Source organism: Lytechinus pictus, chromosome 10, assembly GCF_037042905.1.
Source record: "Lytechinus pictus isolate F3 Inbred chromosome 10, Lp3.0, whole genome shotgun sequence".
Classification (NCBI taxonomy): Eukaryota; Metazoa; Echinodermata; class Echinoidea; order Temnopleuroida; family Toxopneustidae; genus Lytechinus; species Lytechinus pictus.
In genome coordinates, this window is record NC_087254.1 from 8311555 (window position 1) to 8455733 (window position 144179).

At 37.1% G+C, this 144179-nt stretch overlaps 4 protein-coding genes, 1 long non-coding RNA gene and 1 pseudogene across 5 annotated transcripts in view; 3 read left to right on the plus strand and 3 right to left on the minus strand.

Moving 5' to 3' along the window:
* The window catches only part of LOC129269057 (guanine nucleotide-binding protein G(o) subunit alpha-like), a 19561-nt gene extending 19012 nt beyond the window's left edge, over positions 1-549 (minus strand). The window contains exon 1 of the mRNA XM_064105268.1: positions 332-549. The gene's annotated coding sequence lies outside the window, so the exon portion shown is untranslated. The remainder of the gene's footprint in view (positions 1-331) is intronic.
* A 1668-nt stretch (positions 550-2217) lies between these two features.
* LOC129269059 (actin-related protein 2/3 complex subunit 1A-like) lies at positions 2218-15424 on the minus strand. The gene is made up of 11 exons (XM_064105269.1): positions 15277-15424; positions 14380-14461; positions 12710-12795; positions 12188-12253; positions 11197-11305; positions 10413-10482; positions 9715-9822; positions 8746-8849; positions 7662-7840; positions 6027-6217; positions 2218-4363 (listed from the first exon to the last, which is right to left on the minus strand). Exons 2-11 carry the CDS (start codon positions 14441-14443, stop codon positions 4237-4239), a joined length of 1104 nt encoding a protein of 367 aa, XP_063961339.1. The 5' UTR covers positions 14444-14461; positions 15277-15424; the 3' UTR covers positions 2218-4236.
* Positions 15425-35000: 19576 nt separating this feature from the next.
* Positions 35001-44505, plus strand: LOC129283535 (uncharacterized). The gene is made up of 3 exons (XR_010294967.1): positions 35001-35083; positions 37125-37205; positions 39476-44505. It is a non-coding gene; the product is annotated as an uncharacterized LOC129283535 (long non-coding RNA).
* A 121-nt stretch (positions 44506-44626) lies between these two features.
* Positions 44627-69103, plus strand: LOC129269706 (ERI1 exoribonuclease 2-like). Its single transcript, XM_064105961.1, has 7 exons — positions 44627-44995; positions 51598-51742; positions 53352-53452; positions 55824-55905; positions 56992-57080; positions 64663-65811; positions 66339-69103. The coding sequence occupies exons 1-6, from the start codon at positions 44627-44629 to the stop codon at positions 65761-65763; spliced, it is 1887 nt and encodes a 628-aa protein (XP_063962031.1). The 3' UTR covers positions 65764-65811; positions 66339-69103.
* Positions 69104-76668: 7565 nt separating this feature from the next.
* Positions 76669-111479, minus strand: LOC129269055 (kinetochore protein Nuf2-like). Its single transcript, XM_064105270.1, has 12 exons — positions 111394-111479; positions 107124-107268; positions 99192-99349; positions 98240-98301; positions 97356-97453; positions 96556-96666; positions 93030-93149; positions 90253-90515; positions 86783-86974; positions 84484-84571; positions 81277-81351; positions 76669-80334 (listed from the first exon to the last, which is right to left on the minus strand). Exons 2-12 carry the CDS (start codon positions 107226-107228, stop codon positions 80278-80280), a joined length of 1329 nt encoding a protein of 442 aa, XP_063961340.1. The 5' UTR covers positions 107229-107268; positions 111394-111479; the 3' UTR covers positions 76669-80277.
* LOC135155703 (uncharacterized) lies at positions 101188-102016 on the plus strand (annotated as a pseudogene).
* Positions 111480-144179: the final 32700 nt, after the last annotated feature.

Below are 144179 nucleotides of genomic sequence, written 5' to 3' on the forward strand. Positions count from 1 at the left end.
AACTCCATTTATTAGCTGCCATCGGCATCGCCGAAGCAAGCGGCGGAGTAGAAAGCTGGCAGCCGTCTGTTTCGAGGAGTTTTTTAACATTTTTTAAATTTCTCCTCGTAGTCGTAATTGGTGACTGAGTGGAGCCAACGGCAACGGAGTTCAGCGGAACAACCAATATAACAGAGACCGAAGGCGAAGCTTTTGGTCTAGCGGCGGAGTAGACTCGCGGAGCTGGAGCCGAGTCTTCTTGGGTTATTCCCCCGGCAGTGCCTGCAGCCAGCTCAGCATCATCCGATCCCGCGAAAGGTGTGTGAATCAAACACTCAACGTAAATGCTTACCTGCTTGTGATCTTCACTTGTTGTAGCTCTGATCCTAGTTTTCCGAAGTCTGGACAGTATGCTGAATTATATCCTTAAATTATCCGGAATAAAAATGATTTCTTCGGCAAGAGAATCGTGAATCCATTTTCTACTCTGTCGACCGATCGCTCAACAGATAACATACACTAGACATTATATTGGCGCATTGCATTGTCAACAGAACGCCCTCTCTCGACTCTAAGGAAAAAAACAAGTTCTTTCTATTCTGGATCCTCTTTTTTGGTAGACCTCTTTATCTGGAGGCTTATTTTACAGATCAGTGTGGTAGACCAATTCAACCAATTTATGAACTTAACAGACAAAAAAATTGATGGATCATTGGTATCGTAAATGCATACACTAACATTAAATAAATAGACGGCTGGAAAACGACCGGGGAAAACAACTCTAATGAAGTAAGAGAAGGGAAAGAAGGAAAGAAAGTGGAGAGAAAAGAAATGGGAAGAGAAGCAAAGGAGTTGATAAATAAAGGAGAGAGACATATGAGAACAGGGGCTAGCTGCCGAAGCATCTGCCCTTTTGGGAAAAGTCCCCTCTCCCCACTGGCTAGCTGTCTTAAAAGGACGGGGCCATCCCCATTCTATACCCCACTCCACTCCGCGAAGGCAGACTAGACTTTTATCACAAGCTCTAAAAAAGAACCCTGCCTTTCATATCAACCTCAAAGGGCAGTGACTGTCTCCCCGCCCCCATTTTTTTTTACCTTCCCCCTTCCTGTTTCCCATCTTTTGCTTCTCTTTTTTTGGTCTCTATTCCCCTTCATTTATTTCCATTCCCCCTCTCATATACTTTGCTTCTCCCCTTCGTTTAATTGCCTATCTCCCTTTCCCTTCTTCTGCTTCTCTTTCCCCTCCCTCCTCTCTCTCCTTCATTTATCAACTCCTTTGCTTCTCTTTCTCTCTCCTTCATTTATCAATTCCTTTGCTTCTCTTCCCTTTCTTTTCTCTCCACTTTCTTTCCTTCTTTCCCTTCTCTTACTTCATCTTTTCCCCCTTACTCTCCCCCCCCCCCTTCTTCCCTACCCTTTTTCTCTCTCACATTGTCCCGTGATCAGAGGAAAATTTTACTATAGCTAGGATTTTACACTTATTTATGGAGTCAAATTACACAAAAAGCACAAAATATTTGAATGGGGGTATTATAAACATGAAATGTTTTGGTTGGGGGGGGGGGCATTACCAATCCAATTTGAACACCAAACTCCATACAGTGAAAGGGGGTCAAAATTGCAACCAAAAAGGGGAAAAATAAGGCGTATAAATTTATTTCTGCACATGCATGAAAAAAGGGTTTATATTTAACTCTATCATGTAAATATAATATTTCAGTGGGGGGGGGGGGAATGAACCATGGTGCCCCCCCTATGTCCTGGTGTTAGGGGTGGTTTAAAAAAAAAAATTAGTTCATGTACATGTACAGCGATATAATACAGTGGTACCCCTAGGCCCGTATTCTGAAGTAAGGCTCAACATAGACCACGGTCTAACTCTGATAAAATTATGGGGAGCCAAAAGTTCAAAAATTCTGTTTCATTTTTTGTATTATATATTTCTTATGTTTACTATTTTGTTTCCTTTTGCCCTCATAATGAAGAAAAATACTTCAGTTATCATTCCCAAACAATCATGAACAATTTGGATGTCATATGAGTTCATAAATTGAATGTGTACTGTTAGGGATTTGTGCTCCAATTGGCTCTCCATAGTTCAACCACAACTTTAAACCAGGGTTTAATTTAAACCCAAGTTCAGATTATACGGGCCCTTGTGTTTAATAGAATTGGTGGTTAATGTTAAAAAGAAAAATTACAGAGAGTCACATACAAAACAAAGAAGCATAAGAAATATTATTTTGCTATTTTTATTGTATTTTCAGTCATATTTCATACAAATTTTCCTTGGTTGTAAGATCCATACACCATCTGTTCAAATATTTTGAACATCGAAACAAAATAAATCTGGTAAAATAAAATTGATCTCAAAATCCAACAAGTGGAATGCCTCTGGCCGTCTCACCTGCATCACGCGATTCAATATAGCAGCAGTGCAGATTTTGAAAACTACTATAACTCGCACAAGATGTTCAGTGATACTTGGTTACTCTTATTTCCAAATTTTATGAACTAGACCAATACACTTATAGAGATATGATGGCAATTCAACAAATACCCCCAACGTGGCCAAAGTTCTTTGACCTTACATGACCTTTGACCTTGATCATGTGACCTGAAACTCGCACAGGATGTTCAGTGATACTTGATTACTATAATGTCCAAGTTTTATGAACTAGACCAACACACTTTCAAATTTATGGCTGTAATTCTACAAATACCCCAATTTGGCCAAAGTTCATTGACCCTAAATGACCTTTGACCTTGATCATGTGACCTGAAACTTGCACAGGATGTTCAGTAATACTTGATTACTATTATGTCCAAGTTTCATGAATCAGATCCATAAACTTTCAAAGTTATGATGGTAATTCAACAGATACCCCCAATTCGGCCAAAGTTCATTGACCCTAAATGACCTTTGACCTTGGTCATGTGACGTGAAACTCATGCAGGATGTTCAGTGATACTTGATTAACCTTATGTATAAGTTTCATGAACTAGGTCCATATATTTTCTAAGTTATGATGACATTTCAAAAACTTAACCTTAGGTTAAGATTTTGATGTTGATTCCCCCAACATGGTCTAAGTTCATTGACCCTAAATGACCTTTGACCTTGGTCATGTGACATGAAACTCAGGCAGGATGTTCAGTAATACTTGATTAACCTTATGGCCAAGTTTCATGAACTAGGTCCATATACTTTCTAAGTTATGCTGTCATTTCAAAAACTTAACCTCAGGTTAAGATTTGGTGTTGACGCCGCCGTCGCCGTCGCCGTCGCCGTCGGAAAAGCGGCGCCTATAGTCTCACTCTGCTATGCAGGTGAGACAAAAACGCTTGGTCATGATATCTTGAAATAAGATTATACTTGATAAAAGTGATTCTTAATTATACTGGTATACTCATTTCCATTTCATATCAATTGTTCCCGAAATGGATGTGGTACATTTCCTAATAATAGCATTATATCACCATACATATATTATGCATATCTTCAAATTACTTATACATATGAGCTTATGAAGCACTTATCATAAGTGTTCAGTTAATCATTCATTTGTTACAAACTGTTGGTTAAAAAAGAAAAATGGAATGCTGTCGCAATGCTAGAAAGACAAAAATGGTTTCAAATCAACAACTAAACTAAAATTTCTTTTGATAAAGTTCTGACATTCTCGACTCTTGGAATGATACTCAATATTATTGGAATGAATTTCCAATTCACCTAGCACAATAGGATAATCTCTGATTACATAACTAATGTGCATCAATTTGAATAGTATTGATTACAAATGGGCCAAAAGCAAATTTGTCAATTTCATTACTGGTATTAAAAATAAACAGAACTGATGAAATCATCATCCATATGAATACCTACACATATGCGTTACATGTGTGTGTCTTGAATTACGATCACAATTGTAGATCTATATCCATAAACATATGTAACAGCTATGTGACAGTTACAGCATTATCTGTATAGCATAAAGAAAGATCTGTTTATTACAAATACATGATACTTTTGGAACGCACTGGAAAAGTATTACACTGTACTTCAATTGTTGATTGAAGCCATTTGGGGGTGCATATTAAACACAAGTTATATATCATTTAATTAAACCTCTATCAAAAACCTGCATGTTCATTTGACTACATGATGTACAGTTGAGCCTGATTCCTCTTAGATATATGACTCTGACATTACTATTTTTTTCAGAAGGGGGGGGTCAGGAGGGGGTCAAGGGTTTTAAATCTTCATGCCCCCAACGCTGGCTTCCAGAGATGACTGATCCCAGATGACCATCTGACCATCCATGCCGACGGAAGAAAGCTTGGTCACAGCCTCCTTGGCACCAGTGTGGATGTTCAGTTGACTGGTATAGGAAGGAGGGAAAAAATAAAAAATATCTTTATTTATTTAGTATTAAGTATTTTATTACATTATTTGATCTATAAACATAGATACATGATACAAAGGTCCAAGGACAACAACTGCTCATGGTTGCAATAATTACAACATAAGCACATACGCAACTGAATAATAACAACAACCAAACACATTATTAAACAAGGAACATACAAATATACATTCCATACAACCATAACTAACGAAAATCAGTATAACGTCGAGGAGCAAGCAAAATTTTGATCACAGAAGTTATCAAATCATTATGGGTTTTTCTTTAGCTGACAAAAAAATATCCTGAAGATTATGGAATAAAAATTTTAAAAATGCACAGGAAACTTAATGTTCCAAGAGGTGGGTGGGAAAAGAAAGAAAAAATGAATAAATTGGGTAGCTTTGGGGGAGGGGGGACCCAGAAAAATCATTCCTACAAATGACTTAAGACAGATAAATTAACTTGATCTGACGCTAGATATTTTCAAGTGTGCCACAAACCCAAAATCATTTTCCCCAATACCAAAAATATCAGACTTTTTTTCAACCTGTCATGGTTGTTGTTTAATCATGTCAATCACAGAGGGTTTACACAAAGGCAGTCATGTTGGAAGACAAACAAAAACTTGTGCATCATCCATATCCTCTTGAAGCGAAATTCTCATTATTTAAATCTCTTGAATTGTGAAACTTTTTTTTAAATAAGAATTCAATGACTTTATCTTCAATTTAAATCAAAACTTATTGTACCACAGGAAAGAGTTAATGTCCCCCCTTGTACTGGTCATTTCATTTGTATAAATCAATCGGATTAATAAGTGAATTTCAGACCTGAAATGATCAACAACAAAAAACAATTCTTCCTCTCTTTTCTCTTGTTACTCATGCAAACATTTTGTCCTCCCCAAAGTAATAATCATAAAGATTTTAGTTGGAAGTTAATTTATGATACTTCAAGAGAAAAGTTTGTTAAATATAATTGCCTTTATACACCTTGAGATGTATTGAATAAGTATTGATAAATTATTAAACTCTCACGTTATTAAACGTGAGAGTGGACTTACTATCACAGAACACCATGACAGCAAATTACTTTTATATTCTATGAGCTTTTATATTTATTATTTCCACATTGGAGTGATTGCTAAATTTTGTGGCCACTTCATTCAATTTTGGGGCATTTTTTGCTCAACAAATCATGCAGAAAATACAAGTATCATCATAAGGCCCTCTGTAGAATAATCATTTTCAAAATGTTTTTAATATCATTTATGGCAGAACTTAGAGTGACGCTAGAAATATTGTTGCCCCAAAGCATGCCATTTCGTGAATTTTAGGGGCAATCAAGTCTGTTATCAGGGTGAAATCGCAGTGGCACGACATATGGTCCTGTGACATTTGCTCCGTTCTTAATATCTCAGAAAGCATAGGGTTAGAGTTAGGATTGTTATACAGTTCTTTGTTCAGAATAATGTAAAGATTAGGATTAGGGTTTATTTAGTTTTGGAGGTTAGGTTTTATTTTTGGCTGAAAATGCAGATTTTCCATCAGAGAAATTGTCGCCAGAAAAAATGCCATGGAATGGAAATGGCTTGTCGCCCGCATGCATGCCTTCCCTACACTGCTATAACACTTACTTGATCGAGTTCTGGTGAACGGATGCCTTCTTGGAGTCGTCTTCGGTGGTGGCTTTCTTGTCCATGTTCTTAAACTTTGCCATGGCACTGACTGCACCTGCGGCTTTCTTCTTGACGATGCCCACCTTACCCTCAAAGGTGATCTTGTTCTTGTCATCAACCCTGAAGCGCATCAGCTCGCAGTCGTGACCCTGGTTGACAAACAAGGATGGACGGAAGGGATATTCATTTTATAAAATGGATATAGGGATCCTGATCTAATGCTGTGCTGAGAACCAATCATGTGATATGCGTCATTTCTACTGTTACGTGGACTGCGTGCATACTTGTCCCAGCAGGCATGCATTTTTTTTCCATACAAACATTTATTCAGAAAGTTGATTTGCACATATATGCGTGCTTCTTACCCATGGATATTCAGGGAGGTATACGTGCAAGGCAGTGGCAAATTATACCTCTTCAAAGGTGTGTTTTCCAATCTTATGTCTTCTTTGGCATTCTTATCAATATACCGTATTGTATATTTATTTCAGAAGAATGGCGACTGCCACAAAGTTTTGTTGATGCAATGTGAACTAATTTGCCTTGATTTTTCTTTTTTTAATCAAGTTACCAGTGTTTTTGTTAGTAATAGTGGACTACCAAAACTAGATTAGGTTTGTAGATCTAATGTACACTTAGATCTAGACTATTGTTCACACATGTAGATTCTATTTGATATATGAAACAAGGATCCCCAAATCTTATTTTATAAAGCAATAATGTGTGGCGTTTGCTCATACATCGGTTCAAAACAGCTCACTTGATAACTTCAGAATTGTCCAAAGCCACTCCCCTGCATTCCATGGCTATAGACAATTACTAATAAAAAGTTATCGCATGCGCGATTGACCCGATGCACTCAAAGTAGTGCAATATTAGTATGATACATTGAAACTATGGGGGAAAGGTCATTTTGTAATGCTGCCCTAAAAATTTATCATGCAATCCCATCTTCTATTAGGGAAGCCTCCCCATGGTCTACATTCAAAAGTCACCTAAAAATTCATTAGACTTAAGACTAAAGGCCACCGCACATCTTACGACCTGATTGGTCTACGACTGGCTTGCGACTGAGTGAGGTGAGATGTGACGTCACAGCTCTTGTCAGCTTGAGAGTCGCAGACCGGTCAGAGAAAAGTCGCAAGGAAAATCGTAAGGATTTGACATGTCGAATCCTTATGACTGAATCGCAAGCTCAATCCAACTTCTAGCCAATCAGACAGCAGAGTTGCATGACGCGTATATGATATACAACACTCATACGCAGTAGTAAGCGCCATGTTCTTAGTTGCTATGGCAAAAAGCGCATGCGTAAGTCGCAGACCGCTTGGTAGTCGGATCGCAAGGTGTGCGGTGTTGAGGCTTATGACTACCTTGCGATTCATCTCCACTCACTCAGTCACAGACCAGTCATAGACCAGTCGGGTCGTAAGGTGTGCGGTAGCCTTAAGTGGGTATTAGACCATGTGTGGTATCAATCAAACAATTATCGCAGATCAATTGGGTTTAACCCATGGATATATCACACTTCTCGGAAAGTAGCCCAACTGCTTGTCAATCAATTAATATAAATGAAATGATAGCATGTCTTACCCCAGCTACGATGGTGCTTGGTCCTACCCACTGCAATGTCAGGCAAGGCAGGGAGTTCAAAAAGAAATTCACAGCATTGGCATCCTCGCCACCGCAGCCTACGTTGAGAGTACTGTCATGACCAACCCAGGCAAGGCGTGTTCCACTGCTATCAAAGGACACGCTGTGGATCCAACCACCTTGGATAGACAAGGAAAATCAAGGATGAAGAATTCTTTGTTAGGAACAGAGGAAGGGGGCAGGAGCAAAGCCCAGCGAACACTACAAGATCCGATTTTCAAAGAAATGGAGTTCGGAACAGTGATATGCATACTGAAATTTAAATTATAGTCTATTTTGAGCCTCCCTGTTGGAATAAAACGCAAATTCAATTCAAGACCTCATTAGCTGTGACATGAAGCCGACTTGGCTTTGGTACCTAGCATATATACAGTAAAACAAAGCAAACTACCCCATGCTATAGTGTATTGAGAATCAACGTGTTACCAGGGCATGTGACATCCTTTATTTTCTTTTTGTGCATTTCCGCATTTTCATGACCATATTTCAAGGGAGCATAACAGAAAAACCTCCACACACCAATCTGGATATAAATCAATTCATGCTACCCAAAGTCATGACCAAATGAATACCTAATAGGCCTCAATGAAATCAGGGTAAATTAGCCTTGGTCATAAATGTTTGGAACCAATTAACACTGAATTTTATTTGGCAAAGCAGCCACATCTTGGCCCCTCAAAGTCCGATTCCAACCAAATTTGGTTGTGGATGTTCTCCAACATAGATATTGAAAAAAAAATTCTGAATGCAAAACCAGTTTTTGGAAACATCATCGCTTCGGTACTCTATATATCTGATGCCATGAGCAACCTCTAGAACACTTCCAGTCACTCGTACAACATTGCATTTGTTGCAAACATACCACCAACTACAGAACGACAATTTGCCTTGGTAGCCTTACTAGCCTCTCCACTCATCAACTTATCATTACAATAAAGCATATCCTTGTAACACTGGCATGTCTGTTTCAAAAGTGCATTGCAACTAGGAAAATTGCAGACAAGCACAGAGATTAACCACTCACCCCTGAAACTAAACTCTTTGAGGCAGGCGCCAAACGGGAGCTTTTTCCCCCAAGAAGTAGGATTGGGTTTGTCTTCGATCTCCTTCACATAGGCAGAGAACACTCTGTAATAAATGGAATGAAGAACGAAAATGATAGGATGTGTAAGAAACAGAAAAACAGAAAGAGTGGAATGAGAGGTAGGAGGGGAATAAGAAGGGGGAGGGGAATAAGGAAAGGGGAATGAGAAGGGGAGGGGAATGAGGAGAGGGGAATGAGAAGGGGGGAATAAGGGGTGGGGAATGAAAAGGAGAGGGGAATGAAAAGGAGAGGGGAATGAGAAGGAGAGGGGAATGAGAAGGAGAGGGGAATGAGAAGGAGAGGGGAATGAGAAGGAGAGGGGAATGAGAAGGAGAGGGGAATGAGAAGGAGAGGGGAATGAGAAGGAGAGGGGAATGAGAAGGGGAGGAGAATGAGAAGGGGAGGGGAATGAGAAGGGGAGGAGAATGAGAAGGGGAGGGGAATGAGAAGGGGAAGTGGGATGAGGAGGGGTTTGGAATGAAAAGGGGAGGGGGTGAGAAGAGAAAGGGGAATGAGAAGGGGCAGGGGAATAAGAAGGGGGTGGGGAATGATAAGGAGAAGAGAGAGGGGAGGCGACGAGAAGGGGGAGGGGAATGAGAAGGGAAAGGGAATAAGTAGGGGGAGGGACATGAGAAGGGGAAGGGAATAAGAAGGGGGAGGAGCATGAGAAGGGGAAGGGAATAAGAAGGGGGAAGGAAATAACAGGAATGAGAACGGGAAGTGAATGAGAACGGGGGGGGGGGGGTAATAAGGAGTGGGAGAAGGTGGAAAGGGAAGAGAGGAGAAAGAAGAGAAATTAATAACAATATAGGCGTAGAAGGGGAGGGGATGAGAAGGGGGAGGAGAATGAGAAGGGGAAGGGGAAATCGCCCGAGCCCCCATGCAATTTTTTCCCTGATACAAACTAACCTGACTTTGAAGTCAGTTGATCCGCATGCAAGGAGAATATTGTTAGGATGCCAGTCAACGGTGGTGACGGTTGAACGGATCGGCTTCTTGATGTGCTTGCTGACCCACCTATTTAACATAGACGATTAGAAACACACAATCAATATATACACAACAACAACAGAAATTCATTTTCATTATGGAATATAACATAGAGGCCCCTATTCTGAAGCCCACTTTAATTTAGACCATGGTCTAACTCTACTAAATTTATGGAAGGCCAAAAGATGTTTCTAAAGGCCACCGCACACTAGTCTGCTGGGCAAACCCTTCACTCGAGGTAAGGGTCTGAATGTGCAGTCTACTCTTGAAAAAAGAGATCCTTTCACGCATTTCTTTGGTCGTGCCTGGTATCCCCTCGTCAATGGACGTGCCCCCCCCCCCCCTGTAATTTGTTTTGATTTCTGATCCATAATGATGTTGTATTTAGCTTCTAGTACTGATAGCACGATTGAGTACCCACAGTATGGTTACATGGTTTCACTACGTGCAGCAACCTGCTTCATGTGCATTGGAATGCCGTGTTCACTGCAATGATGAGGGCACTCGAGCGGGCGAACAGGGCATGTTTCAAAGCCACAAGCAGTCAGGGGGTGGGGTATCTTTGTGTATGTATTAGTGTCTCTGTTTTATATGTATTCATTATGTATATTACTCACCAGTCATTTTCTTGCTCAAAATAGCAGATAGAGACCAATCTAGCCCCACTGCCTACAGCAAACTTGTCCTCTGCAGAGAAATGATTAAAAAAATGATTATATTCATTAAAATGTTTCAATCATCATAAAAATTAAATTTAAAAAAAAAAGCAAGAAGAAAATGAGATACAAGATATGATACAAGTTTCGGCTTTGCTGGCAATCAACAAGTTTATTTGCAATTTTTTTCAATTAGATATTTTCATATTATGATATTCATGATATGACATAAAAGGTTTAACCTATGTTTGCAAGACACTACCACTGAATATCACAGATCCCTGAAATTCAAACAACATGTAATCCATCAACTCTGTCTAATGAACAAAATATAAAGCAAGTTCATTGCACAACATGCAACAATTTACTATGATTTTTCTTTCTTCATATTTTACATGATCCGACGGTCCAATTTCACAAAGGTAGTTTCTATTGTACCATGGACTATGCAGATTTCTTATATTATCACACTTCATTGAAGCATGAATTTAGCACCCTTTGCCAAAAGCGTGCATTTATAATTGGACTTTTTTTAGTGTACTAGGTTTTTTTTTAAGCTTAATTATGTTTTTTAAAAAATGCACAGGTCCATGGTTTTTTACCATGGTACAATTGAAACTTCATTCGTGAATTTGGGACAAAAAGTTCAACTTCTGTGAAAAATGTGAAAATCCAAACAAATAATCCAAGCTTCATGTAACATGTAATACTTTAAGGCATGTAGTTGTTGCCATGACAACCATACCTTTTGGTGACCAGCGTACGCAGGTGGCAGCACGGTTGATACGAAGGATGACAAGAGATGGCTTCCATTCATTATTTCCGTTCAGACTCCACACATAGGCGTTACGATCCTGGACAAGATACGAATGAACTCATTTTATGCTGCAACATTAATGTTCTTCAGCTAAATATTTACCTACACTAGAGTATGAATCTGGGGCCTGTTTCATAAAGGACATACAACTGTTGTGACTTTGCCATTATGGCAACTACCATGGCAACAGGGCTTAGCAGTCAATCAAAATCAAGGTTACCATGGTAGTTGCCATAATAGCAAAGTTACAACAGTTGTAACTCTTTACGAAATGGGCCCCTGGACAGAAGACGAATGAACTCATTTCATGCTGCAACATTAATGTTCTTCAGCAAAATATTCAAACTACACTAGAGTAAGATCCTGGACAGAAGACAAATGAACTCATTTCATGCTTCAACACTAATATTCTTCAGCCAAATATTTAACTACACTAGAGTACTATCCTGGACAGAAGACAAATGAACTCATTTTATGCTACAACATTAATGTTCTTCAGCCAAATATTCAACTACTCTAGAGTCAACACTTTTCCATTTTCTAAAATGCATATTCCATTTTCTTCCATATTCTAAAGGAAAGATTCTGCATTCTTTGGTGATATACAGTGTACATGTACAAAAATGGTTCCATGTCATTTGCTCTGGCGATATTTGCTCCGCTATAAATTCCACACACAAAAGGAATAACTAACTTCAACCCTAGATTTAATACTATACCCTATCCTAAATATAATATAAAACCCTATTGCAACACTAACCCTACAGTATATCTTAGACAAAATAAAGCACGGAGCAACTGTCGAGCAACCACAAAATATCTTTAAAAATTAAAAAAAAAGTTCCGCTTAATATATATGATATATAATATGTAATGTATTTGAGCCCAGTTTACTAATCTGTGTCCAAAATATACTTACAGATCCACATGTTACGATCTTGTTACTGTTTGGGGCCCAGTCGATACTTGTCACTCTCTGTGTGTGCTGTATTGAGGAAGTGAAAGTCAAAAGTGAATGTTCATTTAAACTCCATTAGCCTATTTTTCATATAGATCTAACAAAATATAGCACCATCTAACATTTGATATGACAGGATATTAATCATAAAATTATTCATTATAAAATAGACATATGAAATAGTCTCCATGACGTCACTCACAATTTCTTTTATCTTTCTTTATACAATATTTCAATTTTTGCAAATATCAAACTCAGTTTCACATTAAAAATACCAATAAGAATATGCATATAACTGTTTGTGACATTAAGCAAAAATTGAAAATGTTATTACCTTCTTATTTGATATCTGATTTTGGTAAAAATACATTGAAAGCTTGTTTGATTTTTCTCTTTTAATTCAAATCAACTTTTTTGATGGGATGGATTTTCCCCTTTAAATGGCTAAGAGAGTGAGAGAGAGAGTGGGAAGAAGATACTCACTTCACCCAGAGTGGATTGTTTGACCCATGTATTGCCTTTCTTCTGGTAAATGTCTACCATTTGACTGTTGGCAGAAACAGCAACCTCTGTGTGCAAAAGAATGGAAAGAGTGTCAAAAGAAAATTCCTTTCTGTAGTTTGACTACATGGATGTGGTTGCTCAGCCTTAGTCTGCAATAACAGACTCATATTTGACACTTTAACCAATATCAATAATATCAGGTCTAGAGTGAAGACTAGATGCGAGTGAACACAAACGTGCATGTAATTCAGTGCCAGAGCTGCCTACCTTAATTGAAAAAAATTCTCTTTTTTTTATTTTTTTACTCTATTATCAAGCCTTAAATCCTATTTTTCTTTGAATTTAGAAAAACACACCAAAATCATACTTTACTGTTTGCGAGCAGAAACAACTGTAAATCACCTAAAAAACGTTTCCTTGTTTGTACATGACTTCCTTATGAGAAAAGGGATTTAGAGTTTTACAACTAAAAATCCTGTAGGCTATGCTGGAAAATAAGCAAGAAGTTGAAGGTACATTGGTACAGGGCAGAGTCTCTATATGCATTTGTAAATATAGATATTGAAATTAAAGAAGTAGAAAATTCAAAAACTTCAAATCATTGGATTGTAAAGACAGAAAATGCAGATTTATGGATTGAAGTCAGATTCACTTCATGTATTTCCTTGTAAAGGCAGTACATTTAGTCAAACTAGTCATTTTGTATTTTATTTCAATTTTGAAAACACTTCACCTTTAACTTATCACGTTACATCCACGTACTCTCAACCAAAATATTGAATAGTTAGCGGCATGTTTTTCGCTCAGTAATGTAAAAAGCATTGAACCTTACAGAATCAATTTGGGTCTGTTTTCACAGTGAGAAAATAACATATCATATGAGAAATGATTTCTACAACTCTGTGAAGATACCTTATTGAATACTAGTTTTTATTTTCAGCTGCATATGGTGACATATTTTGTGTTTAGAAAATTAATTTCTTTCAATGTCTTCTCCGAACTAATTTCAGACTTTCTCTCTTGATCTCTCTCTCTCTCTCTACATATATATATCTCCATAATTTTTCAGGATTAATTCTTAATAACATAGAAAACGAATATGAGCAAAAGGTTTGATTCCTGAACACATTGAATATAATCAATTAATATCAGTCTAGGCGCTGGTCCAAAAATTGAGATTGTCCCAGAAAAAAAGGATATCCTCAAAAACCAAGACAACTCATGTGTTGATAAATTGAGACTATCCTTGTTTATTGGGGACAATTTTTTGTTCACTTTCCCCTGCGGGACATTGACGGCAATTTCAGGGATTGAGACTTTGAGAGTGCTAAAAATGGATTCAGTGACCTCAATTCCCCCCATTTTGCCATCTATTTTCCCGACTTGCCTTCTTCCAATAATCTTGTTATGAAACGTGATGTTTACATTGACTAGCGCACTTGACTGGTGTCAGACTTGGCAGGTGAATGAATTTTTCTAAATTTTTTGTGTGGAGGAATCTTTGAAAACTGCGACGGTCCCTGTAAACTGGAACGATCCCAATTTTCTGACCAGCGCCTCTGCTGAACATAAACTTCTGTGCTAAAGAAAACCTGGATAGACGAAATTATGGAATGCTATACAAATACAAGGACAGCAAGGTATCTTACGTGATCGATCCTTGTTCCAGGCATGGCAGGTTATGGGTTCAACGCCAAAGCTGTGCTTTTCCATCTTAATTCAGTAAATTTTCTGAAAAAAAAATATTCAAGGGTATTTGTCTTCATTATGATTACAAAATAAGTTTTGAATATATTGCATTTTAATTAACACACACACAGTTACAGACCACAATAACTAGTCTGTCAGTCTTGAAAATGCGAATGATTGAGCTCAAGTCTAACTTCAAAGTCACAGCTACTGGCTCTGGCCTGATCAGTGTATTGCCATGGTATCAATCACTGAAATAGAATTGATGTCAAGTCAGATTAGTCAACGTCTCATCTTCAATCAAAGTGTGTATTTGAGTTTTGTCAGACGTGTATCAATCAGATATGATTAATTACGTCTGGGACCGACCTTTAACGTTACCATCCGAAAGACGTGACCAGGGCTCGAACCTCTGCATCAATTTGTAACTTCCCCGCATAGCTTGGATTACAGGCGCACGCCACAACGCCCAGAATTTCTAGCCGGGCCATGACGATCATGAACAGCTTCGTCAACGACATCTTCGAGCGGATTGCCGGCGAATCTTCTCGGCTGGCCCAATACAACAAGAAAGGATTTGAAAATGTCAATTTCAGTCTAGGCCTACACCCATACGACATCGTTAGTAATTCTTACGCACACAAATCAATCGGCAGTATCACGATTCCTTGATACAGACTTTTAAAATACACTGGGGGAAAAATCCCTTCGTTCACATACACACAGCACCCGGAAGAATGATATTTCTAAAACAAATACGAAGACACTCAAACATGTCTACTCCGAAAGTCTCCTTCATTTTCATTTGAAAGTATGAACACAACGAATATATATTTAAATATGTAAATCATACTCACGTAGTTTTGGAAAATGATGCCCTGCAATTTAAGGGAGAATTCTAATCCAAATTCGTGGACTCTGGTCAGTCTACACGAACTTGCTGAATTTCCGGGTTAGATGATTGATCGGCGCATAGATGGCGACCAATTAGCGCATCGAGCAATCAAATAAAAGCAACCCGGAAAAGGGCATTACTAGTAGTACTGTGTCTTTAATAAAATGTACGAAAGGAAGCCCCCCTGGTCCCCCCTATGTAAGTTGTGTAAGTTTAAGGGCTTAATAAGGGCGGCGGAAAGTATTTTCGTTTGGGGCTGCATATTGAACTCTTGCCCACTTATATGCCAAAAAGGGCATATTTGTGCAAAAACGGATGAAAATATCATCTGTGTGAAGAAGTTAAGTGAAACAGAAATAGAATTGCAGTCATAAGTTGAGCAAAGTTTTCTTTTTTAAAGTGATTTCTGATTGATTAATAGATAGGCCCATTTATTTAGGTTTTATTTTTTTCCATGAGCAAGCGGTTTGGAAAATTTCCAAATCTAAAATTGTAAAACTCGCTTTTTTACTAAATGGGAGCGCGAAGCACGAGCTGAAATTTCAATATACTGACCAGGAAAGGAACCTGCATTTAGTGACTCATGAATAGAATAGGGCCTACATCATCACACCAATCGAATAATGCGAGCAAGAAGCGCGAGCTGAAAATATGTTATATATTTTTTTTTTGAAAAAAGGGCATTTTTTTTCCTATGAGGAATTGGGGGCAGCGGCGTAACAGGGGTCGGTGGCCAGGGGGGGCAAGAGCCAAAAATTTCCCGGTCATATCATGGCATGAACAGGCGTAATGGTGTAATGAGGCGACTATTTTGAGAAGGCCAGATATTGCGTATCGGGCAAAATTTATCTTTAAAAAAAGTTGCGAGCGAAACGAGCGAGCAAAATTTTTGACCTTTTTAATACAAAAATCAAATTTTTGATAGATTTTGACATGATATCCAGATAATAACATATTTCACTCTTCTCTCTTAAGATTCCTTTTTTGTGGTCTGTACGCCACTGTGAACAGGATTCTTTGCGGCAGCGTGGAGAGTAAAAAAAAAAAACGGGGAGCGCAGTAAAGCACATGTGCCAAAAAGCTGCTTTATATAAGTCCCGAGCGAGCGAAGCGAGCGAAAAAAAATCACCTATTTATATGAGAATCTAACTTAATTTGAGCTATTTTTTGACATTATATTCAGTAAATAAAATTATATCCTACACTTTTCCTTTGCTTTTCTTTCCTCCTTTCTTTTTGTTCTTGTTTGTAGAACTTTTTGGAGCCATGGCCCAAAACCCAACCCTTCCATACGCAGCCGCTGTGCGGTTGGGGTCCGGGGATGAGCCCCCGGAACTTCTTGATATCAAAGCCATTTAAACCTCGCAGATTGCTGCTATTTTATTCAAATCGCGGGCATATACAGAATATAGCTTTTACACAACATAAATATTTTGAGAGGGCAAAACATAGCAATGTGGGAAAAATTTGTAAAAAGTCGCCAGCGTGCAAAGCGAGCTGGAAAAAAATGCCTATTGAAATTAAATTATAATTATGTAATAGATTTTTTCCATTATTTTCAGCAAATAACACATTTCATTGTTTCCATTCATTTCATTATACGTTAGTCCTATAATTTCTTTTATTTCCTCTTGGGTGTGGAACCAAGACCCCCCCCCCCCCCCCGCGCACCTGTATGCCAGTGATTGAACGGGGGCGTTATAGAGGCACTTGAAGGTTATAATGAAGAGCCCCTACTGCGTGGGGTCTGGGGCAAAGCCCCGGTAGCTTATTTGCATAAATTTTAGCTTATAGCACAATGTTGTATGCAGTCCATTTTTCTTCCCGCTCTTTAATTTCAATCATCAGCAGCCCGGTCGTGTTCTAATTTTTTTTCTTGTCCCTTTTCTCTTTTCCAATTTAGCTTTTGATCAATTACATATACCTTCGTTTCCCGCTATTGTTTGCCATTTTGTCATCTTTTAATTTATTTCCCACCGTGCTATTGCATTACATAGGTCTATTTCGGAATGATTTGTTCCTTCTGAAATGTTCTTTCGTACATTTTCCCGCTTTCCTTCCTTTTCCATAAAAAAAAATTCTTCGTTTTCTTTTCACTTTTCCCTTTCCTTTTCCTCCTTTCTTTTTCCCCTTTCCTTCCCCTTTCCCTTTCTTTCTCCCTCCTTTTTTTCTTTTTCCCGTTTTTCTTTTATTTTCCCGGTGAAATCCGCCAGGGGGCAGCTTGCCCCCCCCCGCCTGTAACGCCACTGTTGGGGGGGGGGCATTTGCTGCCCCCTCCCCCGGTTCCGCCGCCCCTGGGGCCGAATATACTTTTCTCAGATAAAAAAGTCATATAGAAATTGAAAAAATCCGTACGATTTGTTTATTTTTATTTACTTTCACAGTTTTGAGGCGTATCCATTCAGATTTAGATACAAAAATGTTCTGAAATATGAATTAATTGTAAGCCTACATTTTTACCCCATGACTCCTGAAATTGATCCCGAAACACAGTAGTATATGAATCAAGCATCATCTTATTCCAATATTACAAAAGGACAGTCGTTATGAATGTGTAATTCAGCCGTCAGAGTTCAAATGTGACCTTTTCAGAACAAGATGCGTATGTAACTAAAATTAATAATTCGGTGAGCGCCAAGCGTGAGCATGATTAATTTTGTTTAAAATACGCTCTGGCCTGAAAAGGGACATGTTAAGCAGGGGCCGCAGAACGGTGGGGGTTAAGCAAACAGTGGGGCGGGGGGCTGACCATGCAAAACAATCACAATCATATGGTCATTTTTACGTTTTTGTACACGGTTTTGGAGAAAAAAAAATTGGGGGGCTGAAGCCCAGTGGCGGACCGTGACCCGGAGGAAACAAAGCATTGGAGGGGCACTGTATTGTTTGTGAACAATGCTGTGCCCCTCCAATGCTTTGTCTCCTCCTGGTCACGGTCCGTCACTGCTGAAGCCCTCCCCCCCCCCCCCGCTTCCGCAGCTCCTTTTAAGGACTGTTTGCAGTTACCCATGAAGACAAAACATAACTATTCAGCAATCAAAATAATATGCGAGCGCGAGCAGAAAATATTTGTCATTCCGACCTAAAAACTGGAAATTCTAGGCACTTTTTGTAATCATGAACAAGATAGTTATAGCCTCAATAACTAAATAACTGATGCGAGCACGAAGCGCGAGCGGGAGAAAGTTAGACCTAAAAATGAAACAATCTGTTTTGGAAATCATGAAAAGGATGGGGGATTCGGTATCTTCCTACATTAATAATGCGACCTGAATTCTGTGCATTCTAAATACATTTCTTTTATTATTAAAGTCAATAATGCGAGCGCGAGATGAATAAAATCATATTCCGATCTGAAGAAGGGTCAATTTATGCACCATTTTAAGCACTGCAGGGAAATTGTGAAGTGGATATGGATCACAATGAATAAATGGTGAGAGCGCGAGGCGCGAGCTGAGTGTTATTTTGATATAGGACCAGGATATTTCAAAGACATAATGTCATTATATATGAAAATGATGACTATCTTCCTATTCCTCTTCCTATATAAGCTCGAGATGAAACTTGTCGATATTCCAATCTGACTCGAAAAAGGGGACTGTATCATTATTAGGAATTCGTGGATATTATTATATTATTTATTAATCTAATAAGCCTTATGAGAGTGCGAAATTTTTTTTATATTAAGGCCTGAAAACTGGACATTTTATAACTATGAATATGGGTTAAAATATTTTTAACAATCAATGCGAGCGCAAATCTCGAGCCAAAATTTTTGATAAAATGTTATGGAAAAGGGGTTTGTTAGAGATAAACATAACTCACCTGGATCCACCTATGGAAAAGGGGGTTTGCCATTTTCTTGTTTATTCATTGGCAGAAAATAATTATATGCCTATATGGATGAGATTCCTGCGTAAATTTAGTGCCTAACTTAACAGAAGTTGCAATGATAGATGGAATCATTTATTCCCGCGCAGAGCGCGCGGAGAAATCATGATTTTATACTGTATAGATGTAAAAACTAAATTTTATATTGTGTTTGGTTAATTTGCTGATTTCTATGTAACATTACAATTTTATTTTGCTTTTTCGGAATTATTGGGGGGGGGGCAAAACGATAAGGCTTGCCACCCCAATATTTTCATTAGTGGGGCGATCGCCCCCCCCCCTTGCCCACCCCCCAGTACTCAAACTTTGGAAACGCAGCTTTCTAATGGTCGCTAAACAGAGCAAAGATGCACTGGAGCAGCGGCAAGTTTGAAATTCTCATAAGTCGAGAATTAGTCCAGTCAATATAGCCAGAATAGGGGGGTAACCCACCACTAATTGCAACACGAGATATTCCACTGAAATGCTTTCCAGGAAGGTCCCCTAAACAACATACTAAAAGTCCCAAGAAATCCAAGCAGTGGAAATTTAAGAAATTTGCATATTATGCAAATTAGCCATGAAAAATTAGAAAAAGAAGGGAAATAATCCAAAGATTACAAATGAAATGTCCAAAACAATTCAATTTGAATGGAAATTCTAGATAAATAACTGAATTCAATGTTTTTAATTAAAAGTGCAAAAATTTCTACCTCATTTACATATCATGCAAATAAGCATCCTTATATGGAAAAAATGTCAAGATATTGTGATTTTACTCATATAGACTGCTTGAAAACATTTCATTAATGTTGACATTAATATGCTACTATATCACTAAGCATAAGAATTCATCCCAATGCCTGAAAATTGATTTGCATATTATGCAAATTAGCCATTAAAAAAATAGAAAATGAAGAAATTAATCCAAAGATTACAAATTAAATGTCCACAGCAAGTAATTTTGAACAAAAGTTCATGATGAATAAATAAGTTTAATGTCTTTATTTAAAAAAGCTAGCAAATCTGCCTCATTTGCATATTATGCAAATAAGTATCCTTATATGGAAAATGTCAAGAAATTTTGATTTTTATCACATTGACTGCAGTGAAGACATTTCAGTTTTTCAAATTAATATGCTGCTATCACTAAGCATTCAAATCTATCCTAATATGATTTATATTCAAGGAAAAATACTGGAAATATGTTCTTCGCTTCCTAAGCGTTGGTCTGACAAGATGATGGGATTGGCAAGAACAAAGCACATTATTTGAATTGGTGTGTAGCTTGTTAGAGTTCACTACCCTTTCTTATATGGATGGGAACTAATTAGACTTTCTTGAAATTTCACCGCATAAACATGATAAAGGGAGCTAGCCAGGAAAAGCAAACTTATGGCAGGTAAGATCTGATGAGTAGTCTCATTAAGAAGTGCAGCAGAGATTCCGACTGGCATAGTAGCTTCATGCAGGTTATTTTCTTTAACAATTTATTCAGTAGTCTGGCTACACCTGCTTGACTAAACAATATGTTATCTGGCCATATCTTGGTCAGGACTGGGTCCCAGGGCTTCAGCGTCATCATCATCATGATCAGTGGTGAATACTAATACTAAAAATATTTGCCTTCCTTTAATAATGATATTCCAATGTAGTCATAGCTATTGATATTGAGGGCTCCCAACATGCTAATTGTTACAGCCTGGATCATTGTCAATCCGGTCAACAAATTATGTATTATAGGCTTGTCTACAAACCCTCTTATGGTCCTCTTTAATGCATTATAACAATTCTGAGCTTTACCTTACTGATGCTTTTGGAGCTCTAATGTGCAAGCCTTCCTAGCCTTTCTCTAAAACTCTTGACATCTTCCGACACAACGTATGTCCAACACGGTGTGTTCTTGTTAAAGTCCTCTTGATTGGCATTCAGTCTCCTATGCTCGACTTGTCGGATACAGAGAGTTGTATGATTGTCCAAAGTACATCTGCATGACACTATTAAAGTCAGCATTCCTCCAGAAGAACATCCTTAGTCGTACCATAATTACTAAAATGTTTATTCCTCTGGATAACCTCACAGTATACCCATGAGTAACACATTGTGGCAAATAAATCCTGGAAGTGGTATACACTGTCTAATCAATGTTGGATGGTATTCGATGATGATGTTAAAGGTGTTCCATTATGCTGTGTCCTCTTGTTGGAAAGGCAATAATCTGGCTTAGTCCTCCATCTGGTTTGTTCATTGTCTCACTGAGGAATTTCTGTTTACCATAACTATCAGAAAATTAATATTATTATTTGCATACGACTTACTTAGAAACTATAGCTTTAATATTTTGAAATGGTTGCCATAGGAGATTTATCAAAGAGGAAAGAACAGAAAATGGATGCTTCATCATGAAGCAGCAACTGGATTCAGCAAGAACGTCTAATCACGATTCCTGTATCTGAGAAAGATGCCTATAATGCACTTTAAGCCTTCATCATGACTTTATGAATGGCTTTCATGTCGCTCGTATAGGCAAATGCCCATTGTTACTCTTATTAAGCATGCCCAGAGATCTTGTGATCCAAGCAAGTACTCATATTCACCACCAAGACAAGTGATGATGATGATGATGATGATGATGGGTTCTTGTAAAGCGCCGGTATCCGCCTCAGCTGGGCGCTCATGGCACTGGCTCAAAAATAGGAAATATCTCACAAATTTCAATGTCTTCAAACAGTGCTTAGAATCATTCAGTTCAAGTACTGTCCTAGTAATGCTACAATTGAGTTATTCTTGTCTTGGGATAATGTTGGAGTGGGGAACAGAAAGGTCTTCAGGTAAGACTCAAAAGTTGATTGGGTCTCTGTTCTCCTGATAAATTGGGGAAGGCTTTTCCACAGCTTTGGTCAAGAGATGTAGAAGGCTCTGTCACCCCAGGTTGTGTGGCTGAGAGATTCCCTCAGCAGTGCTTGAGCTGCTGATCTGAGACTGCGTGTTGGTCTATGCTGAGATAAGAGCTCTGATATGTAGGGTGGAGATTTATCGTTAAGCGCTTTAAATACAAGGACCCCAAGTTTATAAGCTAAGTGATGTGCTACAAGGACCAAATATTCGAAGCTAATGGGCTTTTATTTATACGGGTGTGACATCTTGTGCTGATCACTTGGCAATCCAGGAGTTGCTAGCGTGGACTATACTCACAAGAAACGCAAAGTCTCTACAAAGTCAAGAAGAGAGCAAGACTTGGGTGGAAATAATGAAGCATTCAAGCAGTGGGATCCATGTAGAATGGACTCATCATTGTACAATATGAGTGGGGTAACTGCTCGTGACAAAAGTCAATATATACCAAGCAAGAAGTGTAGGGAAGGTCATCATGGTTAATACACATAATGTACATGGAATTTTAGAGGAAAGTATCACGTATGTGTTTCCTTGAATATTCATTACATGTCGGATGCTTATTTGCATAATATGTAAATTACACTTCAGATATTAAGCTGATTATTAATGTGTTTGCCATTCTTAGTGATCACATCAAATTGATCTAGACTGAAATGTTTTCATAACTGTTTTTGTGAGAAAAATCAAAATTTCTGGATTTTTTTCCATATAAAGATGCTCATATATATGCAAATGAGGTAGATTTATTTACGACTTTTTTTTTTTATTTAAAAAATAAATAAATTTGTAAAAATTATCATGGGCTTCAGTTCAATTCGTATTGATTTCTGCACTTGATTTCCAATTTTAGGATTATTTTCCTTATTTGTAATTTATTATGGCTAATTTGCATAAAATGCAAATTTTGTGATTTTCCTATATGCTTGTATATTTTAAGGACTTTTAATATGGTGTTTAGGAAACCTTCCTGTAGGTATTGCCATATTTCAATTTCAATAGATAATCTACTTGCAATTTTTGAGGGATGTATAAAGATGCTCATATATATGCAAATGAGGTAGATTTATTTACGATTTTTTTTTTTTATTTAAAAAATAAATAAATTTGTAAAAATTATCATGGGCTTCAGTTCAATTCGTATTGATTTCTGCACTTGATTTCCAATTTTAGGATTATTTTCCTTATTTGTAATTTATTATGGCTAATTTGCATAAAATGCAAATTTTGTGATTTTCCTATATGCTTGTATATTTTAAGGACTTTTAATATGGTGTTTAGGAAACCTTCCTGTAGGTATTGCCATATTTCAATTTCAATAGATAATCTACTTGCAATTTTTGAGGGATGTATCACCAGTGTGTTTTCTTGAATATTTATAACATGTTAGATACTTTTATTTGCATAATATGCAAATTACACTACAGACACTAAGCTGAATACAAATGTATTCAACGTCCTTAGTGATAGCAGCATGTAAATTCCAACATTAATGAAATTTTCCAGCAGATAATGAGAGAAAAATCACAATGCCTTGACATTTTTCCATATAAGGATGCTTATTTGCATATTATGCAAATTAGGTAGATTTTTTTGCACTTTTGACAAAAAACATTGAATACAGTTATTTATCATGAATTTTCGCTCAAATTAAATTGTTTTGGACACTCAATTTGTAATCTTTGGGCTATTTTCCTTATTTTTCTAACTTTGTATGGCTAATATGCATAATATGCAAATTTCATAAATTTCCACTGCTTGGATTTCTTGGGACTTTTAGTATGTTGTTTAGGAGACCTTCCTTGAAAGCATTGCAGTGAAATATCTCGTGTTGCAATTAGTGGTGGGTCAAACCCTATATTGACTGGACTAAATAAACTTTATAAAAAGGAAGACAGTGAAGCATTTATTATAATGAAGTCAACAAAACAACTGGCGAAGTAAGATTTTTCATTTGTTTGTACTAATGGTATTGTGATTCTAAGTTAATACCTTTTTGCCCCAAAATGTTTTGTTTGGGGAATTGGAACCAATCGTCAATTTGGATTTGTACGCGCTCACGCTTGCCTTGTGTTGTGAATGGAATGTGTGGCAGTGTACGGTATGGATGGTGAGCTGAGGTGGGATTTCGACTCCGGTGTTTGTGTTGGTGTTGGAGCTTGGAGTTGAAGGCACAATTTGGATTGTGTTTCCTAGCTCTAAAACCTATTCTAAGTTTGTATTAATAATCCAGATTACAATATTGACAGCTCAACACCTGAACACAGTCTTAGTAGTGATTAATTTTCTCAGGAGAATCAGAAACTAAATCTACTTTAGTACTTAACTTTAGACTTAGGATGGGGGATCGGGTGTCCGGACACTTTATATTTTTGAAGCCTTCTTTTTTGTCTTAAGATTACACTAAAAATATGAATTCGATAGTTGTAATCATCTTCTATTTTGTTCTCTATAATATTTTCTAAAATTTTTTACTAAAATTTGATGAAACTTCGCTTGTAATTTTTTCCAAATGACTTTCTAAAATTGATCGTCCGGACACACAACCTGTCCGGACACACAACAACTGGGTATACTTATAGTCTTAGTCTTAGACTAGTAACTTAGAGTTTAGTTCAACTTCAAGTTCAACAGACAAACATGGACATGACAGAACTTGTCTGACTTGGATTGTCATTATTTTGACATTTGACATGGGGTGATTTCAAGTTCGGTGTTTGGTGTTGAGAGTGTAAAAAGGCCGCTGAACCAAGCTCTAACACCGAGCTAAGTTCAGAGGAACGATACCGATCGCATTATCGATACGTCTTTAGCACATGACTTCACGCCTCTGCGCTGCTAAATCATCTCAACTTCACGCGAGAAGTCTCGACGAAAATGAAATCGAAGAGAAATGCATTTTATTCTCATCGTACCGATTACAAATGCTTTAATTAATTCATGAATTTGCGTATCTGCACGATTCTAGTAAAAGAAGATACGCAACGAGCGCAAACTCTACACATGCAATACATAGACGGGTATTCATAAAAAAATCCAACTCAAAATGATGGAAAAATAATGAATCTAGGGCATTTCATGTGACGGCCTCAAAATGCAGCCTTTAGTTTCTCATCAAAATCCCCGAATCGTGTGCAAAGTGAATGAGTGCGCAGACATGGGGTACCATTTTTTTTTCAATCTGAAAATGACAGCCCGAGGTTTTTTCAAGAAAATCCTATATTTTCTTTCATTTTTTTAATGAGAAATTTGGTACGCTTACTAATAATAATATAAGGAACATTATTAACTGAAAGATATTGTGAAATAAAAGAAATTCATGTTAAATCTTAACTCAAATTGTTAGGTGTGCAGACTTTAACTCAAAATACTGTAAAAAAGCTAATTTAACGGGAATCTTTCATCATGTTCGCTTCTTGTTCGCAAGCTTGAGATTGCCAACTCCAACACCGAACTTGAAATCACGTTTTTCCCAATCCCTAGGGGAGTAGGGGTTGGTGTTGGTGAACGGGGAAATTGCATGTAGATTGTCAACACCAGCCTTCAACACGAACTGCCGGAAATATGTCATATTTTCCGAGGTCAAATCCGACACCAGCCTGATTTCATTTTCAAGTACGGTATTATGGCTGGTGTTGTTGTCACAACACCAACACCAGATTTCAACACTGTACTTGAAATCACCCATGGTCATTGGCATTGCCATTGCCCATTGGCATGTGATTGTGAGGAAGCAAACTGCAATTGATCCTATATAAACTCGTCTTTAGGCTTAGCATCAAAAGAAGTCCCTAAATTTTATCTTTCCATACATACTAAACATGAGTTGAAAAAAATCAATTCAGATCAAATTTTTCTTGTAGGCTGAATTTGCCCCCCAAATTGTGTCATTTTTCCCCCCAAATTAGCCTGTTTTATACTGACAAAAAGTGTGGCTTCAGACACCCTAACAAAAATTATTCACATTTTAATAGCTACCAAATTAAGATTGTAGGCCTAAACTATAAAATTATTGACGAAAAATATGAACTAGATCTAGATTATCTAGGTGAATTGGGGTTTTGCCGGTATCACGATCTCAAAATTCTATTCCGATCTTTAAACAAGAGGTACAAAAGACCCAGCTCCGTTAATAACGGTAGTTGTTTTTACTTGCACACTGTAAGCAACTTTTTATCGGATAATGTACATACACTTGCACGCTGCACTTCACCAGTACAACAATACACCAGACGGTGGCCTGTACTGTTTCCAGAAGATATAATTGAGATTTATTTCTAATAACTTTTAGTTGATGGATTTTCGTCAAACTTGCAAAAATATTTTTTATTATTTTTTCTGCTATGTTTACAATAAACTTTTTGTCAGGGTGATCTTCCCCTTTAAACAAAAAATCAAGCTTAAAAGGTGAGATATTTATATCAGATGGACAGTAAAATGCTTTAGAATTGGTCAGTAGATCTACCACATTTTACTCACGTTTTTGATGATATCTCATTGCAAAATGTTGATATTATGGTGCTTGTTGAGAAGTTCAGATTTTTTCGGAATCGGGTGCTAACATTGACAAATTTGCCAATCTTTTGTAAATACTTTCATGAATACTCAACTCACCCGAAAGAAACTTTAATAATCTACATGTAGAGGGTCATTTTAGGTCACTTTTCATGTTGATGATCTCAAATTTTAAATATATTGATTATCTTTTTAGATAATGACCGTCCGTGAAGTATGGATGCATGCAAAGTTTGGACTCACTGCCAGACATGTCCTTTTCTGAGATGTAGGAATGTAGAATATGGGGTTTTGGGTGTCCGGACACTGAAAATTATTGAGGCCTCCCCTTTTTGTTTGGATTAAACAAAAGCTATGAATTGAAAAATTGTAATCGTCATCACTATAATATATGTTCTCTATAACATTGCCTACCACTACTATAATTGTTGAAAATTTGCATGCAAAATTAAAAAAATTGCTGTTTGAAATCGATTGTCCGGATACACGACCTGTCTGGACACACAACAACTGGGTATCACAACTCAAACCAACCGCAAAATAAGGTTTTGTATGAATCACAGTCACACTGCCATACTCAGTCAGTCCGCAAGCCCCTGTGTTGATGAGCAAATGAGCAAGATTTATCCAAGTCCTCTCATGGCTGAATTCACGTCCCTGCAAAATCTCGTGAATTGTGAGACTTTCTTTCTCAAAGAATTTAACCACTTTCTCCTTGGGTAATATTGATTATTTTTGTACCATGGGCAAGAGTAAATGTTACTCTTTTATATATGGTCATTTTCAAACGTGAGTGACACGACAATCGGAGAGGGTTAAGGGCTCATATCTTTAAACTTAAAGGTTATGAATCAATCATGACTACTATATTATATACAATGTAGGACTGGCATGGGCCACTACCAGTTTGATTTGAATTCTACAATTTGTTTAGTAGATATGATTGAAAAATGATGCGTGAGTGACACGACAAATTTTGGACATGGGTTTCTGACCATTATCACTTATGATTGGATTCGTGCCCAAGTAGCTGTCCAGGAGTACTGTGAGTACCCATACATGTACGTAAATAGTGTACCTATCTAGCACATATAGTCAGAATCAATCAAACCTTCTCTATGGAAAATGGTGCCCTCCTATATACCGTGAGTGACACGACATCCAAAACGTGAGTGACACGACAAGTGCAAAAATACAACATTTATCTCAACAACAAAAGTATTTTTGGCATGATGTACAAGAGTGAAATCCCATCAACCAAAAAACAAGCTTAACTAGATTTTAATTCGTCATGCGGACGAATTAGGTGGTCTGTCGTATAGATAGATAAACAGGAAAAAAATATTTAAACAGATATTAGATTGAAAAATAGATAGACAAACAGATTTACATAATCAAACAGATACATACAAGAAAGATAATTATATTAGATGGATGGAGTGATGGATGGAGAGATAAATTATAGGTGGTTATATTAATAAAACATAGACATATAAAGATAGATATAGAGAGACAGACATATAGATAGAGAGACAGACATATAGATAGATAGAGAGACAGACTTATAGATAGAGAGATAGATTGATAGATATATAGATAGATAGAGAGATGATTGGTGGTTATATTAATAAAACATATATAAACATATAGATAGAAAGAGAGACAGACAGATAGATAGATAGACAGATAGATAGACAGACATATATATAGATAGAGAGACAGACATATCATGAAGCTATTACGAGCTATCTCGTAATAGCTTCATGCTGCGTGGTCCTATCGCGTTGGGTAAGCGGGCTCTAACTTTCGCCTGGCGGCTCGCCAATTGATGTTAGATATCGTTCCTTCGCCCGAAGGAAGCGATAACAAAGGATTAAGAGAGAAATTGGAAGATGGTTCTCCTTCTCGTGATAGCTTCATGGATAGATAGACAGACATATAGATAGACAAACATATAGATAGACAGAGAGACAGAAATATAGATAGATAGAGAGACAGACATATAGATAGATATATAGATAGATAGATAGATAGATAGATAGATAGACATATAGATAGATACAGAGACAGACATATAGATTGATAGAGATCGAGACAGAGATAGATAGAGAGACAGACATATAGATGAATAGAGAGACAGACATATAGATAGATAGATAGACAGATAGATAGATAGATAGATAGATAGGTAGAGAGACAGACAGACAGATAGATAGATAGATATATAGATAGATAGATAGATAGAGACAGGCAGATGGATGGATAGATAGATAGACATATCTAAACAGATAGATACATATATATTAGACAGAGAGAGAGAGAGAGAGATAAACAGACAGATAGATATACAATGTAGGTAGATAGACAGACAGACATATGGATAGATAGAGAGAGAGGGACGTATTCAAACAGAAAGATATATATTAGACAGAGAGATAGATATGTCATGTAGGTAGATAGACAGACAGATAAATAGATATGATATAAAAAAGTAATTATAATCTGTTTTATTTTGCAATATTTTAGCTATTATTTGTTAGAATTCTTATAATTGATCGTGGGCAAGATTACGAAAGACCATTAGTGCCACGGAGAAAAAAAAAAACTATTTCTATTAATCTGTTATAACAGATTACGGTATTTCTACTAATCTGTTTAAACAGATTATAATCTGTTATAACAGATTACGGTATTTCTACTAATCTGTTATAACAGATTACGGTATTTCTACTAATCTGTTATAACAGATTACGGTATTTCTACTAATCTGTTATAACAGATTACGGTATTTCTACTAATCTGTTATAACAGATTACGATATTTCTACTAATCTGTTTAAACAGATTATAATCTGTTATAACAGATTAGTAGAAATACCGTAATCTGTTATAACAGATTAGTAGAAATACCGTAATCTGTTATAACAGATTAGTAGAAATACCGTAATCTGTTATAACAGATTATAATCTGTTTAAACAGATTAGTAGAAATATCGTAATCTGTTATAACAGATTAGTAGAAATACCGTAATCTGTTATAACAGATTAGTAGAAATACCGTAATCTGTTATAACAGATTAGTAGAAATACCGTAATCTGTTATAACAGATTATAATCTGTTTAAACAGATTAGTAGAAATATCGTAATCTGTTATAACAGATTAGTAGAAATACCGTAATCTGTTATAACAGATTAGTAGAAATACCGTAATCTGTTATAACAGATTAGTAGAAATACCGTAATCTGTTATAACAGATTAGTAGAAATACCGTAATCTGTTATAACAGATTATAATCTGTTTAAACAGATTAGTAGAAATATCGTAATCTGTTATAACAGATTAGTAGAAATACCGTAATCTGTTATTACAGATTATAATCTGTTTAAACAGATTAGTAGAAATACCGTAATCTGTTATAACAGATTAGTAGAAATACCGTAATCTGTTATAACAGATTAGTAGAAATAGTATTTTTTTTTCTCCGTGGCACTAATGGTCTTTCGTACAAGATAGCTAAAAAAAAAAAAAAAAAAAAAAAAAATCATGTTCACCCGCGGACTCGAACCCCTGCCTGCATGATGGAATGAGAAGTAAGTCTGACGCCTAACCGATTGAGCTAGAATATTTCCCATAGACTTAACACGTAAGCAAAACACCAGAATCTCAAATCCAATCTTGCAAGTGAATTACGGGCATGATCCCGACATCTGATCGGAAAATGAAGGAAACGCAACCGAAAGCTTAGAATCTCAGCTACAACATACTAAAAGCTCAGGGATAACTAGCAACAAAAATTGGAGATATGGCTTACGAAATAGAAGAATGTAGAATCTAGTTTTGAGAAAAAGTCATGTCCCATAGAGATTACACGCAAAATGAGTAAAAATGACATGCCATTATTATTTGCAATTTTTGAGGATGATTTGTCTATCAAAATGAAAAATAAAGGCAATAACTTAGAAAGAGTAAGAACTAAGCTACAACATATCAAAAATTGGGTGAAAATTGACCAATATTCACGGAGTTAGAGCAAGATTTGCATAATTATAATGACGTCATAATAGGCAAAATGGATTTTTTGAATTCCGACGCCATTTTGATGACGTCATAATATAATTGAGGGTCAAATGAGACATGAAATTATATCTCTAGTTCATACTCTATCAAAATATGAAAAAAAAATTGGGGGTCCCCATGCGTTCTGAAGAGCTACAGCGGATTTTCTATAGGCATGTTTTTGCCCATATATGGCCTATAGTGAGAGCTCGCGCGCACACGTGCTGCAAACTTTAACGGGTGTTAATTTCCTTATTAATGGTCGTAGAAGGTTGATCAAGGTATCAAATTGCTCAAAATTATATGATCAATGCAATGAAATAAAAAAAAACGGTGTTTCTGAGTTGCATTGAGGCGTTACGCGCGGAAACGCGCGCGCATACGTTTGCGCGCGCAATTTTTTGAAATGCTTAAAATGACCTAAAACGTACTCTGTTTTGGTCAAAAAGTGATTTTGAGCATTTTAAAATTTTGACGCGCGCGTACGCGCGCATCGTGACCTTCAGGTGACCTTTGATGACATGACCTGATGACCCTTGATCTGAAGTTTATGTCATGTGAATTTGATTTATTTTTGATAATTGATAATGGAGATATGATTGATAATGTGATTTTACAAAATGGCGTCTAGATGACGTCATGATGACGTCATGACATTAAGATTCTTGCAGAATTGAGGTCTTATTGATGTTGATATGTGCTGATATTTTGATGATTATTGAATATGAACTTTCTGAGATTTGCTGTCCACAAGAAATGGAGGAAATAAAAATAAGAAATAAAAATAAATAATAAATAATAAAGAAAGAAAATTCGGACAAACATAATAGGTGATCTGTCATAGACAGACCACCTAATTACATAACAACTGGCTTCTTCAAATGTGTCATCCTAATGATTTATTCTTGGTTTATGGTCATATTTGCCCATCAACTCACATTCCCTATACCATACTGCATTATTGTCACACTCGGGCTTCTACCACTCTCCTCTTTGGAGGAGGAGGCACTTGAAGGTGTTATGTGGTCTTGGCATTGACATCAACTCAATCATTCTTTTTGTGGCCTGATTTCATTCAAAATTTTAACTCTTTCTCCCTATCTGTATATGACAGTTTACGGGTTTACAATTTAGCATCCACAGCTAAAAGAATAATTTTTCCTTGTAAGAAAGGTATTCTCAATAGTCACTCGCATCATGTGGCATGGTCTGGTAGCCAATGATGTCATGTATGACTCCTTTTTCTTGAAATATTGGATTACAATATTATCCTCCTTAAATATTTTAGGCATTGTCCAAATAGGACTTGGCAGCTTCAATGTCTTTTTTGTACACTGTACCAAACCACAGTTACTTGGCTGCACACTTCAGATGGACTATTAGCAAATCCTTGAGAAACTTTAATAGGGATCAAGTTCAACTCATCAAGCATTGGTTTTCTCCTGAACACTGCTTGTATGTGGACCCCTCCAAAGACACTGTACCAAAATTCAGAGCTATGATTTTCAGCAGGAATCTTGCAAGCTGCTTTTCATCGCTAATTATCATATTTGATAATAAAGCAAACCACGGGTAATACATGGAAAGCCACGAGGTGAAAGACGCATAGTCAGTACCTGATTCTTGCAAAAAGCCACAGCACAGTCTGTTGGTATTACCTACAACTACAAGTCATTAGCCTTTCCTTTGATGAGCCCTTGGATGTTACACTGAAATTCAATTCAGCATCCCAAACCATCAAATACTCCCCCTATACCTCCATATGGCATAGCTTTTTCCTGAGGTCCAGCTCAGCTCTAACCAGGGTAACCCCCACAAAAAATTGATCTACATGAAAACACGGCAACTCACCAAAGTTGCTCAAATGCAAATTCGGTCTTGGTTGGGACTTGTTGGGACCTACATAATTTACTCTATCAATTTGTTGTGTGTAATGCAAATCTGCTCTGAACCCACATCGGCCCACTCACGGTAGTTTGCTGTGCAAACCCTAGTTCATCACTAGTACGAATGGTGGCCAAAAAAAGAATGATTTTGAACCAGGCATGTAGCTACATCAAGCAATATCCAAAATGCTCTTTTAAATCTCAGTATATTCTCACCTGAGATGTTCTTGCAAAAAATTGGTTTATTTCATGTCCTTGAATACAAGCTTTGTGGCAAAAAAGGATAATTTTAATTAACAAGAAGGGAAAGATTTTTTTCTGATTTTGAAAAAATGTTTGGTGTTCACGGAGATCTCTTCATACACTTTCCTACCATTAGAATATTTTATCTATTTCTGCAAATTTCAAAATAAGATCCCTGACCTTGCTAGCTTTAAACCTTCCTTAATTAGTAAGACAAAGAAATAACATTCCTAAAAGATAGGTGAACGTTCTGCTAATTTCCGTAAATGGAGACAGAGAATGTTCAAGTCATACCTGACTAACTTGAACCATCACCAAATCTTTATGCACTGTAAATATGTTCATTACTATGTATAGTGGTTTTTCTCTTGATATTTTCATAATTTTGTGTTGATTATGTTAGTACTTTCTTTTATCTCAGTACATCATTAAAATATGAATTAAGATCTGAGTCTTCACACGAATGGAAAGTTGTCAGGATTTTTGAAACTGAGGAAACCTTGGAGAGGAAAGAAAATAGATGAACCAATCGTCAAATTCAATATTCCCATTGATAGGGGTGAAGATGAGAAAATGGAAAAAAATATTAGCCTTACATAGGCCTAAATGATGTCAGGAACAACATTTTGACTCCATCCCTGAATTTATCTCGTAAAATGCTTTAAAAATTATTCGATGTCCTTTTTTATACACAATATGAGGCTGTGAGTGACACAACATTTTGTTAGTGACACGACATTGTGAGTGACACGACACAACTTTAACAGTTAATTTTATCTTAACCTTAACACATTGGACCAAGTTACTTTATATACAATAAGGTATGGGAAAACTGTATTTGCTCCTGTACTGGGATAAATTAATTTTCAGAATCCACAGCTCTAGAAAACTTTTTGTCTTTAAAACGTGAGTGACACGACAACCAGTTTTGAAAACTTTAAAGATCTACTTTTTTCAGAAAAACACTTCAGATGATTTTTTTTGTTATTTAGGAGTTAGTAACAATACAGAGCTTGTATCTTGCCATCAAATATGCTTCTAATACAAATTTTATATTGTGATAGGCAATATGTTAATTTAAATGCAAAAATCTGCATTTTGTAACATTAAATTTCCCTTGCACTAAATTCACTGTATTTGAAGACACAATGAATGATTTTATGTGACTGAAATGGAAAAACATACTTTGAGATGTCTAGTTTCAAAAATCATTAAAGCCTACTGATTTCTAGCAAGTTTTAATTTTCACCCCCATGTCCACTTATGTTTGAAAATGACCATTGGTCATTTCTTTTGAATGAAATATTTTGATAAATAAGTGAATTTTTTACCTGAAATGATGCATCAAACAGAATTTTCTTCCTCTGTTTTCACTTGCAAATTGTGCAACATTTTGTGTTTTAGGCACCAACATTATTTATATCATCAGAAAGCTCAAACTCTATACTTTCTTACAATGTCACTCTTGATATGTGGCATCTTTTAGATGGGTCAGCAGCCAGCTTTTTCCATCAAGATGCAAGACAAGATTTCTGAAATTTCTGAGTAACATAAAATCCAGAGGTAATTTGAAGAGATTACCACATGGTGAGTGTTACCTTGCAGAGGCCCGGTGTGGGGAACCTAGGAATTTGCGAGGGTGTGTGGTCTCTATGACCAATCAGAGCGTAGTATTCTTGTTTTTGAGCTGCAAAATGTACTTGGCCTATGAAAAGCTGGCTGCTGACCCATCTAAAATACATCTTCTTATAAAAATTATTTCATATTAAAGCTTAGATCTTCAGCTTTATCATGATTTAAAAATCATTTGTGCCCAAACAGAAATTAAGTGTGAAAACAACAAATTTTGTTGCATGAAAAAAAATATTTTGTTTCATGTTTTAGATCAAAAGTTTTTCCTATATTACAACATTCTTTTAAAAATCCAAACACATGACCTAAAAGAATGATTCTTCTTCTTTACAAAGATACCAAAAACATGAAATTTGGTCAATATTTAGAGCAGCAATGGCCGAATAAAAAGAGGTGTTTTGGTTTGCACCAAGCTCATTAACTATGCAAAAACCCTCTAGTCATGAATATCACTTGGATAAAAGAAGCTACTTTTTCAGGGCTTGCGGACTGACTGTACTACTAAAACTATTAACTTGAGATTACAATTAGGAGATAGGCTACTAACTCTACTTTCTCTTTCAACCTTTTGATTTGTACTGTTTCCAGGGAACTGGGATTGCTGAGGAAAAGAGTTTCATCATCAAAAGCCAATGCAACAAAAAGCAAAGGTGCTCAGAAGTCAAGGACATGTGAGTATAGATGTAGATGTAGATTTACTTTAGAGACAGAAATATATTTGTCTCATTTGAGAAGTTTTTCAAAAGCTGTCCTTTAGGTTGCCAGTGTAGCAAGAGGTAGACTTACCATACATGTAGATCCAATGACAGATAAAAAGTGAATGTTTTTGTGAATTTGGTCTAAAATTTACTTCTATTTTTTTTCTCTAAATTTCTTACATGTAGGACCTATGTGCAATCAGAAAAGCAGTTAAAAAACTCCTGCATTTTCTTTTTTTTGGTTATTAAAGACAATGTCTTACGGTGTTAAAGCTAAAAGAAAATGAACTTGTAAGTATATATATATAGGAGTAAATTTTGTCATTTTGTGGGCGCATCGTGGTCTAGTGGTTCTGACTCTCGCCTTTCAAACGGGTCGTGGGTTTGAATCCTTGCCATGGCATGTTTTCCTTCAGCAAGAAATTTATCCACACTGTGCTGCACTCAACCCAGGAGAGGAGAATGGTACCTAGCAGGATTAATTCCTTGAATGCACCAAGCGCCTTTAGCAGCTGGAGCGACAGCCGGGGTAATATATAGTGCGCCATTGAATAGGCAACTAGATAAATTGGCGCCTCATAAATGCTATATATTATTATTAATCGCCCACTCAAAATGAAAAAAAAAAGGCATAAAGAGCATCATGAGAGCTGTCACCCCAATATGGTTTATAAGATCTTTTAAAGTGATACAGATACAATCATTCTTACTGTATAGGTAATCTTACTCCATTCCGCGTGTAGTGTTAAGCATTTAATACCAACATCAAAGATAATATTAATTCCACCTCTGCCTAGATTTTATAGGCTAGTTTTATTTAGATGGGTTGGATATATATTACTACATTATACAGTGCGTATCAAAAAAAAGTTTACACTTTGAAAAAATCCTGTAAAATTATACATTTGTAATATCCTGAACACTTTTCCACATCTTAACATTGGTACAGGTCCATTTAATCAAATGACGATATAACTGTCAAAAAATATTTCCGCTTGAGTGAGCACCACTTACTTTTGAAAAGTTAGTGAAAAAAGATTTGCGCAGAACTTTGAAATAGTTATGCGAATAAAAGTAGACCTTAATCATGAAGAACACATAGAATTTAGCTATTAAAATTGATTTGAAGATATCTTTTACCTTTTTTGACTTGTTTCCTTGCCCAAAACACTTCGAAGAGAGCATTTCACCCCACCCCTCTCCCCCACACACCGAGGCCATCGTGACGATATTTGCTTTACACTGAGCTGTGATTTACATGGAATGGCTTAAGCTTGATTTTCATTTTGTTAATCATTGCCAAGCTTGGGAAAAGTGTGGAGAAACAAGTATTAAATGAAAAATGAAATGTAAACCCACTTTCAATGATAAGAACTGAGTGAAATAATGCTGGAGATGTCTGATTTAAACTTTTGTTCAGATTCAGTTATGTCCTCAGATCCAGCTGGCACAAAAAGGGTAAAGGTTGTGCTTACTAAGTGCTGACATTTCGATTTGGGTAACAAAATTGTTACAAAATGCTTGAATGTATCCGTCTTATTTCAACTGACTAAAAGTGCAAAGGAAATGTATGAGAAATGTTTCGCAGGGTAAGTTTGATTTCGCCGTTTCCCCTTAACACAGCGTGAAAACGAGCATTTCTGCGCAAACAGATTTCTGCGAGCTTTACAAAAATGGACAGTGCTCACTCAAGTGTAACATTCTGACAAAACTTTTACTTTCATTGGATAGATGAGACCCAAACCCAAGATTATATGTGAAAAAATTACCCACATGTATATTTTTTAATTCCCGGGGCTTTTTCAAAGTGTAAACTTTTTTTTGATACGCACTGTTTATAGTCTGTTAGAAGTGAACACTTTCAAGCAGTAAAGAGAAATTGTATGTATAAAAAAAATCTTGTGCTTATCTTTAGTGTATTAAATACACTGAGTTATAATGTCTTTAATACATAGTATAAAAGAGTGGATGTGTATATATACCAGGCTACATTATTAAATTCTTCTTCTTCCAGGTCAGACGTTTACTTATCTCATTGTGATTGATTTTGAATCAACTTGCTGGAAAGACAAAAAGAATACCAACCAAGAGATAAGTGAGTACATGGGCACTGGCGGATCCAGGGGGGAGGGGCACAGCTGGCCCGTGCCCCCCCCCCCCTTTTGAGAAGCCAAATTAAAATTTGTAATGTAAAAATGCCATTAATACAGAGGTGTGCCCCCTCTTTTGAAAGTAAAGACCTTTTTTTTTTTATTGTCAATTTTTTTCGGGTACGAAATATTAATTTTTGGTTGAAAAGCTTCTTTTTTTTTTCAGATTGTCAATTTTTTTCGGGTACAAAATATTAATTTTGGGTTAAAAAGCTTCTTTTTTTTTTTTTTATTGTCAATTTTTTTCGGGTACAAAATATTAATTTTGGGTTGAAAAGCTTTTTTTTTTTTTTTGGCTTGCTTGTCAACTTTTTCTTCCAAAGAAATGTGCCCCCTCCTTTTTTAAATCCTGGATCCACCCCTGTACATGGGAATGGAGATTTTTTTTCTCAAAAAATTGTATTTTTATGAAAATATGTTGTCATGATAATAGACGAGACTCAGTTTGAAATTGATGCATGAAAGTAAAATACTTTTTTTTTTCATAAATGGTTCTGTTCAACTGGGATTATACAAAGATGTTACACGACCCAATTACACTGTTCTACTTTGTTTCAAATGCATTATATTTTTATATATCTTCTTATGGATTTTCATACTAGAATAAATCAAGGCTCTTTTTTATGTTGCAAATTTGTTTCGTTGCTCATGTGCGCGCATGTTACTGTATATTTAAAAGGTGAGAAGGCAATACTTATACACCAGTTCATAGTTCCATTCTTCGCATGATCAGAAGATCATTTGAACTCTAATGGCATGGTGATTTAGCACCAACGTTGATGTCTTGATTATTCATATATTCTTTTGAATTGTGGTTTTCATTAGATCCACTATAAAGCAACAATGTGTATGGTAGCGACTGGTAAAGTTGGCCAAGTAAAATGTAATATCAACATGCAATTGCATGCAAAGTAGAAATGCAGCAAATACCTTCTTAAAGTATTCATTGACATGCTATTCTAGTCACCTGGTATGCAGTTTCTGCATCCTGCTTTTACATGTATATGTCAGGCATGATTTGCCTACAGAAGGAGGAAAGGTTTTTGAGAAAACTTGCCCATTTGGTAATGGAATTGAGGGGTGTTTTACACAAATTTAAGTATGACTTAGAGTCGCACTTAAATGCTGATGCTTACATGATATGCAATGCGCAATCTTATTGATCAATATGCAGTAGTGCGCTTCCCTCTTGGTTTGATCTGACCAATACGGTCATGACTTTTATACCGCACGCAACTAGACATTTAAGTGCGACTCTAAATATTGAAGTCATACTTAAATCTTTGTGAAACATCCCCCTGGTCTATGATGAATTGATGAATGATTTTATTTTTCAGGAATAGGCTTCACACCAATAAGTAAACATCATTAGTCAACATGATCTGCATGTATGCATCTGTATTAATGACCAGTGCTGCACTACAGTACTTGATCAAATCTTTTGGAAACTTGGGGATAGCACTTTATAGCAAAAACCTTTCAAATTCAGACCCCTGAAACTGATTTCCAATATCTACAGGAACACCTTCATTCTTATGAACCAAGGGGCTATTGATTCTATTAAATAATTAAAATAGATTTGATCCACAATCAAATTACCATTGAATAACAAGTCTTTCAGGAAAGGTCAAAGGTCATTTAATAATAATAATAATAATAATAGCCAATTTTTATAAAGCGCTTTTCCCTGAATGGCTCAAAGCGCGTTACAGCATATTATTATTATTATTATTTGAGGTATAAATGAACTTAGTATTTCAACTGGAACCAAATGAAACCTATTGCTAACTGGTTCCAGTTGCCCAATTGGATTTAACTGGAACCAATTGGCAACTGGTTTCAATGGGAACCATTTGTTCCAATTTCCCTATTGAAACCGGTTGGCCAACTGGTTTCAATTGGTTTTGCTCGTATTGGTTTCAACTGGATTTGGTCCTGGGGTATGAATTGCGTAATGTAGATGAGACTGCGAGAGCTGGTCCACTTGTTATTAAAAGAAAACACTCACCAGAGTGGATTAAGCAAGTCACATTATAGGGATGATGATGATGATGACGATGATGTTGATGATGATGATGATGACGACGACAATGATGATGATGATGATGAGGATGATGGTGGTGGTGGTGGTGATGATGATGATGATGATGATGGCGATGATGATGATGTTGATTGTGATAATTGTTATCATCATTATAATCTTTTGCATTTTTAGTTGAGTTTCCTGCGGTGCTTCTGAATGCTACCAATGGCCAGTTAGAGAGTGAGTTCCAGCAGTATGTCATGCCCGATGAGCACCCTATATTGAGTGAATTCTGCACAGAGTTCACTGGGATATCACAGGTAATTAGAGAAATCTTTTATATTTCATTTGGTTTACAATAACTTTGGCTACTTCTCCTTCCCTCTTTCCTCCCTTTCCTCTTTTCCCCCCTTTCCTCTTTTCCCCCTTTCCTTCCCCTTTCCCTTTCTTTTCCCCTCACTTTTCTCTTTTCCCTGTTTTTTTAAATTTTCCTGGTGAAATTCGCCAGGGGGGGGGGGGGCAGCCCCTCCTCCCCGCCTGTTACGCCACTGGTGAAAACCAGTTTAAACACCCAAAACAGTATTAGAAGGAATCTTAAGTGGTCTTCCAAACCAGTTTTGGAAACCCACCTCATGATGTGGTTTTCAAGACCACTTTGCCTCGTTAAACTGGTCTAAGCGTAGATGAGGACACAGCGGTCTTCCGGCAGCGGTCTCCACCCGGAAGTATGAAAGTGTGTGTCTGTTGGGTGTGTGAAGCGATCTTCTTAACTGATGTTACGAAGTGGTTTAAAGGAAGCCACATCAGGAAAGTACATGTAGGTGAGGACGGGATCTAATACCACATGAACTATTAACCAGTTTGGTTTTGTACTCTAATAATTTCGCTGACACGTCACTTGGGTCCTGTAACACAAAGGTTAGCAATTCATCGTAGACTTGATTTTCACGATTGATTGTACATTGTAGTCAATGGAATCAATCGTAGAAATATGTTCTACAATCATTGCTAAAGTTTGTGTTACGGGCTCTTGGTCTGATATCCACTAACTCGAAATATGTCCAATATCCATTTTGTCTACTTTTTTTATGATTTTAACTTTGTCTACTAAAAATATGATTCATAAACAGTTTCTCTGACCACATAGGCAACATGAAAGTGGTGTTACACAAAATGGATATTAAACAAAAGTAGACAAAATGGTAAATGGGCTGACATGGCAGGTACATGTATACAAAATTTAAAAATATCGCTTCGGTCAAAAAAGTGTTTTGTAGATCTTTAAGAAAAAATAGTTCTTAGCAGGTACGACTGAATGAAATTCCATACAGAAGCTGCGCTTTACAAATCTATGTTTATTGTTGTAAGTATTGTGAAGGAAACCCCTTTTTGTGAATAGGAAAATCTCATCTTAAAAAGAGATATTTAGATTTCCAAAATTTCCTTTTTATCTGGAGTGTTGTTTGTTTACATCACGTAACTGAACGCCAGTATAGTCATTGAATGCCGGAGATCAGCTGTTTTTACTACGTGAACTGTGACCTAAATTCCGGAGAGAGACTGGTGAATTTACTCTGATTAATTGTTAGTGTGCGCGCATACGTGTTAGCGCAGAGCAATTGGTATATTTCTGCTGAGTCACGCCATATTCACGTAGAGCCAGCAGTATGATCTATTTATGGGACCGGTATGGTCTGTTATGAAATTTTATGAGCATTTAAATAGCTCTAAGTCAAAATAAGAATCTTACCTTTTGTGTAGATTCTCTGGAACTTGATTACAGCATTAATTTATTGGTGGAATTTCTTCATTCATGTTTGGATACTGTTATTTTCCTTTATTCTGAGACGATTACCGCCAGGATTTTGAACTCTTCCTTGGATCTAAAGCTCTGATGCGCGCATACGAGCACAGACGCGCTATCATTTGGTATTTTAAAGTATTGAATTTGCATAGCATCCCGCCGCGTAATGTTTATGTGGAGAGAGTGGTTTTTAAAGCACTAAAATTACATAACAACCCGCCGCATAATGCAATGAGCTCAGAAATTGCCAAAATCCTGGGGGGGCCAAAAGTCTATAAATAGGGGAGGTTTTGAGGAGTTTGTCATATCGTCTGCAAGCTCTCTTGAGTTAAGTTAGCTCTCCTAGTCACAATTCACATTCACTCTCTCGAGAATTCTCGTTCTCTGTTTCTCTTTCTACATTGTACATTCCTCTGTGAGTACGTTACGTCATCATTTGATACTAAGTTCCATTCAGGGAATTCAGCGAGATTAATGATGAATTTCTGGCATACGAATTTGAAATAATTCGTCACCTTTTTGGTTAGTGACGATTTATGGCAACCAATTCTCTGTTGCATTACTGTTTATGGTCAGCGAAGATTTATCAGTTGTTCACAGAAATTGGGCAGCTTTTGTTATTCTTTAGCAGACTTTGATTGATTTGTCAAGTCTACTAATTGTTTGCTAGATATCTAGAGAAGATATGAAAGCATTTATTGGTGCTTATTTGTGCTCTTTTTGACATGAAAACAATTGTTTGGAGCAGATAGAAATTAATTGATGGTCACGATAGTGAACATGGATGCTGACTGTTAATTTATTTTTCTGGAATCTCCTGAATTGATAATTTGATTATCTTATTTATGAAATTGGATAATTTATGCATTTTATATTATGAATTTATTTCTGACTTGATGACAATATTTAGGCAGTCCTTTTAAGGACTCTTGACAGTCTGAATATTTAATCAAATTATCTAGTCAGAGACCCAATTCTAGCCTACCCAAGACTGAATGTTGGATTCATTCTTGATACAGACGCCAGCAATTTTGCAATAGGAGCAGTACTTTCACAAGAACAAGAGGGAAAGGAAAGGGTTATTGCATATGCCAGTAAGACTCTAAATCCTGCAGAACAGAATTACTGCGTTACAAGGAGGGAGCTATTAGCTGTTGTAAACTTTCTCAAGCATTTCCGTCATTATCTGTATGGACAACAAGTCAAAGTTAGAACAGACCATGGCACACTTAGGTGGCTATTAGAGTTTAAGAATCCTGAAGGACAGTTAGCCAGATGGCCTGAAGTGATAACACAGTACCAACTCACCTTAGTGCATCGTGCTGGACGTGTCCACTTGAATGCTGATGGGTTATCCAGACGACCTTGCACCGATTGCCGACATTGTAGGAGATTTTAGAAGACTGAAAGAAAAGAGAAGTAAAGAAATAGACTTTATTTCTATTTGATTGTGAATCTGTGACATTAATTGAATTTATATTATTGTTTTTCGATAGTGAACTATATTGGATTCTATCATGCTTACTTAACACAAGATTTTGACATGGAGGCTGGAGAGTGTGATGAAAAGGAGATGTCTACCATAACATTTACGCCAATAACTGAAGAGGAAATCAGGAAGGCACAGTTACAAGATGGAGACATAAAGCATATTTTGAGATGGAAGGAAATATGCAGTGAGCGACCGAGCTGGAAAGATGTTTCGCACCTATCATCAGCTACTAAGGTTTACTGGGTAAACTGGACTTTGCTAGAGGTACAAAAAGGTGTCTTGATGAGGAGATGGGAATCAGAAGATGGGAAGGAGATAACTTGGAAAATTGTACTCCCTCGTTCCTTGCGAAGTACAGTACTGGAGGAATTACAGTGTTCTCAAACAGCTGCTCATCTTGGAGTCAATAAGACATTGCATAAAGTACAGAGGAGATATTACTGAGTTGGACTTGCTGCAGATGTGCGATTGTGGATTAAGAGATGTACTATCTGTGCACGGCTGAAAAACCCCCCAAAGAAGAATAAAGCTCCACTTCAGAAATATAGAGTTGGTGCACCACTAGAAAGGGTAGCGATGGACATTTTGGGCCCTTTACCCGAGACGGACAGTGGAAACAAGTATGTGTTAGTCGTGGGAGACTATTTCACAAAATGGATAGAATCGTACCCATTACCAGATCAGGAGGCGGAGATGGGTACTAGTGGAGGAGTTTATTTGTCGGTATGGAATACCAAAAGAACTACATAGTGACCAAGGGAGGAATTTTGAGTCAAGGCTGATGGCAGAGATGTGTAAGATGTTTGGTATTAAGGAAACAAGGACTTGCCCACTACTCCCACAAGGAGATGGATTTATAGAAAGATTTAATAGAACCTTACTGGGTATGGTCTCGTCATTGCTCGATCCAGATGATGAGCAGAAGGACTGGGATGAGAGGATTCCATTCGCGATGTTGGCATACAGATCAGCAGTCCAGGAATCAACTGGAGAGAGTCCTGCTATGATGATGCTTGGAAGAGAAATCAGTCTGCCGGTAGATTTGCTGTTACCTTCTCCAACACCTGCAAATGAAGAAGAATCAGACTATGTGAGTGATGTGAGGGAAAAGTTACACGAGGTACATGAAGGTGCTAGAGAAAAACTTGGAATTGCAGCTGAAAGACAGGCTAAGTCTTATGATAGAAATATCATTCAGCGAAGTTTTATGACTGGAGACTGGGTGTGGTTATTCGACGCATCAAGGAAGAAAGGAGTGTGCCCTAAGCTGAGCATGAAATGGAAAGGACCATTTATGGTGGTAACCAAACTTTCAGATGTTGTGTATCGAATTCAGGAATCATCGAGAAGCAAACCAAAGGTGGTGCACATCGATCGACTAAAGGCTTATACTGGAAAGCCTTTGAAAAACTGGTTGACACAAGAAATCAGGCGTAATCCAAATAGAAACAGGGTTCCACCACAACGATTCATTGAACTTTAACTCACAAAACAATACATTTTCACCATTATGGCTCTATTAGGAAATTCATTCTAGAAATTTCCTTCATTTAATATAATATTTATTGGATTGTTTGTGACAACATACGATTATATGCCTTGTATGTTTTGCAAATTGTTTCTTACACTACAGCATGATGGAGATAAAATGCAAGTTTTGCTCCAGGAAGTTCACTTCATACCCCTCCATAAACTACCATCTAACACGGGCGCACAACCTCGAATATATATTAATCTGTAAGCGATGCAAGTATGAAGATGTTAAGAAAAACATGAGAAGGCACTATGAGGAAAATCATAGGGAACATCTCAAAGAAGTTGACACCCTAAGAACTTATCGTTCCAGGCCCAAGGATATGGAAGAGTAGGAGAGAAGTTGATGAGGAAAGGGAGAAGGAGAAACAGGGACGGAAGGAGCAAAGACAGAAGAGAGAAGAGGAAGAAAAGATAGAAGAGGAACGGAGGCGGTTGGAAACGGTGGAAGAAGAAATGAGGAAGAGGGAGGACAGCCAGGAAGACAGTATGGAAGAGGGATAGGAGAGACAGGATGGAAACAGAGCTTGATGAGGAAATCCAGGAAGGGCAGAGAAAACTAGAGGAGAGTAGAAAGAGAGAAGAGGAGAGGCAACTGGATGAGGAAGGAAAGCAGCTAGAAGAGGAGAAACGGAAGATAGAGGAGGAGGAGGAAAGATTAGAGGAAGAAAAGAGGAAGTTAGAGAGAAGGAAACGTGAAAAAGAAGCGAAGCAGGAGTTATCAAAGAGAAGACAGGAAGAAGAGAGACTAGAGAAAGAAAGGGAGTTAGAGAAGAAAAGACTAGAAGATGAGGAGAAGAGACTGAGGGAGGAAATCAGACAGATTGAGGAAAGTGCAGAAGGCAACACAGAAGAGAAACCAGAAGGTAGAATTGTTGAATTTGTCAGTGATAAAAAGAGTATTTCCATAAAACTTCCTGAGTGCCAGAGTGAACAGATCCAAATAGTAACAAAGGTCACCATTGCGACGTCTTACTACGTCAAGACCAAGAATGGATATACTCTAAAAAGAAGATTAATTGACTCTCACTATCCGGAGAAAAGACCAAAAGTTGCAAAGTAATTTGTTGTTATGTATTTTTATGATCTTTAAGAATACTTTTATGTACATGAATGAATATTCATGTATTGCTATATATTGATATTTAATGCTATTATAATGTAGTCACTGGGACAGTGACTTATTTGGCAGGGGGTAGTGTGAAGGAAACCCCTTTTCGTGAATAGGAAAATCTCATCTTAAAAAGAGATATTTAGATTTCCAAAATTTCCTTTTTATCTGGAGTTTTGTTTGTTTACATCACGTAACTGAACGCCAGTATAGTCATTGAATGCCGGCGATCAGCTGTTTTTACTACGTGAACTGTGACCTAAATACCGGAGAGAGACTGGTGAATTTACTCGGATTAATTGTTAGTGTGCGCATACGTGTTAGCGCAGAGCAATTGGTATATTTCTGCTGAGTCACGCCATATTCACGTAGAGCCAGCAGTATGATCTATTTATGGGACCGGTATGGTCTGTTATGAAATTTTATGAGCTTTTAAATAGCTCTAAGTCAAAATTAGAATCTTACCTTTTGTGTAGATTCTCTGGAACTTGATTACAGCATTAATTTATTGGTGGAATTTCTTCATTCATGTTTGGATACTGTTATTTTCCTTTATTCTGAGATGATTACCGCCAGGATTTTGAACTCTTCCTTGGATCTAAAGCTCTGATGCGCGCATACGCGCACAGATGCGCTATCATTGGTATTTTAAAGTATTGAATTTGCATAGCATCCCGCCGCGTAATGTTTATGTGGAGAGAGTGGTTTTTAAAGCACTAAAATTACATAACAACCCGCCGCGTAATGCAATGAGCTCAGAAATTGCCAAAATCCTGGGGGGGCCAAAAGTCTATAAATAGGGGAGGTTTTGAGGAGTTTGTCATATCGTCTGCAAGCTCTCTTGAGTTAAGTTAGCTCTCCTAGTCACAATTCACATTCACTCTCTCAAGAATTCTTGTTCTCTGTTTCTCTTTCTACATTGTACATTCCTCTGTGAGTACATTACGTCATCATTTGATACTTAGTTCCATTCAGGGAATTCAGCAAGATTAATGATGAATTTCTGGCATACGTATTTGAAATCATTCGTCACCTTTTTGGTTAGTGACGATTTATGGCAACCAATTCTCTGTTGCATTACTGTTTATGGTCAGCGAAGATTTATCAGTTGTTCACAGAAATTGGGCAGCTTTTGTTATTCTTTAGCAGACTTTGATTGATTTGTCAAGTCTACTAATTGTTTGCTAGATATCTAGAGAAGATATGAAAGCATTTATTGGTGCTTATTTGTGCTCTTTTTGACATGAAAACAATTGTTTGGAGCAGATAGAAATTAATTGATGGTCACGATAGTGAACGTGGATGCTGACTGTTAATGTATCTTTCTGGAATCTCCTGAATGGATAATTTAATTATCTTATTTATGAAATTGGATAATTTATGCATTTCATATTATGAATTTATTTCTGACTTGATGACAATATTTAGGCAGTCCTTTTAAGGACTCTTGACAGTCTGAATATTTAATCAAATTATCTAGTCAGAGAAATTAAATTACTGCATTGATAAAATTATTCTACCAACGTGGAAAAGGCTAGTGTCAGATTTTCAATCTCTAAACAGAGATTATCTTTTGGTCAGTAACATTTGGCATAAAACTGTCAAGTTGTTCTGGAATGTGTGTTGTTTAGGTATTGCTTTGAATATTGATCTGACTTTGGGATTTTTCCACATTGGTCGTTTAAAGGATATTTATTGATAGAGTCGTTAACTCAATTCTAATTTCAGGATTAATGACTTTGATTATTTATTTACATTTCTTACATCATATACAAATAGGATCACACTAAACAAAGCTAGCCATCATGAGTGTTCGGATGTTAAGATCACGTGTTACATAGGTGTCAAGCATGCTATTCCCGTAGTTATTCAGACCAGAATACTGAATATTAATTCTGATAATCTGACAAATACGATGTAACTAGAATATTAATTCTGACATTAAGATTACAAGGTAATCTATGTAAATAATCAATGAAATGTAAATACCTGATTACCAATCAGAAAGCATTTGTAAACAACTTGTAAATTAAACTCTCTGTACAGTCATTTACATGTTTTATTAAGAATACTTGATGTTTATAGTCATAGACTGAAGTAAACTCAGTTTATAGATGAAGCTTAATTCTTCATTTAGAATATTGACACTGTATTAATAGATGGTTGATTTAGTTACAGTGAATTAGGAATAATTGCTTAGGTGTTGGTCTTTTAGACTTGTTTTCACTTTAATAGCTGTATTCTCAGACAGCAGGGACGAGGTTAAAGTTTCCGGTAGGCTTCAATGCTAAGAAAGGTACTATGTGAGTCTATTCTTGAACCCGTGATGATTAGAGATATTTACGGATTTCTGAGGCTTTTCATCACACAGAATGTTGGATGTTGTTACAAGCTTCACACCGACAAAGTGAGTGGAAGTTTTGTAGGCGCTGTAAGGCTGGTAAACAAGGCCCGTTGAGAGGTTGATAGGATAAGGATATTTTTAGAGATTGGTGTGATGTATTGGGTTAGTGACATTGGATGGAGAAAGGTGTTGAGTAACTGCTGGTAGTTTAGATAGGATTACTCACATAAGTCAGAACGACAGAAAAGAACCATTGGTCCTGGAACCTTTGTGGAGAGTAGATTAGTCTTAAGTTGAAATAATTCTTAGAGAGAACACAACTCTATGGAGTATAAAGTACAGAACTAAGTACTAAAAGTAGGATGTAGTTTAGCTACAGCTCGATATTTACAATTGATACAGATTATTGCTTAGTGTATTTAAAACAATGAATACATAGGATTTATTAAGTTAGTAATTAATTATTATTCTATTTATCATTCTATCAATTTAAGAGTGACATGCACAGACTTACATTTAAGTTCTTTACTATGTAGAGTAAGTTATACAATTTCATATTGCTCATTCCATATTCAATGAATTTTCATACTTGTGCAAATTGATGTAAATATCCAAATTTTATCGTTGAAATGTTTCAGAAGAATTGTTAACTTCAACTTTTTCTTATAATTAAAGTTCAGTTGAACTTTACTTGTTATTTCTTAGGAATCAGTAATTGGACTAGCACACTTGAACAGAAGGAACATGATTAGTGATCAGTGTTTGTTGAGAATGATGAATCCAATAAATTGGATTTGTTGTTAAGTCTTAGAATTAGAAATGGTGATCAATTGATTAGTGATGATTGATTGATGATGTGATTAGGGATAAGTACCGTACAATTAGTTTACCCCGGTAAGCATCATTTAAATTAGGTTTCTTAGTTATTTTTAGACCAACCTTGTATATTGCAAGAAAACGGAACTCGTCATCGAGCTTGGAAAACTACGCTTACCTAGTGAGACCCAGTGATAAAGAGTGGATTTGAGAACTGAAAGAGACTAGAATGATTGATTGCGAAGCAAGGACTGACCGCTTCTATGATTGCCTATGTGCATACGACTGCACGTGTGTGCAGTGTGTGCAAGAAAGGTTTCTTCATTACGGTCAAGTGTTAAAATTATGTTTGGCCAAGAGCTCAATAACTCTCTAAACTATTGTGGTGGCAGCATACTATTTTAAAAGGTTATTTTGATAGGGTCTCACGTTATTATAGTATTATAGATCATTGCAGGAATATAAACAAACTCTCCTACCGGGATTATGATAAGAACATCCTTAGCTTACATGCAGAGTTCACAGTTTGGCTTCTAGGTCATCAATCTTATTGAGGGATCTAGCATTGACGACATATATGATAGATACTGATATCTGTATCCGACTTCACTATGATTAGCGCTGCTGACCAATCATTTGATTGATCGTTCTTGCATTTAAAGGGGAAAAGAATTTTCATCAAAGTGAGCCTATTTTACAAGATTACATTGCTCACAATGTTGCATTATGGGTTAGGAACCTGGCCAGATTTGAGTAGTTGAGGATGGATTTGAGGTGGTGACATACAAGGGTGCTGATTCCTATTTGCTTTAATAAGAAGGGGTAATAGTATACAAGTATACCAGGCTTTGAGTAAGTATAGTATACAAATATACCAGGCTTTGAGTAAGTATAGCGGGAATTGTTTTCCGAGGTTGGACTGTCATTACTTTTTTTCCTGAGGGGCGAAGCCCTGAGGGAAAGATAGTGATTTGGCCAGTACAACCGAGGATAAATAATTCCCTCTATACTTTCGAAATAAAGGCCTGGTATTTTTGTTTCATATCCTACATTTAATAACGTAGAACGATAGTTTATCTACTCTTGTACACGTAGTTCATCTTTTCTTAATCTGAACTTAAAAATATAGATAACGCGTTGCGCAGACTAATTTTCCCGAAACCACGCGCTCAGCGGAACGCGGATTTGTGCCTGCGAAGTTCCTTCACGGGACTTGCCCGGTAGAGTCAACTCACTGACCCGAGAGATTGCGCGATCTGCGTCAATGATTTGTGACGTCAATGATAGAATATTTGACTATTCCATCATTGATGTCACGGAATAGCACATTTTTTTCGATGGGCGTTTCATTTTCAACATCATCACAAAATAGTGAGAATATGTTTGGTCCCATGATGCTATTTAAGCCAATCAGCATACAGGATTTAATTTATGTAGGATATAATGGGAATTATTCATCCGAGGTTGGACTGGCATTATTATTTTGCCAGTACAACCAAGGATGCATAATTCCCTCTATACTTTCGAAATAAAGGCCTGGTATATTTGTTTTATATCCTACTTTAATATTAAAAAGTTAGAGCAATTATCTTGACAATCTAGTTTTTGTACTGGTAGTTCATATTTTTAATATCTAAACCAAATATAGATAACCTGCTATGCTGACTGATCTACTTTTCCTGAAGCCATGCGCTCAGCGTTTACGCGGAACGTGTATTAGTACCTGAACCGTCATGATTTGTGACGTCAATGATGGAATAGTGCACTATTCCATCATTGACGTTACGGAATAGCAAATTTTCTTCAGTGGGCGTTTCATTTTCAACATCATCGCAAAATAGTGTGAATATGTTTGGTCACATGATGCTATTTAAACCAATCAGCATACATGATTTATTCTATATAGGATAATAGGCATTATATCCTACATAAATTAAGTCCTGGATACTGATTGGTCTGATTGGCATCATGTGACCAAGCATATTCTCACTATTTTCCGATGATGTTGAAAACGAAACGCCCACTGAAGAAAATTTGCTATTCCGTTACGTCAATGATGGAATAGATAGTGCACTATTCCATCATTGACGTCACAGATCATTGACACAGATCATGCAATCTCTCGGGCGCACCTGTTAGCGAGGTGACTCTACCGGGCAAGTGCCAAGAAGGGGTGGTGCAGGCACAAAACCGTGTTCAGCTGAGTGCATGGCTTCAGGAAAAGTAGATCAGTCAGCGCATTATCTATATTTTGGTTCAGATTAAAAAAGGATGAACTACATGTACGTGTACAATAACTAGATTATCAAGATCTATTGTTCTAACTTATCAAATGTAGGATATATGGTCAGTTCCCCCTTGTCTGCGCGGCCTCCCAAGTCTGCACACCCGCGTATCTGCGCGATTCTAGTAAAAGAAGATACGCAACGAGCACGAACTTTACACATGCAATACATAGACAGGTACAGGTATTCATAAAAAATCCGACTCAAAATGGTGGAAAAATAATAGAATTCAGGGCATTTCATGTGACGGCCTCAAAATGCAGCCTTTGTCATCAAAATCCCTGAATCGTGTGGAAAGTGAATGAGTGCGCAGACATGGGGTACCATTTTTTTTTCAATCTGAAAATGACTGCCCAAAGGTTTTTTCAAGAAAATCTTATATTTTCTTTCATTTTTTAATGAGAAATTTGGTACACTTACTCTTAATAATATAAGGAACACTATTAACCAAAAGATTTTGTGAAATAAGAAGAAATTCATGTTAAATCTTCACTCAAATTGTTAGGTGGGCAGACTTGGGGCCCACCATCATAAAACAAATATACTAGGTGGGTGTTTCATAAAGCTGTTTGTAAGATACGAATGACTTTACGCACGACTGATGATCCTTTCTTGTGCAAAATATCCCTGTGTAATTGATTAATGACCTAAGAACATGTTCCAGTTGTGCGTAAAGTTGTGTGTAACTTTACAAATAGCTTATGAAACACCCAACGGGCCTTTATTTAGAAAGTATAGAGGGAATTATTGTACGGGCAAAATTACTATTTTAAATAGTAATGCCAGTCCAATTTCGGAAAAAAAATTCCCGCTATACTTGCTCAAAGCCTGGTATATTTGTATATTATGCATCACTTAGAAACATTGTATTGAGCCCTTTGCAAATGTTGCCTATTAATAATTGTTTTTTTAAATCTTAAATTTTTTAGGACCAAGTCGAGAATGGCATCCCTCTTTTCATCTGCCTCAACAAGTTCACAAGCTGGTTGAAGAGGATAGAGAGTGAGAAGAATGTTGCTTACAATCGGTCAACGGATGACACCAAGAAACTCTGTACATTTGTCACATGGTCCGGTGAGTATTCTATGAGCATTTCCAGAAATATGGTTTGAATGGATAGATCAGGCTAGTGATTACAGGAAAAATGAATATTTCTGTAGTCATTGTAAATTACTTCTAATCTTTCCTCGTTTGTACAACAAATGCTATGTTTATACTGGAAGAGCTGGAAGAACTATGTTTTATCATGGACCTATGAAAAGATGGATGATTAACGCGAGCATTTCTTTGATCCAATGATAGTCACCGTAACCTGGTTATGCGCATCTTAATGAGAACATACAGGTGTTGCAACAATAGTAATTACCATGACTACCAAGGGTATCTGATCACTGAAAGACGGAACAGTTTCCTCGGTCTTGATTTTTGTTGGCTGATACCATGTTTCAGCATGTGGCTTTCAGTCAACATGCTTCATATATGGAGCAGCAAACTTGAGAAGCAGACGATTTATATGATATAAAATATGATATTTGGGAAAATTGAATTTTAAATGGTGAACAATCACAATATTGCCTCGATATTAAAATATGCAGACATTTCCCCAAATAAAACACATGGAACTAAGATTACCAAAGGTAAACAAAACCTGCACATCGATTTTCCATTATTTCATTGATTTGTTATCAATTGTGAAATATAAATGTCCAATCACGAACTGCTTCAGTCCCTTCTCACGGTGACGATCATAGGACCAAAGAAGACAAATATGAAGAGAATGTTATTCCGATGACAATTAGGCCTACAGTTACCTGTTAGTGAATTCATTATCTAAGCCATGTATGTCCATCTCTTCATAGGTCCATGGTTTTATGAACTCATGCCTCTTCTTATATTTCCTCTCTCACTCCTCCATCTTCTACTGCACGTACTACCTGTCTTTGCTTATCTTATTCCATCAAATTATTAAAAAGAACCCCCCAAAAAATGACATAGGGTGATAGAGCATTCTGTGTTGCTGCATCCTGTTTCTGGAACTCTCACCCACCCGGTTCTTGCTATCGACAATAACCAAAAGTTCCCAGATGTAGTCCTGGGCGTGAAGTTGACATTCATTTCGTGCACTGCCTTCTCATCTCTTCTTACATTTTGAGGAGGAATCATCGTAAAACTTGCAACATGTATTATCCCTCTTGCTGTATTTATTCTTACCTGTAAAGCTACCAGGGTCCCGTAACACGAAGGTTAGTGATTGATCGTACGCTTTATTTTCACGATTGATTGTACATTGTAGTCAATGGAATCAGTCGTAGAAAAATGTCCTACGATCATTGCTAAGCTTTGTGTTACGGGCCCATGAAGTTACTCAGTCACACAAGTAAACGGCGTGAACTTCATCCAGGAATTTCATCCTCTCTTTAATAGTCATTCCAAAGAGACCTAAGAATAATTTCTCTTGATATCCTAGTTAACTCCCTCTTCCCACAAATTGCATTAGTATATTGTATATACATGCATGATCGCATATTTTTTTTCTAATTTACTGTTTATTATGTTTTGATTGGTAGATGCCTTGAGCATTCCTTACATGTAGAATAGATATGTGTGCATTAGAAATGTAGTAATTATTGCCACCCCCCATGATATAACCAACTTAACGAAGTCACCGTTTCATTTCTTGTAGACTGGGATCTTGGTGTTTGTCTACATTATGAATGTCAACGGAAACAACTCTACAAGCCGAGTACGCTCAATCATTGGATTGATGCAAGGGCCGTCTATAGGGTAGATATTAAATCTTTATCACTAAAGTGCATGAGCACTACAACTTGATCTGAAAACAAAGCAATAAAATATGTAGTAGCATTTCATAATAATTTACTTGGAATTATATGTACGATTTTACAGGGAATTAATGGACAGATATGTATACGATTGGATAAAATCTGCAATTTTTGTCCAACTTTGCTTTATGCTTGCCCATTCCTTATTGGTACTGCATTCTAATTATAGAATTTCAATAGTTTAAAGGTGATTTTTCACCAAGAAATACATGTATACCTGAACCAGACAAGTCAGCATCTATCCAGGGTTGGGCGGTAAATACCGGTAGCGGTAATTACCGGTGGTAAATACCGGTAAATAAGATGGGCGTCCGGTAAATGTGTAAAAAACAGGAAATATGATTCATAATTCTTTTTTTTTCAATAATTTTAGTTGTTTTTAACCTCAACAAATGAAAATAGTGTTCTGAAATAATTAGAATCACAAAACTCAGAGTAGAAACACACAATCTAAGTCCACACATAGGATCTAAGTCCACACATAGGATCTAAGTCCACACATACGTACACAAACTCAAATTATGTTCCTGGACATTGAATAATCATATTAAAACATAAACAAATATTTCTCTTGGGGTTTAACTTTTTACATGCCATTGTATCTCATTACAATATGATTTTTGTTTTTAAGTGTGAATAAAGCTCAGTATTCTACTGTATGTAAGGAGTTTTAGTGTGTACATGTATCAGTGTGTACTAGTGGTTGCTGGTTGTGAATTTTGATATTGCTTACAGAAAAAGATCTTTTTGTAGCCTAAAAAATTACACAACTCGGATTATGCCGTTTTTAATGTTGCAATTCTTTCAATCTAACTTCTAAAAGAAGTTTAACAAACAAAGCAAACACAAAAATTAAAAAGCATAACTTATACAAATGTACACAAAAGTGAAAAGAGGTGTCAAAAGTTGTTTCCACGCTCCATTGTTTCCCTTTACAATAGCTCCTCTCTTTAATCAGTCATAGTGAGATCAACAAAATTTTCAAAAGAATGTCTGGTTCACATTGAGACAAGGATATCCTCAATATACATGTATGACGAAGAAGGATATAGCAGAGATAGTGACATCAATGAGGATGACAGAGAAATTGAAGAATTTGACAATGAAAATGGGGTCCCAAATGTTTATGATAATATTTATGTATTTCATTGTCATTTGGGGGAATTTACACCTTTTTCTAAAGGAGGGGCCCGAAAAAATCACATACTTAACCCTTTCCATGCGTACTTCGCATGTATGCACACTTGGTGCCGTGCGAACTTCGCATTTCACGCTCAAACAATTGATGCATTGTTTCCCTTCCTGAAAAGAATTCAGCACAGAGGGGTTCATGGCCCAGCGCACAAAGAGTTAAAGTGGCTATTAAGTTTAATAACATTGAGTCTACACAATTTTTCACACATTGCAACTGTGACTCTATGACGAAAAGATAGAAAATGCCCCCCTCCCCCGAAAAATGTGCTTTACCAATTCCTCCCCCTAAAAATGAGATATACAGTGAATGTAGTTACCTGAGTACTATTTGAAATTGACAATAAATATATATGTTTTCTCAAAAAAATGTACACAAATGACAGATTTAACTGATCTGAATAGAGTCAATAACTAGGCAAAAAACTTTAATGAAGAACATCATATCTAAATTAGATGTATATTTGGGATCTTTTTAGTATTTTATTGTATTTTTTCCAGCATTTCATGATAACAGACATAGATAACACCCAAACACAAACATAAACACACACACAAACAAACACACACACACACACACACCCTCTCACACAAATGGTACACATCAGAGCAACCATACTCACCACCTTTGTTTTTATGTTATTTGACAATCCCTATAGAAAAGTGAGTGGAATATTATATTTCCCGGTATATCCCGGTGAAAAGTGGTAAATACCGGAAAAAAGCGGTAAATACCGGTAAATACCGCTTATTTCCCGGCGTCCAGGAAATAAGCCTCCAAAGCGGGAAATATGCCAACCCTGCATCTATCAATTATCTCAGCAGAGCTGCTAAGTTGTTGGGTTAATATGTTGTTTATTAGGATTTTATTAGAGGATAGCAAGAATTAATATGATTATTCACCTTGAAATATGATTTTTGAAACTTGTAAGAACTATATTTTTTGTATGTTTTTTTGTTCAAAATTAGAAACAAAACTCGAATTTTAGGCTTGAAAATAGGATAGTAATTAGAAAGAAATAAAAGAATTTGATCTTTCCAATTTGGGTTGGCAGGTCTGTACACGTATTTATGAAGTCATAACCATCTCTGTGCACAAATATGCTCAACTTTTATTGCAGAATTTCTACCAACGCAAACCAAAAGGTCTAAATGGTGCTCTCCAGGAAGTTGGTATAGAGTTCTCTGGAAGACAACATTCAGGTAAATGTTTATTTATGTTTTTTTACCTAAAAAAAAACAAGTGCACACATAACTGCCAAGAATGCAGTACCATTTTCATTTATTTGAATGTAGGATAAAAGAGCACTGTCGATCAGACACGCTGCTCAAGGGTATAGCTGCGGTGACCGGGGATTGAATCCTGAATTTTTAAATGTCTACTCAGACACCTTAGACCACTCGGCCACGGCACCTCTACTGATATTCATTCTTCAGCAAGAAATTTACCCACATTTTGCGTATTCAACCAAGGTGAGGTAAAGGGGTACCTGGCAGGGTTCATTTCTTTGAATGCACTGAGCGCTTGAAATGGCATCTCAAGCCAAAGCCAGGGTAATAATTATCTCGGGATAGATTATATCAAGACAGTTGGCGCTATACAGATGCCTATTATCATTGTCCTGTATCATGTGGCATTGCAAAATAAAATTTTTAAAGATTCTTAGGCAATGTGATTAATAAAACAAGAAGACAACAGTTCTATCCCAACAAAGTATGTTCTTCCCCTATTAGCATCCTCAATGGGTTTGCCTGCAGAGCAGTGCACCACCCTCTTACATGGGCGGTGCTGTGTGTGGGGGGGGGGGGTGCCACCCCTGCCCCCTCAACTGAATCACCCCAGACTGTTCACTTGCCAATCATTCCTATGTTCCCTATTGGCTTTTCACAACTGTAATGCAATGCCAAGAAGTTTTTTTTTTCATCTTGCAATAATTTAAATTTTCAAATTTAGATTGATCACAATTCTTGTTTAATACGACATGAGCGCAAAGGAATAAAAAGCCTTGTCTTCTATAAGCTGGGCCCTTTTGGAGTGATATAAGGAAGGAAAATGTTACTGACGATAAATCCTGATAAGATAGTTTGTTGGCAATGCTCTTGTTGGGAATTTGGATCTTGCCTTTTATTTAACTCTGTGAAAGCATAATAAAACCCAAATAATTCTTATTGAAAAAATTGAATCCTTTGATTGAAAGTAATTATTGTTATACATGTAAGTATTACTTTGATTGAACACTATTTCTAGCTTGATTTTCATCCCCTCTCTTTATTTTTTTCTTTTTGAAGGATTGGATGATGCAAAGAACACAGCTAGATTAGTATGGAGGATGATCCAAGATGGCTGCCATTTCAAGATTACCAAGACAATTCAATCGGTAGGTCAAGGTGTATTACGGAGGTAGTAGAAGGTTTATATTTACTTGTTTCTTGGTCTGCAAGCAGTCACATGGGCTAAACCCATTGGCCCGTATTCTGAAGTCGGGTTTAACTTAAACTCAGGTTTAAAGTTGTGGTTTAAGTATGGACAGCCAATTGTTACATAATCACTAACAGTAGAGATATACTTTCAGCTCATTCGGCTCTCAAATCATTTATAATTGTCTAGGAAGTATAAAGAGATGATTGTCTTCACCATTGATGAATCAGGAAAGAGCAAAGTAAACATAAGAAACATACAACTTAATAAAAATTTTGACGCTTTTGGCTTCCCATAATTTTAGCACAGAGTTAGACCACGGTCTAAGTTAAACCCGACTTCAGAATATGGGCCATTTGGTCGACAAGCATTTGGTGCACTTCTCAGATAGTCTAATATCACATGGGCTAATTCCATTTGGTCTACAAGCAGTTGGCCTACTTTTTAGAAAGTCTAATACCACATGGGCTAAACCCATTTGTTCCACTCTCAATTAAGTCAAAATGCTGTCTGGTGTACACTTGGTTTAGCCCCTCCTCAACATTTTTTTGTAATACAAAATTTTTTGACCACATCACTAGCTGACTTTACTTTCAAGTCATTGCGACCCTCAGGTATGCAGTTGGAAATTACGCAACATTTCGTAAGTGCATGCAGGCCGAAATTGCTCAAAACATGAATTTGTATACAAATTCTAATGCAAATAGTGTTTTTAGCCAAAATTCATAAATATATCATCAATTTTCCTTTTACTGATTAAAATCATTTAATATCTTGTTTATGGTCAAAATAAAGTCCCCGACAATTTCCATTGAAAAAACAATTTAAAAAAAATGTCAAAAAAAGAAAGAAATACATAAGAAATCTAGAAATCAATAATTTTTTTAGGACATTTGATAAGAATCCTATAAAGAGTCTGTGAACCAAAAATTAGTATTTTAGGGGCATTATTTTGTTAATTAGAGCAAACTTTTGATTTTATGCATAAATTAGCATAATTAACTAGCAATGAGATTTTTCGCAGACTTTGATTATACCGCGTGTGCCAATTTTCATTGCGATCGCGCGATCAACGGCCGAGATCATAAGGGCGGCTGAATCGGCCCCCCCCCCCACCCAGTGTTCTTAGGTGTAGAAATAGCCCAGTCTATTTAGGGTTAAGTCTAAATGCTGTTTGGTCTACACTTGATTTTATAACCACTTGGTCTATTCCTCATCTAGTCTAATGCCCAGTTGATCTACATGTAATTCCACAAATGTCTACTTATTGATTTTACTTTACCATAAGATTTGGTTAATTGACAGTCTATATGGTTTACATGACCTAAGCACTGATCTCTCCCTTATCTGGATGGGAACAATAACGCTGATTGGCCTATTCTGTGTTGAAGCACCGGAAGTTGCTACCTCCGCACGCCGAGTTCCCCCAAAAAAGCCAAAATCGAAGTAGAGTCTGGTTCACGGCAATAGTGTCAATTCTTAATTATACTTACCAGATGAACTCTTATTACAGCACTTTTCAATGTGAATTTATACCTGATACAAAATTAAAGATGCCGTTCTGTGCCGCGTATGGTTGCAATAATCGGGACGACCGTGGAAACAGAGAAAAGGGGATTACTTTTCACAGCTAAGACAAGCTGGTGAACTGCATAGTTGTAGACTTTATGTAGTCCCATGTGCTCAAATACATGTGTGGTAATTCTAAATTACCAGAGCAAGTTTCCAAAACTTTAAAACTCCAGGGGGAGGGGGGCTTATCGATTGTTGTGATTTCTCTGGAAGCGTGATGAATTTAAACCATGATTCAAATAAATATTCTTTTTATTAATATTCATAACTGTCACCAAGTTTTATGAGTTTATCAGTCATGTTTGGGCAGAAGAATATCACGAGACACGAAAATACTGACCGTGTAGCCTGTATTCTGAAACTTGACTTAAGTTAAGTTAAGACTGGAAATCTGCCGTTTCGGAGGAGTTAAAAAAAAAGATTTTTTGCGAAGCACAGATCCTGACCGAAATAGACTGATTTTTCGGTCAAGGACTAGATCTACAAGGTATTATGAAAATTTAGGAGGCTAATGTAACTTGTGGCATGTGAATTTGTGATATTTCTCTGTCAACAATAGTTCTAATTATTTTTCCCAAGAACTTTTTTTTTTAAGTACGTAAAAAAGACATTAGGCTACAGAGACGGATTTACAGACTTCAGAAATTTCACAGAACTTATTTTAGATGATGAATGTCTTCAAAGAATAAAAATGTCTCGGTGGAGCCAAAAAAAGGGGGGTTATCAACCAAAAATTTAGGGGGGGTGACGCAAAAAAAATAATCTGACAAGCAAAAAAAAAGGTTATCAACCCAAATTTAGGGAGGGATGCAAAACAAAAGAAATAATCTGACAAGCAAAAAAGGTTATAAACCAGAATTTTAGGGCGGAACACAACAATTTTAGGGGGGTCCACCTAAATTTAGGGGGGATGCAGGAAACAAAATTGACAAGCAAAAATAACACAAAAGGTTATCAACATAAATTTTTGGGGGTCTGTCCCCAACCTAAAATTTAGGGGGGACAGGACCCCCCCCCCCCCCCCCGCTGCCTATATGAACAAACTGGGGAGAGGATAATTGAAGAGGGTCGATCGATGTGACGGAGGGAGAGAGAGAGAGACACTCTTAAAGGGCGAGTCCACCTCATGGAAAAGATTATTTGAATAGAGAGAAAAACCACACAATATGCTGAAAATTAAATCAAAATCAGAAGTAAAATATGAAAGTTATGATATTTTAAAGTTTTACTTAAGCGATGAATTTTTCGGTGTTATGCTTGTTTGATTTTTGTTGGGGGGTGGACTTAAATAAAGGGGGTTTCAAGCCCAGTGTTATAATTAAGCCTGCATAACCTAGAAAGTCCTCGCCCTATCCCTAAGATGTTATTTGGCAAACCTCCAAAATACCCCTAGACAAGTCAAGGATTTCATCCATTCTTCCTTAGGTTAGAAAAACACCAACCCCTTCAAAATTATGTTTCCGAAATGTACTGGGAAAGTAACATGGTTTCAAGAAAATTGAGAATTCTGGCACCTTAAATATATGAAGTTTTGTATGAAAAGCAATGAGAGCTTCAGTGTGCAGACAGCTAGCGTATCGCTCACAATGCACATGCTGGTGGAGCGATCGGGTTCCTTTTGGGGGAACTGGTATGGCGGACAATAGAACTCGCAGGCTTCAAACAAAGGACCCTCCCCGCATATCCAGTTAGTGGAGAGATCAGTGGACCTAAGTGATATGTGCTCAATATTAGAAAAAATGGGAAATAGCCTTAAATTAGAATGAAACATTTGGAACAAGAAAGCTTGTGTGAAAACAGAAAAATCAAAGAAACAGACCAACGAAAGTTTGAGAAAAATTTGACAAATAATAAAAAGTTATGAGCATTTGAATATTGCGATCACTAATGCTATGGAGATCCTCACATTGGCAATGCGACAAAGATGTGTGATGTCACTTGTGAACAACTCTCCCCATTACTTTAGTATACATTTCACTTAAACTGTCTCTTTTATCACATCTATCCAGTAGATCATGTGTTCTCTCTATAGGAGGGCATGTAATAAAGATTTTTAAAGAATACATCATGGATAAAGAATTTGTATCACCATAATAAAGAAAAAGCAAAAAGAAACATTTTGGGGGTATTTCATTGTCCATCAAAGGGAAAGTTGTTCACACGTGACATCACACATCCTTGTCGCATTGCCAATGGGAGGATCTCCATAGCATTAGTGATTGCAATATTCAAATGCTCATAACTTTATCATTATTTGTCCGATTTTTCTCAAACTTTCTTTGTTCTTATTCTTTGATTTTTCTGTTTCGACACAAGCCTAATTGTTCCAAATGTTTCATTCCCCTTTAAATAGCCTTAATAGAAAATTAGACAAAATGGTGAATGGGCTGTATGACAATAAGACCAAATGCTTAATGGACATACTGGTTGTAGATGAACTAGGACTGGACCATTGGGATGAGACCAAAAGTAGAATTGTCACAGATATGAAGCACCAAACCCCTGGCCGTGTTGATGATTTTCAAGTGCAATGTTCCCAAGTGCATTATCTTTTCCACAATTTACTCGACGTGACTACCATTATTACTTTCATTTGTGGTGATATCCAATTGCAACAGTGCAAATTTGTGCAGCAATATACCTGCAGTAAACAATATCAGGGGCTGCAGATATTGCATTAAATGACGATTTGTCATTTTTTTTGGTGTTTTGTTACATGGTTACGTGAATTTTAATGTTTCAATAAAATTTGCACATATACTTGTACCCATTCATATGGGCTTTATTATTATATTTTTTTGTGTGTGAAGTACAATATAAGTTTATAAATCCATTTCTGTGATTTTTATTTTGATGGGGGCAGTCAGTAATTAATGGTTTTGTATACTTGTCGTTGAATCGAAAGTATATGTTTGTTTTTAACAAAAACTAAATGCAGATCCCCAAAATTTTGTTTTATTTTGGTGATATACACGCAGTGTTATGTTGATATGTGTATGTTGTAATTAATGAACAAGTAAACAGTCCTTCTTTCTTTTCTTAAACCAAGTTAATCATTAAAGTTGTTAATTACGCATTTAGAATTCCTTTTTACATATACTGTGTGTCAAAAAACAAATGCCAAATGATATACATGTATAGGATGGTAAAGTATGGGTTGCTCATGAACTTGACTTTCATTCGACACACCAAAAGTGGAAAAGAGTACTGCTCACTTTTGTGATGGGCATGAAAATGAGGTCGCACAGCAATCCATTTGTGAAGTTTAGGTCTACTTTTGAAAATTCCACAAAGAGCATTAATGATTTATATAATTAATTTTTCCTGAAAAACAACAACAACAAAACCTTCAGTGAAAAAAGGGGTTTGTCATTCACTTTTTATTTTCATAATTTTTTTGTATGAGTTTCGCTTGTGTAAGGTTGATTCTATATTTACCGCAATTTAGAATGTTCTCTCTTCATTTTTGCTAATTATGGTTTGGAAAAAGAAGATGAATGTGATCATATTTTTTATCAACATTGTTCTCATGCTAGTTAAAAAGTAGTGAATAGACTCTAGATGAATAAGAAGTAATCACTTGATAATGAATTCTATAGATACCCAACATCAATTTGATATGTCATAGAAATTTCATAATCCATGGTAGAATTTCAATGTGCAATACGTATTTCTAATATAGCATTTTTTGTTGTTTTTTATATTATTTTGTATGTACATATTCAACAACCTTTCAATTATGTCAGTTACTCTTAAGTGCACCACTCACTCCATGATAAAAATGCAACCAAATTTTAGATGGACAAATAAACTTTTCTGATTTGATTTGTAAGATGAAAATTGCATTGCAGACTGATAATTTGGTGTGCAGAGGGCTTAGGATAATGAAAACAGGGTGGTCTAAAAATATTGCATCCACTTTGGCAAATATTAACTCACAAAACTTAGGGAATTAAGGTATCTTATCAAAGTCTTTGTGCGTCTTTTTGCTGGAATCCTCCTCTAATGATGCTGTGCCTTGTTTTAAGGGATGCTCCGGGCTGAAGATATTTTTATCTAACTATAAATTGAGAATAGAGTAAAATGCTGAAAATTTGATCAAAATCGGATAACAAAGTTATTCAGTTTTAAAGATTTGCATTATTCCATTGAAATAGTTCTAGGCATGTCTTCATGATTATTCATTACGTGGGCTGATGATGTCACATCCCCACTCTCCTTTTTCTTGTAATCATAATTGTTTCATTTTTTCCTAAATGTGTAAATGATATGTATCTATGAAATAACTTGCAGCTAGAAATAATTAATGCACTTAATCAGTTGACAATCCAATTGTTTTGGTAGAAAATGTTTGAATAAACCTAATTTCATATGATATGATACAAAAGAACAAGTGGGGATATGACATCATCACCCAACCTAATGAATATTCATGAAGACATGCCTAGAAATGTTTCACCGGAATAATGCAAATCTTTGAAATTCAATAACTTTGTTATTTGTTATCCGATTTTGATATAATTTTCAGCATTTTCCTCTGTGAATTTTACTCTATTTATTGAGATATGAATATCTTCAGCCCGGAGCATCCCTTTAATAACTGCTTCCTATATTCCCCATTGTTTCGTCTACGTTTCTCGCAGGTTTCCTGTGTGAAAGATGTAGCTCTTTTTACAAGGTACCTCAGTGGCAGACCGTGACCCAGAGAGACAAATGATTGGAGGGGCACTGTATTGTTTGTGAACAATGCTGTGCCCCTCCAATGTTTTGTCTCCTCCGGGTCACGTTCCGCCACTGAGGTACCTTATGCAACTTTATCTGTACTAAAAAATGATAATGTTTTAAGATAATTTACAAAAAGAACTTTCCATTTGGATGGATTAATTAAAAGAAATGACTGAGAATCTGATTTATAAGATTTACAAAATAATGAACTTTGCATTCAAATGGATAAAATGAATTAATATAAAACTATTGAGAATTCAATGCGGGTGTGTTTCATAATGCTCATCCCAGATATGATATGAAATTAATAAAAATGAATTGCGAATCTGATTCAGCACCCAACAAAACGTTACCAGGCAAGGTTGGCCGGAGTGGGAAATACTGGATGTAAATACCAGCAAATTTTGTCTAGATAATATTTTTAAAAGGTGGGAAATACTTTGAATTGCAGGGAAATACTATGATATATACTTCTTGAATATTTTCAGCTATTGTCGATGTGTTTCTCAAGCATATTCTACCTTTTTTCATGTACCTTCCTGTGCATTCTAATACTTAACACTAATACAAGTTTTTCCCAGTATTTCCCTCCTGAATGGGAAATGCCTTGATTTCCTGTAAAATGGCAAGCCTTGCCAGTCATGCGTAAAGTAACCTGTAACTTACAAACAGCTTTATTAACTCCAAGTAGAAAAGCTTTGTCTATAATTGTTGTGGAGCATTGTGGCCCAGAGGATTAGTCTTCTGACTTTGAAACAGAGGGTCGTGGGTTCTAATCCCAGCCATGGCGTAATTTCCTTCAGTAAGAAATTTATCCACATTGTGCTGCACTCAACTCAGGTGAGGTGAATGGGTACCCGGCAGGATTAAGTCCTAGAATGCATGAGCGCTGAAAGGCAGCTCAAGCTAAAGCCGGGATAATAATAATAACATTGTGCCATGGAATAGAATATTTCGAGATAGATGGCGCTATATAAATGCCCATTATTATTATAATTATAATTACTGAGCAGATGACATCTCATTTTTTCTTTCTTTTGCTCATTTCATTTCATTCATATGATTATATATTTGGGCCATTTTGAACTGATTGGGGGTCTGTTTCATCATCGTGCTCATCCAAGATATATGAAATGCACGATAAGGTTTTAATGATGTCACCCTGGTGCTCTATCAATTGCAAAACACAATAGCATTGATACATGAATGTATAATTTTTTTTTTTTTGTTAATATTTGGTACAGGGTTCTCTGAAGGCTATTCCTAGGGCACTACCCCAACCAGGATCAGCCCAGCAACAGACAAAGGATTCAACAAGTACAACTATAACAGCTCTGCAACCACCACCATCTCTAAGATCATCTTCATCAGCAGCAGCAATGAACACTACACATCTAACAAGGACTAAAGAAACAACTGATTCTAGTCACACAGGCGCATCATCAGCTTCGTCATCACTGCCAAAGACAGAAACGGAACCGCCCTTTCGAAGAGTAAATAAAAGCAAAAGGAAGAGTAATGGCAGACTCTCCATAGAGATCACCAAGAAGTCTTGTCTGGCTTCAGAGGAGAAGGGACAGAAGTCTCAAGGTATTCCCTTTCACATTTATGAAGATGTGAAGACTGGAAATGATAAAGATGAATTTGGGAGCACATGTAAAACAGTTGTGAAGCAGGCCACGTCGAAGTTACATTCTTTCAATGGTGACGTATGCAATGTAAAATTGACAAAAGGGGAAACCCCAACCCATCGGACTAGTGGCAGTACTGGGGAATTCAAAACACCACCTGCTTGCGCTCTTCCTTTCCATAAGCAGAACTCCATCAAAAAGTATGGCAAGCTTGGAGAGAAGACCAGTCCTGGGGGTCAGTTCAAAACCCCAGAAAGCAGAAAAACTCCTGGGACTGATGACATGAAGACACCTTCCGGCTCCATGAAACCAGGCGTCTGCATGGCCAAGGTGACACCACCTATGTGCAAGTGTGGACGTCGAAGCAAGAGACGTGTTGCAGCCCGCCCTGGCCCGAACCAGGGTAGGGCGTTCTACTCCTGCCCGGGTCTGAGACGCGGGAGTGGTGGAGGCCTGAAAGACACCACCAACTCCAAGATGGGTTGTGGATTCTTTTCTTGGGAGAGTATGGTTCTGAATGACTTAAGATCGCCAAATGCAGTGGGTACCCCTGGTTCCTTCACCACCTCAGGGTCGGCGTTGAAGACTCCTAGTCCTCTAGCAATGGGTTCCATGCAGAAAGCTATCTCTTTCAAGACTGGACAGAAGCCAGGTATGCCGAGGAGAGGGGGCGTTACACCTATTGGAGTTGGGTATTCCAACAGTTGGAGGTAGCATGAAAGGGCTAATCCACCCTGGTCAGCAAACATTTGATCAAACAAGGTAAATACTGAAAATTTCATTTAAATCAGATGTATAATAAGAAAGTTATGATAATATAAAATTTGTATAATTACACAACAAATTTATATGCACATCCATGTCAGTACATAAATGAGGGAACTGATGACGCCACCCATGCACCATTTGTTATGTATTTTATTATATATCTGTATTTTCAAATCTGAAAAAAGAGGGGGCAGGGTGAAATGACCCCTGAACAAACCTGAAGGGAAACCAAGCTTTATCTGTTGTGCAAGAACTATTGCTCTCCGAAGTATTTCTTTTAGTTTTACCAACCATGTGTGTGTCCCACTATTGCACCTGTACAGAACAGTTTCTTATTTTCAATACCTCAGATTAGGACACTTATGAATATACCATCTTGTATCTGGAATCATTCTCCCAGGTAGTAAGACATGTCTGTGACACTGGTTACCATGCTAGTTGACACAATGGGCACTGCATCTTTTATTTTGTTGGATGATTGATTCATTTTTTATCTTTTTCTGTTCCTGTTTTTCCATCAGCGGAAGTATCAACCTGGTGCCGACCTAGATATCTACCCAATTGATACACCACGAGTCGCGATTTGAAGTGGAATAGACGCACGCTTGAGTACACATCATCATCCCATGCCGCCTAGTCAATGAGGAATGAAGCAGGATTTCATCCGGAGGTGATGGCAGGTACGGCGGACAGGAAAATGTTCCTTGGTAGGCATCCCTATGCGGTTGTCATGCGGTGAGATGGGGTCTGACGTCATTGCTGAACGGTTGTCGATTTCCCACTTGAGAAGACCCAGTTTTACCATGAGGAGGAAGACAGTGTGAATGGTGGACTTGGGTTGACGAATAACCATGGCAATACCATGGTTTGGAAAGTTCACCCGATGCAGTCTCATCACGGTGAGGGGTGACCAAGGATCCAGTTGGCCCAGGGGGGTGGGGGCCATCGCCATTACTAGTCGGACATCATGCTTGTCCACCAAAACGTGTAAACGGGGGTTTTCACAGCATGGGTGATGTATGCGCATGCAGTGAAAAGCTTTTGATGTTTCAACAAATTTTAATATAAAACCAAATGTCTCTCTCTCACCTTTAATAACTTTATCAGCTCCAATTCATTTGACTTTGCTGTGATTTGTTTTCAAAAGAAATTGGGCAATGAGATGAAGGAAAAGTAAATATTTCCTTTGCTCGCATGAAGCATGGAGCTCAAACATTTTATGTATATTTTTTTGCAAGAGAAAGAGGTATTCTCGGAGTTTATAAAATGCCTTCCTTGATATGATGATAGGATCACATTTGATTACATAAAGTTAGCCATAAAACTTGCAAAGTTGAATATGAAATCGAAGATAGAGAATATCTTGTTTATAGTTTATTCTTTTTAGAAAAATAGGAAGATTAACCTGCAAATCTTCCTTCCTTTTTACCTCTGCTTTTCTCCCCTTTTCCGTTTTTCTTTTGAGGGCGTTTTGGTGGGTGACGACCACCACACCACCCCTTGGCTATGCGCATGGTGGCCCCTGGGCCAGTTGGTCATCCACGGGCCAGAGCCCAAGAGACTTTTACTTCCATCATGGGTAGTGTTCTAGCTAGAGACTTGTTAGTGGTGGTTGCAATTTCAAGGCAATGAAAAGTTCTCAAGGCCAATTTGGTTGAAGGTGAATGAACCTCATGCAAATAACTATCTGACATTGGCAAATCTTTGAAAATGAATTAAAAAAATAATTAATATTTATCAAATATAAGAATATTTATTGTAAAATCTGCAAAGAAAACAATATTAAAGACAGAAAGAACAATTCTTTGCAAGAAGTTGTGTTTGAAACACTTTCACTTGAAATTAGTGGTGGACGGAAGCAATGTTTATCATGATGAGTGGTGGTCAGTAATCTCCTTTGCCAGTTTAACCCAACCACTGCCGACAACCGTAGCTATAACACTGATAATGTAATGATGGGGATGTTCCTGAGGATGTTTAAATACTAGACTAGGGTTCATTGAACGAGACAGGTCAGCCAATCCTGTTCACCTTCCATGCATGCAACAATGTAACTCTTCTCTGCGATCTATTTTTTTTTTTTAACTATTCAGACAAAATATTGTTAAGAACGAGTAAGACAACCTTTGTCTACCTTGCATGCTGGAAAATTTGCATTTTATACATTGCATGTTGCCCTATGTAGATTGATGCTTGAATGAATTCTGTTTTAGTATTTAGCACTTTTGGGGACATTCTTTTGCTGTAAGGTAGTGTGTCTAGTCATACATGTATAAGGAGGCAGTGGTATTGAGCTGGAAGCAATTTTGGAGGGGAAAGGCTCATTCTTAATGGGGCACCTAAGGCTGTGAAAAGAATGGAGAGACGCGTATTTTATTTTTTTAAGAAAATCTATAGCAAGGGACCAAAGTGACCATCTTGACACCTTTGCATTCTCAATAGTGAAATTGAAAAATTTGTCCAGTTTGGTACCCAGTGTTCTAAATTTAGGTAACGGCAAAAATTGCCCTAAAATGTGATTTCATATACATGTAGAAATTAAATTCAGTTCAATTCAAAATGGTTTGTTGAGGTAAAAACTTCCAAAGCTTTTACAATATAAAAGATTGAAATCATCCAATGCAAGTTCTGTTTCTTGCCAAAATTCATATAAATGTAGCATTACTTTTACGAAGTCAATCAATTTTATGTTTATGATCCAAATAGTGTCCCCATCATTTCCCATCAAAAGAAACTAAACTAGTTTTAGAGGAAAGAAATACATGGAATTCTTAAAACATGTTAGATTTATGTAACAGGCCACAAAGAGTGTCTGGACCCTAATTTCATGCATAAAGTATCCATGAAACAGCAAAATTAATGGGATTTTTCAAAAAATTAACTACAGTTTTTTTAGATTATGCTTATGCCATGGACAAAATTTGCACAGTGGAGGGTGGGACATCCCTCCCGGCTTTATAAACTACATGTACTAGAATAACCAGGCCAAGTTAGGATTAATTTGGATGCCAAGGTGCTTGTTGCAATGTTTTAATTCTCATTCCTCCGAGTGTAACCCTAACCCTTTATTTACATTTCTACATGACTGTGTAGTGATTTTCCTCTCTTTTTTTTGGGGGGGGGGGGGTAGAGGGGGTTGTATCACTTTTGCTAGAATTCTGATTTCAGGGAGTAATCTGTAATACCTTGCAGAAAAGAAATAAATGGATGAACGTGTGAATTGAAGGATGAATGAATAAATGGAATGAGTGACTTAATGGAATGAATGACTGGATGAATGAATGGATAAATGGATTTTGTCTACTTGTATTTATTTTCGTAACGGTGCCACATTAAGCTTGTCCCACTCTTACCCCCTTTGCCTCTCTCTCTCTCTCCTTTAAATGTTGTATTCATCACTATGTAATTTTCATTTGCTTCTGTATCACGTAAGATTTCTCTTGAAGATTATTCCTATCCTTTGTCTTTCTACTTCCTTCTCTCTGCTTATACTTCTTTTAATTTGCATTCATCATTTCAACACATTCCTTCTTTGTAAATCTTCCCAACGTTCTTTTCTTTCTTGACCCATTGCAGCTACCTTCCCCTCTCCTTTATGTGACTTACAGTATCCTGTCAACAACCTGCAATTGCCATTCATTAATTTTCCTGTCATGAATTCTCATTTCAATTTTTTTTTTCTAAAAAACTTCTTAATCCTCTACCCTTTATACTTCACGGGTTATCTTGAATGCCCTCTTATACATGTATATCTCATCACCTTTCTGATTCATTAAGCGTTATGCATTTTTATGTCATAAATCCTTCACCTCTCCTTGATCACCTTCATACATTACAACTATTCTCACCTTATTGATGTTGGTCTTTAACTCTAGCTTAGTCACATCCAACTTCACACATGACTCTGTAACCCCCCCCCCCTTTATCAAACAACATCTCATCATCCTTCCTACCTCCTTCATGATGACCCTATTCTATTTCCCTTCCTCTTTTATTTTCTCTCTCCCTCACTCCCACCTCTTTCTCATTCCCACTCTTTCTGTCTCATTCCTCTTTTTTATTCCTTTATCTCTCTCTTTCTTCTACCATCCTATCTACCTTCTCCATGATGACCCTTTCCTCTTTTATTCTTCTTTCTCTAACACCCACTTTTTTCTCATTTAACTCTCTCGTCACTTCTTTATGATGACCCTATTCTATTTCCCTTCCTCTTTTATTTTCTCTCTCCCTCACTTCCACCTTTCTCATCCCTCATCTGTTTGTCATCTCTCTCTCTCATTCTGTCCCTGACTCCATCTCTCCCTTTGCCTCTCTCCCTCTCTTGTCCCCACTCCCACTTTCTCCTTTTAATATCTCTCTTCTATCCAACCCTCTCTGAAGGGACTTTCACTCTTGGTCGTGCGACTGTTTGATTACAATATTTTTTGCATGATAGCAATGCTCACAAACGGTCAAGCGACCAATTTTGAAAGCTCCTTTATGTCGATTCTACCCTTGGAAACGAGAGTAAACTTCATGAAATGCATACCGGTATTCTTATTAATAAACCTGATCCCAAAAAATAATTTTAGTAGAATTGAAAAATTTCAAATCATCCTCGGATCCAAAACTCCTATGATAGATGTGAGACACATTTGAAAGCTAAACTTTAACCAGCATGGCACTGCCAATGTGAAGTAATATTTTGTCTTTTTAAAATCCATATTCTTTTATGCATTGTGTCTCTTGAAGCATTGACGATTATTATTCCAAAATACCAATCAAATCTATGAAAAATCTGAATTATTATTAAAATCAAAATCTAAATATTTTCATTTTCAGAAGTTTACTCTTGTAGTAGCCCCTATTTTTGTCAGTACTTGAAGTGTTGCAAAGTCCATTGTTATTGAGGTATTAATTTATACATAAACATTTACTCCATGATTCTTTTGCATTATGGAAAAACTTTGTGCTTGACGATATTTACTTCCATTTGGATGGATATTGAAATATTTCATTGGAATATAACATAGCACTTACACAGTATTGTCTACCATGGCATTATAAACCATAATTTATGAAAGTAGAAAAAGCTTGTCATCAATTTCAATCTATTTTGCAACATTTTATCAGGTATGAAAAAAATCTGGGGCAGAATGTTTGAGTGTTGCACATCTACAATGAAATTATTTTTTAGAACCATGTGAAAATCAACAATTCAGTGGATATTGTGGATAACATTTCATTCAAAAGAATAGACTGGCAATATGAACTTTGTGAATGTGCAATGCTCAGTCTTGTGTGTGTGGGGGGGGGGGGGTGTTTAATCTAAGGCCTAAAAAACAATTGTTGCCCTCATAAGCCCCAAATTGGAAAGTTGGATTGTTTGGTTGGTACCCCCCCCCCCATTTTAAATACTTGGCTGCTGTGCATAAAACAATGCATTCAAATATGTCATGTAAGTGAAAATAAAAGTGATTTTTTTTTTTACCAATAAATACAAATTTGAGCAAATTCTTCATTAATCTGCTAAAAAAAAAGAATAGTGACCCTTTTTCTCATTATTGGGTTGGGTACATGAGGGCAACAACAGTTTTCTAGGCCTAACTTGCTGCAAGCCAAATTGTTACATTCTTGAAAGCACTGTCTAAGCTGAAATAATCATGGGTTTTCCAAATGCGTTCAGTGCAAAAAAAAGGTCATCCAAATCATTAGGCAAATGAGAGGCATTAATTAGTGAAAATTTCAGCTTGACCTTTGTCAAAATCCCCCCCCCCCCCCAAATTGAAAAGTATTGGGGAAGTAAATTTGGATGACCGACACATTACATAGTACCCATGCTTTCAGGAACTGTCACTTTTGGCTTGCAAACTGGGAGGGGATCACAATGGGGGGGGGGGGGGGGAGATCAAATGGATAATAGGGGGAGGATTAAGGGATCAAATTGATAAAGGGGGGGGGGGGGTTACAATTGATAAAAAGGATAAGGGGGTGGGGAGACCATAATGGATAATTAGGACAACACAGTATAGAGGTACACATTTTTTCATCATTTTTCAAGGTTTATTGGGCATATTCAACAAAAAAAAGGTTTAAAAAAAAATGACCAGCTGCACAGAAGATTCATCCAAGTCTTCGTACCATAGCAGCTGACCTCTTGATTCAATGGAGTTAGCCCCTTCCCTCACAAAGTGACCTACAGCCTGATCTGAGCTGGGGTCTCCCAAACAAAACCACTCAATATGTGACATCATTACCAATAGTCCTATTTTGAAGCATGCAGGGTGGGGCACTGGACACTGCCGTGCATGACATACTGCATCTATAATGTATGTGCTTTATTTTCAATTTCAATGATACTTTGTGTAGCCAAGAATTGTAGACAATGCATTGACTGTTGCTAAGGGCAACAATTGTATTTTCTGTGAATACATTAAATTCTTTTCTTTATGTACCAAATCAATCTGTTGATCTCCTTTGTAGTCTCTTTATTCATCCTTGAACACCCCACTTCCTTTAATCTGCTCCCTTTCTCAATACCATCTCCCCCTTCCCCTCTTTCCTCCTCCTTTCTACATGTTTACCAGTTAATCCATTCATTGTACTCTCTCTCTCCATACCTCCCTGTACTATCTATCCCTTTACTGCCAATCTTCCAATATTTCACATAATTTCAACATTGATTACCCATGACTGATTTTTTTTGTGTGTGGGGGGGGGGGAGTTTTTTCATATAAAAATATTCAAATAATTTAATTCTATTGTGTTTTTGGTTCATTTGTTTCCTTTTTATTTATTTTTTTTTTTTTGGGGGGGGGGCTATTTTTTTTTTTTTGGGGGGGGTTGGCTTTATCTTTTTAAATGAGCAAATAGAATCCATTACAATTTTGCAAATAAATACAGCTCTTTCTGTACATAATGCAATGTGTTTCTAGGAACTTCAAATGAACACTGCATTTACAAATAGATATTAACAAAGAAACCAACAGGGAGAACTAATTTGCTGGTCTTTCCTGTTTTTTTTTCTGTTTCTTTGTTTGTTTTTGTTATCCCATCATTTTATTCACCATCTCGTACAGGACAGGGATGTAGTCAAGGCCGCTACTTCCGAGTCCCGAGGCCGTTGGAGAAAACCTTCTCCCATAGATTTTGTACGCGAGATTGAGGCCAAGGCCGGCAAAAAGTGACCTCGGCCAGCCTTGACTATATCCCTGGTAAAGGATCAAATGTTTTGTGTTTGCATACTGTACCCATCACTTATTTTCACACAACTCTGAGAGACAAGGCAAGGCAGTTGAACTGATAAGATATGAGAATCAGGACCGCAACATAGGCCTGTCCTGAGGAAGTGCACTTTAAATCCCACAAATTATTTATTAATTATAATCCCCTATCAACCATCAACAGTACAATGCATGTATCCTAGTCATGAAGTGCAATGTCAAATTTCAGAGATAGCATCCCCCAAAATTTCTAAATCTCATTCAAGAGAAGACTGGAAGTAGAAAACCATTTCTTAAGACAAAGGGTCGTTGAGAAGCGATGTCAAATTTCTGAAACCACATCCAAGTATTTTCCAAAACTTGTTACCAGACTGGATGAAGGAAACCATTCCTTTAGCCATTGGGTCATTGACAGCTGAAACAATCTACCAGAAGTCATCAAATATACTCCTTCAAACAGAAATTCATAATTGCTTTAGGACACACTATTGTCCCTGCCACACTTCACCCTATCTAGGCCAGGGTATTTTGGGAAATCATATGGCCGTGGGGAGGCCTTGAGATCTCAGCTGTCGATCCTGCGATCACGTTGAAAATTGGCATACAGGTTGTCTGGGACATAATCTACATAACTGTACAGTAACTTATTTCATTCAAATTGCTATTTAGTGATTATGCTAATTTATGCATTAAAATCATACTTTTTCCTCTAACTCCCTAACAAAAGCTCTAAATGTTCTAATTTTTGGTATTGAAACTCTTTGTAGTGTTTTCAGCAAATGTACGTGAAAAAATTGGGATATCAGATCAATTTTTAATGTATTATATTGTTTTTTGCAATTATGTATTTCTTTGTTTTTTTGGATAAACTTTGTTGGGGGCTCTTTTGAGATCATAGACAGCATAAAATAAATCCATTTAAACCAGCAAAACTAAAAATAATCATAGATTTATGATTTTTGGTTGAAAACACAATTTGCATTGACTTTGTCCACAAAATCCCGTTTTTGAGCCATTTTTGGTCTGACATGCACTAACAAAATGTTGTTTAATGTTTAATTGTACCCAGGGTCGCAAAATTGGTCTCAAAAGATACGCAAGACTTGAAAGTAAAAAGTCAGTGAGTGGCGTGGTCGAAAAAATTTTGTGCCCCCCCCTGGCCTAGATAGGGTTAAAAGATGTTGAGGCTATTCAAGGTAAGACAAGCCTCTTTCATTGATCACCATGGTCAAGTCTTGAAGAGTTATTCCGCTCTGGCTCCTTCTCTTAGGCCGTTCAAAACTTGGTCGCTAATATGCTATGAAAAGCCTCTTTCTCGAAGAGTCATTCAACTCTGGCTCCTTGTCTTACATTTGTAGCACCTGTCACCATCCTTTATGACCACAATGGGTGAATCTGTGACTAGAAGAAATTTTTCAGGTTTGTCCATGAAGCACTTCTGCTTTACAGTGAATACAATTTTTAAGCCCAGAAGAGAGCTAAAGTAAATTTAAAAGCGACCTGGATCAACCAAATCAGATATGCGAAGTTCCATCAAATGCCTTCCCAAACACTTAGCGACCCCTCCAACATTAATCCAGCCAAGAGAATAAATGCAAATCTCATTCACTCAGGATATGACTTAAAATGTTCCATGAGCCTGAGGAGAATCACCAGATGATGCAATGATTGAATAAACATGGCGGAAAAACGGAAACTGGAGAGTTCAGAAAGTTGACAATCTGGTGTATCACTACCCGGCCCACAGCCTGGAAGGTGGATGAACAGCCTGGCACCACCTTGTGTCAAGCCTCTGGATCTGATTGAGAAAATTCAACTTTCCAAGACTTCAAACTGCCTTTCATTTCATCAAAATCAAATGAATCTGGATTGAAGAGAGTAAATCATCAACTGGAATTAGATCCACGTAGAACAACCAAAGGTGCAGGCAGGCATCTCATAAAATATCAGCATTTGAATGTCCATGATGTTTTGAAGGGCTCTGGATGTCACACGTAAGCTGAAAAGAACACCATTCCTCTTTGTTCGACAGTACTTGAGGATTATCACAAGATTTCAAAACACCAAATACAGAGATTTCAATATAAGCGAAGCAAATTTCTGGAAGTGAGCAGCACTTCAAACATAGGTCAAATGTTTCTTCTCTTCTTTGTGCAGATACAAACAGGGAAACTGGATCATATTTAAAGAGCAAAGTGGTTCTTGATCAATCTTGATCGATGCCACCGAGCCCCACAGACCCATGATCTTGGCTAAACCACTCCAGTGATGAAATTTGACAAACATGCAAGAATCCCATGACAAATACCTGTATTGATAAGGGCCAATGAGAAATACTGCAATGGCAAGGCTTGTGTACAAAAGCTTGGAAAGTAAATCACAATGCTGGCAGAAAGAAATCTAAATTTGACATTGCACTTCAGAGACTAGATTCAAGACTAACATGTATTGCTGTGATTGAAGGAGCATTTTTTTGTTTACGTATTGTGGGAAAAAAAAATATTGAAGCACACAATCCTCATAAAAATGATTTGACATTTTATATCCGAAGAAGAATAAATAAAAATTTGAGGCAGACGAACCGATGATGAGTGAACCTTCATCACATATCTTATCATTCCAATGCGGTCATCTTAAATCTCTACACGTTATGAGATTACATGATGCATACGCATATACAGTTTTGCACAAACATGAGGTTTATGGTGAATGGGGAATACAGTGACTCAAATAGTCTGTCCCAAAAATTAACATGTACAGATAAGGGAATAAATTAATTGCAAAATTCATAATGCTCTAAATGGTTCGGAAAATGGTTTTAAAAATTAGATGAAAGTCTGTAAATACATATAAATTTCCTTGTAGAATAATTTCTATGTCTATTTTAGCACATTTTTATATCAGTCATGGCAAATATCCTGTTGCAACAATGTGAAACAATGAATTTTTATAGAACAGCAGCTAGAGTAGATAGTACAGGGAGGTACATAAAGAAAGAAGACAATCAATGGATCAACAGATAATGCAAGTATTGTTGATGTGAAAGGAGGTGAAAGTTGAGGGGAGGAGGGTGGAGTAATGAGAAAGACAGAGATTATGGAATGGCTAAATGTACACAGGAGAATAGAGAGACTACAATAAACATCAACAGATGGTGATTTCATATTAAGTCCCAACACGATTTTGGTAGATTTTCATGAAAAGAATTCCATCCAAAAGCTTAAAAATGTGATTGAGGAAAAATGTAGATAAAAAGCCAAATTTGCATGAAATGCTGCCCAATGTTTCTAATTTTTCTAACCCTCAGTGTAATGTATTGGTAATTGTTGGAAAAACCCCAATTGCATTGTCTCACATACTCTAGGCTACACAAAATATCATTAAAATCATCAATAAAGCACTTACAGTATGGAAGCTGTATACCATGCACAACAGTGTCCAGTGCCCTCCTCTGCACACCAAAAAATAGATCTCTTGGTAATGATGTCACTCATTGAGTGATTCTGGTAGGAAGACCCCAGTTGAAACCAGACAGAAAGTCATCTTTGTGAGTTCAAGGGCCTACTCCATCAATCAATGATGAGGTCAACTTCTATGGTCTTCCAACTTGAATGAATCTCCTGTGCTGCTGGTCTTACATTCTTTTTTTCAAGAGATTAAAAAAAAATTAATACAAAGTAGGTATATAGTACAGACAAATCAAACTCAATAGGGCAGGTCCAAGCTATCTGGCATTACATATGACATAAAATACAAATCAAAGGGGTGTTTCACAGAGATTTAAGAGTGACTGAAAATTGCTCTTAAATTCCAAATTAAGTGTATAAAGTAGGGATGCCAGTTGGAATTGATCAGAGGGTCTGAAAATCACCTAGAATACAATATTTTGTACACAAAAATGCTAAAACTATGGCCTGAAAATAAATGGCCAGGGCCTGGATTTGAGGCTATTGCCTGAAAACTGGCATCCTTGATAAAGTAACGTATCACCATACACATGTATCGGTTGGACCAAGCTCACAGGACGTGTTCTGCATATTAATCAATTAGAATGTGCATTAAATACCGGTACACATGTGCATGTTATACATAAGCATGACTTATAGTCAGACTTAACTATTTGTGAAACACCCTTTACCCGGAATTGTTATGCAAGTTTCAGTAACTTTTCATGGATGTAACATGATCTGGTAATACAGAAACACTTTTCAATAATAGATTTCAATTATCAAATCTTAACCTGTGTAACTAGTCAAAATTCACTAATGTATCATTATTTTTCACTCTAGATGACTAAAATAGATTAGTTTCATATTCTTTTCATTTCGGAGGGTTCAACCAATTTGTTTTTTTTTTCAATTAGCACATTTTTAACAAAATGCTGGTATGTTCGGTTGTTGTCTTACACATCTTGAGAACAAATGAACAATGCCAAATTAAAGTTATTCACAGTTTTTACCTGAAAATTTTGCCAAAAATTGCGAATAAATCTGCTCAAAAGTTTGCTTTGTGTAGAAATTCAATAAGATTTGTGTAGTCAACTAAAACTTGCACATATGTTTGGTTGTACAGCATGAAATTATACATGTACGCTTAAAATGATGAAGTGTTCGTAATAAATTCCTTAGAAAAATAGAAATACAAATAGGCAAGAAAATCCTATTGCTAATATTGCTTACCTAAATGTAAGCAAAGCTTTTGGTTAACCTGACAACAGTATATATGGACTACTTTCACAAGCTTAGGAAAGAATGCATCGGGAGTGTTGCATATGGCTGGTTTGAAAATTAGCTCTTTGAGTTTACTTCTACTTTTAATTAATCCCATATTCTGCCCAAAACATGCAGTGTCCTGCAATTAAGTATATTTGGGACTTTGGTGAAAGCTAACAATGAACTTTGTTGCTGATAGGCCTAAACAAATGGTAAAAGATTAATATCATCAAATATATGATATTCTATGCATTTAGAATACCCTGTATCTGTAATGTAGCTATGAAAATAGGTAATATTGAAATTGAAAATGTTTATATCCTAAACTTTCTTGGTGTATGAATGACGGAATTGTATAGGAGAGATTAAAGATATTCATGGAAATATATGAATTTATTTAATTTTATTATAAATTTGGGGGAGGGGAGGGGGGGATGTTCCGTGTTAAAAGGGAGGTTCATCCTGATAAGGAGTTGATTTAATTAAAGCAAAATAATATAAAAATATCTTTCATATGGAAGGATGTATGAAAAGTTATGTGCGCTGGCGCTGATATATCCACGCATTTTTCAAAATGGCAACTTTTGGAACATATGTCGCACAACATATGGATGAGATGCTTGTCTGTGACGTCAGAAAATAAAAACTTTGAAAATTCACAACTCCATTATTTTTTTTTATGGAGTTCCATCAAATCTTCACCAATTATGTTCTGTATATTTTTCTGCTTTCATTTAAACCAACTTATTGTCAGGGTGAACTTCCCCTCTCACAATTCTGCGACAAGTAGATCCAGGGTAAAAAACCAGAGATAAAACACAAGAGGGAAAAACTCTGGAAAACCTTTGGATCCACTTTTGCAGAGTATTCGGAACTAAATAAACACAAATTATACAAACTTCATCAAGGTAAAGTAAGTTAACACCACAAATAACTACTAGGCCTAATTACCAAACCATCTTATAACTCTTATCAAGCCTATTAAAGCCTCACATAACTTATTTCCAACTTTGTTAAGACTAAGTGTCTTACAGAAACAACAGACAAATTCGATACTTTGAACTGTCAGCAAAGAGATGATAGCTTGGACCTGCTCCTTTGAGCTACAAAAAAGTCATCATAAAATACATGACAAAAATGGGTTCATATTATGTCACATATTTGAAACTTGAAATGTTTTGGATAAATTGACAAATTTTGAAATGACAATTGGTTCATTCAAATTTGATTTTCATGACTGAAATCTCCTGTATTAAACAGACAAATTCATCGCCTCTGGCAGTATCGCCTGCAATATCTGTACCAATATAGCAGTAGCAATAGCATTTTTCTACTGCCATTACTTGATAACCATTATATGTAAGTTTCAGGGAAAAGGGACTCATACTTTCAAAATCATCTTGAAAATTCAAGTCTTAACCTTAGCTTACCTTTTTCATGTTGATACCATAACATGGTAAAAGTTCATTGACCCTAGATGAGCATGAAATAGATCATTAACTTAACCTTTGTAAAAATTTAAGGTTGATTACATCGCCGTGAATGAAGTATAAGTCAAGTTGTCAGTTATTCATCAAGATATCCAAAACATTGTGACAAGGGTCAACCATACCACTATGAATTCTTCCGGTAGGCACTGGTTCCATGTATTGCAAGTCGCTGAACTGGGCCACCCACATGGTATGCCCGACGGGTGCTCTAAGACTGTGTATGGCAAACCTCATCATCAACCAGCTTTTAATAGTCAGTGGGACATCACCTTTCATGGGGAGTGGATTAATACTATTTGCTCTCCCTGACTTTGAATAAAGCATTGGAAATACCTGTATTTTTAAACAGAGACATCTTTTGGGGGAAAGCAAACTCGGTGCACCAGCGAGGCATCTTTGTAATAACAAGCCTCATTAGTCTCGGGCAACAGCGTCAAGCCAGGGAAAGTGGGATAATGTCTAATTCCGTAAGCCATTTTCCAGTGGCATTAAATACATAATTCTCTTAATCATAAATCTTGATCGACCATATATGATCCATATCCAAATGGTGTCAATTTCCCCATAAAAGCTGATGCCCTATTGACTTTAATTTTGTCTAAAATGCCAATTATATACGTGAGCTCAATCATAATTTTGAATTTGCATCATTCATGTTGTTTGGATTAGATAAAATGATGCCACTATAAGGTTTGATAAATATAGTCTGAAAATTCATCTAGAATGACCCCTTTCCTGCATAAAAAAGGCATTTTCTATGGCCGAAAATATGATGAAATGTCTGGATTCAGACTTTAGTCTGAAAAGTGGCATTCCTGTATAAAAACATATTTTTAAATGACCTATTTACAATATATACATGGAATGAAAAACATCTATGTGTATAATAATATAAAATTAATCAATTTGGTGTCAAACTTTACGTGAGTCTGCATGGGTCTACACAACCTTGTGTAATTTCTATACAATTCTATCATGATTAGGCTACAATAGACACCACATTTTATTTTATACAATAAGATTAGAAGGCTTTGATCAATCCATTGGCTTCCAGCTTTATCTTGGATCGGCTTGCTCCCAGCTAACGGAGAGATCTTTGTGATATGAGTCCAACTGTAAGAGAAAAAGAATGAGGGAAAGAGAAAGGATACACAAATTATATTTTATAATTTGAAAATCAATAGAGGGATCAGGGGCCTGTTTTATGAAGGACTTACAACTGACAGTTGTAACTTGGTCATTATGGTAACTACCATGGTAACAGGGCTTAGCAGCCAATCACAATCAAGGTTACCATGGTAGTTGTCATAATGGCAAAGTTACCATAGTTGTAAGTTTTAATCAAACTGAGCCCCTGGACAATTTTAAGTTTTTACATTGTATTGAGTCAGATAAAGAATATAACGGCAGAATGTTAATTCAGTGATAAAAGGGATGAATGCAAAAATCATTGGACAAAATCATAAAGGACCAAGGAAATACCTGTATAAGAAATTAAATATTGGTATATATGCATATGAAAAGAAATTATAACTTGCAATACTTGAACCCATTTTAAAAAGTTTTTTTTTCAGACCAGGATTCTACTAGGGATACCTTGACTCCCCCTTCAGATCTAGGCCATGACATGTCAGATTCAAGCAAAATGACTCACTAAAATTTAAGATTGACTTGTACAAGGATTTAATTTGATAATGAGCCTTAGTCAGATTGATTTGAAAATAATGTTTGATCAATGCCATAATTCACCTGTGTAGATTTAGCAAAGCTGAGGCAAGATAAATGTATGAAACTGATTATGCAAAGAAATGAAATATGGCAGTTTTATCCCAACTGGTGCTGTCTAGCGAGTAATGTAGTTTATATTTGAATTGAATTCTTAGAAGCCTTTCATCATAGATGCTTATTCCCCATTATTTTAAAGCTCATTTAGATCCCACTTCCAGTGCTACTCGTTTATGCTAAGATAATCAAATTCATGCCCGATATGATCTATTTCCTTCAAGTTAGATTGATTTGAGTCATTAATAATAGTATGCGAGGTTCACTACTTACAGCTACTAGGAGGTGTTCATAGTTATCCTTCTTTGTCCTCATCTGTTCTTCGTGGCTATTCTCCTCATCATTCATCTAAGACAAAAACAAAAATATCAACAAAACACTTCATGAAATTTCTTTTCTCAAAGTCACTATCATGATTCATAAAATGGAGAGGAAAAGTGCTATCAAAGAAAACCCATGAATGAACCCAGAGGCACGTTACTTCAGAATCTAATTTTCAAAACACTTTTTGAATCTCATAAAATGTATGAACTTTGTGACGAGACAATAAAAACAATTCACCCGTTAGGAATCATCAAACCTTGTAAAGGGCCAAGCAATATTTTGATGAAGAAAAACTTTTTTTTGTAGGGGGGGGGGGGGGTGGAATGTATACAATATATTGCATGGCTCAGAATGGGATACCAGGGGAGAGTTTCATCAACATTTTTGTCCGACAAGTTGTCAGATCTGACATCTTTCCTTGATACTGATTGGCTAAGAGGCACTGTTACTATAGTAACTGTCGGATAAAACGGGACTTGTCGGATAAAACGTCTGACAAGTCCTTTCATGAAACGCTCCACAGAAACTTTCAATGAATTATAAAGCAGATGAAAAATATCAGTACAATAATGCCATTAAAAAGTGGAATATTTATGGTATCCCATAAAGAAGGGCCATCATATAGAATTCATAAGACAGTGCAATATGGCACAAAAAAAGCACAGAAAGATTTGTACATTAACCCTGTATAGCCTGGGCTGCTAGTATTTGAAATTGCAAAACAGCCCCCCCCCCCCTTCAGATCTGGGTCGTTGGTCACTTGATCGTGCCAATATTTGGCAAGCACTTCCCTCATGGCATAAAGTCATGCAATGGATACTTAACTGTAACAAATAATATTTGAATCATTAGAATTAATTTGAAACATATTTATCAAAGATTGGAGGATTTCGTTATAGTTAGAAAGTCATCAGAAGTACCTGCGACAAGACTCATTTCTTGCAAATCTAGTTTGGTAAATTACTTTCACTTGGGCCAATATTCAACTTATGGACAGTCAACATATACAGGTACAAGTTTACCTTTATATATCATGCTAATTTGAAACAAATTAGGCCTGTAGACCCTGCTTTTACCTTCCATATTTTCGTTAATTTTTTTTAAATTCCGGACAAGAATAAGCAATCCTATCTGATTTACACCTTCTTCTGTGATAGTACATACCTTCATAGCCGAATATCAACACACTATAGGGTAGTGTTATTGCAATTGATAAGGCTATACAGGGGCCTGTTTCATACAGAAAGACAACTGTTGTAACTTTGCCATTATGGCAACTACCATGGCAACAGGGCTCAGCAGCCAATCAAAATCGAGGTCACATGTACCATGGTAGTTGCCATAATGGCAAAGTTACAACAGTTGCAACTCTTTATGAAACGGGGCCCCTGACTTCAAGAGAAGTCAAATTCTGCCCAGGTGGGTGTTTAAAGGGATGGTCCGGGCTGAAAATATCTATATCTTAACCCTAACTAGGCCGGGCTTTTTTGGCTGTTCTGTGGCCGGGGGGGGGGGGGGGGGGGGGGGGGGGGTTGATTCAACCCCCCCCCCCCCTGAGATCTCGGCCGCCGATCGCGCGAGCGCCGAAAAAATTTGCACGCTGGTAGTGTGAGATGTAATCTACAAGGCTGTATGGTAAAATTTTCCAAAATAATGAGATTTTATTTTATATGAATTAATTATGCTAATTTATGCATAAATCATACTTTTTGCTCTAATTCACTAAATAAAGCTCCAAGAATGCTAATTTTTGGTAAAAAATATTCTTTGTAGCATTCTTAACAATCGCAATTGAAAAAAAGTTCGGTTTGGAAATCAATTTCTTATGTATTTTATTGTTTTATGAATTTCTTATGTATTACTTTGTTTTTCAACCTTTTGTTTTTCTTTGTTTTTTTCACCAGATTTATTGCACAACCTTTTTGAAGCATAATTATGCTAAAATCAATTGATTTCAGCTGTTTAAAGCAAAAATAATCATATCTTTATGAATAAGATGAGAAAACACAATTTGCATTGACTTTGTACACAAAATCACGTTTTGGAACAATTTTTGGTCTGACATGCACTTACGAAATGTTGCGTAATTTCAAAATCGCCTACCCGGGTGTCGCAAATTTGGTCTCAAAAGATGCGCGAGACTTGAAGGTATAAACTCTGTGAGTGGCGCGGTCAAAAAATTTCGCGTGGCGGAATGATCGCAGAAAATGTTGAGGGGGGGTTGATTCACCCCCCCCCGGTCAGTTTAGGGTTAATACATAGAGTAGAATTCACTGAGCAAAATGCCGAAAATTTCATCAAAATCGGATAACAAATACTAAAGTTATTGAAGTTTAAAGTTTAGCAATATTTTGTGAAAACAGTCGTCATGAATATTCATTAGGTGGGCTGATGATGTCACATCCCCACTTTCCGTTTTCTTATGTTATTACATAAAATCATAATTTTTTCATTATTTCATACTTGTGTGAATAATATGCCTCCCTTATAATGAAATAAGTTGCAGCAATAAATATCTAATGCACTAAATCGGTTGTCAATCCAATTTTCTAGTTCTTGGAGAAAAAAATTTGAATAAACCTAATTTCATATAATAAAATACAAAAGAACAAGTGGGGATGTGACATCATCAGCCTACCTAATGAATATTCATGACAAATGTTTTCACAAAATATTGCTAAACTTTAAAATTCAATAACTTTGTTATTTGTTATCCGATTTTGAGGAAATTTTCGGCATTTTGCTCAGTGAATTCTATTCTATTTATTAAGCTATAAATATTTTCAGCCCGGACCATCCCTTTAATAAAGCTGTTCTAAAGTTACAAGTGAGCTTACGAGTGACAAGTGATCTTTTCTTAATAGGAACTTAATTAAAACCAAAGAAAATCTTGTGTGTGTCACTTACCACATGAAACAATCACCAGACGTCTGTAAAGTCGCTCGTAACTTATTAAAAGCTTTATGAAACACCCACTAGGTCTAACAATTTTTTTTTGGTCCCAACAGACTTGACTTACAGATTCAGTTTTATGCAGGATTTAATATTCCTTTCAATAACAGCTTTTAGAAGAGCCAATCTCATTTATAATGACGGGACTCTTGATCAAGAATTTCAACTCATATGTACCCTCTGAAACTGGTGATGATAACTTACCTTTTTCTTCATGGTGTTTTTCTGTTCATTGAGGACCTGAATGTGACCAAGCTTTTTCTCTTGTTTCTTAAAGCAGTCTTCCATCTCCCTGAGAGAGAGAGAACATTATTTAAGCAAACAGTTAATGGTGTTATGGTTACCGACAAATACATATTATTCCAAGCCTACATACATAAAAATAGAGAACAAAACCGTTACTGATTAGTTCTTCAGTTCTTCAAGCTACACTGACTGCCTCCTTCAATCCTGAAGATTCTTGCAGTATTGTAGGCTAGTAGTAGTACCGGGGACCGGCAGGTGCAATACACCGGGTGAACACCCTACTGTTTGACGAATAGTGTATTGGTTTTAACGTGCATAGGTTGTGACTCTCCTATCCACGGGACCAACATTTGCGTCCTTTTTGATGGACGGAGTGTTTTCCAACTGCATTCACACCCGCACTGAACACAGCGGTGAGGCACGCTAACACACAACGCTAGCATCAGTTTTTTTTTGTTAGACGTCTTCCGGCATGCTGCGGGACTCGAACCCACGCACGTTGAGATCTACATCTTATCCGGAACAGGCGCTCTAACCTACTGAGCTACACTGCCTCACTGACGATTACTGCCAATATATAGCCTAAGTTGCCTGCATGTAATTCTCATCAGCTGGGACTGATGAAATAACCAACTACCATGAGCAGAGGCATTTATGCAAGAATGAATCTTCTATCAAAACAAGTGAAACGCACTGGCAGTCTCGTCTTTGTTATGCAATTCAATAGAGCAGCAATGTTGACTTTCAACTTTGTGACATGAAAAATATATTCTCATTTTCCTTCCACCTTTGAATACAGATATAATTAAACAAGTGGAACGCCTCTGGCAATCTCGTCTGCATTACGCAATTCGATATAGCAGCAGCACTGCCTTTGAAAACTGCTAATGAATAATTATTCACAGAAGAAAACACTCATATGATAATAAAATGTTATGTTCATTGACCCAAAATGACCTTTGACCATGTGACCTATGACATATGTGCAAAACAATCATTCATACTTGATTACCCTTATGTCGATGTTTCATAAGCAAGATCCAAAAAATTGATGCCAATTCAACACATACTCCCAACATGGCCAGAGTTCATTGACCTTTGTATAACCTTTGATCTTGGCCATGTTCCTGAAATGTGCACAGGGTATTCAGGAATACATTGCTGCTCATTGTCCAAGTTTCATGAACTAGATCCATAAACTTTTAAAGTTATGATGACGATTCCACAAATACCCCCAACATGGCCAAAGTTCGTTGACCCTTAATGACCTTTGTCATATGACCTGAAACTCGCACATGACATTCAGGGATACATGGTTGCTCTTATGTCCAAGTTTTATGAACTGGATCCATAAACTTTTAAAGTTATGATGATTCCTCAAAAAAACCCAACATGGCCAAAGTTTGTTGACCCTAAGTGACCTTTGACCTTGGTCATGTGACCTGAAACTCAGGCAGGATCTTCAGTGATACACTATTACCCTTATGTCTAAGTTTTATGAACTAGATCCATATACTTTCAAAGATATGACAACATTTCAAAGACTTAACCTTGGTTAAGATTTCGATATTGATTCCCCCAACATGGTCTAAGTTCATTGACCCTAAATGACCTTTGATCTGGTCATGTGACCTGAAACTCAGGCAGGATGTTCAGTAATACTTGATTACCCCTATGTCAAATTTTCATGAACTTGGTCTATACACTTTCTAAGTTATGATGACATTTAAAAAACTTAACCATGGTTAAGATTTCAATGTTGAAGACGCCGCCGTCGGAAAAGCAGCGCCTATAGTCTCGCTCTGCTATGCAGGCGAGACAAAAATCCAAGGCCACAGAGGGGCAAGGCTGTGGATACCTTGGCATAGATACCAATCTTATTGGTTTTTTAAATTGTTGGTGCTCTTTAATATTTTCCCATCTGTGTAAAGGTTAAAGCATATTGGCCTTGAAATTTGACCCTTACTAGGCCAGGCTACAGAGTACATCAAATTTCCAGTGAATGAGGGGGTGTCAGGATTTCATTCATTGACTGTTTGCGCTGAAGATCAACATGCATTTAACCATTTAGAACAAGTCTTAACCCTGTAACCTGAAACTATACTCGTCTTATTCCTGATATATATCCATATATCCATAAATATATATGTGAAAAAATACAAACTACTAATTTCAACATTATCTTGAATATTCAAAATCTTAACTTTTGGTCATGCCCTTTTCTCCTCTTGGAATTAACACAATTGATAATACCAACCTTTGTTCCCTCTGTACATTCTCCTGCAATGCTGTGATGGTGTGTTGGTGCTGTAGCTGTAGCTTGACTAGTTTCTCTTGCTTAGATTCCCTCTGTCTGTTGAGATGGCCTTCCTGTGCTGTAAAGTCTCTCAGTTGATCCTTCTCCACCTGAATCTGATCTCTCACACCTTCTAATGTAGCCTGACCTTCCCTGTAATAAGCAAACGATTTCAAGCACATGGTTAAATACGGCATATATTCAAAGTAAAGCTTGAATGAATCATATGCAAATGATTGTAAGCACACATTTAATTCTGGCAAATATTTAAATTAAAATCTGCATAGCTCGAACTTCTTTATCAAGTTGAATACTTGCCGTAGTGGAAGGAATTCGTCAGACTAGGGCCCCCGTCTTACAAGGAGTTACGATTGATCCGATCAATCACAACTATGGAAAGCCAGTAATGTCAACATCCAAACTGCATATTTGTTCAAAATATTTTCCAGATATGATGTTTATTCATATGTTCATTGTTTTATTGAAAATTCAGTGTGCTTCACTTTATTTATTTATTTACAAAGGACATTGTACAAATTTCCTGTGGAATAAATTATGACATTGATGGATTTCCAGACAGATGGGTTGATCGGATCAATCGGACAGCATTGCTCAAAACATGTGCGTTTACAAGGTGAATTTCACCAAAGTGGAACAGATTTCTGTGGTCCTGGAAAATTTGACTTCAAAAGATTAACCTGTATATATATATATATATGCAAATGTTGAAAGCTTACAGTTAACCCTAAAAGGACAGGGCTATTGAGTATATCGAGGACGGGCATGATGGCCCCCCCTTCGCGTGATCTTGCCATAATTCTTTACCACATAAACTACAAGTCAATTAAAAAACAAATTCTGAAAATGATTATTTTTTTATTTATTATGAATAAAGTATGCAAAATTATTTGTGAAAAACATTATTTGCATATTTAACACACAATTTAACTTCAAATTTTCTTTTTTTTTTAAATATTATCTTTGTAATCTAATTTAAAGGTTTCCGCAAAAAAAAATTGCGAAAGTCAATTTGTTACTTATGTATTTCTTTGTTTTAGAATTTCTTATGTATTTCTTTGTTTTTCATATTTTGTTTATTAATTTTTTTTTCAATGAAAAAATTATTACAGACCATTAGACCACTAAATTAAATCCTAAATTAATTAAACAGACCAATTAGAATGAAAAATAATCACCCTTTTATGAATTTCGTCTCCCATAGACTGTCCACAAAGTCCAAAAATAAGCTATTTTCATAAAAAGTCATGTGGCGTCGCGATGCTATACCTGTATGTCGCAAATTTGGTCTCAAAAGTTGTCCGAGACTTCAAAGAAAAAAGTCATAAAATTTTGCAGTGCTGTCTTTTTACGTTTTGGTAATGTTGCGCAAAGCGTGGGGGGGCTATCATGCCCCCCCCCCCAGTCCTTTTAGGGTTAAGGGCCCAATTCCACAGAATAAAGACCCTTGAAAGACCACTTAAAGATCAATAAACAGCAAGGTCTTTCAATAGTTTCCAAGATCACTCTTGGTGCAATGGTTCTAAAAGAACTCTGAGGCCAGTATTCTCAAAGAGGTTTCAATTGTACCATGTTACAAAACCATGGACTATGCAGATTTCTTGTATTATCACACTTCTCTTTAAGCTGACTTTGCCAAAACACGCATTTAATTGGATTTTTCTTAGTTTACGCAATGAAATATTAAAGCATAATTATTTACAAAAATCTGCATAGTCCATGATTTTGTACCATGGTAATTAAAACCCTTTTTTGGGCCTGAAAGTCTGCTGATATTTCTAAGTAGGTCTGCGGGTACCTATGCTAATGAGTAAATGAGAAAGATTTATCAAAATCCTCTCATGGCTGAATTACCCTCCCTGCAAATTCTTGTGAATTGTGAGACTTTCTTTCTCAAAGAATTTAACCACTTCATCTCCAAGTAAAATTGAATATATCTATACCTTTGGAAAGAGTAAATGTTAATCTTTTCTATTGGTCAATTCTTTTGAATAAAATATTTTGATAAATAAGTGAATTTTAGGCATGAAAAGATGCCCCAAAAGAGAACTTTCTTTCTTTGTTTCTCTTGCAAATTGAGCAAAGCTTTTTATTTTGAGCCCAATTACTATTTATATCCTCAGAACGCTCAAAGTCTGTACTTTCTCACAATGTCACTCTTGATATTTGGCACCTTTTAGATGGGTCAAGACCCAGCTTTTCCCATCAAGATACAAGATTGCTGAGTAGCATAAATCCAGAGTTCTGATTGGCTAAATAATGTTTCCAAAACAGCGCGGGTAATTTGAAGAGACTACCAAATGGGGAGTGTGACCTTGGAGAGGCCCCAGCATGGATCCTGTTGGAATTTGGGTGGGTGTGCGGTCTCTTTGACACCATTCTCACTACCTTCCTAAAACTAGTTCAGTGGAAACTAGTTTAATGTGTAGTGAGAACGTTCGAACGATCTTGGAAGCGATCTTCCAATCGGTTCAGAAAACCACTTCGCGATGTAATTTTCAAGATCGCTTTGGCTTGTTAAACTGGTTTTAGCGTAAGTGACGACACAACCGTTCTTCGGGAAGCGATCTTCGGCTCTTCGCACGTTTTGAGCACGCTACTCCACACGGCAGGTGTAGAATGCCTACGCTGCGGTTTCGAATTTCGCACGACACGTGCCAGCCCACTGAGAGCATTTCCATAGCAACAAGATCACTTTACGTGAAGTGATTTTGAAAACCACTTTCGTGTGATCAAGTGAGAATGCTAGCAAAGCGATTTTCCAAACTGGTTTCCCGAATCACTTTCCAGTAAACTAGTTTTAGAAAGCGTAATGAGAACGACCTCTTTGACCTATCAGAGTGCAGTATTCTTGTTTTCAAGCTGCTGAATGTACTTGGCCTATAAAAGGCTGGAAGCTGACCCATCTATTATGTCTTTTATAAAACCTATACCATATTAAAACTTAGATCTTTAGCTTTATCATAATCCACACATTATTTGGGCTAAAACAGAAAGTGTAAACTTTTGTCGGATGAAAATACTTATTTTGTGTCATGTTTTAGATCAAAAGTTTCACCTATATTACAAAATATTTTTTAAAATCCAGACACATGACCTGAAATAATGATTTTCCTCTTCATAAAGAAAAAACATGAAATTTGGCCAATATTTAGAGTAGCAATGGCCAAATAAAAAGGTGTTTTTGTCGGCACCAAACTCATATGCAAAAACCTTCTAGTCATGAATGAAGACCTGCCTACTGACTGTTTTTGTCTTCCTGAGATTTACAGATTAGTAAGATCTAGATCTACAATGATATGATGACAATTGACATTGATGACTTTCTCATGAAATCATATTTTGTTGCATCTACGGGTACTGAGCATAAACAATTAGTTGTGAAAAATTTCCCCAGAAACCTGCGCACCCACCTCTGTTTTTCTAGCTCTGTATTGATAGCTGTAATCATAGCATCCCCTTGATCACTGGACTGGAGTAGCAGCTGGCAATTCTCATTCTGACCCCGTAGCTCCTGCACTCTGTGTCCCTTCTCCTTCTTGGTCTCCTTACGCGAGGCTAAGGTGGAATGCATACGTGATATGTCAGCTTTCATCCGCTCCGGGGACTGGACGACCTGAGCTTGCATCTTGCTCACAGTATCCTTCTTGTTCAGGCTAGACAGCTTACGCTTGTCCTGGAGAAAAAGGAGAGGAAGTCAGAAACTTATATTCAATTGCAAATCGAGCGCAATTCCGAAAATCAAATACGATTGGGCATTGGAAGAGAGTTGAGTTGCAATTGAAACTCAAGTCAAGTACAAATTTGCTTTTTAACCAAAGGACTTGTAGCTGGTTTGGGAGCTTATACTCGACTTGGAACTGAACGGAAAGTTCTTGCAATGCACCCTGAAATTGTTAGTTTGAACATGTCTCCTACAAAATGGAAGTTAAGAGGTACAGGGAAGTGAAAACTGAAGCAAAACTCAAAGAAAGTCTAGAGTCATTACCTTTAATTTTCAATCATACTTTGACCCTAGATACAATCATTGCAAAAAAAAAGTAGCTTCCTTCCATATCTTACAACGCTACGACCATGTCATCATACATGTCATAGTAACCAACAGGATCGGTTGCAACACACAATCATACTTTATGACTTCCTTAAATGTAAGAAAAACTTGCTCCAACATTCCCCAACAAGTAACTCTTACTTTTCGGCCATAAACTTGGTATATTCTGCTTTAATGTTGTACACTATTACAGTATTGTCTTGTCTAATATACTGGCTACTGTACATTAACATTGCCCATTTACTCACTGGAAAGTGTTCCATTATTATTTTGGCATCGTTCTTAACAATAACATTTGAATTTACTGGTTGAGCAGAATCCTGCTTGTAATCAAGATTATACACATAATTTACCAAGATATAATGGTCCTTTGAGCCGAGTTTGGGAGGCGCAAGCGAAGGGTGTCAAAATTTTGTGGAATTTAGTGGATTCTTCCTAAATCTTTGATTTGGTTGTTTGCCATGTCAAAATTCATGACTTCCTCGATTCTGATTTCTTCATGATCATAGTAAAGATTATACTACTTTAGATATTTCCAAGAGGTTCAAATCAGGGCCCCGTCTTACAAATAGTTACGACTGATCCAATTAATCATAACTCTATGGAAATCCATCAGTGTCATAGTTTTTTCTCTAGGAGATTGGCACGATGTCCTTTGTAAACAAAGAGAAGCACAGTTTTCAAGAAAACAATGAATGCATGAATGTACATCATAGAAAATATTTTGAACAAACATGCACAATACATGTTAATGTTGCTGGCCGTCCATAGTTGCGATTGATCGGATCAATCGTAACTCTTTGTAAGATGGGGCCCAGACGTTAAGCAAGTATTGAAATGGAAATGAGAAAAGGGTTATGGTATATTTCAAAATTTTCTGATTTTGCTTCATCAGACGGGTAAATAAGACTAGTCTTAGCCAATCAGAGCTTGATATTGGAAGAGTTATTACAAGTCAAGTAGGCCTACTGTTTACAATGACAAAGTGTATTCACAACTACAACAAGCTGACATCACTTCCCCCTCCCCACTCAAATATAACATTAAAGATTATTTCATGAAAGGAAGATCAGAATCATGGCTTTCCCATGTTTGGTCATTCTCCATTTCAGGCAAGTTTGTCAAAACTTGCTGCTCTTCAAAGAAAAGTCAGTGGAATGGAAAGTATCATTTATAATCTCCCACACAAAGAAGCTGACTTTCATATGAATTCACACATTGTTTTTATTCAAACTGTATTTATTTGCTGTATTTTTATCACTGTAATTTATTTGTTATGGATCCCCCTACTTGTCAAGCCACGGGCTGTCCTAGGGTGTTTGATCCTCATATTTTACAGTGTATGTTTCTACTCATGTGATTTTTACTTAATATTAATAAATAAATTGAATTGAGATTGACTTGAACCTAGTTACATGGGGGAAGGTGACATCAGTCAAATGTAAGAACTGTAGTAACAGGGAGACCTTCACCATGTTCTGAACGTACAGTATGTCCTGTTGCCCTTGATGAGCCAGGGCTACTATAAATGGCGGCATGACAATGACGTTCTATTCTTTTCAGACAACAGTGTTTAAACCCCATACTATCCTTAACCCCACACTAGTTTCTCTTTGGTTTCAGATTGTACAACGCCTACTTAGCTTGTTGTACGCGAGCAAATGGGAGGCTGAATGTCAAACATTTGTACCGTTGCACACAAGACGTACCATCCAAAATGTACCATTGGACGGCTTAAGGAGGTGACGTCATAATACGATTTAATTCATTGCGCTCAGTAAATATGAAGATGCAATTCGCATATAAGCCTGATGGCTAAATGCGCACTGCTGCCCAAGGTCATGTGCGCTTGTGGGATTTTGCTTTTTGCTTTCAATATTTTTGCTCCCTTTTCATAGATTACTACTGGGATATATTTTCGCTAAATTCCGAGGCGTTGTACCACCCAAATAGCGAATATTCTTATTTGTGCAATGGTGCGAGATTTCGCATTCGGTGAAAGAAAGAGACCCTCTTTTCAACTCGGCTAACCCCTCGTTGAATAGAGCATCTGTCTTTCATCTTATGTGAAATCTCGCACCATCGCACTCATGCCTATTCGCTATTTGTATACTGTCTTTCATAATTGTTGACACTCACCGCTAAGGCTGCTTTCTCAGCCACAGTAGCCCTTAGCCTTGAGATATCTCTCTGTAGTCCTGCTTGATCCTGCTGCTGTGCCATCATCTTACTGTCCAAGTCATCAATTTTGTCTTGCAACTGTAGATGAAATCAACAGAACACATGTGATTATTGCTAGAATCGTGTTTCTTTGTCAGTAGACCTTATGTATTGATGTCATCGCACCGCCATCTTGGAGGCTGAAGCCATTGCCTAGCATGCATTGCTGATCTGCAGCTGGTTAATCTCTGACAACTTAGTGTACATGTATTCCTATATCCTCTGAGGGAGGGCACTATGAGATTATGATGTCATAATGCATCATAAGTTCTACAGATATTGATGAATAAGCAGCAAAATCATCTTTGTCATAGAGAACATGAAGGTACATTCATTTTTCAAAATTGAAACTTTAAAGTGTTACTTTATACAAACTAGTGAAATTCTGAAAAAAAATAAAAAACTGACAAAATCAAATTGAAATGTTAATTTTCAGATGCAGCCATTACAAAATTCAAAATAATAGAGCTCTGAATATTCCATTAATTAACATATTTTCTAATTGAAGATCTTACCCTTTCATATTGTGAAAGGCTTGATTTTTTTTATTTCCATATTTTTAGAGTAAATCTCATAATCAATGGATCTATACAATGTATTTTTTGTAAAGTTGATTCATAGGTATAACAAGCCGTGGCCATGCAGACACATGCAGAAGAAATAGTGAATATCAGTATTAAAAAGGAATTAATCCTGATGATTCCAACTGGTAATGGAAAACATCACTGAATTGTCTGGTACTCAAATTGATGATGAAACTCAAAGGATTAGATAATTACGGCATAGTGTTGAACATAAATGCCAGTTGGGAAACAATTAAAAATGATTTCAAACATAATCCAATAAAATGACAACCCAAGTATTTGTATGTATAAAAACAAAACATGTTTCTGGTAGAAAAAAAAAATTGCTAAGTAAACAAAAAATAAATAAAGCAAGGCATCCAGTCAGATGTTGTGTTGGGTCTTTTCTAAGCAATAATAATAATACATTGTCCGATATGTGCTTATCTGTGTTGGTCATCTTCAGTGTGATCATTTTTCACCTTGTCATGATTTTGCAGTCAGATTCAAGTATTTGAACCAAGGCCCCGTAACACGAAGGCTAACAATTAATCGCTAAATGAAATGACCTATCAAGATCATTGTTGCATCCACGTTTTGCTCAATAGACTCAAGAGGAACCAATCAGAATTGTTCTTTCAAATTAGCGATTAAGATTAATTGCTAACCTTTGTGTTACGGGGCTCAGATCTACATCTACAGTGATATGGCGATTATTATTTTTATATGAATTTGCTCATCAAATCATTATTCAGGGTTCCCAGCTTTTCAACAAAACAAAATTCCCTGATTTTTCCCTAATGAAGTTTAAAAATTCCCTGATAATTATTAACAAGTGGAATGCCTCTGGCCGTCTCACCTGCATCACGCGATTCAATATAGCAGCAGTGCTGATTTTGAAAACTACTATAACTCGCACAAGATGTTCAGTGATACTTGGTTACTCTTATTTCCACGTTTTATGAACTAGACCAATACACTTATAGAGATATGATGGCAATTCAACAAATACCCCCAACGTGGCCAAAGTTCTTTGACCTTACATGACCTTTGACCTTGATCATGTGACCTGAAACTCGCACAGGATGTTCAGTGATACTTGATTACTATTATGTCCAAGTTTTATGAACTAGACCAACACACTTTCAAATTTATGGCTGTAATTCAACAAATACCCCAATTTGGCCAAAGTTCATTGACCCTAAATGACCTTTGACCTTGATCATGTGACCTGAAACTTGCACAGGATGTTCAGTAATACTTGATTACTATTATGTCCAAGTTTCATGAATCAGATCCATAAACTTTCTAAGTTATGATGACATTTCAAAAACTTAACCTTAGGTTAAGATTTTGATGTTGATTCCCCCAACATGGTCTAAGTTCATTGACCCTAAATGACCTTTGACCTTGGTCATGTGACATGAAACTCAGGCAGGATGTTCAGTAATACTTGATTAATCTTATGGCCAAGTTTCATGAACTAGGTCCATATATTTTCTAAGTTATGCTGTCATTTCAAAAACTTAACCTTAGGTTAAGATTTGGTGTTGACGCCGCCGTCGCCGTCGCCGCCGCCGCCGCCGCCGTCGCCGTCGGAAAAGCGGCGCCTATAGTCTCACTCTGCTATGCAGGTGAGACAAAAATGTGAATAATATTAATAAATATTATTAATCATGAAAATTATAACAGATTGAATGAATATATGAAAAAATTCAAATTAAATTAGTTTTTGATCCCATCTAATTTTGGAAGACTATCGGATCCCCGGATCAAGGATTTTGATGCCATGTGCGATTTGTATTATGAATGTGACCGTTGCGAGCGCAGTGGCACAGAACTTGGTAGACACGCCGTCGCGAAATTAATCAACAGTTTCAAAAAATCGATGTAGAGATCAAGACTTTGGAAATAACGGCGTAAAATCGGAATTTAAATGTGAATAAATCATTTTGATGTAAGTAAATGAGTTGGACATTATATCAATCCATTCCATTGGCTTTGTCATTATTAATGTGATCTTTGAATAGTTTTCTCAATTCGCTCTATGGCAGTGTCATCAGAAATGCATTCAATGAATTCATGTAGATGTAGCTATAAAGGCTGGGGCCTGGGACGATATAAAACTATATTTCGATCGAATTTTGATAGTAATTTTGACACACTTCATTTTTGACATAATAAGTGACAATATCAACTGAAATTCGTAATAATCTAAATTACATTGCCCAAGCCAGTAACCCACGATACCCCTCTCCCCTCACTTGTTTTTGAGCGTATTTACTACCATTTTAAAGACGTAAATAATGTGAGCAATGCGATACGCAAATGCGAAGTAAACATCTTCGCGCTTCCCACAAAAGAGATTGGGCCTCGAGTCGAGGTCGTATCGTATATAGCGCACTAGTAGTAGTGAGTGAGTCAAAGAAATCCCGGGAAGAAATCGTGGACGAAATAATCGACAAGTTTATTTTAGGATCTGAAAAGCAGATTATTTTTAAAATATATTATTCAGTTTTTGTGTAGATCTAGGCCTGCTTTACAGTTGTCGGCCACGGTTGTCGGGGAAGTTCATGGTTGGCGGATTTGCCCTGAAAATTTTCAGGGTTGGCGGCGCCCGCCAACCGTGACGCGTGGTAGCGAGAACGTTGCCACCAAACCAGTCATTCAATGGTTGTTGTTTGATACGCAAAATATAACAGTCTGATTGACTACTGTGCTTTCGACTTTTGGGCCTATCAAAATTCCCTGATTTCAGGTATTTTTCATCAAATTCCCTAATTTTTCCCTGACTAAAAAAAAGGAAAATAATTTTCTCTGATGGGCTGGGAACCCTGTTTTTGTTGCAACTACAGGTACTTTGATAATGATATTGGTCTTACCTGTTTTGCATGCTCCTCCTCTTCAGCTCTGTTCATTCGAATAAGATTGATTTTTTCTTTTATCTGTGAGATCCTCTCTTGGCATGCACTCCTCTCGGCTAATGATCCTTGCTACGTATCAAATAAAAACACATTTCAAGTTTTGCAAAAACTGCAATGAGTATTCTAATTTTCAGCTCTAACAATGTGGAACTTGCTTTTAATTTCCAAATTATAAGATTGATCTGTAAGGTCCTCTCCTGGCATGCACTCCTCTCAGCTTATGATGCTTGCTATTAATTAAATAAAAAAACACAATGCAAGTTTTGCAATTTACAATACCCCATTTGAATTCTCACAAAATAAAATGTTTTTTTGTTATTGCTACTTGAAATGGGCAGCGACTAATGAGATATTGGATGTAAATCTGAAATTCTTACTCTCTAATGATCCCATCAAACATCTGATTTCAATTATGTTATGATTTTATTGATTGTTACAATGTAATTTCTTAAATACATGTATAGTTTGAAGACTGTACAATTTGCATTTTATATATTGATCAAAGCTTGAGCAAAATTATGCCAAAACCAGTTTTACATGTATATGAAACTTATTCATTCCATATATTCATATATTTCAACCTTTTTATCCATTATATTGAACTGAATTTTTAGTCTTATCTTGAGTCTTAAAGCTCTATACCACAGTGAGTCTGGAAGGCATCCTGAATGATTAGCTCAACACTGACACACCAGATGGAATGTAAATCCTTTTTTATCACAACACATACATTCAATTTCTCAAGTTCATAAACTTACAATCTCTTGACAAATATTGTAATAGACATCTTCCCTTTCAACACTGAACCGCCAGAAGTTCACGATGGCACTGAGAAAGCGACGGGTACGCTTGGGTTCTGAAACAAATGAATATACAAAAGATAGTGTGAACTGCCAGTTCCAAGGATAATAACATTTTAGAGTTACAATGTTCAAGCATCAATAAAGGATATTCAAACTGTGGTAATGAAATTATTAGTTTAATTATAGTATCATGAAAAATACAACTGTTCTGGAACTTATGATGAAATTTGAAAAACTTGACCTTGGTTAAGATTAGATGTTTATTCCCCCAACATGGTCTAATTCCATTGACACCCAAATGACCTTTGCCCTTGGTCATGTGACCTTAAACTCAGGCAGGATTTTCAGTAATACTTGATTACCCTTATATCCAAGTTTCATGAACTACGTCCATATACTTTCCAAGTTATGATGACATTTCAAAAACTTAACCTTTGGTTAGGATTTCAATGTTGAAGTACCATGTAAGACATGTATGCAAAAAAAAAAGGAGACTACATGATTTGCACCAACATTTAGAAGTGCCGTGGTGTAGCGGTTCTGACTCTCTCCTTGTAATCAAAGGGTCGTGTATTCGAATCCCACCATGGCCTAGCGCCCTTTGGCAAGGCGTCAATCCACACATTGCCACTCTCACCCAGGTGCTATTTGGGTACCGGTAGGAAACAACCGTCATTGTGGTTGGTTTAGCAAGTGTGCGCCTAACAGGCTGCTTGAAATGCTATGAATCCAGTGACCAGGTAATAATAATTGTGAAGCGCTTTGAACAGTCGTAGATTGATAAAGCGCTATATAAATGCCAATTATTATTATTATTAACATTTGAAGTGGTAACTTACTTGGGTGTAAAACATCCTTCATCTTGAAATCCTTCACCATGCTTCCGACCATGAACCTTTGCCTGCAAATTAAAAAAATGGCAAAACAAGAATAAACTGAATGTCAGTGTCATCCTAGCCTATAATCTAGGCTGTTATGCTGAACGTAAGCGATACGTCTGATGTGGCGAAGACTACCAGAAAATTCCTCTGTGTAACGATAATATCTTCGCTTTTAATGACGGGGATCTCAAGTCATTGGCACACGAAAGCAATACAGGTACCGGTAAGGTCCCGGTACCAAAACAAGTAAAACGACAATATGAATTCATGAATATTGATTAGGCGATGAAGTGATCGATGAAGTGATTTATAAAGATCAATTTGGTCGATTGGGAGTGTATAGGCGGTGGCTGCTAACGCAGCCACAATGCGTAGTCTTTGCCAGATCAGACGTGTCACTTGCGTTCAGCATAACAGCAAAGACAATAACTGCAGCCTCCGCCTAGATTATGAGCTAGTGTCATCCTCATATAAAACATATTTAAAGGTAAACTGAGTAGTTGCAGAGGATCTTTTTTGAGTCTGTAAATCAAAGTTTATTGTATGTACATGTAGAGGGATGGTGCTTTGAAGGGCTGATTGTCAAGTAGTGAAGAAAAAATGAAGAAGAAACTAAAGGAACAAGTAAAAAAAAGGGGGGAACAATTAAAGTTATAAATGAAAGGACTAGGTCGTATACATGTAACTCTATATTACAACCTTGTAAATCAAAATGAGAAAAAAAATTCAACCTTCATCTATAGGTGGTCTTGCCGTAGAAGGCATGATTGCAGAAAGCGAACAGTTATTGAGCACAAATAACCTATTGTATTTCAAGAACATATGTCATTTAACAAAAGTAAGATCAAAATAAATAGGACCTCAGAGGCTTTTGAAACATTTCCAAAGACATCTACATGAATTGACTTACATGGCCAGTGTGAGGTTCATGAGTGGGAAGGTGTCTGTGTAGAGTTCAGGATGTAAGACCGACTGGGAAGCCTCCCACTGGGGCTGGTTAATCTTATCCATAGGAGTATTGATCAGTCTCTGCAGGAATGTGGCATACAGCTTCTGGATCTTGGTGCTCTGGAACAAACAAAGAAAACAATAAAATATTCATTTCACTTTATATTTCATGATTTGGTAACATCTCAAGGAAGAAAGAAAGAATTAACATTTGAAAATTGGAAACAAATGTTACAATGTGCAACAATAAGCTCCTCCACATACTAAAATTACACATTACTGACTTGTGCGTTTTAGACCAATGGCATTTTTTTACAGTTGATAATGTATTATGGAGACGCAATAAAGAAAAGTTGTTTCTTGTAGGACAAATTAAATTGGATTTAGAATTCACAGAATATCAGCTTTTGTTGCTATTTACACCTCTATTTTTATCACTGTAGAAAAATAAAATCCAAACTAAAAACAAAATATACCATTACCTACTGGGTGCGTGAAAGTCTGATAATCTGCATGCCCACGGGATGCGAGAGTTGATTTCACTTTATCAATATTCAAATCATGATTTTCATTGTAATTTACTGCATATTCATTTATTAGCCTTTTATTGGATTAGGACAGGTCCACCCCAACAAAAAGTTGATTATAATGAAATTTTAAAATATCAAACAAGTTCAACTTTTTCTTAATTTCATCGAACGATTATGCACATCCTGGCCAGTATGCAAATGAGGAAACCAAATGAGGCAACCCACTCAATATTATTTTGTATTTCATTACATGTATATGAAATATTGAACATTTTAACTTTGTCCTCATTGTAATGTGAAACAAAGTTTCATTCCTCCCTGAACACATGGAATGCTCATTTATCTTCCATGTGATGGTTTTGTTTTATATTCTGGAGTGATCTTTGTAGATTCCTAAATGTGCTGTGATTGAGAAAGTTGGAACACCACGGACGTCCGAGATCGTAGTCCCATACATACATCACAATCACAGTGCCTACAAGGGAACATATACTGGTGAGAATAGTTGTGTTACACTGCCTGAACCGTCGTTATAGATCAATTTATTTGTATACAGTGACATTTTATCAAGCCTATTAGAGATCGTGACAGTGTTATTAAAGTCTATCACTCATTTCAGATATAAATTACCCAAATATATGACTACATCTGCGGAACGATTACGGTAGCTGTTCACCATTTGCATTATTCTTATGAACAGAATATAGAGCAGAAAGATGAGAAAGTACAAATTGTGTAACTTCTGAAGGTTTCCATGGCAAAGAATAGTGTACAGTAGTAGGTTTCACGGTACACCATGTATCATTCTTGGGCAAGTGTTGGTCTTGAAAAGGACCACCCAATCTCGACGTTTCAACAAGTGTGTTCTTGTTGTCTTCAGGAGAAAGTACGAATTGACTAGGTGACAGATTTGTTGTGTCATATTACCCCACCTTGATTCTAAGATCTGTGAACATTTCATCACCACGCATGGACAAGGCAAATACGGCAACCATGACCAGAGAGAGAATCAACATGATCATGATGAAGAAATCCTCCGTGAGATCGAGCATACCGAGGAAAATTCAAAACGTGAAGAATGCAAAAGCATTAAAGCTGCTCTTCAATAGGATCTGATTCTTTCTCTCCAGCAGCTAAAGCAAGCTGAAATAGAGCTGAAAATCCTTATCAAAATGGCTGAAATCAGCTAAAAGGCCAGACTAACACAAAATACAACAGCTAGGGACGTGGAATTTCTTTTCGGTATCCAACGCAAGGTGTTCCTTTTGTGTTTCTTACGTAACTGCGTATTTCGAGTTTTCTCGTTGCGCTAACACGCATATCTTTTCCATTCTCGGCTCAGCATTATTAGCTAGCGCACGTTTGGAAACCAGCTCCAGATTTTCTCTACGAGTCCTGCTACCGTATTTTTCCCGTCAAGATAGCGGCATGGACGTGGACGAGACCACGCCCGGCCCAGCCACGTCTCACAACATTTTACAAGCCATCCAGGCTCTTCAACGAAAGGTGGACTCTGCCTCCCGGAAATCTGCCAAGCCCGAAAGCTCCCCCTCTTTCAAGAGTGAGGGAAACAAGCAGCAATACGACCACGCCCAAAAAAATTTCAGTGCATTGACGACGCTCTACATTCGCTGGAGGATATCGATATCGAGGCCGCAAAGGAGCGTCTACTCGAGGCATCCGTCCTCCTTACTCAGAGGCAGAAACTGATTCGCCTGGCAGACCGCTCCCCTTTGGGCTGGGCCACAGTCAAAGAGTATATCGCAGACGACCTCGCGGAGAATTCCGATGACGAAAAACGTCTCAGAAAGGTAATATGATTTTAATTCCAGAATATTTTATTTTTAACAAAATATATCAAATTTTTCATACGAATTTTAGCAATATTTGACTGCGTTTTATACCACTGTGCATTTCTTCATGCATTGTTAATTTTTTCATATGCGATTTATTTTCAGGCGGAGAAGGCTGCAGCCACCAAAAGGGCCGAAACAGCCAAAAAGTCAAAGATTCAGCCCCCCTTCCGGGCCCCCCGCTCTTCTGTACCTCCTCGCATTATGCCTGGGACTTTTCGTCGCTTCAACCCCTACCGTCCTGAAACCCGCATCTGCTTCCAGTGTGGCATCGCCGGTCACGTCCGCCCCAACTGCCCCGCTCTGCGAGCCGCTAGAAGTGCCGTCAACCAGCAACAGCCATCCAAGGCCCCCTTCTAGTGCCCCACCCGCCTCATCTCTCGACCCGCCTTCAGGCGTGCAAGGTAAATTGAGAGAATGTTTAGCATTCTGGAAAAGTGAATTAAAAGCTTCCAAGTTTGTTTGCGATATTATCGAGTATGGTTATAAAATCCCCTTTGATAAAGTACATGTACCTCCCCCATTTTATAGCAAGAATAACAAGTCCAGTTTGGATCACCCAGATTTTGTTGAAAGTGCCATCTCTGAATTGATACAAAACAGATGTGCAGTAGAAGTAAAGCAATGCCCTTATTGCTGTAACCCTCTAACCGTTGCCGAAGGCAAAAAATTACGCCTAGTTTTGGATTTACGTCACACAAATCAGTTCGTTGCTCAATCTAAATTTAAATATGAAGATCTCACTCATATTGCGCAAGTGCTTGGTTCCGAGCAATTTTATTTCTCATTTGATTTAAAGTCCGGCTATCACCATGTCGACATATTTCCCCCCCACCAGCAATTTTTAGGGTTTTCTTGGACCCATTCTGATTCCGTAGTACGTTATTATGTATTCACTGTACTGCCTTTTGGGCTCAACAGCGCATGTTATTTGTTCACTAAATTGACAAGGCCACTAGTGTACCACTGGCGTTCACATGGTATAATTGCTTACATGTATATTGATGACGGCCTCATCATTTCACCGTCTTATGAATCCGCTTTAGCAAATTTGGCAGTAGTAAGGCAAACTATCCGGCGCAGCGGTTTCGTTCCCAATGAAGCAAAGTGTGCTTGGAACCCATCTAGTAGAATTCTTTACTTAGGATTCCTCATCGATTCACCATCACGCTCGATTTTTGTACCTCAGTCGAAACTAATAAACTTAGTTCGGAGCACTGACGAGCTTGTCTCATTTTCTAAGACTGCTGCTCCTGTCCCAGTGAGAAAATTGGCCTCATTCGCCGGACACGTCATTTCAATGAATCTCGCTCTCGGTCCGGTAGCGAGATTGATGACGCGCGCAACTTATCGCGCAATCGAATCTCGGTCTTCATGGTCCGATTTGATTTTTATTTCCGAATCCGTGCTCAATGAACTGGTTTTTTGGTCTGCCAACATTTTTTCGCTTAATGGATTTGCATTTTCATATCGCCTTGTACCGACCATGCAAATATTTTCTGACGCCAGCGATCTTGGTTTTGGTGCTCACGTCCAAGATCATTCACACCTGCGTGTCCACAGTTTGTGGTCACCTTCTGAGAAACTTCAGAGTTCCACTTGGCGCGAATTGACCGCTGTTTATCGCTCACTCAAAGCATTTTCCAGCCATTGCTTTAACCAAAAAATCAAGTGGTTCTCTGATAATTCCAACGTGCCTCGAATCATTAACTATGGTAGTGTTAAGTCCGATCTTCATCGTATCGCGCTTGATATTTTCTCTTACTGTCAGTTGCACGATATTGTTATTTCACCGGAATGGTTACCCAGGAGAGAAAATATTTTAGCAGACAAGATCAGTAAATATCGCGATTATGACGACTGGTCTATCGACGATCATTCTTTCTCACAAGTAGACAACTTGTGGGGGCCACATACAGTCGATAGGTTTGCCTCCCCCCACAATGCCAAACTTCCCAATTTTAACGCAAGATTTTTTTGCCGGGGCGTTTCCGCCGTGGACGCATTTTGTCAAAATTGGGAATTTGAAAACAATTACCTCTGCCCGCCAGTATCGTTCATTATTCAGGTAATAAAGCGCATGGCTGCTTGTAGCGCTGTCGGCACGCTGATAGTTCCCCGTTGGCCTACCTCCCATTTCTGGCCTTTCATTTGCCCCGACGGCATCCATTTTGATGCGCACATTCACGATTGGAGGATATTAAATGCTTCATTTACTCCCTCCTCCTTGCACAAAGACAAAGATGTGTTTTGCGAGCAACCGTCATTTTTGACCCTAGCATTACGATACGATTGTAAGCGCTCGCCTAGAACTTCAAACACCGGTTTTTGTTCTGCTGACTTGGGTTATTGTCCAAATTGTATTTGAAGCAAACGAGTCCTTATCATGATCAAGTACTCATATTGCGATATTAGCTTTTTGCATTGTACAGGCCGATTTGTGCGCCCTTCGTTCCTTCTTTTGTACGATACAGGCCGATTTGCGGGCCAATAATATTATTATTTTGTTCTATCGAGGCTGATTTGCGTACCTATCATTATCTCTATTTATTCTATCCAGGCCAATTTGCGTGCCTAGTCACCCCCCCCCCCCCCCCCGTTTTGTGATATACAGGCAGATTTGCATGCCTAGGTGATGTGCAGCCCTTGCTTGCATTGTAATCACACCTTGCTTAGGTCAATTTAAGTTCCTGGCAACTTTTTACCCTATCTGTTATGCCTTCTTTTGCGTTTCTCGATAGCTAATAATCATTGCCCAGCTCTGGCCAAACATGTTCAATCTTTTGTCATTGTTTTTATTTTTCAGTATTTGTCACCTGAGGTAGATAAAGAAAAGAAATTAACTTTCCGACGTTGTAACACATAGGAGGAAAGTGGAATTTCTTTTCGGTATCCAACGCAAGGTGTTCCTTTTGTGTTTCTTACGTAACTGCGTATTTCGAGTTTTCTCGTTGCGCTAACACGCATATCTTTTCCATTCTCGGCTCAGCATTATTAGCTCGACTTCCCACCCCCCCTTTTTTGTTCTTACGGCTTTCCCCTCACCCCCCCCCCTGGTCAAACTTGCGTTACTTAGTATTCAGGAGCAAGGAGCAAGGGAGTGCGCCCTCGCTCGGTACCCTGGGACGCAACCACGTTTCCTCCATGAACTGATATGGGGTTTTTTCGTGGCCTCCGAGTACTAGTGTCTCGTACACTAGTCAGGTACTGGGCGCCTTGCATCCTCCTTATTCGTTTCCTGTCGCATTGTTATTCTTTTGATTAAATCTAGGTCTTTTGGATACCTACTTTTGAAAGAGTACGTATTAAGCAGCTTTTGGTTCTACTCATTACTTTGTTTCTTGAAATTTCTCACTCTGCTTACTGTTACAGTATGTATGTCAGTCTTTCGACTGATTTCTTTTTATTAATTTTGTCTAATTTTCTTGCTCTCATGAGCTAACTTTCAGAAACATGGTCCGCCAAGCAAGACTCCATCTCCGATCCGCATCTACGCAGCCTAGCCGCTGATGTTCTTCCATCCCTACTCATGTCTGCCAAAGCTTCATCTACCACATCAAAATACAAATCCCGTTGGGACAAATGGGTCCAGTGGGCGAGCTCCAAATCTCTACCCACATTTCCAGTCCAAGCGTACCACCTCTGTCTATACCTTTCCCACCTGTCTTCCGTTAGCGGAGCCAAGACTCTAGCAGATTCCCTCGTCGCGTCAGTGAAATGGGCGCACAGTCTCGCAGGCCTTCCTTCACCCACAGATGACCTTATGGTAAAAACAGCAGTGCAGGGGTATAACCGGACTCACTCTTCCCATGTTTGTCGTAAGGAGCCTGTTACACCAGAAATCCTGTCCCATCTTCGCGCATCACACGGTCAGCTCAATGCATCTTTAGCTGATCTACGCATTTTGTTTATATGCTTCATTTCTTATGCTGGATTCCTACGCTTCGACGACCTTAGCAGGATAAGAAGGAAGGACTGCACTCTTCATCATGACAGGCTAGTCCTACACTTACCCTCTTCTAAAACCGATCAATTCCGCCAAGGCAGAGATGTTACCATTGCTAGGACATCCAACCCGACCTGTCCCGTCATTATAGCCGAGCGATATTTCGCAGCTTTAGGCGATCCTCCTCATTCTCACCTACCACTGATTCGCAGGCTTGCTCGTTCCAAACGCGGTCTAGTCGCCACTTCTCACGGCCTAAGTTACACCAGAACTCGCGAGATTGTCCTGGAGGCGTTGAAGCCCTTTGTTCCCGACGTCTCTAAGTTCGGTTTGCACAGTCTCCGGTCGGGTGGAGCTTCATCCGCTAGTAACAATCGAGTTTCTCCCTTTTTGATTTCACAACATGGCCGTTGGAAGTCAGACAAAGCCAGGGACACATACATAAAATCGGACGCAACGTCAAATCTTCTTTCTTCACAATCCCTCGGGATTTAAGCTTCAAATCCCAATCCTTTATCATTGTTGTCGAGTTAATTTTCTTGGCTGTGTTTTTGCTTATGCATACTTTGCAATGTTCGTATCATTCTGAACAAATATGAGTCTATTGAATAAACAGCGAGCTAATAATCATTGCCCAGCTCTGACCAAACATGTTCAATCTTTTGTCATTGTTGTTATTTTTCAGTATTTGTCACCTGAGGTAGATAAAGAAAAGAAATTAACTTTCCGACGTTGTAACACATAGGAGGAAAATTGATTTTCCGCGATCGCGGAAAACGGACGGAATTCACGGAAAGGGTCTTTTGAAACGGAAAGTGGCATTTCAAATGGAAAATCACAGAAAACATATTTTTCCTCAAAATACACAGAACAGCAACAGAAATTACTCGAAAATCTCAACAAAAAACGAATATCAAATGGCCACAAAACCCAGAAAACATGTTCTTACTTCGCTTCAATCATGACAATTCACACATCGTGACTGCACTGGACTTCATCACACTCGATCGTACCCCCTCGCACCATACCCTGCCTTGGCCGGGCGCGGCAGAGGGAGTTGAGCTTATCGAAAACATTCACGCACACATCGTCTGTTGTGTGTTGCTGCCCTCTACGTTAAAAAATGTAACAGCATGATATCGAGGTCTTGATATCCAAAATGGCGGATAGGCGAAAATCGTTGACTGCTGAAAACAATCTCCAAAAAAACCAAAATTACCGATAAAATTTCATTTTAAAATAATGCAATTAATGTGAAAGGTGAGGATGTATTCATGTTAGATGTGTTTGTCAAAATATTTTGTGTACCCGCATAGATCCGATTAGAACGGATTCTACTGCATTGTTGGTACAGTGGCAGGTACAAATTTTGACCATCGGGAGTGTTGTGATATTGCTATTCAATGGGTACACGGAATTGTCAATTTTTTTTGTACACAAAGTCTATGGGAAACAGAATTTCCGTTTTCTGACATGCTGAAACGGAATTTAAGATTTTCTGAAACGGAAAAGGCAATTTTTTTAAACGGAAAATCACTGTCCCTAAACAGCATACAGTTCATTACCTGAGGGTTCTTGAAATCCTCTTCTGAAAATGTCTCTCCAAGGACCTCATGAAGAACTGAAGCTAAATCAGCTGACGACAGCAGAGGGAAGCTGTAGGCTGCCATCTTTTCTTTATTCTAACTTACGTTACAATAGAATTGAAATCTGAAAATAAACGAAACAAAGATGAAAATAACTTATTTTCAGTATTAACAAGTGGAGCGCCTGGCAGTCTCTCCTGCATCACGCGATTCAATATAGCAGCAGTGCTGACTTTGAAAACTACTATAAAATAGTTATTCACAAAACACCATACTACATTCATTGACTATAAATGACATTTGACCTTGATCATGCGACCTACATGTAAGACTTGTCAAGGATACTTGATTACCCCTATATTCACATTTTATAAACTATATCTATAAACTTTGAAAGTTATGACAATCTAATAATTACCTCCAAAATGGCCAAAGTTCAATGACCTTTGACTTTGGTCATGTGACTTGAAATGAACATGAGATGTTGTGATACTTGAAAAATTTCAAAAACTTAACCTTGGGTTAAGATTTGGTGTTGACGCCGCCGCCGTCGGAAAAGCGGCGCCTAACCTGTAGTCTGAGGAAAAAAATTAATGAAACCCAGCGGAAGCAAGGCCATCATATAGTTTCCATCAGAATTAGGGAGTGATAAATCTATTGCAAAGACATACATTGTAGTTTCAATTTCATGCATAACCAGCAGCCACATGCATTGAAAATGACACACACACATATACATGTACACACAAAGTAGACCAAATTCTCCAGTGTCTGTTCTCACTGGTTACCGGTAGTCTGCCTGATTTTTTCAATTAAGCATAAATACATGTAGATCCCCAGACATGGAAGACACAATCATCAATTTGATTTTATTTCGAAAGTTTTGTTATTTGCATATTCATTTATCAGATAGATCCCTCTATCGATGGAATATTCATGCTGTTTGACCTGCGTCCCTCGCGCATGTGATGTTTTGAAATCGGCCGTGAATAATACGTGTGAGAAATTAGATACTGGCCCAAAATCACCAATTTTGAGGATAATCGGAGGATGGACATGGAGTGAAATAAGGGTGCAGAGTAAGAAATTAAGCTTTTATTCCTATAATTTTTACAAGAAATATGTATTTTTTTCCCATCTTTGCCACTCAGGAGTATCCGAACAAGTTCACGGGCTCGATGTTCGGGTAGGTTGAGCGTAGTGTAGCGGTAGTGAAGTGGAGCCTGCACGAACGAGGTCCGACCACTTGACCGAAGGCCCGCGAGACCAATTTTTTTCCTTCATCAGGTGCCGAGTGCTTTAAGGCGCCTCGTTGTAGTGGCGTATGCCTGTTACCAAAGGGGGCAGAGCCAAATATTTCCCAATAACTCCATCTAGAATTAGTGACATACATGTAGGTAGTAGGATTTCAGTTTAGGGGCGGGAGTGAGCAAAGGAAGTGCGCTACGGGGGGGGGGGGGGGGGGGGGTACAGGGAAGGGAGTGTCCCCCGCGAGAAGCGTGGAAGCTCCGACGTTCCTGTGAATCGTTCCTTGAATACGTCCTCTGCCTGTTTTCGGGGGGGGGGGGGGGGGTAGAGCCAAAATATTTCCTGGTAACTAAGTTCAGAAGGATTTCATTTAAGGGGACGGTTTTGAGCACGCAAAGTGGCGAAACACTTAATACTGAGCACACGAAAGGCGCTCCCTAAAGGGGGAGTTTTCCCCCTCCCGCGCAAAGCACAGAAGCTCCAACATTTTCTTTGAATTGTTCCTTGTCTGCTCCCGCTCCTCCTACATGTACATTCTCTGCCTGTTATCTGCTAGGATTTCATTTAAGGGGGCGGTGGTGAGCACGCGAATTGTGTGAAATACTTACTGCGCGCACGAAATGGCTCTCTAGGGGGGGTCAGGGAGGGGGTGTTTCCGCTCCTAACAGTACGTTACGTTGCCTAATTTCACTGCACTACTTAATCATTGACTCTACTCATTTTGCCTCCAACGAAGATTCTGCTAGGATAGAAAGCTTAGGCCCCTTTTGACTTTCTACTCTACTCATTTAGCGTTCATTTTTATGGTGATTCTGCTTCATGATCTTGTGCATTTAATCTTAAACAAGAAAACTGGAAATATTATGGAAATACATGTACATACACCTGGAACATTGAACCTTCCTTATGGGCAATCCTATCATAGAATTTTTTTCTCATTTAAATAGAAAAATAAGAAGAACAAGAAGGTGAAAGTTCTAAAGAAAAAACGTACATTAATTTGTCACTCAAATAGAAGTGCCGGTTTAAATCAGTTTTCTTCCTGGAAGCCTGTCCTCGGGGAGTTTTCATGGGGGAGTCGCCCTCCGGAGTAGTCCTCTCGGGGAGTTGTCCTAAAACCCATTTTTTATTGTTGTTACTATTTTTGTTATCATGATATCAGCAGCAGCAGTAGAATTAGAAGTCGTAGTAGTAGTACTAGTTGTTGTAGTCTTAGTAGAAGTGATAAACCTAATATTTCTCTCTATTGTCGTTATTATTATCATCATACGATTATTGATATTTTAATTGATATTATTAATATAGAGGAAGCGTGAAAGAGGAAGGACATGCATAAGATAGGAAAGAGGAATATTAGCCAAAAAATGGTAGGAAAATAATAGAAGCGCCGAGTTCACCTAGAGCATAGAGAAAAGACATAGACAAAAATCATTTAGGAAAAGTTTGGGAAAATATTCCACGAATTAGTGGAATATTTTCCAAAACTCTTGCTTTTTTTGTCTTGGAATATTTCTGGTATTCCATTCTGAGCCATCCAATTATAATATAAATATTCATGCTGTTTGACCTGCGACGATGCGACCCTCGCATGCGATGTTTTGAAATCGGCAGTGATGTGAGGAATTAGATACTCGCTCTAATTCATCAAATTTGAGGATAACAGGAGGATGGATATGCAGACAAATGCAATGAAATAAGGGTGTAGAGTAAGAAATTAAGCTTTTATTTATTGTTGATGTCTTTTTGGGGGATGATTTTTACAATAAATATGCATTTTTTCCCACCTTTGACACTCGGAGTATCCGAACGAGTTCGCTGACTTGAGGTTCGGGTAGGTGGAGCGTAGCGGTAGTGAAGTGGAGCCTGCACGATCACGAATATCACTCGACAGTAGAGGCGCACGGCCAATGTTGGAGAGTGTCTCCAATGTGGGAGATTATCTGATTATCTCCAATATCAGAGACTTTTGTAAAGAATTTGGGTATCCAATTTCAGAGACAGTCTCTAGTTTTGGAGATCATTTTCCTATGTTTACATTTGCTGCAAAAGGATTACCTTGGCGGCAAATAAAAATGTGATAAGCAGATTCCTCATGAAAAATTACCCCTTTTCACCGTCTACTTTAAAAATTCACCGTCTACTTTTGTTTTGATAAGGATTTTTGTTGTCAATCACACACAAAACAAAGTCAAATGGGCTTATGACCTCAGTGAGACAAAATTTTGGGTGGAAAAAATCATGTTTTTGTTGGTGTTGTTTCTTTTGTCCTTTTGCAAAGCAAGTCTCCATCCAATGTGGGAGATTGTCTCCCCTATTGGAGAGAGTCTCCCATATTGGCCGTGCTCGAGGTACGAGGCACCTTAATTGCTTAAACCACTCGACCGCGGCACCAGATGATGGGAGAAAAAAAGTCGGTCTCGCGGGCTGTCACCGCACGAACATCGCTTGAGCCTGAGGTAGACAGACTGTACCGTGACTGTCTTATTTTGTCAATAAATCATGAGTCAAAAAATGCAAAACTCAAATCAAAATCAAGTGAGTGTACTACCACTTACCAGTACTAGAGCTGAGTAGGCCTAAAAGTTAGTCACTATCTCTACTTTTGTCTTCATGGTCTTTGAGTTTGAGTGAATTTATATCATCAATGTAGTCATTTCCCGTTCCATTTCACTTAATGGCAAATACACAACATACAATCTAACTTTATACATCCAAATTCCAATATCTCAAACCCGGCCGCCGAAGACCGCATCAATACAATCATACAATGGAATGGTCGTGCACACATTGAAAATCTCACCGGACCGCGACTGCGAACTCACCCGGGTATAGCGGCGTAGCGCAAAGCAGGCTACCGCAGCTGCATGATCACAAGTTCATGGGTTTTTTTTGCAACAACAGTTGATTAGAACGATAATTTTCACAATAACACATCAGTAAATAGGTCCTAAATACAAAATCTCATAATCAATGAATTCCATGAATAAGGAAGATACCTTACCGACTATTAATAAGTTTTTACTCCAAATCCAAATTCAAATTCGTACCGCGAATTTAGCATAGGTTTTGCTTGCAATGCGCATGCGCACCAGCTAGCTATCTAGGCTTTGTCAAAAGATGGCGCTAAAAAAGAGAGGAAAAAAAAAAGGGTTGGTGTGTGGTGAAGGGGAGGGGAGGCACTAATCTGAAATATTTTTTAGTAATGTACAGATCAGGGGGGGGGGCAGGTCAGGCGCGTAGTCAGAGCGCGGAAGGGGCGGTCGCCCCCCCCCCCCCCAAAAAAAAAAAAAAAAAAACGCTCCCAAAAAGAAATAAAAGAAGGAGAAAAAGAAAAAGCGAAAGGAGAAAAGAAAGGTATAGCTTTGTTGTCTTTTCCCTTCTTTTTGGTTAAAAGAATAAAAACCTAAACGAGACGTTGTTCTCTCTTCATACAAAATCTTGCTCCCGCGCTCTGCGCGAGAAAAATATCAAATTTGCTATTCCCTTTTGTTTCCCACACCTTTTTTATACTCCGTTTTCTCCTTCCCGGCTGTGGGAATCGTATGTTCTTGCCAGAAATTATTAAGTATACATGGGTATAAAGAGTATGACAAGTATTTTTTCAAATATTGCATTGGTCAACACAAAAGTTTGGCTCTTCTGTTCGGAAAGGGTAAACATTACCGTCACTCCCCGAGTCCCCAAAAGCTATTTCTTCCGCTTTTAAGCAAGTAATTTTTGGCAACGTATCTGCTCAAAGGGGGAGGCATTATATTCGTGCCGTGCTATATGCAAAAGTATGTACGATATTATACTTTATTCTACATCAATGCACATCCATGTCTTGTTTTGCGCCATTGATTTGAAATTTTTAATATCTCTGAAGTTTCTTAATCAAAAGGAAGCGCTTAATATGAGCGAAATTACACATTTTTTTCCAAAATAAATGACAGAGGTTTCCGCGCTTCGCGAGCATGGGAAACGAAAAGTCCCTCTTTTAGCTTGCATCATCCCTTTCACATTTTGAGCTCGTTTTTCTTCGTAATCGAGTTATATAATATCTAAGAAATATCAAATTTAGAACGGGTTGAATTTTCTAATAATCTTTTTTTAATATTCGCGGGAAGGAATATAGCGCCTATTTTCTTCCTGTGTATACCCGTCTTCTACCCTGTTTTGCGACTTGATTTAAAGAAATTTAATGTAGATACACCTTTTACAACCAAATCTGATGTGACCGAGGTATATAGGCATAATCATTTCTGTTCTCTATTAAGAGGAATTATTTCAAATTCTTCAATCTTTTCCCATTTTTGGGGCGCTCATGATTTCTTTCGAAAACAATTTTGTTTTAATCATAGCAAGTCAATATTTGAGTTGATAAGGGTTTTAGAGACCCAAGAGACGCCTTCTTTTGATTTGAATTTGATGAGATATCGAAAAATTCGCGCTCTGCGCGGGAGGGGGGAAACTCCCCCCTCCCCCCCTAGGGAGCGCGCTTCGCGTACTCTGTAAGTGTTGGCATGCAGGCTTCGCGTGCACTTACCGCCACCTCCAAAATTAAATCCTGGCTACGCGGTGGGGGGGGGGGGGCGGGGGATCGTTTAATTTGGGGGCAAATCCATTTAATACTTTCTCCGTTCCCTATCGGACCATGACTGTGGAACCTGAAAAATGATCTCATAGGCGTATCTGGCGTGCAAAAACAAAAAAAGGAAAAAAGGGGGAAGAAAGAGGGAAAAGGGAAAAGAAGGCAAAAAGGGAGGAGAAAAAAAGAAGAGGAAAATAAAAGGAGGAAGACGAGAGAATAAGTAGGCTTGGAAAAAATTAATGTCACCACATACAAACATTTTGCTCGCACTTCGCGCTCGCATTGCCTGTTCGATGAGATACATGTCTTGCTCAATAGGCTGAAATGGTCCGTAAAGTGTATAGTTTTGACCCGAGTTTTGAAGTCCATATTCAAAACAAATTTCAGCTCGGACATCGATCTTTCGTTATTTTGTTTGATTTATAAATTGATTATTAAAAAAGTGCTCTGTGAAATGTCTAAATTGTCTTAATGTACCCCCTTTCAGATTAGAATATCAAACATTTTAAGCTCGCGCTTCGCGCTCGCATTAGTGATTTAGGATGAAATCCTTCCTTTAAAAAAAAAATGTATTTAGAATGCATAGAATGTTCAATGTTCAATTTTTCAGGACAAAATACATGAAATTTCTCAAAAATTTAGCTCACACTTCGCACTCGCATTATTCAGTTTAGGGCTTATGACATACAATTATATTTTTATAAGAATAGAGCCAAGAAGTCAAACTTTTACGACTACAGAAACCAACAAAAATAAGCTTTAACCGGCCGATCGGGAAAAATGTGGATGAAAATATTTTTTCGCCCCCCCCCCCCTAGTGGCGAAAGCTGGGTCCACCCCTGGATCTGTCTCTGATCTCAATTTTGTATAAAAAGTTATGAAGCGAAGTAAGATCTGACATAAATGGATGGGGGTCGGATGACAAACATGTTGATTATTATTTATTTTCGCGAGTGTCTTTATTCCTATGAATACTATCGCTTTAATGAGCACGGTTATAGTAAGAGACAGCATGCGTGTATTCTTGGGGGGACTTTCGGGCCCCGGGTAGGCGAAACAGGGGGTGCAAAAAAGAGGAAGAAAAAAAGAGAGGGAAAGAAAACGGAGAGAAAAGGAGGGAAAGAAGAGAAAAAGAAAAAAGAAAGGGGGAGAAAAAAAGAATAGGAGGGAAGGGGGGGGGGGGCAATTGATGTTTCACCTAGGGGTGCCGAACTGATATTCGACATAGGGGGCGCTGAATTAATTTTATACATGGGGGGCGCCAAATTATGTTCAACATCATGAAGAGCTCAGTTGAAAAGGGAGTTAGCCGGGTCCATTTTCATCAAATTTGATTTTTTTTTTGTATGGATTTCTCAATGTATAGATTTTCAGTAGCTCTATAAGATGATACCAAAGAAAAGTTGAAATTCCCATTAAAAAGTGAACAAAAGTGGTTAAGAAAAATCTGGGTTTTTTTTTTAAGGGGTTAGGTCCACTTTCCACAAAGATTTTTTTTAAAGAATATTTTCAAAAATATGAAGACAGGTAGATTTCTTTTATACCCAATTTTATGTTCACATGGTAGGGTATCATGAAAATTTAGTTTCGCATAAGAATATTGCAATGTAGGAGAATAAGAAAATATTAATTCTTGGAGTGGACTAATCCCCTTTGCAACCAAACTCTTCCGAAGAGCTCATTTGTCAAAAGGGGTTAGGTCCGTTTTTTAAAATAAATTTTATTGTTTTCTGTTTTTTATTGTTTTCGCCAAATTATGTTCGACCTAGGGGGGGGGGGCGCCGCCGAATGGTGTTCGACATAGGGGCGCCGAATTGATTTTCAACCTAGGGGAAAGGGGGGGGGGCGAATTGATGTCCGACCTAGGGGCGCCGTATTGATGTTAAAATGTTAAAAAAGGATGTCCAAATTTTAAGGCAGAATCTCAATTTTTTTCAGCTCGCATCAATTGCTAAGTTAGATGACCATCATGTTCATGATTACCAAAAGTGCTTAGAAGGTTTTAGGTCACAATATCAATTTGTTTTCAGCTCGCATTTGGCGTTCGCACAATTGTTTAAATAGATACCCACCCTGTTCATGGTAATAAAAAAAGGCTTAGAATGTCCAGTTTTGGGTCGGAAATTCAATAAATTTTCAGCTCGCGCTTTGCCCTCGCATGAGATGTTAATTGAGATAAATAAGGACTGGTGACGATCCTGTTAATGGTTAGATAAAGTGCTTAGCATATCTAACTTTGGGTAGGAATACCAACAAATTTAAGCTCGCGCTTCGCGCTCGCATAAAACGATTGGTTCATCCTGTTCATGATTATCAATAGTGCTCAAAATGTCCACATTTTAGGTCAAAATATCTTTCTTTTTTTAGCTCGCGCTTCGCTCTCGCATCAATTATTTTGATGAATACCCATCCTGTTCATGGTTACAAAAAGTGCTTAGAGTGTCCAGTTTTGAGTCGGAAATTTTATCAAAAATTGTCAGCTCGCGCTCGCATAAAATGTTCAGATAGAACTATCCTATTTTAGATTACCAAAAGTATTTATAGATTTTCCAAATTTGAGGTCAGAATATCAACTATTTTCAGCTCGCGTTTCGCGCTCGCATCAATATTGTTCGGATATAAGTATACCCATGATGTTCACTGTTGCAAAACCTACTTAAATTTCCGATCGGGAAACACATAGATGAAAATATCCCCCTATTAGTGATGAAAGCTGGGTTCGCCCCTGGTAAAGAAACTACAGCTCCAGCACACATTTTAGTAGGGCCTACCACTCTGATGAGGGGTTAAACTATATTGAAACCCCAATGTGCTTAAAATTCTATGCTTTCCGGTCGCATTTATTCTTCTTTAAAAATGGTATTACAACACACTGGCGGATCCAGGGGGCACAGCCGGCCCGTGTCCCCCTCCCCCTTGAGAGGCACAATTAAAATTTGTTAGGTAAAATGCCGTTAAAAACACATGCCCCCCTTGAGTTGGGACCTTTCTTCTTCTTTTTTTGCATGTGAATCTTTCCTCGGGGAAATGTGCCCCCCCCCCAATTTTGGAAAATCCTGGATGCACCCCTGTTACAACATATTCATGGATATTTTTTTAATTAACATATTATAAAGTGGTCTTCGATTGCAATTTTCCACGTGATTGTGAAACAAGATAATTCAACATGCATTTAAGGACGTTCCACAGTTAAAGTGAAATCCATGTCATTTTCACCAAACTTTGCACATAGATACTTTAGAACCTTAATATTCGAAATATGCAAAAATTAACATAGGTCCATGTGCTTGATTTTTAGCTATAGAGCTTCAAAATTCACCCAAATTGATGTTCTTAAGAATTGCGCATTCAAAATAATTTTGTATGTTTAGACCGCCCAAGATTACTACAATGAGTTTAAACCTCTATTACTCAGTCAAAATACATGAAAAAGTCATCAAATTTCGCAAGAGAGTTAATAATTGTATCGTTAGAATGGAGAATCTATTTAAAGTGCTATTTGTTTGCAACTTTAAGTTTAACAGCACTGCCAGTTCTTAAAAATGGCGTAAAAGATAACAAAATCCCAATCTAAAAAATGTGAAATTTCAGTAACAAACTACAAAAGTTTAATAAATGCTGCACTTTATTCAAAATCCATGTCATTTTCACCACAATTTGCAGAGTTGTAGAGGAAGGTATACCTAAGAGGTACAAACATTAAAAAATAGGGGTTCATGTGCTTGTTTTTAAACTATCAGCATTTTTATCAGAGCAAATGTGCTTTTTAAAACACCAAAAATGCGCCGAATGCTTTGTATCTATGTGAAGAAAAAATCAAAACCACTCTACCATTTATTCAAACTCGGGGTAATATTCGTGATTCTTGGCAGCACTACAGAGTAAAGTATTCAGAAATTGTAGAGAATTTTTTTTTTAATGGTCCATGGAATAATTCCATTTTTTAGCTTCATGAAATAACGCATCGGATCTGCAGTTAAAGTGCAGAAGATGAGAAAAATCAGCTCGTACCCGCAGCTAGTTAATCACCTGTTCATCCATTGTGACGTCAGCGCGCGGAGTGTAAACTATGCGCAGATCATAATGCGCACAAACATAACTGTGGAACGTCCTTAAGGCACCTATGATTGCCTGTAGGGGGGGGGGGGGGGGTCCGAAAAGCTCACAGGGGCGCCAAAATTAGGTCGGGTCCCGGGGTGCAAAATCCTGGATAATACGCGCCTGGTTCGATTGTGAACTGTAGTTTGATTTTTATATAGTGACAAATAGGCTTAACAGAATAACGTGAATATCAAGGTTGGCACAAGAAATAACCTATTATTTAGATTATGAACTATGGTGAAAAGTGTAAAAACAACAATAATAACAACAATTCTGTACCTGGCCGGTGTAAGAGTTGGGGAGGGGTTGTGTGGGCAGCCCCCTCCCACAAAAAAAGAAATCAGAAACTGATTTATTTAAGAGTGATTTTTTATTTAAAGGTAAAAAAAAAATAACCATATCCAGTAGATCGTCCAACACAAAATTGCTTAAACGATCCCTGTGATTAACTCGGTTGCTTCGCTCCATCGAATGTTACACCCCCCTCCCTCCCGGAAAAAAGGTCTCATATTCTCCCGGCAACTTTCTTCCATTATCATTATGTCACTCCTCTCTTCGTGTCATATTCATGCTTGGGATAATGTTGAATATCCCCTTTATTTTACGGTATATAAATTTGAAAATTTTCATTTTCGTTTACCACGCAGAAAGAAATAACCTTTTTAAAACAAAAATCTGATTTTGTGAAATGTGATAAATTTTGACATAACATTCAGAAAATAAGGCACATTTTACTCTTTCCCCTTTCTACTCTTTTTCACTGGTCTTAAAATGTATTGGGGGCCATATGCCCCCCAAGCACCCCCCATCAGTACGCCAGTGCCGTTTACGTTAAACTTAAACTTATAGCGCAAAGCAATCTTTACAGTATAAGGAGCGGTGCTATACAGGTTAGCAGCCAGCCGGGGCGGTCGCCCCAGTTGATTTTTTTTAAGTAGAAGGGGAAAAGAGGGGGAGAAGAAGAGGAAGAAACTGATGAGAGAAGAAAGATGACCGTGAAATCAATTGGGGAAACACCATCCCCTCTCCTTATCAAAATAGGTCTACACATTGGCATACCCCTGCATATTGGATGGAATGACTGTTTTCCGGTCTTCCCTATATTAATGCCCGGAATTAGAATACATATTAAAACAAGTGGAATGCCTCTGGCCGTCTCACCTGCATCACGCGATTCAATATAGCAGCAGTGCTGATTTTGAAAACTACTATAACTCGCACAAGATGTTCAGTGATACTTGGTTACTCTTATTTCCACGTTTTATGAACTAGACCAATACACTTATAGAGATATGATGGCAATTCAACAAATACCCCCAACGTGGCCAAAGTTCTTTGACCTTACATGACCTTTGACCTTGATCATGTGACCTGAAACTCGCACAGGATGTTCAGTGATACTTGATTACTATTATGTCCAAGTTTTATGAACTAGACCAACACACTTTCAAATTTATGGCTGTAATTCAACAAATACCCCAATTTGGCCAAAGTTCATTGACCCTAAATGACCTTTGACCTTGATCATGTGACCTGAAACTTGCACAGGATGTTCAGTAATACTTGATTACTATTATGTCCAAGTTTCATGAATCAGATCCATAAACATTCAAAGTTATGATGGTAATTCAACAGATACCCCCAATTCGGCCAAAGTTCATTGACCCTAAATGACCTTTGACCTTGGTCATGTGACGTGAAACTCATGCAGGATGTTTAGTGATACTTGATTAACCTTATGTATAAGTTTCATGAACTAGGTCCATATATTTTCTAAGTTATGATGACATTTCAAAAACTTAACCTTAGGTTAAGATTTTGATGTTGATTCCCCCAACATGGTCTAAGTTCATTGACCCTAAATGACCTTTGACCTTGGTCATGTGACATGAAACTCAGGCAGGATGTTCAGTAATACTTGATTAACCTTATGGCCAAGTTTCATGAACTAGGTCAATATACTTTCTAAGTTATGCTGTCATTTCAAAAACTTAACCTCAGGTTAAGATTTGGTGTTGACGCCGCCGCCGCCGTCGCCGTCGCCGTCGGAAAAGCGGCGCCTATAGTCTCACTCTGCTATGCAGGTGAGACAAAAATGTCTTGCTCTTTGTTACCTTTTTCTCCATCTATCTTAACCTTTCATAATTGCACTTATTCTATTCTTCACAAAAGTCGTATATTGTTGTGTTATTCAATGATAAATATATTTTTATCCATTGTAAAGATGGCATGAGAAATAAAAGCTCCAAATCTGAATCTGAAAATAATGATCTTGAAACGTAAATCTAAAGGCACCAAATAATACAAGTATCACTGTCCATTTTTGCATAAAATTGCTTGAATAAAAAATGCAAGAAAAAAAATTAATCATTTCCTGCCAAGCTATGTAAAAATATTCTCATTCTTCACATTCACCAGCTTATTCATAATTCATTGCACTAAGCCATGTTCACTTATACATGAAATAATACAAAAATTATGTCTAAAGGGGTGAATGACCGGACTAGTAGGCCTGATATGTCCACACGAAAAAGCTCCATATGCAGCTTGGTTTACTGTAAGGAATGATCCGGACTTTATTTTTAAAATATAACAAAACGTTTAAAATGTATATAAAAAAAAACAATGTTCATTTTCTAATATTTATTGATTGTAAAAGTGTAACATTATTCACAATTTTCGAAACATTTTTTTGTTATTGTAATCATTCATTCGGCAAATAATACACAAAAAATACATTTCAGTATAAACAATACAAAATAAGAAATTCAGCTGTAAGTTTCTAAAAGAAATCCTGGTTGTGTAAAATGCTATTTAAATTGGTAAAAATGCATGAACTTGAAAACTAAAAAGAGATCAGTTCAATTACAGAAGGAGGTCTAGGCTGGGTCTTTCATTGATTTTTTTTTTCTTCTCCTGAAAACGTGCTTCCGACTTACCAGCGTGATGTTTCACTTTTTACACCTGACCTATAACCTTTCTCATTACAAAAATTGGCCTCAGCCTGAACCAAGAAATAGGGGAATATCAAGGATAGGAGGGTGAGGGGGAGAGAGAGAGAATGAGGGAAAAGAGAGGGGTCTTATGAAATGGAGAGCGAGGGGAGGGGGAGAGGGGGGGGGGGCAAGACTAAGAGAAACATTCGAAGAAAGAGGGAGATATGTATAAATATAATCGGAGAGATATTGAGAGAGAGAGAGGGGGGGGGGAGAGGAAGAGAAAAAAGAGAAATAAAGAAATATACATAGAAAGGAGGGGGTGTGAGAGAGGGGGGGGGGAGAGGTGAGGAGAGGAGAACAGACAGAGGTGGGGGGGGGGGTGTAATAAAGGATTACGTGAGAGTGAGTGAGAGAGGTCTTTCAACAGACAGGGAAAGGTCTATGGGAGAAGAGATCAACCAGTTGCAAGCTTGCAAAATATGGTTACAGCTTGTCATCAATAATAAGTACGTACTGACTGAGTGGATGTGGATATTGGATCATAAAATTCATTGATTTACTCCTCTACTTTATCACTTGACTATCAGTAATTTTGGTTGCAGTTAAAACTTTAATTGTGAGGAACCTACCTTCGGAGTTTTCGAGAATCCTGAAGCGGTGAGTCAAAATAATCTTATTATGCTTTCACCACAAGCCGAGTGTAAACGTGCGATGTCATCGGTACACCTAAATTTGAGCACAACAAAATACACATGACGTTGGCAAAAATAGATTTTATATACGTTTCATTATTTTGGGGAAACATTTTGAATGATATACATGGATAAATTTATCTACTTTTACGTAATAGGCTAATCAACCAGCAGTTTCCACAGAGATAAAACATGTCATAACAGAAATAATATTCAGCTGTTCATTGATATAGCTAAACTTTTTAGAGTCTCACATGCAGTGTTGCTATAGGAACACGAGTAGACTGGACAGTAGGCCTATTCTCAGTAGGATATCTCATGGAAATATATCCCAATTCCTTATATTTTGGAGTATACACTTATGGAGCCAAATTGAGGAAAAATAGACGTAAATAATGTGTTCAAATAATATTTCATTCATGAAGATATGTGGGACCAATTTATTCATTCATAATTTATACAGACCTTCTTAATGTTCTATTAGGATTATCAATTATTTTTTTAAAGTTTAATGAATAATCTTTCAATCTATCGATATATTTTTAGTATTTTATTTCTTCATGAATTTCATAATTTTTCTTGGGAGAAGAGGGGGGGGGTCAATAAAACACCACCTTTAACAGCTCTCTTTAAAAATATATAATTATGGTTTTTTTAAGTGAATGGTCTTTTGTATTTTCACTGATAGTTATATTATAATTAGAAAGTGTTTTATCATTAAGATACTTTCGTTCAGCAAGACTTTGATAAAATAATATAAACCACACAAAAATGAATTACACAATATGCACATTAAAATGATAACAAATCAAAATCATTATCTGATCATGTTTAGACATAATAACAATCTGCAATTCAAATATTGAGAATAATATTTGAATTGAAATTAATTACCCTTTTGAGTGAATAATGGATTAAATTATGAAATCCAATTTTATTGATTCGCGTTGGAGTAAAACATTTTGCAATATGTTCAACTTAATCATACATATTATTTTAAAATATATTTCTTAATATCGTTCTTATGTCTTGGATTGCTAAGTCGCAGAATGATCATTGCAAGTTTTGTACTTTAAACGGCTTAAAGTGATGAGACAATGAAAAATAAGAGGAAAAGCAGCATTTCAGCTCAAGGAAATTCTATTTTTTTTAGAAAATAAAGGGACACAAAATCTGTTAAAGGGATGATCTGAGCTAAAAATATTTATATCTAAATAAATAGAGTAAACTTCCCAGAGCAAAATGCTGAATATTTCATCAAAATGGGATAACAACTAACGAAGTTATTGAATTTTGAAGTTTATCAATATTTTGTGAAAATGGTTATATGCACTTCGTCATGAATATTTATAAGGTGGGCTAAATAAGGTCACATCCCCACTTTCCTTTTTCTTATGTTATTTCATGAAATCATAAATGTTTCATTTTTTCATATATGTGTAAATGATGTGTCTCCATTATGATGAAATAAGTTGCGGCAATAACTAATGCACTTAATCAGTTGTCAATCCAATTGTTTTAGTTCTTGGTAGAATTTTTTTTGAATAAACCCAATTTCATATCATAAAATACAAAAGAACAAGTGGGGATATGACATCATCAGCCCACCTAATGAACATTCATAAAGACATGCCTAAAACTCTTTCACTGGAATAATGTAAATCTTCAAAATTCAATATTTGATATCCGATTTTGTTCAAATTTTCAGCATTTTGCTCTGAATTTTACTCTGTTTATTGATATATAAATATCTCCAGCCTGGACCACCCCTTTAAGAAACTGCAAGCCTGCATGTATTTCGTTTGTTCATGATCCTTGTTCACTGGTTTTGGATATTTTTAACATTAATGACAAAAACCCAAAGGAAGAATGGGTTACTACGGGTACATACATAAATCGTTTCGATTATTTTGATATTTCATGATTTCAATGTCCCTTGTCAGCTACATAATCATACTTGTAAATTACAGCTTTACTCTGACAATTTGGAAACGAATTTTGCCTTATAGTTCGTAACCTTTTTGATAAGCCTTTTACTGACTTCGAATGTAATGTAACTTAATTTTTGTTGTTGAAAATATGAAAAATGAATGACCGCAATTTGCTGGGACAACTTCAGTGGCACAGCATGGAATAAGGAGAAAAAAATTATTCAAGTGTCCCAAGTGTCTCATTATTAGCATGTCGTAATTCTTATCTGAACATTTCGTATAGTTGTGAATTTGGCCGGTATGAATTTAAGAAGATTGATTAATAGAATAGACATCACGCAGTAGAGCAAGGAGATTTCGTGTCCGTATATAATCCACCGAAATTCTGTCACTCAGCGGTCAGGGTCAAAATATAGACTCTTCCCTAGTCAAAGTCAAGTCAAACAAGGTCACTACCAGAAATCAAGCTGTGGAAGGGGTTCATGTAGATTTTTTCTGTTACCATTTTGAGGATTGCGACAGACAAGTTCAACCTTACATGCCTTCCTATAATCACAGTCGTACGCATGGAGGTTATTTTTCTTTATGTTGGGGGGGGGGGGGGGGCAAGAATTTGTAAAATAATTGAGATTATGTGACGTTTTTGATAATTACTTTCTAATCACGTTTGGAGGATTGCTGTCTGATAAGTTGTCAAAAACAATACTATTATGGTAAATATTTTTTAATTCAATTCAATTCTTTATTTCTTTTCCATTCAAAACATAATACAAAGTAATATAAAGTAATATAAATCATGTACAATTTTACAGACGAGCATTCTTACTTCGTAAAAAAAAACCCAGTATAATATTGAGCATAAATGGAAATGAGGGGGTCCACTAAAAGCAAAGCTTGTAAAGTGTGGATCCCCCTTAGAAATGAAGAAAATATTGTGGAATATTTATATATGCATATAATACAGAAAAGAAAAAAGAGAAGGAACAAAAAGGTCGAAATCAAATTGATGTAAACATAATTACTGACTAAATTCATAGATATTAAATGAAATACAGCTATAAAAAGTGTTATTTCACAATATTCATGGATAAAGACATATTTTTTAATCACTCGCATCACAATCGCATATATAACACACGTTTATAAACGGTACTGTTTTAAAGATAATATGCATCCAGAACAAAAGTCAACTATCATTCCATGGCATTCAAACAAAAGGTTTCCTCACTCAACTTTGAAAAAAAAAGCATGCATGCATGGATAGTCAAGGCAGATTAATTATGATTCATATTATGCGAGGCCTAATTGAAAATAACCTTGCCGAGAGGAAGCTGAACGAACATTGACGGATTATCAAAGCGATTTAATATTTCATCAAGAAGAGAATATGCAGGGTATTAACATCAGTCATCACAGTCATTTGATACTGATGGTTATACATGTAGTACAGCTCTTAAAGGTAGATTTCGTAAATTTACCGAAGAGGTGAGAAAAATCAGACATAGGAGATGAAGATTATTATGATACCTAAGTATACTTGTTTGGCAGGTTCTGTAGACAATGTTTTCGACACGAAATTTAGAATAAGTCAGTTTCCTAGAATCCTCGTTCTGTCAATCTGTTTCTTTTAACATCAGTCCCTTTTGAAAGTTATTCCTCTGTTTTTATTTATGATGGATTTTTTTTTCCTTTCTCACCCCGTTTGTTCTCAGAAACCTTTTTATTCATTGCAAAAGCAGTAGATATTTTTAGTGTCACATCTTTCTTCCCTGTTCTCGTTATTTTTTTTTTCAATTGACCCTGATAAAAAGATATCTAACTTTTGCAAAAGATAATTATTGTGACCGAGTTTAATTCAATGTAAATTCCTAAAACGTCTTTTGCTTGGTATAAGCCATTTACACCATCAATTAGTACAGTTTCTTAATAATTTTTTAATCTAAATTCCAAATGCTAAATAATCAAAAATTCTTAGTTGTTATCAAAATAGTTATTCAAGGCAACCATTTGTCCGTGTTAACAATATTTGTCCCTACATAAGAAATAAAAATAGATATCAAAAGCATTGAATAAAATTCATGCTGGCCTTAGGTAAACAAAAATAAAAGAAAGACTAATTTTACTAAGTCTTAAATAACAACTAAGCACATTTTACTTATTACTCATGAAAATGTATGCTATATAAATACACTAATATGACATATTTCACAACGTAAGACACTGCTAGTCTTGATATAGCGCCACCTATATACCAATTTTTTATATCTTTCATGGTTTGGATGAAAACATTTTAATAGAAACGAATTAGAATGACTTTTTTTTTCTTCAATCAGAAACCAAGTCGACGCCTCCATTACCTTAATACAGACAAAGCCATTTGGGGCCTATCTCCATCAAAGCTGGTCAATGGAGGGGGAGGGGGGGGGGGGCTGAATTCGTTACTCATCATGCTCAAGTGGTAGCTTGACTCCTTAGTTAAAATGTTAACATGGTGTTAGTCAGTCTAGTCACTGGTAATATTCGTCTGATACCATCAACGATAGGTAACTCTGCCTTTTGTATTACTCTGTGGAAACCATTGGTGTGCTAATTGGGGGAGGCCGTGGGCTAGGTGCCCCGCCCCCAAGCCGTTGCACGACCAAGGGAAAAAATGAAGAAAAAGAAAGAAAGCACATGAAAGAGAAAATGTTAAAATGTGACATTACTTTCCGGTTACTGTGTCTAAAAAATAAATGCTTTTGTCGCTCCCTATGATATCTCGCAACTATAAAACTTCCCCTATATGCCTTTTTTTTAAATACTTTTCTCAAACATTTGACTCATTGCTCCGCAGTGTGTTACTTTTTAAACTTTGCCCCAAAAGTCTGCTTATCAAATTTTTTACAGTTTCTAGCATGAAAGTATCAATATAGACATAACAAAAAACTATCGGTGATCATTTTGCTAACACCATAGGTCCATGGAATCAGTTACTATTAAACATACCACAATGTAATAGCTATTGCCTGCCATGAAAAAAAACATTCAAAGGTCACTGAACTGAGAGGGCGTGCTCCAGTTACGATCTCAATGACCCGTTGCTGACTTGATTGATAAACCGACCTCGTCTCGCATCTGTTGCCAAATTTAACCCCCTGTAACCATAGCCTACATCTGACCATGGACCTACCAGGTCTATGCCCTAACGCTGTTAGATTCGGTCATTTTAACACATAGTCCACTATCTAAACACACTGGCCCGTATTCTGAAGTCAGGTTTAACTTAGACCATGGCCTAACTCTGTGCTAAAATATGGGGAGCCAAAAGAGTCAATTTTTTTTATTAAGTTGTATGTTTCTGATGTTTACTGTGCTCTTTCCTGATTCATCGATGGTGAAGACAATCATCTATTTATACTTCCTAGACAATCATGAATGATTTAAGAGCCAAACTGAGCTGAAAAATGATATCTTTACTGTTAGAGATTTATGTAACAATTGGCTATCCATACTTAAACCACAACTTTAAACCAGAGTTTAAGTTAAACCCGACTTCAGTATACGGGCCACTGTGAACACTCGCACTGGAGAAGGACCCACAGTGTGAAATTATCTCTACAATGTTAAAATTTGAGCATTTCAACAGTGTGAATCAGATATCCATACCATGCATACAAATATCGTCCTCTACATGTGGACGCACTGTCAACATACTGAGTAACACTCCCGAGTAACACTGTATTATTTACAGTAGGCCTATAGGAAAATGTGTCCACCCCTATTAACAAAAGTGATGCAAGTGCTCCATTAATATACTTCTTTCGAACTCTTGAAAAACATGATTGTTGAAATGCTCTCCCTATTAGAGATTCGTGACTACCGCACATTGACCAGGCGCGGTTTTAGGGGTTGGGGACTGAAGCCCCCCCCCCCCCCAAAAAAAAAAAAAAAAAATAATAATAATAATAAATAAATAAATAAAAATAAATAAATAAATAAATAAAAATAACAAATCACTCAAGCCCCCTCCCCCCAAAACAAATCGACTACGAAGGAAAAAAATAGATATATAATATGCCTAGTATGCGTACATAATTATGTATTGATTAATGCAGTATTCCATTCATGTCGTCAAGTGCTCTAAAATCAAAGTTTTTACTATTCAAATTTGAAAATTTTCTCGCTCGGTCGCGAAACGCTCCCTCTCAAAATATCACCAAAATGCAGAATACATTAATGCGAGTTAGTGGAGTATAGAAAGTCAATGATCTCCCGCAATATCATGAATATAGTAGACTGCCTTGCAACTTTTTTTTTTCCAAATAACCTCCCTATATACTTCACCCACCACGAACATAATACTAATGCCTTTTTGTTTTAAGTCTAAACCTCTCTGTATTTTGTCAAAAGCACTCCGAATTTTTGTATTTCTTAATTATTTTTTAAAAAAGAAAATGGCTCTGTCGCTTTATACACCCAGATTGATGCTTAACTTATTTAAAACATATAGGTTAGATTCAGGAGTGCCAATCCATGTTTCAGATGGCGAGAGGGGGTGTAGACAATGTCCAAAAATTTCTGCGCGCTCTGCGCTCCAAATTATAATGCAGAATTTTGCACGTGAAGCACAGCGAAAATGTTACGATTTTGTACGTTTAATATAATTTTTATGCCAAGTTTGATGGTTTTAAAGCGCTTTCAAACACATTTTTGCGATGGATTCTTAAATTTTACATTTTGTCAATATTACTGGGCAGGGCAAATCGATATGTTTGCCGCATCTCAATATTTTCATGGCGATCGCCCCCTGCCCCCGCCCCATGAAAGAAGTAACATGGAGAATGATTTGATTCTGTTCTCTACAAAACCCATTGGCCCGTATTCTGAAGTCGGGTTTAAAGTTGTGGTTTAAGTATGGGAAGCCAAAAGTATCATTTTTAAAAATTAAGTTGTATGTTTGTTCTGTTTACTGTGCCCTTTCCTGATTCATCGATGGTGAAGAAAATAATTGTTCATACTTCCTAGACAATTATGAATGATTTGAGAGCCAAATGAGCTGAAATATGATATCTCTATTATTACTGATTTATGTAACAATTGGCTGTCCATACTTAAACCACAACTTTAAACCTAAGTCTAACTTAAACCCGACTTCAGAATACGGGCCATTGTGTAGACTTTTGTGTGATACACTACAGGGCAGTGATCATTGGGTCGTATTCTTTTACAGCCTTTATGCAAGTCGAGTTTGCAGATGTACATTTATTTGTCATTATTAGTCTCCGGCCTTGTTCTATTATTTTACGTTCAAAGTCTTGCAAAACGCCTGGAGAGAGTAACAACACAAACCCATTTCCTGAAAACCAGTCCGACTCCCCCCCCCCCCCTCACCCTCACCCTTATCGTTAAATGCCCTCATCTACATCCATAACACCCATCAGGCCCCGATGCATAATATAGATGAAAAATACCCAAGCATTTTGAAAACGTGTTTTTTTTATCCCGCTTGGTCGCTACACTCACTCGCATAATATTAAAAATAATTTTTTTTAAATAGGAAGAGGGGAGGGGACTAGCTGCTTGATTAGTCTAAGGCTATCTACAATAGGCCATTTTAATTGTATTGAATAAACCAACTTCGAAAATTTCTCAAGCCCCCGGAAGCCCCCGCCCCAAAACTTTTAGTCTAGAACCGCGCCTGTCAATAATCATGAGTGATAATCACATTCAATATTCTCCCCGTTAGCTTTTAACAAATGACATTTTCTGCCAATATGCAAAATTTTGCACGCGCGTGAATGAAATCATTCAAACTCATTCTGAGAAAGATCTCAGCTCCATTAAAAATAGTTCGATCTCGAAATGAGATTGATTTTAATATATCGCTACTCTGACTTGAAAGGTTAGAGGCCATGGCTTCATGTTCATGTTACCAAATAGATTTTCGAGAGCAATGCAATTGAATATAATAATTATAATCAACCTCTCACTCGGTGCATATTATTATGATGCTTTTCAACTACACTGCACAAAGGTATCTCGTTACCTGGTGGGTGTTTCATAAAGCTGTTCGTAAAGTTACGCACAACTTTACGCACGACTGGAACATGATCTTGGGTCCTAACTCAATTACATAAGGATACATCACTTGGCATGGGAAAGGGTTACCAGTTGTGCGTAAAGTCATTCGTATCTTACGAACAGCTTTATAAAACACCCACCTGAAATGATACTGATAACAATATACGATAGTATTGTTCTACCTTACTTGACATATTGTAATGTTGCCTGGGGAAACACTTTGAAGTCTTTATCTTGATAAGGTGAGAGTATTGCAGAAAAGAGCAATACGACTTATAACAAAATCTAATTATGTAATCCACTTTCTCCTTTATTTCTTCGTCTGAATATGCTACCACTAAGTGAGCTTGTGTCGTTCAAATATGTTCAAACTACAATCAATGCCGCAAGAATGTACATTCAACAATTATTTCTTCAGAACTCAGAAATACATAATTATAATTCACGTCAAAGGGATCTTGTTCGTCAGCCTTTTGCGAGAACAAATGTCACTCTGAAATCCATTAAAAAAAACCTGAATTAAAGAGTGGAACAGTTAACCTGTTGATATACAACATAGTGAAACTTTTTCCACGTTCAAACGGTTATCCAAAACTTACTTTCTTGAAAAATTTTATAGATTAGTATATGCTATATTTTATGTTATTAATCATGGTAAGCATTCCGGGGCCACTCTCACTATATAGCCTTGCTTTTAAAGGGGTCCTAAAACCAATTCGTCTATGCTATAATCTAATTGATACGTGTGAATGTACTCATTTACATTGTATGTATATTTAATTTTACCATAATGTGATGTTTTTGGTTTCGAATTATTAAACTTGAAACTTGAACTTTGAACTATTTTAATCAGCATCACAAAGAGTGTCCCAAGTTTTAGATTTCATTTGTCTAATAATTTCATAAGTAGAGCGGAATAAGAATCAGCAATTGACTATTTTTCCTTGGATTCTGAATACATAAAAAAGCACATGCAATTATAAGCATAATTAACAAAGTAAACGGCTTTATTGTAATCAAATGTCAGTCTTTTGTCTTCTTCATCATGGTTTGATGAACCTGACATTGAATGGCCACTATAATTAGCACGTCTCAGATTTGATTTAGGGGTTGAACAGCTGATACTGAAATGGTTGAATGGGCGCATAAACGAGTTTTTGTTCCCACTAAAACGGGATGAATAAGGAGTTGATTAGCATGCTGTCGTATCAGCACAGCGTGTGCACTCTCCCTCTCTCTTCCCCTCCTTTCCGGGCTCCATCCCTTCCTCTCCTGAAAAAGGTATCAATTTACATAACGCAATGGCCTCCATGGGGGAGGGGGCTGCCTTTGGCCATGGACCTCGAATTTCTCATATCTTAGAAAGCAAGGAGGAATAGAAGAATCGGAAAGGGAAGGGGTAAAATCGCATTGCTTTAGGGTACCTTGTCCTACATTATTTTGGCTAGAGATTCATACAACCATAAGAATGCGTTCAATATGCACTACTTTATGGGCATAATGGGGGTTAGATTTGAGGGAAAATAGATTGAAATAGGTTATGAACATGACCGATGAAAATGAAGCGTTTATGGGTAGTTTTTAATTAAAGCTTTTTGTTTTTGTTTTGCGCGCTCTCTCTCCCTCTCTCTCTTCATGCCACCTCCAGTCTCTCTGTGCTCTGTGGGCCCCCTTTATATCTATCTATCTATCTAATCTATCTATCTATCTATCTATCTATCTATCTATCTATCTATCTATCTATCTATCTATCTATCTATCTATCTATCTATCTATCTATCTAATATATCTATATATCTATCTATCATCTATCTATCTAGTCTGTCTATGAATCTATCTGTCTTTTCCTCTCTCTCTCTCTCTCTCTCTCTCTCTTTCACCCTCCCATCCTCTCACACTCCGTCTCTCTCTCATCTTACTCCAGAGGCTTCGATAGTCTTAAGATCCATTCATCTATCTATCTATCTATCTATTTATCTAATTTATCTGTCTATCTATCTATCTATCTATCTATCTATCTATCTATCTATCTATCTATCTATCTATCTATCTATCTATCTATCTATCTAATCTATCTGTCTGTCTATCTATCTATCTATCTAATCTATCTATCTATCTATTCTGTCTATCTATTTTTCATCCATCTATATCTATCTATCTGTCTAATCTGTCTATCAATCTATCTGTCTTTTCCTCTCTCTCTCTCTCTTTCACCCTCCCATCCTCCTCCCACTCTCCCTCATCTTACCCCAGGGGCTTCGATAGTCTTAAGACCACACACTTACCGCCCCCGCTTTACAGCTCCAAGCCTTTCGTAATACGACCTGGATTTCTCTCTTTAAAATCACTTCATCGGTTTTAAAAACAGACGATTGCCCTTTTCGAGGACCACTCCAGGCCCCCCTTAAAAAAAAACCGCCCAATTTGTGAAAGAGATTTTCCCGCTTCTCCCTTGCAACATGCATACCAAGTCGGGGGAGTGGGGGGGGGGGGGGTGGTGTGGGAAAAACGCACACAACTGGAAAAGAGAATATATAGAAAATTAATTTAGCATAATTGATGCATAGGGTCCATGATTGATGTAACATCGTTTTTCAGAGTCTTTACACTATTTCGTTATAAAAAAGTAGGTTCTTAGTCCAACTGCCATGTAGGCCTATTAGATGATCATAACCAAACTTGGGAAGGCAATTTTGTTGAATCAAAATGTCTTATTTCATAAATGCTGCTATTAGCTTCTTATGAAATATGCATAACCATCCTGTTTACTGAAAAGGACGGTTCTTTCCAGGATATACTATTTTTGTATCGCCTTTACTTACGTCAGTATGCTTATCATGGTAGAGGCATACCAACGAATTCACTACCAGACCAATCAAAGTTACTTTATTATTTCGAATGGCTTATTATCAATCGTTTTGGACTCGGTTACATTGGAGAGACTGTATAACATTAGTCAGAACCCATTCATACAAAAGCAATTTGAGCTAATTAATAGCTTTGTCTCCCTGCAGTCTATCACTATGGCAACTACTGACAATGCATGATTTCTTTAAATAGTTTTGACATCTCATTTATAAGAGACGAATTTTTTTTAATTGTCGATGGCAATGAAGGACTGCAATCGTTAACTTCATGATCTAATTGCATCATTTTGGAATCATGTTTAAAACAGTCGATCTACAAACTGACGAAGTTGAAAAAAAAAATAGAAAAGAACCATTTTCAATTCACCAACACCATAATTCGCATCGGATAATCTATCCGGAACCCGGTAACAAAAATAACCGGACGCGCACTAACTTTGTTGCTAAAACGGGCAAATGCATGAAATAAATTCCAGTTTATTGCACTTTAATGTTAACTGAATCAATACAAAATCTTATCCATAATCTTGGACACTTACCTTTTTTTTCTGGCGGGACATAATGTCTTAATTTGTTGATTTGATTATTAATGAATTGATAATAACCGGAAAATACTGACAGAAGGCCTCTGCATGTCTCCATAACATGATATGCGACACGTGGGCTGGCCTCGCATGTACAAACCGAACTGAATTTGACAAAAAAACAAAGGATATTTATATGGTATCGTCAATTTTAATCTGAAAAAAAATTCAAATTTCGTTTGCATTTAACATGTTTAATACTTCGAATTGTACGAAATCAAATATTTAATACATTTATGTCCAAAGCAAGCTTTCACTCAGCGAAACAATGGTTGTGATGGCGAGAATGGGGATGGGGATAATGACGATGGTGAGGTGGTGATTATGATCATAACGACGGTTATGGTGATTATAATGATTATGTTGATGATGACGAGTATGAAAATTGTGATGATTATAATGATGAGGTCGAATGGTCGACAATGTGATGATGACGATAAAGATGACCATGATGATGACGAAGAATACGATGGGGATGATGATGATGAGTCCGACGACGATAATGATGACTACGATGATAGCGATGTCGATATTTTGATGATATCATAGACTAAATCTCATCATAGATAAACCACAATTGACTTTTAAAGACGATAATTTGTCCATAAAGCATCATTTAATGGCCTCTTCTCCACCAAGTAGAGCATGGCGTATTTTTTCAAGCAATCCTATATAGCGACACAGCATGCCTACAAAAAGTCTGGACATTTATCTTCCCTTCCGATCCTTGTGTCACAAAATGCCAAATACAGTATATCTAGTTAATCCTTGTTAAATCCAAGTATAACTAAATAAAGTAATTTAATTACCTTGGTAAAAGTTAATATATGCATAGCATTTTCTCTTTTGTCGTGATAGCAGCATGTCAGCATATAAAGTCTTGGCCCATCTCTGCCCATAATGTTATAAAAGGATGACTATTATGCGACTCTCCATTTCCGTCGGTCGTAAATCGACAACATAATTACATTCACCATTTCTCCCACTCTTCCTCGAAAACCCCTTATACTTTCTTTATCCGGGTGTACATGATTTATTTCATGAAGAATATTTGATGGCCATGTTTCTGGGCTAATGTGGCTGAAGATGGCAAACAGATCATTTCGGCGGATTTTAATTTCTAACTTTGATAAATGGATGTGGCGGCGTCGCGTGTTCCATAAAATCAGCCTCGTTCACATAAAGAGTATAAAGAATGGGTTCCATCCACTATGGTTCCCATTCACATGATAAAAATCAACCATTAAAAGGATATATTTTCTTTATTAGATAAAAAAGAATAATTATTAAAAAAAAATAATATGATGACGATTATGATGATAATAATAATAACATTAATAATAATGATGATGATAGTAATACTACTACTACTACTACTACTACTACTACTAATAATAATAATAATGATAATGATAATAATAATAATAATTGATAATAATATTTTATTAAGAATAACAATATCAATATGAATATGATATCACCAAGTCGTATTCTGTCTACGATTTCCTCCTGTTCTTTGCTACGTATAATTAAGTTTCAGTTTGTACTTTATATGAAAATGTAACTTTTTGTATTATATCCTCATGAATATGTATGATTGTAAATAGTGCCATGAACGTCATAATCCACCAATATTATCTATCATTATTCATTGAGCGCACAATAACAGGACCGTTACATGCACTTTAAAATAAATTGAATAAATAAAATTTTAATATCGCAACAAGTTTAGCAAATGTATGCACCGTAGCAAGAAAGTTTCATTACAAAAAATAAAATGAGATTGTGGGAGTTTTGTCGGTAGGTTTCTCATTAAAACATATTATCTACCATTATGACCCCCCACTCACTTTTACTGTCTATAAAGGAAATTTCAAATTATTTCACCATGGCAACTCTCACTGATATTGTATCCTGGTTATATTTTTTTTGCTAAAATCTGCATCCAGGCCGGTTGGTTCTATTAGGCCAAACATAAAAATCTAATCTCCAAAACTAAATAAAACCCTAATCCTTATCTTTTAATTATTCTGAAATAAAAAATCGAAAACAATACCGACTCTAACCCTACAAGCCCTCTGAGGAATTCAGACCGGAGCAAATGTCGGAGGAGAAAATGTCGTGTCACCAGCGGGGTCACTGATTTCACAGAGGGAGGTGAAAAATATCCACCGAGTACGAGTTGTTACTTGGGAACTGCGTCGTTGAACATTCACCATGTTCGCGACAACGCGAACATTCATGTAGTTACGATGAATGTATAGCAAGAGTAATGGCACTATTAAGATCAGGGAGGGTGTAACCGTTTCCAGTTCCTCACACCTCCGGTCATTTACACCGACACCCTTTTAACACCCCTCCGACACCCCTGACTTACCCATGCGTTCGTTGGCCCTGTTATCTCATTAATAGGTGACATTTTAGGGGCCACGCGAGGGCGTTGCGAGGGCGTGCGCACAGTTGGTGAGCGAACGGTCATAAACCGGTATGATTATGAGTAATTACGATTGAAGTAAAGGTATAGAGTTTGGAGTCAGAAAGGATGATAAAAGGGGAAAAAAGAGATCGAGATAGAGAAAAGGAGAGAGAGAAAGAGAGCACGCGCACGTGTGTGTGTGTGTGTGTGTGTGCGTGCGAGGGTGTGTGTGTGTGTGATTGTATGGAGACAGAGAGAGAGAGAGAGAGAGAGAGAGAGAGAGAGAGAGAGCAGGAGACGAGGGGGCATTTTGAAATAAGATGCTCGTGGTTCGTATTTGTATAATGGAGGACTGTGGAAGTCTTTGATAAAAATACTTGGTCTACAAGAAGTTTGGCTCAAAAAGTCTAATAGCACGTGGGCTAAACCTATTTGTTCTATTATCAATTTGGTCTTATTGCCGTCTGGTCTTCACCAGACCCGGGGAACCGTTTCATAAAGCTGTTCGTAAGTTAAGAGCGACTTTAAGAACGACTGGTGATCCTTTCATACACGCTAAACCATCGCCATTGAATATACCATGTACCATAAGAAAGGATAACCAGTCGTTCTTAAAGTCGCTCTTAACTAACAAGCAGCTTTATGAAACACCCACCTGGCCTAATAATAATACCCACATGCTAGCAGTAAATTAGACTCATGCAAATTTCTACTTCGCCTCCTTATCATTTTGTAATATGCGAAATGAAAGGTTTGCTCATAAACAGTTTATTTATGCACTCTTAGAAATGTTGGGCAACATATTGTCCACACAACAATTGGTTTAAACTTTATCAAATTCTGGGTAGTTTTTAACCAATAATGTGTGCTTTGGTTGAAAACTATACGCAGATTTGGATAAATTTTAAACCAATATTGTTGTGTGGACAGTATGTTATTTTAAGAGTGTAGGACTTACCGCCCTTTCACACGAAAAAAAAATCGTAATTTGAATGATGATTCCAGTGAAAAATAAGGCTAATGACGATCTTCTAGCAAGTGTGAGACCAAACTGGAATCACGAACGCTACTCACAATTCTAGTTAAGTTTCACTCAGATTACTGTAAGAATTTTCCGTGTGAAAGGTCCGATGATTCTAAAGACGAATTGCAATCACCATTACAATGATGATTCAAGATTAACGTGTGAAAAGGCCCATAGTGGTGTGGATATCAAATAGGCAACATTGGCACAGCCTCACTGGAAAGCCGTCATAATGATAAATAAGATAAAATTGGTAAATTGACCAAATTGTTAGAAGATGAACTCTCTACATTCCGTAGATTGAAAGTCAATCTAATAGATTAGAGTCAGGGACCAATCCAAATTTGAATCGAAAGTTTTAATCGGATAAGATTGAATTCTAAATCTATTAGATTGAAAACTTTGGATTGGTCCCTGGTCGCAATTTATTTCAACGCAAGGGATTCAGAGAAAATTAGTTGTAGACGAACAATAGGAATAGACCATGTGAGATGATGCATAAGAGAATGTAGACGAAGCAGAGGCCCGTTTCATAGAGGACTGGCAACTGTTGTGACTTTGCCATAATGGCAACTACCATGGTAACATGGCCTAGCACCCAATCAGAATCAATGTTTCCATGGTAGTTGCCATAATGGCAAAGTTACAACAGTTGCAAGTCCTTTGTGAAACGGGCCCCAGGTGTAGACTATTCCGCATTTTCCCAAAACCTAAACCGGAAGCTGACAGAAGAAAAAAAGGGGGTTAATCTAGTATGTACCTTCATTTGGCACCAATCTTAAACGACCTGCATGCTCAGAGGAGAAAGTCATGAGCCTACGATTGTTTGCAGTTATGCACAGCAAAAACTGTGGTGTTAACCGGTGTACATAGAGGACCACACCAGTTATTTCACTCCGGTGTTAAATTGATGGTGTTAGTTTAACACTTATAGGTGTTATTACAACACCTTAGGTTGTTACATTTACACTCTTTGGTGTTATGTTCAATCTCTAGGGTGTAATTTTAACACCTCGGGGTGTGGTCCTCTATTAACACCAACTGGTGTCAGTTTTAACACCACAGTTTTTACAGTGTGTGCTGTTTAGTGTATTATGAATACAACGTAATTTAAACTATAAGTTCCTGAATGTATAGGGGGTCTGTTTAGGGGCGTTGTAGAAATCATATTATACCACTAATCATTGATACTAATCACAAGGGGTTTGGCAAGAAACTTAGGTTCGATTCGGTTGTTCGATTTCAAATCGAGTGTATATGTCGCAAAATCAGAGTATAATAGGGTTGAAACTAAACGCGAACCTATTCTGACTGGTTTTGAATTGTAATGTTTCACATAGCGGGAAAAGATTGTAGCAGTATTCGAGTCAGTTTAGAGAGTTTCTTACTTTATTGCTCGTTATCTTTTTACTTAGCCCCGTGTCATTGGAAGGAAGCACTCTGCAAACGTTCAAGGAGATGCTCTTGTAGAGATTATTTTATCCAAGGTCATACCAGTGTCCTATTTGTGATAAGAATGTCAGCGTGTGGGCTTGGTCAAGAGAGCATTACGCAAAACATGGACGCTACATTATAGTCCTCTCGTATGATGCTATTAATGAAATAATATGACATTATTACTGTAAGTGACCCCTTTTGAACGGCTGTGGAACATTTATTGGTAGCAACTGCTATTTATGCTCGCATCGGGCTCTCGGAGCGAGACGTAATCTACTGGTGAGGGAGCACCCAAGCGTACCTAATGAATAGGCGGCTGCTGATCCGATCCTCTTATAGGTTAGAAAACAACAGAACTCACCCCTTTCTTGATCTGATCTTTTGGGTTCTATATTAAAACGGGGCCCTTTTTTCATTATCGATGCAGAACGTCACGGTCTAGATGACCTCTAGATAGGAGAATAATAAGCCAAAACATTCTCGAGAGAGAAGATACAAGACGAGGCATAAAGGAGGGAAAGGGAAGACAATTAAGGTAAAACGGTCGAAATAAAAAAAAAGGAAGAGGAAGAGAGTGGAGCTAGGAGAGGCGAGATAAAGATTTGAGATGGATGAAGAGGAAGGGAGAAAGTAGAGAAGGGACAAAGGGAAGGGTGAGAGAGGAGAGAGGGAAGAGAAAAGGAGAAAGAGGGAGAAGAAGAAAAAGAAGAAGAAAAAAAGAATAAGAAAGAAGGAGAAGAAAAAAAAGAAAAAGGAGAAGAAAAAGAAGAAGACGTAGAAAAGGAGAAGAAAAAGAAGAAGAAGAAGTTAGAGAGAGAGGGGATAAGGTGTGGTTTGGTTACGAAAAGGGGAATAAGCATATTCATTTCACTACGTTTCAATTCTGTTTATTTCCAGACGTTGGGATATAAAATGTACACAATATTTAACACAATGAAGGTATCCATAACTTTCATGTAAAAACAGTAATAAACACGATAACTTTAAATGTCAAGGCCTGAAGAAAATTAATCCTTCCTTTATTCCCAAAATACACAAAAAGCCATTATTGCAATATCTTTTGCATGGTATCTTTAGAAGATAGGAAAATGTTGCCTTTAAAACATAACCACCGTTTACTGGCGAACAAGCATATCATTTGCATTTTGAGCATGCCCGCGAGATAAAAGATACCCCGGTGAATAGTGGCTATTTTGATTTGAGACTGCATTTTGGTCTCGGCATAATCAAAATGACGGAATTCAATTTACATTTAAATCATTCCCTAGTTGTCTTTTTCTCTTCTTTTTTTGTTTAAAAGAAAGGCTATTATATCAAGTCGATGGTAGTGACAATGTTTGTAATGTTGGCAGCGGTTTCAGGTGGTGATGGTTGTGGTGGCGGTTGTGATAATGATGACATTGCTATTGGTGGTGATGATGGTGATGTACAAGCTCTATCGGATTTGTGTATTATCCTGGTGCCAACATGATCATAAATACAACGAGATCGATAACGTGTGTATGATGTTTGATAAATGCTGATAGTGAAGATGACGGGATGGTTGCATTGTCATTGATAAAATTGTTAAACTTTGCTAAATAAAAATCTTGTGGGGAAATATCCCTTTTCTGCATGTAGAGAAGAATTAGAAGAAGTAGAAGAAGAAAAATAAGAAGAAAACAAAAGAAGGAGAAGAATGAGAAGATAAGAAACAAAGGGAATAAGGTGGGGGAGAAAAATGGAAAACAGAATAAAAAAAAAGGATAAAGAAACCTAAGAAAGGAATTAGTAGAAGGAAAATGAAAACGAATAAGAAGGAGGAAGGGGAAGGAAAATAAGTAAATTGGGAAACGAATTAATTATACCTGTAAGATAAGTGACAATGCAAGTTATACCTGATATCATAAAGCTTTCTCACAGGAAGGTTGAGTGAATAGAGAGAATCTATTTTCAAATCGCATTTGAATAAACCAAATGCATTTCTGATTAGAATTTGATAAGAAGCAAATGGCACATGACTTGATCCTGATGTAGTTGTACTGCATGTAACTGACTTTTTTTAATTAGTCCCTTGATTAAATACCTACAGTAAATTCAAATATGCAGCAAAATTTATCTTGTCGCGCAAAGGAATAAAGATTTCGTAAAATTTTCATTTCATTCAAAGTATTCAAGAGTCATGGTTTGAAAATTTTAATTCGGCTAAATAGGATAGGCATGACTGAAGATCAAATAATACAATTAACCTTTTTAATTAGAGAAAAAAACAGATCCTTGGGTTATTAAGGTTAAGAAGTGGAACAAAACTACACACTTATATCCGAAAGAAACAAATGAGGAAAACTCAACGTAAAATTCTCCAAAGTAAAAAAAAATGGGATTATTGAATATGGGGTAATTGAAATAAAATGTGGTCATAAAACTGTGCGTGATATCGTAAAAATGATACTGGCTACAGGGAGAAGGATTATCTACTCCATTTATAATTATGACAAATTTTGACTTTTTGAGAACAAATATTGCGATCATCATTACTCACGGTTACGGGCAGAAGAATAACACCGCTTTATGACTACCAAAATCAAGGCAGTTCTATATTTATAGTTCCCTGTAAACAGCAAAATTTGTATTCCTTTCGAGTCAACCTATTCCATTATCTATTTAGTTGACCGATATAGAGGGTAGGTAGCCGGGATAAAAATGTAACAAAATCTAGCGCGGTGACTGAAGAACTGCTGGGATAGAGCATAACGAAGGGGAAGGAAGAAAAGTGGAAAAATTGGGTATTTTGATCACGTCTAGGGCAGTGGATATGATTGCATCGAGCACGTGGAATGCATAATCACATATATTTCCCCCAAGAAATACTATTCGTTCCAGTTCATGAACTCTCTACAAACTTGCCGAAAGGATTTGGCATTTAAATGAAAAGTGTGACAAAAATGCATGGAATAAATCGATGGTCTTAAATTTTGTAGAGTTGTTTGGTTAAAAGAGGAGTTAATCTTAATGACATTTAGAATGAAAGAAAAATGGTCAAAATAAAAGTTAAAAAAAGCTATAATAGTAATCATGGTAATGAAGAATGATTTTCAACAGAATCTGAAATGATTCAAATTCAAATGGGGATTTAATTTATATCAGAAAGATTAATCATCAAATCTCAAAGAAATTACATTCAAATCCATTGATATATTCAGAAAAAAATAATCACACGGAATCCATATTTCGATTGGATGGACTCATTTTAAATTCATGTCAATTTAGCCTGTTTGATCATTGTATAATCCCCTGTATGCACCTTACAGTGTCACCGTAGTATACATTAAGATGTACATTTTGAATACCTCAATATTAATCAAACATTTATTTTCAAAATAGATTGATCCACAAAAATGAATCATATTGACAATAAATATAAATATATATACATCTATATGAAATATATACATCTATATGAAATATATACATCTATAAATATATGAACCTCTCCTTTTTTCATATGGTACTAAGGCACTAAACATTTTTTAAATAGATCTTTGAGAGCGTTTCACGACAAAATTTTTCGGACGTTTAATACTACAAAGTCTGTTTTAAAATCTAATTTACCATATTAATGTTAACATATTCTAAGCCAATCAAAATCAATAGAAGTCATCAGATCCGACATCTTGCCGGACAAAACATTGACGAAACACTCCCCACAGTATAGGGGGGGGGGGAGATCCCGCTAATTCGTAAGTTCGTATCGACCTTCAATATTTCATAGGTTCACCATCTTACGAGAAATGTGTCGATTCACTGAGAGATGGCAATTCACAGGTTGATTGTATTGTTTTACATCTGCACACAAGTACACCCCATATCATTATCTACATGTAGTATATTGTGATGTAAACCGCCGGGGCTTGTGGACCTTGGCGAAGGTCCCTTCCAGTCCGGTGGTTAGAGGCATAAAGGTCGATGGGTAACGCTAGACTTGCTCGCCTGCATCAAACCACAAGCCCAATTTAGAATCTCGTCAAACGTTTCTCTTTCTCTCATGAGCTTCTTATATGACATTTGTCATTCATAAGGACTCTATGTAATCGGAATTTCGAGACTGGAGATATCCTTTCTCCTGCCATGCACGTGTTCAATGTCAAGAACCTTAACGAGGGAAAACGAGCACCATTAAACCCTCTTTCACCATCCTTTAGAGGGTAGGTGAATTTGAATTAGGAAAATGTAGAAAAGAGGGAAAATTCTGAGAAAACTTATTACTAAACGTGCTGAAGAAAATCAATCCTTATCATCTATTGTTTTCATAAAGATGTTGACTAGTTGGCAGCAATTAATACTATAAAATTTATAGTATCTGTATATTTAGATTTTGATCATCAATTTTTTTTTTTTTTGGGGGGGGGGTTGATTTCATAGTGTAACAAAACCTCGTTTATTTCAAAATCATATTAGAAAATAGCTAGATTAGAAACGAAATTCCTTCCATCTCACAGACTTGACCAAATCCAGAATCCGGGATCATAAACATGTTCTGTTTATATCCAAATTGAAGTTGATATTTCCGCCGAAAAGCATCACGTCATCAGCGAACACTTGCACTCGAATCCAAGCCGGGAGACGTAATAATAAAATCGCCTACTTAACCCTCACATTCAGTCGTATCTAAGGGAGATCTGGACATAGGGCCCCGGGGGCTTATCGCCGCTCTCCATCGCCCGCTAAATATAGAAATGGACTTTGTAACACCCGAAGCCGGAGTAATTCACGGCTATAAAAGATCCTTTTGGTAAGTGTGCGCGTGATAGAAAAAGATGAAGTTAAGGCAAGGAATAGGGTACATTAGAGATGATATTGATATTGAATTTCTGCAGCTGCTTCGTTTTTGTTTCCCCTTTTTGACGTCCAACGAGCTCTTTACGTCCTACGTTTCTTATTATTTTTCTTTTTTCGGGGAGGAAGTTTCTGGTTTCTTTTTGGGAGGATATACTTCGCTGTGACGACGGTCATGGTGAAACAGAAGGAATGGCTTGATGGAGGGGTGTCATCCTGGGATGACGGTTGCATGGATGGGACAAAATGGCGCGAAAGAGGGTCGGGTTAATCTAACTGAGAGAGGGTGATATGGAGTGCTTTGACCAGTGGGGCCAGAGGTCCCATGACGCCTTTAAGTCCCTGTAAAGGGACCGCGGGATCGAGAGGCTGACCAGATTGCAGGCCCCAACTTTTTACGATAAACATGTACCTAAACAAATATTACCATCTTACTGTCCTTTTTTACATGGCCAGCCCCCCCCTCCCCCTCTTAAAACTGTTCATGCCCCTGCTTTTTAAATATTAATCCAATACACCGATGATTTGAGGGGTGTATTTCTTTACCTCTTTCCAAATCTGTAGTTCTTCTCACTCTCAATTTCATTTCGTAGTGAAAAATAGTGATTAAAAATCAAAAATTGTGATTAACAATATATAGGAAATGATAAAAGTGATTGAATGGAGCAGAAATACTTTTATGAGAATATACATTCTCGAGTCAAATTTGACTCGGAATGGCGCCAGCTGATATGAGTCGATTTCCGAGTAAGTTTGACTCCGACGTAATTGAGTATGCTGATGACACACCATTTCTAGTCAAATTAATCCAGAATCAGAGTCACTTTGATTCCGAAAAGAGTTGACTCCTATCTGGAGTCGAATTTGATTCGCATGAATAAGACTGTAGAGAGCGGAAGAAAAAAACTCTGTGGTGAGCTCTGGCGAAAGGAAGGATTGAGAGGCGAGATAAACGAGAGAGAAACAGAAAATGATCGGATAGACAGAAGATACACAATACAATATCAGCTAGATCTTAATTTTGTAGCCTAAATCTCTAAATTAAGCATTATCAAGTAGAAAATCCAACTTCTAAATTTGAAGAATGAGTTCTTCCTCAACTAACAACAACAAAATCTCACCAGGAGGAGGAAGCAAGTTTCAAAAATAGGATTTGAAGCATCTGATGATGAGGTGACGTCAAAGCATGTAAAGGGTGGATAGCCACCCGGTTCACGACAAGCCATCCTCGTCTCCCATCAAGGAAGGCGCGGGGTACCAAGATTTTCAAATCCATGACAACGGATCGTGCCCTTAGCAACCGCACGGTTTGCACGGCTGTGTCGTCTGCTTAATGAAATGTCGTATACTCTATCTAAAACCCGCTGTCAATCATGTCCTCTTCACCCTCCTTTTCCCATGTTTTCGTTCCTTCGTCTTTCTCTTGATCAGATGTATTTTTGTTAGGTGCAGGTTAAATCCCTTCGTATTCAAATTTTTATATATTCATGCAACTCCATCTGATCACAGAAATATTTTCTGAATTACAAAAAAAATCATATATTAGAACCGACAAGAATACTAAATGTTATCTGTTAACTCCGTTGGAGTATCGTCATGTTTCTTCGTCTATCATCACGACCGGAAATGCGTAAACTACAAATTGATTTTTGAAAATGGCACCAAAGTTGTAGAACATCCTACCTCATGATTTTAGATAAATAACAGACTTCAAAATATACAGGTCCGTGTTAAAGCATACCTTAAAAAGTCACTTGTATTAGACTTACCGAAAATAAAATATCCCAAACGCAGGGTATTATGCGTCTACAGGAATTGCCTATCAATATTTTGATTAAATTTGGCCTTTACAGATTCTCTGCAGAGAAATTTCTTATTTCTCGACACTGAGTATTTTACTCAGTTCAATGAATACAAAAAAAGAAAACGAGATGGAAAATTGTGAAACATGATGTTATTCCTTGAAAATTATGTCAAAATCTATTAAAGAATTAAAATTTTATTATAAAAAGGGCAGAATTTGGCAAGATTGCTTCACTCGCTTGCGGATTCTAAGAATATTTCCCACGTATTCGCCACTGCTGCAACCATAATGAGCACCACGGGCGTATGAAAAGGTGAATAACGAAACGCCCGAAATAAATATGTTGGGAATTTATATGATTATTAGGAATGGGATACAGACGTCTAGAATCTAGAAATTGGCAAGAAATGAAGAAAAAAAAACAATTCCAAAGTTATTTCTAAGACTGAGCAAACACATTCAAAGAGCAAGGATGTTTTTATGAGCTAATAAAAATTATACGTTGTATTCTGAAAACTGGCAAAATTTGCCGAGAGGGGGCATTTTT

Bases quoted from the DNA above. Each gene is read 5' to 3' on its own strand.
- LOC129269059 (XM_064105269.1), bottom strand. From the start codon at position 14,443: ATGGAAAAGCACAGCTTTGGCGTTGAACCCATAACCTGCCATGCCTGG. The intron at 6,218-7,661 runs GTAAGACATGCT...TTTGTCAACCAG, and splicing joins CAAGCACCATCGTAGCTGGG to GGTCACGACTGCGAGCTGAT. The intron at 4,364-6,026 runs GTAAGTGTTATA...TTCCTATACCAG, and splicing joins GTTCACCAGAACTCGATCAA to TCAACTGAACATCCACACTG.
- LOC129269706 (XM_064105961.1), top strand. From the start codon at position 44,627: ATGGAAACAGAGCTTGATGAGGAAATCCAGGAAGGGCAGAGAAAACTA. The intron at 44,996-51,597 runs GTCAGTGATAAA...TAAATTTTTTAG, and splicing joins AAGGTAGAATTGTTGAATTT to GACCAAGTCGAGAATGGCAT. The intron at 51,743-53,351 runs GTGAGTATTCTA...CATTTCTTGTAG, and splicing joins TACATTTGTCACATGGTCCG to ACTGGGATCTTGGTGTTTGT.
- LOC129269055 (XM_064105270.1), bottom strand. From the start codon at position 107,228: ATGGCAGCCTACAGCTTCCCTCTGCTGTCGTCAGCTGATTTAGCTTCA. The intron at 99,350-107,123 runs GTAATGAACTGT...TGTTTGTTCCAG, and splicing joins AGGATTTCAAGAACCCTCAG to AGCACCAAGATCCAGAAGCT. The intron at 93,150-96,555 runs GTAAGACCAATA...TTTCATCTACAG, and splicing joins AGGAGGAGCATGCAAAACAG to TTGCAAGACAAAATTGATGA.